Source organism: Vipera ursinii (genome assembly GCF_947247035.1).
Source record: "Vipera ursinii genome assembly, chromosome: 12".
In the NCBI taxonomy this organism is placed as follows: domain Eukaryota; kingdom Metazoa; phylum Chordata; class Lepidosauria; order Squamata; family Viperidae; genus Vipera; species Vipera ursinii.
The window spans coordinates 17318563-17462741 of record NC_139525.1 but is presented as its reverse complement, the minus strand read 5'-3'; the positions used below and the strand labels follow the sequence as shown (position 1 = coordinate 17462741).

At 47.9% G+C, this 144179-nt stretch overlaps 1 protein-coding gene across 1 annotated transcript; it reads right to left on the bottom strand.

Moving 5' to 3' along the window:
• Nucleotides 1-53455: 53455 nt before the first annotated feature.
• EFNB1 (ephrin B1) lies at nt 53456-140042 on the bottom strand. Its single transcript, XM_083372261.1, has 5 exons — nt 139690-140042; nt 103266-103543; nt 77279-77371; nt 63224-63355; nt 53456-56835 (listed from the first exon to the last, which is right to left on the bottom strand). The coding sequence occupies exons 1-5, from the start codon at nt 139821-139823 to the stop codon at nt 56447-56449; spliced, it is 1026 nt and encodes a 341-aa protein (XP_083228387.1). The 5' UTR covers nt 139824-140042; the 3' UTR covers nt 53456-56446.
• Nucleotides 140043-144179: the final 4137 nt, after the last annotated feature.

The window sequence follows — 144179 nt, the reverse complement described above, 5'->3', positions numbered from 1 at the left end:
AAAATGTTACGGAATTACTAGAGGCAATGAGAATCAGATTGGCAAGTCTATGGGGCAGGGAGGTTCCCCGCATTTTTGCTCAAGAAGCATCCAGGCAGGAGACCTGGGAAGGAAGCCGAGGGTCTGCTTAGCAGTTTCTGGGAACCACTGGTGAGGCCTGATCTCCGGATAGTGCCCTAAATCAGGGCTACTTAAAAAACAATCCATCGGTGTTCTTCGCACTCCTTCAGTTTGCCAGAATTTAGTTCACCCAGCTAGCTTTCCCAAACGATCATCTGCACTTTGGTTTGGAAAATATCGGAGGATATTGCTTATGTTAATTTTATACACCACTAACACATGCAGTGGTGGGATTCAAATATGTGAAGAAATATGCGGCATCTCTGTGTGGATGCCACTTCCAGAAGTCCATTCTGGGCCTGGGCAACAAAAAATTAGCTACCGGTTCTGCCGAACTGGTGCAAACTGGCTGAATCCCACCACTGAAACCATTAATATATTTATTTGATTGTCTGAGCATGTCTATGTCAAAATAGCCTTGGGGGCTTTCTTGCATTTGGGGGTTTTGCAAACCAGAATTGTTTTTCTTTGGCAAAGTTTTGTTATTTATAAAAGTGAACTTTTGGTGTAACTGCTGGCATTGAATTGCATCTCACTTCAACAGTGGCTGCCCTTCTGACGGATATCCTGCTGTTGAGCTCGCAGTCACCTTTCCTCTCTTCACAGCTCGAAGTCATTTGGGAAGGTTTAAACTTCTGTTTAAAGAAAAGAAAGTAAACAGCTGCAGCTGGGCAGATCTGGACCCCAAAAGACGACTGGAACTTTGCGAGAGGGAATCCAGGAACGGCCAGGTAAGCCTCAGCCGGCCCCTTCCTGCGGTTTCCTACAGTTTTTCCTTGGACACCCAATCAGCAGCCATTGCTGGAAAGGCTGGATCTCCGCCAGCTGAGAGGAATATTTTCTCTAGGAATCAGAAAGTCGTCATTCCACAGTGCTTGTAGCTGGCTTCCGACAAACTGGAACAGCCTCAGAGAAGGCCAATGAAGTCCTAGGAAGAGTAATTATTTAACACTGATATAAACCTCTTCTTTTTCCTCTATCTTCCACATTATCTAAGATTATAGAGTTAGTACAGATAGTCCTTGACTTATAACTAGTTGCTTAGAGACTGTTCAAAGACATAACTGACACCACCACCCCACTCCACCCTCAAGCTACCCATGACCCTATTTTGAAGTTAAGGCTGCTGCAGCATCCTTGCGATCATTCCCCCTTATGACCAACTTGGATGCTGCAGCAGTCGCCCTGCTTCTCTTCCCCTCCATTTACTTACTTATTTACTTTTTTTGATGACCCTTTAATCCCTTTTTATTCATGGTGGAGTCGGGGTGACTGAATGGAGCTGAGCATTTACTGACCAGGTGCCCTTCCTGACACCTACACAGAGTTTGCAGCAGATGTTTTCTCTTTGTGCCCTGATAGAGAAATACCTGCTGCTGCCTAGGATTGAATTCTCAACCTTCCAAGTGGGATGCAAGAGACTTCACCTCTAGGCCACCATGTCGTACACTTACTTACTTACTTACTTACTTACAAAAAATAAAAACCCAATATGCAGATAAATAAAACAATAAACCCTTATCCTTTTGGTGACAACGGTCAATCAAACAAGCCACTTGTTAGTCATCATCCCACTCTGGGATCCCCAGCTCTGTAGGGCCTTGCAAAAGAATGTCAAAGTGGGGCCAATCTAATCTCTGCAGGGATGACATTCCAAAGGGAGGCAGCCATGACAGAGAAGGCCCTTCTTCTGGGTCCTGCTAGATCAGGGGTGTCAAACTCAATTTCATTGAGGGCCGCATCAGCATTGCGGTTGCCCTCAAGGGGCCGAGTGGGTGTGGCCTGGGTGGGCGTGGCCTACTGGGTGGGTGTGGCCAGAGTGAGTATGGCCTACTGGGTGGGCGTGGCCAGCTCTACATCGTTCGCATCAAGGGTGCCTATGGGGGCCTGGGCAGGAGTAGGACAGATCTGAGGGTCTCTGGCAGAAGGAGGGTCTCTGGGCCAGGGCCAAGGCAGTGGGGGCCGTTCCCTCACTGTTTCCAGGATGGCTTCGTGGGCCACATGAAACCACTTCGCGGGCCGGATCCGGCCCCCGGGCCTTGTGTTTGACATGTCTGTGCTAGATGTACCTCCTTTGGGAAGGGGACATTCCTGGCCTCCACACACTGGTAGGTCAGTTAGATGTGACTAGGAGAAGAAGGTCCTTCAATTAACCTGGTCTCAAGCCATGAAGGGCTTTAAAAGCCACAATCAGCCTCTTGAATTGCACCTGGAAGCAAATCAGCACCCAGTGCAGCTCCTGCAAGGAAGGTGACACCTGTGCACATCTGAGTCTGTGTAAAACCATGTGGGCCACTCATTCTGAACCAATTAAGCTCCAAGATGCTTTTCAAGGGCAGCCCCATGTAGAGTGATCTTGCTCCACTGGGCCCCTGCAGGCCTTGTTGGGTCCTGCACCATCCTCTCCCCATCACCCACTGTGCACGTACTTTTTGAAGATCTCCAGAGCTCCAGAGATCATGTTGGGGAACGGGAGCATACCACCCTGTCCCTCAGCATCCCTGGACTAAATGGCTGCATCCCTGAAGTGGCCATCATTTTCAGAATGGCCATACTTTCTTCTGGCTGTGCCAAAATGGCGGCCACTTCTGGGATGCTGCCAAGCAGCCCAAGGACAAAACAATCACTCTATTCCCTAACAAAGTCTGCACAGCCTAACAACCATCACAACTTGCACAGCAATGGGCAAACTCTGTTGTAGTTGAGGACTACCTTATAATCTCCAGTCAATAGTATATAAATGTCACTATATGTAAATAATAAAAGTTGCCTTCAGAAGTTGTGGATGCTTCATCACTGGTGGTTTTCTTGACTGCACAGCCACTTGTCTGAAATGGTAGAGGGGCTCCTGCTTGAACAGGGGGTTGGACTAGTCACTAGAAGACCTCCAAGGTCCCTTCCAACTCTGTAATTCTATGTTCTATGTTCAGTAATGGAGCTGAGCCTGGGGAAGAGAAGAATGGGTATGGAAGTCTCAGAGGCCTGAAACTGAAGCGGGCTCTCCAGAGATCCAGAGTGCAGGGACCTTGAATGAATGACCTAAAAGGCAGAAACACAGGTGTGGGGAGGGTCTCTCGGTGGCTCCTGGGTTCACATGCCGAGCCATCCCGGACCAGAACACAATCATGTAGAGCACGGCTGGTGCCACTTCTTTGGAAACAAACCTCAACAGCCTTGTATGCGGAGTCAGATTCCTTAATAGTTTTTTGTAAAAAAGAAAAAAAATCTGTTTCTTGGGCTGATTTTATGATTTTACAGCTGTTTATAGTCTGTTACAGTTTTAATTGCTGTTTTTACTTGACGTTTGTACTATGCTTAGCTATACATGTCTATAAAGGCATTTACCCCTACTAGAGAGTGGCAGAGATCCCATATGATAGCTACGTATGTTCTGCAAAATCTCTTGTCCAAAGTTAAAGATAATAAAGGATTGGAGGGGGGGAAATCTTCTGTTCTGAGTGTTTTTAAATATTTGCATGATAGATAAGCCAATTGTCCAAAAAAAGTCTTGGTTGATCCGTTGAATAGAATTAGGGTGGCATCACACCCCAGCATACGTTTAAATTAAATCAATTAATTTGCTTTAGACTAAATAGAAAGAGACCAATAAAACTTGTAGATAGGTGCCCTTTTAGATAATAGGGATGCTGGGGATTATTCCAATATAAACAAAACTTTGTATCTCCATTTTTAGGCTGTTCTTCCATTGCCACAATGCACCCTGGCCAAAAGCTTCAAAGGAATTGTCTGGAAATTGTCTGCAGGCCAGAGTCAATTCCCATTTGCCCTGCAGTTTCTTCTCTGGATTCTGACCAGCCACCCTGGAGCCATCTTCTTGCTGGTGTGGCTGTGGGTAGACCAGCTGTGTGGACAGTCACACCATCAGGTTGAAGTTCAGAAGATGGGAAAGCCCTAAGCATAGGCTCCACAGAGAAGCTAAAAAACAACAAAATGGCCTTTTAAGCTCCCCAAGTAGTGAAAGAAGACCAAGGAAGTGGTGGGCCCACTGCCAGGGAAGTCACGGGGATGGGGCAAACGCAGAGCTCCTGACCTCCTCCTCACTTGTACCTTCTTCCAAAGGAGAAGTCTCTTCAAGTGGACAGACCAAGGCGGGCAAAGGAGGACAACTCAAGGTCAGACCCCACAAGGTTGGCAAAGCCAAGGAAGCAGGAAGGATTCTTGAATGCTGGTCTTGGTAGAAACAGAGTCTTGAAAACCGCAAGTGGCCATTCCCTAAAGTTCAGGCAATTTACATTGTTAAAATGCTTTCTTCCAACACTTCTCACACCTGGTCTGGGCTGCGTTATCTCATTTAAGCAAAATTCCTTCCCCATCCTTTCCTTCTTGCAATCCCTCACTTCACGTAAATGGGAGGCTGGATGCTGCAAGTGAGTTGAAGCTTGCAAAAGCAGGACAATTTATTGATGCTCGCTTGGAACCATTTTCTGTAATATTAGAAGGACATAAAAGAAAGATATCATTTCAGAGGATTACAAAAGGTAAAGGTCCTTCTCTTTTTTTAAAAAAGAAGAAGAAATAAAAAGGCGACTCAAACAATTACATGCTGGTCGGCTTGATCTCAATAGTAGAAAAAATTCTGTGAGTGATGATTAAGCAGCTGGTTTGAAAGCTATGAAAAGAATGATGTGCTTGGCGTGGAACTGTCATGAATCTATCATGCCAAACCAAATTTTCCATAGCATAATCAGTTCAGTTTTCCATGGAATGCAATGAGGATCGTAGAATTTGGTTTCAGCAAAGCATTTAAGAAAGTTTATCAGGAGATTCTAGGAGAGAAAATCACCAAAAATGGGCTGGACCATTGGACGGACACTATTGGATGGACACAGATCTCGTAAGTAGTCTACTTCACTGCTTCTCAACCTTTTCTTCACCACATTTTAATACCTTTTTTGGCCATGGATCCTCAAGGCTTAACTCAAGATTTAAATCAGAACATTTCATCAAGCCTTTGCGGACCCCCTGAGATGACAATGAGGTCCCCCAGGGGTCCACAGACCACAGGCTGAGAACCACTGGTCTACCTAATATGTGGACGTGAATGGCTCCATGACAGCTTAGAAGCAAGTGCTGGATCTGTAAAGTTTCTCTTTCATCTCTGGTGCTGCTCATCAAACCATAGAATGAGAGTTGGATTCTGATTTTAGGCATCTTGTCCAGTTTGTTTCTCATTTATTTATCATTTGCATAGAGGATTAAAAATATGATCAGACATTTGCTGATGACACAAAGATGGGGGAACAGAAAATCCTGGCAAGCTGGAATAATGGGCAGAAACATCAAGACAAAGTCTAGAAGAGAGAAATGCAAAAATCTACACTTGAGTGGGGGGAAAAAATCAAAGGGAACAAATACAGAATGATGGGATCATACTGGGCAGCCATGAAATACAGAAAGGATCCATGTGTCTCCTTGGATCGCAATCAGGACATTTGCCAACACAGGGATTCAGCTGTCAAAAACACAAATGCTCCCCTAGGCTGCATGAAGAGGAATGCAGTGTCAGGATCATCCCTTTTCTGCATTCAGGACTGCTCAGGCCACCGTTAGACTAAGGTATCCCGTTCTAGACAGCACAATCTGAGAAAGGACATCCAAAAATGGAGACTATCCAGAGGAGAAGTACCCAGCAGCCCAGATGGAAGAAACAAAACACCAAGACCTACAAAACAGACCCAATCCCAAGACATTTGTACAAATGCAGACGGGAGTTCTTTGCTGGGCTTTTTCAGTGTGTTGAACTGGCCTAAGCAGTAGCCTCCCCTTGACCTCTGGGGAGCTTCAGGGGGTGCTGCCAGCCCTCCCTCTCGGACTTTATGAGGTGTTATGAGGGAAAGGAATGCTGGCTGTTTGTCTGCCAAGGAGGAGGCGGAGCAGGCCAGCCGCTGAGTTTGGGCTCTTAACTTTGGCCCACCACGGAGCAGCAGCCGTAGGAGAAGGGCAGGGCAAGTGCCCAAGAGCTGTTTCCAACGGAGCAGCCTCCCCGAGCAGACCCTCGGTGCCACCAAGGGGTGACACAGCAGACAAGACTGGGAGCGTGGAAAGAGGGGACTCGGCCACACAAGCAAAGCTGCAGTTGACGCTCTGGGAGCAAAGGTCTCTCAAGTACACAACCGCTGGTCCAGCCTGGCATCCTGGGAAGGATGGGAGTCCTGAGTCACAACCAGGAAGACGAAAGCTCCTTGGGGGGTGTACACTGGTGCCACACGCCCCTAGGCTGGTGTGGGGATTGGAAGGTTGCCTTCTAGTGCAAGAGAGAGAGACAGAGACAGAGACACTGCTGTGGAACTGTGTGGGAAGAAAACTGGGGCTGCTCTCACACAAGTCAGGCCGACCAGCCTGCTCAGAATTTGCATCCCTCCCATCCACCCACAGACCTATTTGGAGTTTGAAGACTGCAAAGTCACTCCACACGTTTTCTGCTCAATATCTGACATTTCTGCTCAGAAAAGATGAGTTTGCAGGTTTTACCATTTGTTAATGTGCAAAATGTGAGAATTACCTGAAGTTTCATCAGGTGCAGCAGGTGTGTCACAGTGAAGAGGGTGGGTTCTCGCAGACACTAAATAAATGGCCCCTCTCTGGACATCTCAGAGGGTTTGAGTTCTAGAGAGCCAACTGAGTCCCCAAGAAACCACCTTCTCCTCTCCCTTGTCTAGCAGAGCCAAGACCCGCCCAGCTTCTTTCATGGGGTCAGCATGGGTGCCAAGAGAAGAGAAGAGAAATTCTCTCCGGGGTTGTAGTGTTGATTGCCTTCCCAAGAGTGGAGGGGGTATCCCAGTTCAAAGTGGTATATTGAATAGATGGGCTCTGCTCCGGGGTTAAGGGAAAGCTGCATCAGAGAACTCCATCCTGATGGTCTCAGGAGAACCTTTTCCTTCTCTCAACACACACACACACACACACACACACACACACAGCTCCAAATATGGGCTAGTGCAGGGCTTTTCAACCAGTGGTACGGGTACCACCTGTGGTACATTGGCACCTAGCAGGTGGTATGCGACCATCCTAGAAAAGTGGTAGGGGGGGAGGGGAATGAGCTGAACCAGTGGCAGCACCGCAGAAGCCTGAGCGAGAGACAGCTGGAGCTGCAGGGCTGTCAGGGCTCAATGGAAGTGCCAGGATCAGCGCCAGGATCCAGCTGGAGCTCAGCACTCTGAGCCCAGAAGAAGCGCCGATCAGCTGGAATGTTGCAGCCTCTCCAGGGTCTTGTGATTTACATTCAGATGCTTGGCAACTGATTCATATTTATGATGGTCACAGTGTCCCAGGGTCATGCGAAGTGACCAAAACCTGCTGCAACCACCCAGCAGTGGGGGGGGGGAAATAAGAACCAAACACCCCCCCACCCCACCCCCGCTGCCAATCCTCAACATAAATGCTCACAACAATGAAAACCTCGGACAGGAGGAAGAGCGCTGCCAGACAGGCAGGCAGGTGTCCTGCTCAGCTGTGGCTTGGGGGGCACTTTTTTCAGTGCCATTGAAACTTCGAACAGTCACTAAGTGAACTAATTTAATTTAATTTTAATTTAACTGTTGTAAGTCAAGGACTACCTGTACTTCATCACTTTTTTACTTTTTTTTGGTCATCAAGTTTTTGACACCTTGCTAGGCGACTGGTGGTACTCCGATGTTACCATATCCTAAAAGTGGTACAATGGGTGAACAGGTTGAATAGCCCTGGGCTAGTGGACACCTCCACAACCAACAGAAGATTTGGAAATAACACAGATGAACCTAGGCCAGCCCATCGTTCTTGAAAAATTGATCCTCTGCATTTGAGAATGTTGCCCAAGCAGAACAAAAGTTTATTCCAACTGAGCAAAACACAGGAAGACTTTTAAGTTCCATAAACCCCAATATTTAAAAAGAAAATAGACCATTCAGGATAATAGTTTAATTCTGGTGCTCTGGAATTCTCCTATGACTTTCTGGCAACATTGTGGAATCCCTCCTGTTTCCATCATAGATTTACACAAATGGTTTTATTAACGTTGATGATATCAATATGCTCCTAACCAAACCATCTGCAATCTTAGGATATGTTAATATTATGTAGCTTTCATTCCAAATTATTTTTATTCCTATGAACAAAATAGGGCTGAAATATATCTAGTCTAATAAGAGAATAACTAAGAGTGACATGATAGCAATCTTCCAATTTTTTTTTATTTTTAATTCATTGTATTCATTTGTTGCCCATTGCTTCAAGGCCACTGGGCAGTTTATAGACATGTGTTACAAACAACAAGGGGCTACCATAGAGAGGAGGGTGTCGACCTATTCTCCAAAGCACCTGAGGGCAGGACAGGAAGTAACAGATAGAAGCTTAACAAAGAGAGACCCAAGCTAGAACTAAGGAGAAATGTCCTGAACTAAGGAGAACAATTAATCAGTGGAAGGGGTTGCCTTCAGAGGTTGTGGGTGTTCCATCATGGAGGCTTTCAAGAAGAGACTGGGCAGCCACTTGTCCAGAATGGTACAGGATCTCCTGCTTGAGCAGAGGGTTGGACTAGAAGACCTCCAAGGTCCCCTTTGTATTCTGTAAGACTGTTTATGCAACCTAAACACTACAACACCCATGATGCAAAGAATCTTGGGATGAATGGACAGCACAATGGAACTGGCCTTCTGGTAGAAGCACAAGGTGATGCCAAGAGACGTCTGGAGAACCAGTGGATTAATTTGGTGTTTCCAAAGACAACCAGGTTTGGAATAGAATAGAATAGAATAGAATAGAATAGAATAGAATAGAATAGAATAGAATAGAATAGAATAGAATAGAATAGAATAGAATAGAATAGAATAGAATAGAGTAGAGTAGAGTAGAGTAGAGTAGAGTAGAGTAGAGTAGAGTAGAGTAGAGTAGAGTAATAACTTTATTGTCACTTTGAATGTACACTAATTGGCATATATTAAAATGAAATTTTGTGGCATACAGCTCTCAAAGGGTCACCACCACCAATATACACTACATAAATATGACAAAAATATATAAATAAATACAGAAGTATGCATATACCCACATATATTATATGACACAGAAAAAGAACAGTCTGGTTCAACTTATGTATAAATGTCCAATGCGAGACAAACGAATCTTGTGATTTTACCAGACAGAGGGCATAGGGTACAAAGCTATTACAGAATCGGGTAGTCCTGCTATAAATACTACAAAACCTCCTTCCAGAGGGGAGCAACAGACTCAGACCATAAAGTGGGTGTGTGGGGTCTCTAACACTGCTTTGAGCTCTAAGCACACATAAGCGCTTCTAAGCAGCATCCTGAGTACCAGGGAGCGAGCTCTCTATGATCTTCTCGGCTGTCTTTACCACTCTCTGGGTGGATCTTCTATCTGAGGCTCTGCTGCCTCAGTTTCTTAAAATGCCCTCAACTGTGCCTCTGTAAAAAGTGGCCAGAACAGAAGGAGAAAGGTGTGCTCTCCTCATACTAGGCAGGAAACGCAGACGCTTCTCTAAGGATGATGTGTGGAGAGACCAATTCAGAGTGCTAATCTGTGTAGAGCATCAACAATTAAAATACTTCCCTTCCTCCCTCACTCTGATGATCTCTTAGATTCAGCTTATTGGCTTCCTGGTTAAAAGGAAAAGGAGAGGCTGAACTTTTTCCGCAAAAGAGAAAGAAGCTCAATTTCCAGCATCAGGGAAAAGGAACTCTTTGCACACAGCCCTCTCCAGGCATTCAGACAGGAATTGGTGATTCACCCATCTTCCTTGCTAGCTTGCTCTGGAATTCCCACGGAGGAGCCTGTTGGACCCGTCACAGCCACCAGTTCTGTGTGGCCACCCAGCTCCCATCACCATGAAATATCACAAATCATAGAATGACAGGCTTGAAAGGGACTTTGGAGGTCTTCTAGCCCAACCACTTGCTCAAGCAGGAGACCCTATGCCATTTCAGACAAATGGCTATCAGTCTCTTCTTAAAAACTTCCAGTGATGAGTGTGCACAACTTCAGGAGGCAAACTGTTCTATGGATTAATTGTTCTCATTCTCAGAAAAATTCTCTTTACTTCTAGGTGGAATCTCTTGTTAACAAGGTCACTCCAATTGAAAAAAATAAGGCCTGAAGGTCAGGGATAAAAAAAAAAATCCTCACTGCAAGAGCCCTTCCATCCCTCTGCATAATTTGTACAGAAATGTCGGATACTAATTATTGCACTTATATGTATCCATGTCTGCTTGCATACAGACCAGTGGCAATGCATATACTCTGCAATATTCACCCTTCTCTTCAGAACACACCTCTTGAACTCAGAAATATGCACTGCAATATTTGTTGCAGTCAGCATTGATTGATGTGCCCATTTCAGTCTATTTCAGTAATATTAAAGCTAAGATCTGTAGCAAAACATGCCAAAATCTTCCGGCTGAGATTCAAGGTGTTGGTAATGACCTACAAAGCCCTACATGGCATGGGTCCGGAATACCTTGGGGAGCACCTGCGGCCAGCGTCAACTTCCCTCCGTCCAGTGCGCTCCCACAGAGAGAGCCTCCTCAGGGTGCCACCGGTCAAAGAATGTCGACTGGTGGCCCCCAGGGGGAGGGCGTTCTCTGTGGGCGCGCCGGAGCTATGGAACCATCTTCCGGTCGAGTTCTGGACGGCCCCTGACCTTCGCTCCTTCCGGCGCGATCTCAAAACCTACCTTTTTGAACAAGCTGGCCTGGCCTGATGGGATGGGGTTGGGTTTTATAAATCTGTTTTAACTTTTTTAACGTGTACTAACTTATTCATGGGCATTGTTGTTTAATCGCTTTTAATTTTTGTATCTTGTTTTTTAATATGTATTGCCCTGTTCACCGCCCTGAGTCCTTCGGGAGAAGGGCGGTATACAAATTAAATTAATAAATAATAAATAAATAAATAATAATAAAATGTGGATCAGTATATTTTGCAGTGCAGCTCCTAAGACTCTTTCCTATATTTACTTCCCGTACTAAAATCCTATCTCACCAACGGATTTGCACACGGGGGGGAAAAAACAACCTTTTGAAAGAAAGAACCCCCCCTTCCCTGCCTGAAAGTTTATTTTGAATTGGAAACTCTGACATTTAAGTTTAATGCACAAATGTCATTTTTTAAATTATGCCTTTTGATTTGGTGGAGATGAATAGATTCCCTCATCCATATAACAATGGGCTGCGGTTCACGAGAGAAAGGTCAAGAGGAGGAAAGAGGCAAGGTGATATATTTGTGTGTTTTTTGTGTTACTGAATCGGATGAAAACTCTTGCTTTAAAGACCCAGCTGGATACTAAAGAGGGGTGTATTCGCTGAGGTCGGGGGCACATCGGAAGCTTTTGTGCAGGAGGAGAGAATGTGGAGAGGTTGCCTCCCCTGCCCCTCCAAGAAAACCAAAAAGGCCTTTGCGTCACTGTGTGTGTGTGTGTGTGTGTGTGTTTACACACATGTGTGGAGAAGAGTTGGGAGGAGAGGGAATCCTGAAGAAAAGGCCTCCGAGGGGCCGCAGAAAGGCCAGAGTTGGGCGGGGGGAGCTATCAAAGCTTGTTTCTACAGCAGCCATCCGTTCCTTGAAAGGGAACCTTTGAATCCCAGGGTTGACATGAGGGTCCTTGGTGCTCTCTGAGCTTGCTGGTTTTCTGACAGACATTGGTGGAGCAGTGGGCTAATGCCTCCTTAAGTAACACCAGCTGCCTGCAATTAGTGCAGGTTCGAGTCCCACCAGGCTCAAGGTTGATTCAGCCTTCCATCCTTCCCAGGTAGGTAAAATGAGGACCCAGATTGTTGGGGGCAATTAAGCTGACTTTGTAATAATGCCGCTTGGGGTGTGTGTGAAAGCCCTAATAAGCAGGCATATACATAGAATGAAGGCTACTGCTAAGCTTGTAAGCAGCCCTGAGTCTTCGGAGAAAGGCGGGATATAAATGGAATTAAAATAAAAAAAAATAAAAAAAAATATTTCATGACCCAAACTAATTAACATAACACGTTTACCTTTCAGTCCCATCTACAGGTAGTTAGTCCTCAGCTTACGACCATAACTGAGCCCCACATTTCTGTTGCTAAGTGAAACATTGGTTGAGTGAGTTTTGCCACATTTTATGACCTTCCTTGCCCAGGTTATTAAGCGGATCGCTGCAGTTGTTAAGTTAGAAACATGGTTGTTAAATGAATCTGGCTTCCCCCTTGACTTTGCTTGTCAGGAGGTCACAAAAGGGGATCGCATGACCCTGGGACACAGCACCCGTCATTAATGTGAACCAGTTGCCAAGAATCTGAATTTTGATCGCAAGACCCTGGGGATGCTGCAACGGTCATAAGTGTGAAAAATGGTCATAAATCACTTTTGTCAGTGCTGTTGTAAGTTCGAACGCTACTAAACTAGCTGTTGTAAGTCAAGGATTACTTATATTCTTTCTGCAGGGACCACAACCTGAATTGTCTTTTGGCTTCTGGAGAAAGAAACTGCTTATGCTGGTTTGCCATGATTCCAACAGGTGAGGCAGGGCTTCAGCTGGGAAGTGAGCAGGTAATATGGAAATAAACAGCTTTTCCTGGCTGAGGCTCTTCTCCAGTCTAAAGAGGACAGATCTTTCTTCGTTGCTCTATCAAACGCAATATAAGCTGCAGCATTACTTGTAAAGACAAGTCCAGTCTTTTACGACTCAGAATATCTGGCCAAGCATCTTCCCCTTTATGTACCTGCCCAGTTATTAACATCTAGTGGGATACTCTTTTGAAGATGCTACCTTTGCTCATATGGGCAACCTGGGACGCATTTTTTCAATACAAAGACCTGGCAATGGAAGTCTTCAGTGTTAGTGTAAGGAATGCTGGCCCTGGATTGTCTCTGGTTAACTTTAGACACTGCCTCTCCGTTATTACAGTTCTGCTTGTGTTTATGGTTTTTAAGATGCAGAAATTCCATCATAAAGTTACTATTATTTTTATTATCATTAATTGTTTCCAGCTGCTGCGTTTCTGATTTGGAAATGCTTCTTCAATGGAAACACAGAAGTTTTGGAAATAAATAAATAAAAGAAACAGCTTGGGAAACCACATTTCTGTGGTTTAAGAATATCCATAGTTCTCGGCTGGGCTTAAAGCGTAGGCTTAGGGCGTGTGGCCACATCCAGATCATACAGAGGTGAACAAACCTAATCCTACACAGCGTCCCCAGAGACTCAGCGGTTCTCTCCATGGAGCAGAGCCTTGCGGACTTCACTGGTAAGGACACACAGTCCTCATAACCAGTTAAATCTTGAGAGGATAAAAAATGTCTCCAATTTCTCTTCTATTGGTTTAACTGGCCAGACCTGAACATCACAACCAGAATGAACAAATGTTTCTACATTCTTCTCCAAACAAGAAGATTTAGTAGCTGTGAAAATATACTGGAATGGGACAACTTGCCGCGGCCAATCTGGCATAACCAACTCGTGGCGGGACAACTCACAGCGACCAACTCACCGTGGCCAACTCATCATGGGACAACTCGCTGCAGGACAATTCAACAATTCAATTTAAGTATTTAAAATTATTTTAATTTTTGTCATTCACATTTCATTTTGTCCCCCCTTCTGCATCCTTTCTTTAATGATTCTGTTCCACCATTTCTTAAATATTAGTGTAACTCTTGTCCTCGTCTGTTTCCATTATTGGTTCCATGTTAAAAACATAATACTGACAATGGCAACCTCTACAAGAGCAATTCCCCAAGATCTTGGAAGAAGAAGATCTTAAGGGAACAAGCATTTCATTTTATAGCAAGACCATTTGATCATTTCATAGCGGGTGTGCTGTGGCAGCCAAAAAAGTTAATGCAATCCTTGGTTGCATAAACAGAGGAATAGAATAAAGGTCATGTGAAGTTCTAGTACCACTTTATAAAGCCTTAACAAGGCCACACCTGGAATACTGCATCCAGTTTTGGTCACCACATTATAAAAAAGATGCTGAGACTAGGAAAGAGTGCAGAGAAGATCAATTAAGGGCCTGGAGTCTAAAACATAGGAAGAAGAGTTGCAGGAATTGCACATGCCAAGTCTAGAGAAAAGAAGGACTGGGGGTGACACGATAGCAGTGTTCCGATATTGCCAGGCTATCACCAAGAAGAGGGGGTCAAAGCTATTTTCCAAAGCATCAGAAGGCAAGTCAAGAAACAACGGATGGAAATTAATCAAGAAGAGAAGCAACCCAGAACTAAGGAGAAATTTAAAGGTAAAGGTTCCCCCACACATGCATGCTAGTCGTTTCCGACTCTAGGGGCCGGTGCTCATCTCCGTTTCAAAGCCGAAGAGCCAGCGCTTGTCCGAGGACGTCTCCGTGGTCATGTGGCCGGCATGACTAGACACCAAAGGCACACGGAACGCTGTTACCTTCCCACTGTAGTGGTCCCTATTTTTCTACTTGCATTTTTATGTGCTTTCGAACTGCTAGGTTGGCAGAAGCTGGGACGAGTAACAGGCGCTCACTCTGTTACGCGGCACTCAGGATTCGACCCGCCAAACTGCCGACCTTCCGATCGACAAGCTCAGCGTCCTAACCCACTGAGCCACCGCGTCCCTTATAAGGAGAAATTTACTGACAGTTAAAACAATTAATCAGTGGAATGGCTTGCCTTTAGAAGCTGTGGAGGCTTTTAAGAAGAGACTGGACAGTCACTTGTCTGAAATGGTACAGGGTCTACTTCTTGAGCAGGGGATTGGACTAGAAGACCTCCAGGGTCCCTTCCAACTCTATTATTCTGTATTATGTACCTTATCACCATAGAATCAGCACGGAGAAAATGGGAGAGAAGGAAGGAGGCCCTTTGTAACTCAGAATCAGCTGTTAGTCAGAACTGTATCAAAAGGGGGTCTATATAGGGCTGACACGGCCACCCTGGTTTCCTCTTACTTTGCCAGCAAATACAAAAAGAGAAGTGCAGATTTAAACCCTTCTTTCTAGCACTCTGCTTCAAAAAACCTCTTCCATTCAGAGGGAGGGGTGGCTGCTGGGTCCTGCCCGCCCAGTCTGCCCAGGCCGCCCATTCCAGATGGCTGGAGCATGGCAAAGGCTGGTGGCAGAACTCAGGAGATGCTTTTCACTTGCACTTTCTGGCCCTGGGGACTGGGACATAGTTCAGAGAACCATCCTGGTGGAAAGGAAAGACTCAAGAACCTTCCAGATTCTGGGATGATCTGACACACCTGAGACGTGATTTCCTTTGGCTTCTGTTCCTCTAAAGGACAGTTTAACAGCCTCTTAGATTTGTGGGCTTTAAAAAAAGTATTAAAGAGAAGCAATAAAAAGATACCCCCTTGTAATTATAGTTTGGCAACTGTTCCACATCTGCAGTTTTTATGACATGGCCAGGATGCAGCAGGAAAATAGCTTTACTTTTTCTCTCCCTTCTTCCTTCCTTCCCTCTGTGCTCACCCTGGATTTGAAATCAGAGTGATAAATCTTTCGGGGACATGAGGATGGGCATCTTGCCCTACCTTGATTTATGTGGTCCCCCTCCTCCTCTTAGAATCATAGGGCTGGAAGGGAGATCTTCTATCTAGTCCAACCCCCAGCTCAAGCAGGAGAACCTGCACCATCCGGGAGAAATTCCTCCATATTTCCAGATTGAATTTCCCTCGGAGGAGCTTCCACCCTGCCCTCAAGTACTGTGGAGAATAAAGGTCGTCTTCCCCATCACAGCCTTCCAGCATTGGAAGAGAGGTATCATGTCACCCCAAATGCTTCTTTTTGTTAAGCTATACATACCTACTTCAGTTCCATTGCATAATTTAGCCGTAGATATTTCGAGGGGGAGGAATCCAAAGTCTAGGGGTTCAGATCTCCTAAGACCCCAATATGTGGCCCCAGACAGGGGCAGCTGCTTCCATGCTCCTGACCAAGCAATCTAGAAGCGTCCAGTTAAAAAAATAAAAAGTAGCCTAAAGTAATGCCAAAAGTTGACATGCAAAAATTGTTTTAGGTCCAAATAACAACAGGGTCGGGGTTTTTCCTTAAGCAAATCAAAGTCAGCATGGACACAAAAACCTCCACATCTGTGCTGTGTGGCATGCACGTGTTTGCTTAGAAGAATTGAATCTTCCCTGCAGCATCCACTGAAAACATGAGATGGGGAACATGTTTAAGAACAGCGCCTGCAATCAGACAACTATTAAACATGCACAAGCATGCTTTTGGCCTGAGTGCAAAATGGCAATTACATTTTTGTAGGTTTACAATGTGGCGGAGGCTGAATGAAAATGGCAAGCTGAAATACCCTGCTCAGCTTTTCTTGAGCAGGCAGAATTGTCTTCTTCTAATTTATATAAAAAAGGAAATGGCAGAGAAAGTTCTTGGGCATATGAATATTTAGGAAATGTCCTATAAAAAGAAGGGGGGAAAAGGAGAGGGAGGGGAAGGTGGAGTGACAGGGAGAGAGGGAGAAAGAGATGAGAGGGACAGGGAGGGAGGAAATAAAAGAAATAGAAGAGGGAGAGAAGGAGAAAGAAAGAAAGAAAGAAAGAAAGAAAGAAAGAAAGAAAGAAAGAAAGAAAGAAAGAAAGAAAGAAAGAAAGAAAGAAAGAAAGAAACAAACAAACAAAGAAACAAAGAAAGAAAGAGGGAGGGAGGGAGGAAGAAAGAGGGAGGGAGGGAGGGAGGGAGGGAGGGAGGAAGGAAGGAAGGAAGGAAGGAAGGAAGGAAGGAAGGAAGGAAGGAAGGAAGGAAGGAAGGAAACTTTCTTCTGTAGAAGTATGGCACACCTAGGTGTCCCTATATCTCTATTATTCTGAGACCTGGGGGAGAAACCATCCAAGGACAGAGTCTGCCACACATCTGGCAAACCAAAGATGGCCCACCACCCACAAGACAGAATGCGGAGCTGAATGCTGAGGATCCTTGCAGGGGGTGGGGGGTGGATGCACCAACATGAGACTAGCCACGGCTCTTCTATAGCCCCATGATGTTTAAAGCACCAGTTGGGACCCAGCAGCTGCTTCAGAAGAAAGGAGACAGACGTGTTGTGGCTCCTTCTCAGTGGGACACCTGTCTCTTGGGATGAAACTCAGGTGGCCATATCTGAGTCAAGGCCGTATCTCCCTTTCCTTGCACACCGGTTGAATTCATACCTGCTAGATCCATGTTTTCATCCACAATTAAATGGTAGATCGGTAGACCTGCCATTTAAAAGCATTAGCTTCAAGTTCTCCGACAATCTGACAATCTGCCAGCTGAGGAACAGGAGCTGGCAGGAAGAATTCTCCACACATCTATTTTAATGGTGCTGGTGTCACAGAAATTTTATTTGTTTTATTTGGGCTATTTTAAAGAATTGTTTTATTGAATTTTAGAAAATGTAAGCCCGCTTTGAGCAAACGCAGGATTTAGGTATGATTTTTACTGGGTTTTTTTTGTTTGATGGATCATTGTAGTTTTTCTTACTTTATTACTGGCTCTTCTATTTTACTGTTGCAAGCCAGCATGAGGCATAGGCTTGGTGGTAAGAACAAATAAAATATTTTGAACAATTTCGATATATCCCAATTCCTTCCCTGGATAAGAAAGGCCCTTATAGGAGATATTCTCAGTTCTCCAGGGCAGAACTGCCAGTGAGGAGGAGGAGGAAGAGGAGGAGGAAGAGAAGGAGGGGGGTGGGGAGGACTTTCCAAGACCATCATGGTGGACTCTTGCTCGTCAGTGCAAGAATAGCTGTTTCTGGGTCTCTTCCACACCCACACAGGAAACATTTCTCTGTAACATCTTTCCAGTCTTCGTGTCACACATGGCACTTGTCGGAAGCAATTGTACTTCTTAAATTGTATTGGGGAAGAGAAAGGATTGGCATAGAACCAATCTTACACTGCATACAAAAACAGCAAATAAAATGATTTGCTCACCTGGAAAGGATGTCTTGGGAATGGATTGCATACCATGCAAGGTGTATACAAAAAGAGAAGAAGGTCAAAGAACAGAGGCAGACCTAGAAGAGGGAGAGAATAACATCAAAGACACACCATAACATCAATTAACAATGGTCGATGCCACCAGAAGAGCAAAAAACAGAACTTTGTATCTTCCTTGACACCCAAAGTGGAGGAGGAGGAGGAGGAGGAGGAGGAGGAGGAGGAGGAGGAGGAGGAGGAGGAAGAGGAGGAGGAGGAGGAGGAAGAAGAAGAAGAAGAAGAAGAAGAAGAAGAAGAAGAAGAAGAAGAAGAAGAAGAAGAAGAAGAAGAAGAAGAAGAAGAAGAAAAGGAAGAAGAACTACAGAATATAAGAATAATATAACAACCATCACAAAAATAGTTTCTTCTGATTATGTTGTTATTGTAGATTTTGACCATGCATTCTCTTGATGAGGCCTGGACCTAAGGATGGGGCTCTGCCTTTTGGTCTTTCTGCAGGAGATGGAACAGCAGGCCAGAACTCCTCAAATGCTCTATTCAAATGCACAAAATAAATAAACAAATCTGGAACTGAACAGTCGCAAATTAAAGGCATGAGAAAAGCCACCCAGCTTGCGGAAGGCTGCAAAATCTGCCTTCCAGCTGGTTCTGCCAGGATTTGTATATTCGTGTTTTGGATGATACATAAATGTGCAGGATCCAATCTGGGTCGGTCACCGGGACCAGAGGTTTAGTCTAGCCATGGGTTCCAACATGAATCCAAAAGCTTGGAGGACTAAACGTCTGGTCCCGGTGACTGATCCAGATTGGATTCTGCAACATTGTCCTTGCCTTCATTCGTGATATCAATGTGCTCTAGATGCCAACACTCGTATGTATAAGTAGTGAACATCATTCAATGAACGGAGGTTCTAGCAAAGAAGGTAGGTCCGCAGGGTTGGGTTTGGCACATGCCGGGAGCTGAAGGAGCCGGCAGAGAGCAGATCGGTTCCCATACCTGGAAGGAAAGACTCCCCCAAGAGAAATCAGCCATCCAAGGGAAAGCCTCCTTTGCACAAGATTCTTAAAATAAAAAGTAATTAACTCCCAACTGGTGGCTTGAAGCTGCAGTGAGAAAACCACGGAGGAGACACCCTCCTGGATGTGGTGGACAAAGGCCAGGAAGCTTCGGGGAGTTCATTAGGATAATTGTTCGCCATCTGCTGTCAATGCAAGGCTGGCCTCTTCCAAAGAAAGACCCGCAATTAAAGGCAAAAAGAAAGCCTCCGCAACTGAGAATTCAGACGACAGACCAGCGGGCTGAGAGCTCTCTGAGAAAGCAGCAGCCACGAGAACAAGCAGATTGAGCATTTCCATTCCTTCTCCAAGCAGCCGGTGTGGAAGGACCAGGGCAAAAGTGCCTGGATGCTTTCTTTCTGCCTCGCCTTTCTTTCTGTACGTGTACCAATCTCATTTTTTACACATCTTTTTCATCTGCTCTAGACTGTTTTTCTCCATATGCATCTTAATGTGGTGTCCTGATATTGCTTGTTAATCATAGTTCAATAAAAACAATAAAATAAACTACCAAGCAGTTTACCAACAAGAATAAACTTGCTAATTAGTTAATTACTAACAAGTTTACTCTTAAACATTTTCCATTGCTTACTTTTTTGCCTTTATTTCAGTGACAGAGGAACTGGCCAGGAATGCTCAGGAGGGGAAGCGTGGAGTCCAGGAAGAGAGCAGATGGCATGGCCGATACTTCAAGAACACACAAACTCAGATTCTTTTGCTGGAATGATTAAGAACTGAAAATCAAAAGTCACCAGATTTTGCAATTAGTGCAGGTTCGCGTCCCACCAGGCTCAAGGTTGACTCAGCCTTCCATCCTTCCGAGGTAGGTAAAATGAGGACCCAGATTGTTGGGGGCAATTAAGCTGACTTTGTAATAATGCCGCTTGGGGTGTGTGTGAAAGCCCTAATAAGGTAAAGGTAAAGATTCCCCCGCACATGCGTGCTAGTCATTTCCAACTCTAGGGGCCGGTGCTCATCTCCGTTTCAAAGCCGAAGAGCCAGCGCTTGTCCGAGGACGTCTCCGTGGTCATGTGGCCGGCATGACTAGACGCCAAAGGCGCACGGAACGCTGTTACCTTCCCACCGGAGTGGTCCCTATTTTTCTACTTGCATTTTTACGTGCTTTTGAACTGCTAGGTTGGCAGAAGCTGGGACGAGTAACAGGCACTCACTCTGTTACGCGGCACTTGGGATTTGACCCGCCAAACTGCCGACCTTCTGATCGACAAGCTCAGCGTCCTAACCCACTGAGCCACTGCGTCCCTGAAAGCCCTAATAAGCAGGCATATACATAGAATGAAGGCTACTGCTAAGTTTGTAAGCCGCCCTGAGTCTTCGGAGAAGGGTGGGATATAAATGGAATTAAAATAAAATAAAATAAAATAAATATCACATTCATAAATGTATGGTTAAAATACTGTGCCTACTGGGATTCTGCCATACTGGTAGAAGGAGGGGGGATTGTTTATTCAGTCTATCTGTAGCTGCTTTCAAAGAACCTTTGATCTGGGGGAACAAAGTGGGGGAAGTGATCTGTCTGTTGGGGCTGTAGGAAGATGGCAATCAACAAAGGAATGCACGAAGCTCCTTTCTTCCCACGGAAGGACCTGGAACCCAATTGATGGGATCCTAACCAAATGGAGTTTTGAGGGGAGTGGGTTGAACCGGGAATGCTTATATATAGATTTGAAATGTGACTCAAGACCAGATCCTGTCTCATATCTCCACAACCAATCTTATTCTTAGTAATTTTTTTCCTTTTGGACAACTCGGCTCCTTATTTCCTAAGATGTGAATTGGGGTGGGTCCTGACAATTGTAAATATTGCAAAAAGATGTAAAGAAGGGCAACCAAAATGATGCAAGGCTGGACGGCTACATCTCAGGCAGTTTAGCACAGAGCAGCGACTGATATGGGAAGAGCCAGGAGAAGTACAGAAAATCTTGCAAGAGGCGGAAAATGTGATCCCAGAAAAGCTTCTTCACTGTAAGAATTTGGGATTCCTCGTGAAAGCTAAACTCCGGCTGATTTGGGCTGGATAAAAGGAAGGGTCTCCTTGATAAAGTGCACAGTTAAGCTGTGGAATTTACTGCTTTCAGATGTGAGGAAATGCACTAACATGGCAAGTGAGAAACAGTTAAATTAGAATAAGGCAAGCCCAAATTAATTCCTTCTGGGTCTGGCGGCTTGCAGTCACCAGAGTTAAAACTCTATCCTGGAGAGAAGAAGTCATAAAATCTCCTCTCCTTTTTCAAGAAGCGGCTTTACTCAGCCCTCTCTCCATCTCCATTGCTTGCTTCAGCCGTCAGAGGCCTGAAGTCTCTCAAAGAGCTACAGGATGCATCTTTCGCCCCTTGATGGCCTGCAGGAGCCAGATGTGAACCATAATTTTAGCTAGGAAAAGGGTGGTGGTTTTTCAGAGCCTGGCAAATCTTACTCCTATTAAACGGGGGGGGGGAGTCACCAAGTGCAGCTATCAAGGAGCTCCATAAGGCATGTAAAACAGGCGTCCCCAACTCCTGGTCCGTGGACCGGTAACAGGCCACAGCATGCCAGCAACCGGGTTGCACAAACAAGGAAAGACCCATCCAAGCGATGCAGGCAGCAGACCAAGCCAGGCCCCCTCTGGTCCGCAGAAAAACCTCTCTCCACGGAACTGGTCCCTGGTGCCCAAAAGGTTGGGGACATCCGATGTAAAAGACACACAGCCCCCAAAGTGGTGGACCTTCCTTCCAGAGTTGGAGGGGACAGTGGAGGGAGGGACAACAAAGAGCATTATTCTTAATGAGGGCAGTTTTGTGGTTGCATTTGGCTTTGTGATGCAATTGTTGGCAGTCCTGAGCTCTCCGCGCTAAAGAGACTTTGGTGAGGATGTTGCAAATCTCACAAGAATGTCCAAACCTCATTTCAGGATTCATTAAACTTTTAAAAACATATGGTTTCCTTTCAAAGTTATGTTTGCTACACAAATGCTACAGTTAAGAAGAGCTCTGGAGATGTTCAATTATCTGTCAAAAAGCAAAAACATAACTGCATATCTATGTCTCCTGAGAATACTTCAGAGAGGTTTTCTCTAGATAAATCAGATTTTTGTGCATTCCTCACAGATTTTTCCCCTTGCAAAACTGTAAAGGGAAAAAAGAGGGAGGGAAATCTCCATTCAAAGGCAGCAGATATTCCGAGAACCCAAGACAATTGTCATTCCTCTTTTGCGGATGCAGTGTCATTCCTCTCTTTCAGCCTTCCTCTCTTTCAACTCTCGTCTGGGTGACTGCAAACTTCTCCTCTTCCTCTCCCTCCTCCCCCCCCCCCGACTTTTGTTTCCTCCAGCTCCCTCTCCGATGGATCTCAACCGACTTGAACACTGGGCCCCATCTAACAAAATGAAATTCCATGGTGGGAAAAGTAAGGTTTTACACTTAGGCAAGAATAAGCATATATACAGGTGGTGATTAGGTGAAACTTGGCTCAATAGCAGTAACTGTGAGAGGGATCTCGGAGTCCTAGTGGACAATCACTTAGATCAGACATGTCAGACACAAGGCCCGGGGGCCGAATCCGGCCCATGAAGTGGTTTCATGTGGCCCGCAAAGCCATCCTGGAAACAGGGAGGGAACGGCCCCCGCTGCCTTGGCCCCGGCCCAGGCCGGTCAGGAGCCAATGTAGAGTTTCGTAGTGGCCATCTATGCTGAAACGCATTCAGTCTTAGCTCCACAAGGCCATCTGGAAACAGCGAGGGACCAGCTCCTGCCGCATCGGTCCCACCCCCTGGGCGTGTATTGGGGAGGTATCACCCTTTGTGAGGAATGAAGAGATGCACCATCGCCTGGAGGTGGCCAGCACATGGCCCTGCCTACTTTGGGAAGGCTAGGGGCTGGGCAGCATTGCGCTTCTCTTCAGATTCATGCCACCCGGCTCAGCCTCTTGGCACTGTGAGTAGAGCACCCCGCTACCTGCCAAAACCGGGCAGGCTAGGGGCTGGGCAGCATTGTGCCGGTAACATCAACTCTCACGCTGCTCATGGCATCCCCTCCCACAGAGCCCACCAAGCCGGATATGTGAAGTAGGCAAGGGCCATGTGCTGGCCATTTCCAGGTGATGGTGTATTTCTTCATTCCTCACAAAGGATGGCACTCACATACCCAGGTGCATTTCTTGCCTGTTTTTCTCCCTCCCTCATCTCAAATATTTTCCCACCACTCGAAGGAAGGAAGGAAGAAAGGAAGGAAGGAAGGAAGGAAGGAAGGAAGGAAGGAAGGAAGGAAGGAAGGAGAGGGTCTAAGGCAGGGGTAGGCAATCTCGGCTCTTTTATGACTCATGGACTTCAACTCCCAGAATTCCTGAGTCAGCTATGCTTACTCAGGAATTCTGGGAGTTGAAGTCCATGAGACATAAAAGAGCCGAGGTTGCCTACTCCTGGTCTAAAGGAAGTCCTGCCTTAGTCCTACCCTGTTGCCCTTTCATCAAGCCCTTGCCCCCTCCCCCTGGCCTATCCTGGGGGGTTTCCCATGCTATTGCTAAGGAAGCTTTGGATACAAGCAGCAGCAAGCACAACAGCAGCAGCCTTGAGGAGGAGGTAAGTGCACTTCCCTTGGGGAAGTAGGGCTGGGCTTAGTGCCGCAGGTGCTTGAGGGCTAGGCTGGGCATTTGACCTCTGCACCACCGTCCAGCCCTCCCCCCTCTTGCATGGCCTGAGAGGAATAGTGAGGCTCCTCCAGTGGACCGTACCTTGGCACTTGCTTCAGTCGCATCTCCTAATGCAAGAGACCCTCAGATCTGTCCCATTCCTGCCCAGGCCCCCATAGGCACCCTTGACGCGAACGATGTAGAACTGACCATGCCCACCCAGTAGGCCACACACACTCCAGCCACGCCTACCCAGTAGGCTGCGCCCACCCTACTCCCCACCCCAGGGTAACCACAATGTTGACGCGGCCCTCAGTGAAATTGAGTTTGACACCCCTGACTTAGATCTTTGCCAACAGCAGCAGCAGCCAATAAAGCCAAGGCAGTCCTAGGTTGCATTAACAGAGGGATAGAATTAAGATCACGTGAAGTATTACTGGGAGTTGTTGTTGTTAGCTGTGAAGTCATGTCCGACCCATCGCGACCCTATGGACAACGTTCCTCCAGGTCTTCCTGTCCTCTAAAGCCTTAGTAAGATCACACTTAGAAAGCTACATTCAGTTTTGGTCACTATATTATAAAAAAGATGTTGAGACACTAGAAAAAGTGCAGAGAAGAGCAACATAGATATTTGTGGACTGGAGGCTAAAATATACTGCTCAAAAAAATAAAGGGAACACAAGATAAGACATCCTACTATTAAATACAGTACGTTGTGTTGTTTAAGTGTTCCCTTTATTTTTTTGAGCAGTCTATGATGAATGGTTGCAGGAATTGGATATATCTCGTGAAAAGAGGAACTAGGGGAGACATGATGACAGTGTTCCAATGTTTGAAGGGCTGCCACAGAAAAGAGGGGGTCAACTTACAATATTTTCCAAAATATATGAAGGCAGGAGAAGAAGCAACGGATGGAAACTAATTAAGGAGAGAAGCAACCTGGGAGAAATTTCCTGACAGTGAGAACAATTAACCAGTGGAAAGACTTGCCTCCAGAAGTTGTGAGTGCTCCATCGCTGGAGACTTTTAAAAAAAAGATTGGACAGCCATTTGTCTAACATGGTATAGGGCACGGGTCGGCAACCCGCGGCTCTTTGAGCCGTCTCCTGCAGCTCCCAGCCGCCCGGTGCGCGCGCACCTCTTCGAACGGGCAGTGGTGCGTGCGCACCTCTTCAAATGGAAAGTGGCACCTCTCCGAATGGGCGGAGGTGCACGCGCACCTCCCCAAACCTTTGAAGAGGTGCGCGCGCACCTCCACGCGAACGGGCAGCAGCGCCGCTCTTTGGGAAAGCTGCCGCGGCACATTTGCAGGCTGCCGAAAGCAGCTCTGCAAACGGGCCACGGCAGCTTTCCCAACAAGCGGCGCCGCTGCCCATTCCAAGAGGTGCGCGCGCACCTCTTCGAACGAGCGGAGGTGCGCGCACACCTCTCCAAACCTTTGGAGAGGTGCGCGCGCACCTCCGCACAAACGGGCAGCGGCGCCGCTCTTTGGGAAAACGTTTTTGCGCATGCGTGTGCATGGACGCACGCACGCGGCTCCCACTTTTTTTTATGTGTGATGGAACCGGTTCCCAGTGGCTCTTTTCCTTTTTCAGGTTGCCGACCCCTGGTATAGGGTATCCTGCTTGAGCAGGGGGTTGGACTAGAAGACCTCCAAGGTCCCTTCCAGATTTATTCTCTATTCTATTCTAAGGTTGTGAAGACCTGGATTTTCTCCAGAGCCAGCATGTTAGTGAAGCCCAGGATGTATGTTCCTCTGGTAAATGTTAGGTATGTGGTGCCTTAGTAGTTGTATTGCAACTGCTTTTAATTGTATTTTTTAACTTCTTTGTCTGAGTTTTGTAATATTGTTTTTTCTCTTTTGGGTATTGGCTACTACGCCTTTAAGATGGGTAGCCATGTAAATGTTTTAAATAAAAAAAATACATTCTACATAAATGTATGTCCAGAATCCATTGCTTGCCAACGCATCTCTTCAATACCAAAACCTAGTCTCTATTATATCTGAAACATGTTAAATGATTTGTAATTAAATTTGGCAGCTGAATCCCTGGAGAGAGATCAGATTGATTTCCTAAGTGAAATGAATTTGAAGCGGGGATTTCCTATTTCTTGTGCATATTAATTACTCTACAAGATAATGAAATTCTCGCTGGTTAGGAAAAAAAGAGTTTTCCTTGGCTGTGAGAGGGGAACAGAAGCCAAACCAGGGGGGAAGAGCATTGCTGGAGGACCAAAGCAGGTTTTCTCGTCCTGTAACCTGATTAGGTAAAGACAAAGACAATGATCTACCCCCCACCCCCACCCCCACCCCACTAGGCTTATGGCATAGAAATTTCTAGATCAGCAAGTGCAGGTTCCATGGAAACTATCTTCTGGTTGGTTGTGCATGTATTTTGGAAATTTTAGGTTAACAATTCAGAAATCCCAACACCGAAGGGGCTGATATGAAACCCACCTTATCAGACCGAGAGCCTGATCCTGTTGCCCTGTTTTGTTCTCACCTTAATTCCAAACACCAAAAATCCAACTATGAGCCAATCGTTCAAAGGCTTTACTGTTTGCATGCAGAAAATACCCTTTCACTTTTCCCAGTCATGATGTTCATTGTAATAGGAAACTTATCGTACTCTCTGGGTCTTCCCTAAGATGCAGCGCCCAGACCTGGATGCAATATACTTGGGATAGAACAGAATAGCAGAGTTGGAAGGAATCATGGAGGTCTTCTAGACCAGCCCCCTGCTCAAACAGTAGACCCTATACCATTCTGGACAAATGACTGTCCAATCTCTTCTTAAGCAACTCCATTGATGGAGCACTGACAACTTCTGGATGCAAGCCATTCCACTGACTAGTTGTTCTCACTGTCAGGATGTTTCTCCTTAGTTCTAGGTTGCTTCTCTCCTTGATCAGTTTCCATCTGTAACTTCTTGATCTGCCCTCAGATTGGGCTTGTATTATATGTATATAGTTCATTTAATGTGTTAACGTAATCGGTTCGCAACATAAGGGAAAACGTTTGACAGCCGAACATGAGGTAAAGTGTTTGACAGCCGAACACGAGGGAGTTTTGACAGCTGTCAAAACTCCCGACTTACGCAGGCGCACTAGTTGACAGCTTTCAGCTGTCAAAGCAACACATGCCGCCTGCACGAGGAACCGATCTGTCAGGCGTTCCGCGGAGCTGATTGGAGCAGATGCAAAGCGGGAAAAAGACTGGCCGGCGATTGGACCAGACGACCGGCGCCTGACTATAAAAAGCCGAAAGGCTCCTGTTATTGTTAGCTCTGTTCTAATAAATCTGTTAACGTTACCAGCTGGCTCGAGTGGTCTATTCCAGCCACTTCACTGGCGACGAAGGTGGGATCCGCTTCCAGAGCTGAAGTCACGGCCAGGAAGAGTCCTCGGCCGGCAGAGCTAGTCACTGGAAGTTTTAACTTCCACAGCGAAGCGGACCACCGAGCCCAGACAGCATGGCAAATTTCGGACGAGTGAGGGAATTCGACACTCACCACCCCGAGCGATGGGAGTCGCATCTGGGGCAGGTCGAGGGGTTCCTCCTCGTCAGCAAGATTACAGATGACAGAGCCAAAGCAGCAGCACTTCTATACATCAGCGGTCCACCCGTCTACGATGCTGCTGTCGGGCTATTCAGCCCCGTGCCGATCAGAGAGGTTCCATATTCCGAACTCGTCGACCGGCTCAGCAAGCACTACATGCCGGCCCGCTCAGAACTGTACTGGCGGGTTCAGTTCGCCCAGCGAAGGCAGCGGCCGGATGAAGCCGCAAACGACTTCATCGCGGGAGTCCGGCACGCTGCACGGAGCTGCAACTTCCCAGACTTAGAAGACCGGATCCGGGACCAAGTGGTCATCGGCCTGAGAGACGAACGCCTCAAGAAAAAAATCACGTCAAAGCCGGAGATGACACTCGCCCAGGTCTCCCGAGAGATCTTGGCGTACGAAGATAACCACAAGAAGGCCCTCAACCGGACAGCAATAGAACCTCAAGGCAGCGTCCATCAGGACGAAGCATCTTTCAGTGACGAAGAGTCCATAGACCTGACAGACACCGACGCGATACAACGACGATTGGAGAGAAGGCAATATAGACGAAGTGACAACAATGAGCGTCCCAACCCAAGAAACTTCACCTCAGCTCTAAGAGAACAACGAAACTCCTGCGCCAGCTGTGGGGGCAACCATGCCCGGGCAAATTGCCGTTTCCGGAGCGCTAAATGCCATAATTGTGGCAAGACCGGCCACATTAAACCCGTCTGCAGAGGCCGTCCCCGTGACAACCTGCATGAAGTGGAGGCGATTCCCCCAGGTACGATCACCCACCGAGCCAGTAAGGGAAAGCACCCAGAGGTATTAGTGGAAACAGTAGGTGAGGTGCACAACTTGAGCCCTAAGGTAAAAATTAAAACTAAGCTACAGGGAGTTTTTTGTGACATGGAGGTGGACTCAGGTTCAGCGGTAACCCTAATTTCGTTAAAAACGTTTAGGGAAATCTGCAGGCGCAGTAAAAAAACAATACCGTTAGAAAACCCACAGGTCCAGTTAGCAGACTACCAGAAAACACCGATCCAACTCAAGGGCAAGGCTAGGGTCTGGGTAGAGTACAAAAAATTCAAGGGACCTCTAGAAGTAATAGTCACCCAAGGGGATCGCACTAATCTAATAGGGTTAAACTGGTTCAGCCCCTTAGGAATCGCCATTACCGGCGTCAATGCAGTACAAACGTCAAACCTCGAGGCCGTCTGCAGAAAATACGCAGACGTTTTCGACGGTTCCTTAGGCAAATATACAGGCCCTCCCATTGCTCTTAACTTAAACCCCGCCATACAACCTATCAAAATTAGGGCCAGGAGGGTTCCCTTCGCCCTCAAACAAAAAATTGAGGACGAACTGGAACGCCTTGTCAAGCTGGGAGTGCTAGAACCTACTGATGGGGGCAGTTGGGAAACCCCCATCGTAACACCAGTAAAACCTAATGGTCAAATCAGAATATGCGCAGACTATAAGGGGACCCTAAACTTAGCGCTCAATGCCCACTCTTACCCCATTCCAGCAGTACGGGACGTCCTAGCTTCTATTCGCTCCGGCGCCATTTTTGCGAAATTAGACCTCACGCAGGCGTATTTGCAGTTGCCTGTGACCGATGACACCGCGGTCGCCCAGACAATTGTCACGCACCGCGGAGCATTTAAAGTGACAAGACTGCAATTTGGTATCTCGACCGCCCCTGGCATATTCCAAAGCATTATGGAAAAAACATTAAAAGGAATTCCCGGGGTCTCCCCTTACTTTGACGATGTACTCATCGCCGGAGAAACAGAAGCTATTCTAGCTGACAGGCTGTCAGCTGTCCTAGAGCGATTCAGAACTGCCGGATTTAAACTAAAAAGAGAAAAGTGCTCTATAGGAGTTCCCTCTACGGAATTCCTGGGGTACAAAATTGACGCCCAGGGCATCCACCCCACAAACGACAAACTGAAAGCCATTCAAGCAGCCCCCAGCCCCAAAAACAAACAGGAACTACAGGCGTTTTTAGGACTATTAAATTTTTATCACGCCTTCCTCCCCCACAAAGCTACTATTGCAGAGCCCCTGCATAGGTTATTAGACAAGGGAAGCCCCTGGACCTGGGCAAAGGTGCACGAGGATAGTTTTCAGTCACTAAAGACCATTATTTGTAAAAGCTCCACCATCACCCTATTCCAAGAGGACGCCCCTATCTGCATCGCGTGCGATGCGTCCCCATACGGAATAGGTGCCGTCTTGAGCCACCTGGACCAGGACGACACTCAAAGACCCATCGCATTTTATTCCCGGACCCTAACTAAAACAGAAAGAAATTACGCTCAAATTGATAGGGAAGCTTTAGCCATCGTCGCCGGGGTTAAAAAATTCCATGACTATCTGTATGGCAGACCCTTCACTATATTCACCGATCACAAACCCCTATTAGGCATTTTTACCTGGGACAAAACAACCCCACAAATATTATCCCCGAGAATCCTGCGCTGGTCAACTTTTTTATCGGCATACTCCTACAAATTGGTACACAAGCCAGGCAGGGAACTAGGACATGCAGACTGTCTAAGCAGGCTCCCTATACAACGCCACGACCCAGATCCAGCCCCCGCCGGCAACGTATTGGCTATCAACGAATTACCAGAATTTCCCCTGACAGCAAAAATCATCGCTGACAACTCCGCAAAAGATAAAACACTCAGCAGGGTCCTGCAATGGGTCACAACAGGATGGCCACACAAATGCCCAGAGGAAACATTCCGCCCCTTTTTTTCAAAACAGCTAGAACTAACCTCCCATTTAGGCTGCCTACTATGGGGAAATAGAGTGGTGATACCACACACAAACATACAGCAAACGTTAAAAACCCTGCACGAAGGGCACCCGGGGATGGTGAAAATGAAGCTACTTGCTAGAAGTTATGTATGGTGGCCAGGAATTGATAAGGACATAGAACAACACGTGGGAGGATGCTATACGTGTCAATTAACGAGAAGCGAACCACCCCATGCCCCAGTCCATAAATGGGAAACAACAAAAAACCCATGGTCCAGAATCCACCTAGATTTTGCGGGACCAATTCGTGGGCAGAATTTCTTAATAATTGTAGACAGTTTTTCTAAATGGCTCGAGGTGATACCCCTAAATAAAATAACAACATACTCCACTATTCAAGCACTTAGAAAAGTTTTCGCAACCCATGGCCTTCCAGACGTCATAGTCTCAGATAACGGCCCACAATTCACCTCTCGTGAATTTCAGATGTTCGCTTCGAGGAACTGTATTAGACTGGTGACGTCAGCGCCCTTCCACCCGTCGACTAATGGCATGGCAGAAATTATGGTGCGGTCAACTAAAGAGGCACTTAATAAATTCATAAAAGGGAACTGGCACCGACGCCTCAGCCAATTCCTCCTTGCCCAACACACCACACCCGGCACCACCACGGGAAAGTCACCAGCTGAGCTACGATGGGGACGGAGGCTAATAACGAGACTAGACAGACTGCATCCTGATAGAACTGCTAATGACCAAGAACTTCCAACATCCGCACCACGAACCTTCACCCCAGGCCAAAGCATCTGGGCACGAAATTACACAGGCAACCAAAAATGGATTCAAGGGGTCATAATAAAGCAAACCGGACCCATCTCATACCTAATTCATTCAGACACACATGGCCAACTACGACGACATGTAGACCAACTACGAATCCGCAAGCCACAAAACACACCCCCACCATCCCAACAACCCCCTTTGCCCCCCCTCATACCAAGTATTCCGCCAACCGAGGAGGCCCAGCCACAACAACCACGGGCGGAAGGAGAACTCGGAAACGACGCTGCCCCACGACGGTCCAGCAGATCGAGGAAACCACCGGGTTACTTACAGGACTATGAATGGGCAGGGAGCAACAAACCAACACACGGGGGTGGAAACGATCCAGGGGAAGGGTAAGGGGTGTATTATATGTATATAGTTCATTTAATGTGTTAACGTAATCGGTTCGCAACATAAGGGAAAACGTTTGACAGCCGAACATGAGGTAAAGTGTTTGACAGCCGAACACGAGGGAGTTTTGACAGCTGTCAAAACTCCCGACTTACGCAGGCGCACTAGTTGACAGCTTTCAGCTGTCAAAGCAACACATGCCGCCTGCACGAGGAACCGATCTGTCAGGCGTTCCGCGGAGCTGATTGGAGCAGATGCAAAGCGGGAAAAAGACTGGCCGGCGATTGGACCAGACGACCGGCGCCTGACTATAAAAAGCCGAAAGGCTCCTGTTATTGTTAGCTCTGTTCTAATAAATCTGTTAACGTTACCAGCTGGCTCGAGTGGTCTATTCCAGCCACTTCAGGGCTGACCAATAACACCAAGACAGGATTTGTCTTATTTTGACACCGCCTAGGACCACATTTCCTTATTTTGAAGCTGTGCCAGAGAATTGGTCGATGTTCAACTTGTGATCCACAAAGATCCCAGATTCTTACAGCATCCAGTATGGTTCACCACATCCCATAATTATACCTTTGATTTTTTCCTATCAAAGTGTAGAAGTTTGGATGACAGAGTTACTTCAAGCTACTATTTAAAAGAGAGACTATCCTACAGTAAAGATACCACACAAAGCCATTAGAACTCCAGCTGTCTGTTTCTGGCTGCTTCAACAGACAGTGCAAAGGAGTCGAACCCCACTTCTGGTATTCCACAGTTAACACTTAAGCAATATACCTACCGAAGAGACCAGGTGGTCCGGCAAGGTATTTCAGGAACAACCTTCTCTTCAAACTGAATGCTCTTGGGATTAAATCTGGCTGATTATTTGGCTGCTGATTCAAAAAAAGGATGCTGTCATATTTCTAGACAGGTTGGATTAAATGTCATTATAATGAAAAATGAACCATTGCCACACTTCCATATATACACTACATCATGTCATCTTGACATTGTCCCATCATATATCTTGGTCCATCGAGCAATGTTGAAGAGAGAATGATGCTCCTTGCAATGTTTCTAAAATGATCGTCATAATTCAATGCATCAATCACGTTGTTGATCTTAGGGTTGCTCGATTCATGAGGATACAGCCTCTCATCTTAGCAGCCATTGGGGGGTGGGGGGCAGTGGGTTCTGATGACCCTTTTTTCCCTGGCATGCCGGCTGGCTTTCTATGTGTGGAAAATCTATTCCGCGGCGAAGGCATCATTGGCGCACCCAGACTCTGGACTGGGAAAATTCGGAAGAACTTCTGAGTTTGTGAAAGGAATGTTTCCCACAAGCCTCTCAGTCAGCAAGGGCATTGTGGGAGCCAGGAAGTGCCACACAAACATGGCATCCCTGGGGAAATGCCAGACTGGGGTTCATCAGTGGAGCCAACTGCTGCCATGGCTTGGCCACTCCGGTGCCAGGAGAGAGAGAGAGAGAGAGGAGGCCTGTGTTCCCATATGACCACATCCAGTGGTGTGGTGGTCATTCCTGATCTTCCCTTGGCTGCCAGTGAAAGCCAGGCAGAGATGGGAACCATTCTCTGATGCATCTTATGGAGGACAGGGCACTGCAGGAGAAGGGAGAGCCAGGGTGGAGATACTGTAACTACACTCCATTCCTGCATTCATAGCGCTTGGTATCCGATTTTCTTTGTTCTCCAGATCAAGTGGGTCCCTTCATGAGGAAGACACCGGCCTTGATCTTCTGCCAGGTTAGGAGCAGTGGGAGCTACAAGAGAGATGAATGCTGAGTGGTGGTAGCTTTCTTTTAAATCCAGAAAGGGAGAGGTTCTCAAAGATGCTGCTCTACCTGTTCAAGGCTAACACACACTTACAGAATAATAGAATAACAGAGTTGGAAGGGACCTTGGAGATCTTCCAGTCCAATCCCCTGCTCAAGAGATCCTATGCCATTCCGGACAAATGGCTGCCCAACCTCTTCCTGAAAGCTCCAGTGATGGAGCACTCCCAACTCTGGGAGGCAAGCTATTCCATTGATTAATTGTTCTCACTGACCTGAAATTTGTCCTTAATTCTAGTTTGGATGTCTCCTTCTTAGCTTCCATCTGTTACTTCTTGTCCTATCCTCAGCTACTGTGGAGAATAGTTCTCTGTGACAGCCCCTCAGAAATTGGAAGACTGCTATCATGTCACCCCTAGTTTTTCTCTTCGTGAGATTAGACATTCCCAGCTCACACAACCATTCATCATATGTTTTAGCCTTCAGCCCCTTAATCATCTTTGTTGCTCTTCTCTGCACTATTTCTAGAGTCTCAACGTCTTTTTTGTATCATGTTGACCAGAACTGGATGGAGTATTCTAAGTGTGGTCTCACCCATGCAGTATAAAATGGTACTTATAGGGGACGACTAGGCAAAACCTGAAGGTGGGATCAAATATGTCATCAATTTGGAATCGGTATTTCTCTCCTCTCTTTCTGCTTCATGTAGTAAACATATTTCTCTTTCCTTTTACTCTCTGGAAAACTAGGGAGGCTCCCTTCTGAAATATTTGCTACATGCCAGTTGTCTATCCTGCTGTTGTCCTCCTGTCTCCTCCTGGCCATCCTCACATAGCATCACACAACCCAGAGATAGTGAGGATTCCTTCCCAAACAGCAGGTATTCTGTTGTCTCTGCCAGCAGCTGCTCATCTTGCCAAGGATCCTAAGTGAGATGGCCAGACAAGAAAGGCCAGGCCAAAACTTTTAGCGCTGCCTTTGAGGCAGAGAGATGGAAGCTGCTGCCTGCTCACCTTCCCAGCTGTTCCTTGCTGCACATTCCTTGTCAGGCCATGATATACTTCAGCCTCTCTCTCTCTCTTCTTTCTGTGTCCAAAAGACAAAAGCGGAGATGGTAACTCTCCAGCCTCTTCCACAAAGTGATCAGGACTCAGATTGTGTCACTCCTCCTGTCGTCCACCCCACTGCCCACCCTTGGGTGTTTGTGTTTCATGTGTCCACCCAACTTCCTCTCACCAGGCCTTTGGCTTCTGCTAATGTCCAGGGCTGAACTGGTGTCCAAGGAATGGCGCACTTGGTTTTCAGCTGAAGAGAAGGCTGAACTGCAGAGTCTTTGGCGCTCTCTGAGTTTGGCTGTTTGCATATGAAATGGGACCACTCCCCGTGGCCAACTGGCTGCAGGCCAACTCACCATGGAAACACTCACTGCAAGATAATTCAAATTTAAAAAAATATTTTATTTTTTTGCCATTCAGATTTCATTTTGTCCCTCCTTTGGCATCCTTTCTTTAATGGTTCTATTCCACCATTTCTTCAATATTAGTGTAAGTCTTGTCCTGCGGAGAATTGTCTCCTGGCAAGTTGGCCATGGTGAGTTGGCTGCAAAAAGTTGGCCGTGGCTTGTGGGCTGCAGTGAGTTGGCCATGGTGAGCTATCCTAGACCCATTTGCATAGTTGGTAATGAAACACCTGCAAGCAAACAACCAGGCAGTTGCTTTGTTCTCCTGTGTTGTAGTACTTGTACCATTGACATTGGAGAGCTACTGGTGGCCCTTAATGTATTTCCTTCTGAGGTCAAACCTAAGGAACTAGCTAAAAGTCCTTTCAAATTTTCAGAAGCAAAAAACTTCTCCAAACATCCCTCATTTAATTAGTGTCCATAGCAGGGCATTAGTAAGAAGGACTGAAATTGAGGCCAATGGTCTTGAGTAGGGGAGGGAGCCCTGGACCATATTCTGAGACCCTCTTTCTGGCACCCATATGTACCAGCCCTCCCTTTCCTCAAACTCCTGTCGTCCTCCTGGGTCAAGAAAGGGGATAAATGCCTCCATGCCTCCTGACCCAATCTATTTCATGGCATAGGGGGAGCCAGGGAGCGGGGGCAGGCCCACCGCTACCACAGGATTCAGGCCCCACTGGAACAGAGCAGGCAGTGAATGGAATGGAATGGAATGGAATGGAATGGAATAGAATAGAATAGAATAGAATAGAATAGAATAGAATAGAATAGAATAGAATAGAATAGAATAGAATAGAATAGAATAGAATAGAATAGAATAGAATAGAATAGAATAGAATAGAATAGAATAGAATAGGACCTTGGAGGTCTTCTAGTCCAGCTCAAACAGAAGAACCATTTCAGATAAGTGACTGTCTAGCCTCTTCTTAAAAACCTTCAGTGATGGAGCACCCACGATTTCTGAAGGCAAAGCTGTTCCACTGGTTAATTGTCTTCACGGTTAAGAAGTTTCTCCTTAATTCCAGGTTGCTTCTCTCTTTGGTCAGCTTCCAACCATTGTTTCTTGTCCTGTCCTCTAGTGCTTTGGTGAATAATGTGACCCCCTCTTCTTTGTGGCAGCACCTTAGATACTAGAATTCTGCTATCAGATCTCCGCTATTTGCTCTTTTCTTTAAACTAGCCAACCCCAAGTCCTGCAGCTGTTCTTCCTATGTTTCAGTTTCCAGGCCTTTCATCATCTTAGTTGCTCTTCTCTGAAATTTTTCCAAAGTCTCAACGCCTTTTTTGTAGTATGGTGACCAAAATTGGTTGCAGTATTTCAGGTGTGGTCTTACTAAGGTTTTATAAAGCAGTACTAATACTTTGTGTGATCTTGATTCTATGCCTCTGTTTATACAACCCAGGATTGTATTAGCTTTTCTGGTTGCTGCTGCACACTGCTGGCTCATGGTCAAGTGATCGTCCACTAGGACTCCAAGGTCCCTCTAACAGTTGCTGTTTTTGAGCCTGGTCTCACCTAATTGGTACTTGTATCTTTGATTTTTCCTGCCTAAATGTAAAACTTTGCTTTTCTCCACATTGATGCTCATTTTGTTGGATAGAACCCATTGTTCACATTTGTCAAGATCTTTTGGGATCCCGAGTTTGTCTATCGATTGGGGTGTGTTGATGGCTGGCTTTTAAGTGGTTGCCTGTCATTTGCTTGTGCTGCCCAGCCCTCGCCTTCTAAGGACTTGATAGGCTGGTGGTAAGTCAGCACTCCCGTTGACTGATGAGGAGCCTGTTTCCCAGGCTTCCATCACTTCCCTGGCTGCTTTTGTACCTGCTCGTCCAACAATCTTCAAAGCTGCAAAGTTGAATGTGTGTCCTTGTTCATTGCAATGTGAGGCTACCAAAGAATTCAGCTCTCTTCATCCGATCACTCGCTTGTAATAACACAGAAGGATCAGGGATTCAAGCTTCCTTCAGAGACTCTACCCAAAGATCTGGGAACTGCGACTGCTTTTCCATTGGTCCCTGCAGAGCCAAATGCCTCAGCTGACCTCTTCTCTCTTGAAAAGGTCCACGCACACTCCACTGATGTGAAAGAGTTCTTTCATCTCCCTCTGGTCTCCTTTCCTATCCAAGAGACCGACAGATAAGACTGCTGTTTCTCTCTTTTGGAAAAATGGACCCGCTCAGTATAACCACCTCTAGAAAGTCTCCTGAAGCATTCCTCTCCATTCCTCCTCCATGCGGTCTTTGGCCCTCCCTCCAAGTGCCAGCAACAGGGGAGGTTTCTCGCCTCTGAAGCCCACCCGCCACCCCAGACCCACGTCTCTCGGAGGCACATATGTTGGCTCCGGCTCAACAGCTGTGTCCCATCTGTGTGGGTGAAGAGGACAGGGGAAGGGGGGCAGGAACAGACACCATGGCAACCAGCACCTTACCTCGTCCTTTTCTGAAAACAGGTTTCACTTGAACCAGGAAACCTATGGAGGGGAGTGGGAAATGTCTGTAAATGTGCAAAAGATTTCAGAAAGCTGACCCCCCCTCATTTTTGCAGCTGTTGCTAGTTTCCATCTGATCCCGAGGCTGCTCGCCCACCCCTCCCCGCGTCCTACCCCATGTGCTCAGAAGATGCCAAAGTGGGCTTCAGCCAGGGATTTTCTCTTGATCTGGGGAAGGGGTGTCTACGAGTGCCTCCATTTCTTTGTCCTTCTTGACTCTGCAGGCTGGCCCTGCAGCCCCCTGGCATTCCCCACCTCCCTTTTGCAGCAGTGATGACAACCATCGTGATTTTTTCCCCCATATGCACAGTTGTCTCTTGTTTTCGCCCATGCTTATGACAGCTCCAGTTCTTCAATTACATCTGCTTTCATCCTGGTCCCATTCAGGTTAGTCAGCAACAGGGTTTCAAAAATAAATTTCATTCTGGCTAATCAGCAGAAGCAAAAGAATACATGCATACAGAGGAGTTAATGTTGTAACTTCAAACGTATTAACCATAATAATGACCAAAAGGAGAAGCGGGGTGGCAGATCCAGCTAGAAAGAGTTCTTCAAATATGTCGATAGCAAGAATAAACAAGGGAGATTATGAATCCAGTTTAGATGGAGAAATCTTGAAAGATGATTTCAAAAAGCAGAGGAACTCAGCTTCTACAGGTAATCCTTGACTTTCAACCATTTGTTTAATGATTGAAGTTACAACGGTGTTGAAAAAAGTGGCTTATGACCAGTTCTCACACTTATGACTGCCATGGTCACTGCCATCAAAATTCAGATGCTTGGCACCAGCATGCATTTATGATGATTGCAGCATCCTTGGGTCATGGGGTTGCCATTTGAGACCTTCCAGGCGGCTTCTGACAAGCAAAATCAGTGAGGGAAGCTGGATTTCCTTAATGACCACAGGATTCATTTCATAGCCATAGTGAGTTGTTTAACAACTGTGGCAAAATAAGTCATAAAATCAAGCATGACTCAATAACTGCCTTGCTCAGCAATAGCAATAGCAACAACACTTAGATTTATATACCGCTTCACAGTGCTTTACAGCTCCCTCTAAATGGTTTACAGAGTCAGCCTGTTGCCCACAACAATCTGGGTCCTCATTTTTTCGACCTCAGAAGGATGGAAGTCTAAGTCAACCTTGAGCTGGTCAGGATCAAACTGGCAGAATTAGCCTGCAATACCTCATTCTAATCACTGCATCACTGGTCTTCAATGTAACTTTTGGTCTCAGTTGTGCTTGTGAGTCAAGGACTATCTGTATTTCACCTGTGTTCCTTTCATCCAATGGAGGAGGTAATGCCAGCACCACAGACCAGAAATGAGCACAACAGAGGAGGGGAGGGGGCTGTTGTGATTCAGGGTCAGCCTGTGGGTTCGGCAGTTAGGTCGGACGATTCAGAGGAGGAGGGGGTGTTGGAGAGCTTGCTGAGGATAGCCTTGAGGCTCCGCAGAGCCCTCAGCCAGGTCCCTCCCATCTGGTTACAACGCAGACCCAGCTGTGTGAGCCTGACAGCGTGGATGAAGATGACCCACAGCTGGCCCTGTTCAAGGACGCCCGACGCAGGAGGCAGTCAAGCAGGAGTAAACAGAGGAAGGCAATGGGGCACCTCGGAAGGAGGCAGAGAGAAGCCACGCCCTGAACTGTATAAAAGGGGAATGTGTGGGAGGGCTGGTTTGCTGAAGGCAACCGTTTGAATAGCTCCTGTTTCATGGTTCGTGTTTTGTTTTGCTCTGTTTGCTTTTGTGTCCATAAATTTGGCAGTCTTAGTTCCAGCCTCTTGCCTTCTTGTAAAGGGGTTGTCCCTGCCTTTTCTGCAGGGCCGGTAGTAGGATGGTACAGAACAGGGGCAGGCCAGCAAGGATATGGTAAAAGAAAGTAAAAGGTAAAGGTAAAGTTTCCCCTGCACTTGCATGCTAGTCATTTCCGACTCTAGGGGCTCATCTCCGTTTCAAAGCCGAAGAGCCAGCGCTTGTCCGAGGACGTCTCCGTGGTCATGTGGCCAGCATGACTAGATGCCAAAGGCGCACAGAATGCTGTTACCTTCCCACCGTAGTGGTCCCTATTTTTCTAGTTGCATTTTTTACGTGCTTTCGAACTGCTAGGTTGGCAGAAGCTGGGACGAGTAACAGGCGCTCACTCTGTTACGTGGCACTTGGGATTTGACCCGCCAAACTGCCAACCTTCTGATCGACAAGCTCAGCGTCCTTACCCACTGAGCCCGCATCCCTTCTAAGAAAGTAGATCCCAGTAAATTTCAACCAGGAAGCTAACATTGGTAATCTTAGAAAGAAAGCTGAATATTCATAAGCTTTGTGAAGGCAGCATCATGATTCTTAAGAGCCAACATAGATTTCTCAAGAAAGTGCAGAGGAGAGCAACAAAGTTGATAAGAAGTCTGGAGACCAAACCATAAGAAGGTTGCTGGAACTAGGTATGTCTAGTCCAGGGGTAGGCAATCTTGGCTCTTTTATGACTCGTGGACTTCAACTCCCAGAATTCCTGAGCCAGCATGGGAGTTGAAGTCCACAAGTCATAAAAGAGCCAAGGTTGCCTACCCTTGGTCTAGTAGTCTAACAAAGAGAAGGACTAGGAGTGACATGATAGCAGTCTTCTCTAATATTTGAGCGACTGTCACCGAAAAGAGGGGGTCAATCTATTCTCCACAGTAACTGAGGTCTTACTTCTCCTTTGTGGAAGAAAAATAACCTAATTCAAACATATTTTCAACAGAATAGCATCTTGATTGCCAATTTGCCCTGAAATGATCTGTTATACATCGTTTGATTAGATATAAATTTGATAAACTTTTATTTTTTAGAAATAACTTGCTCCTTTTTTATTTTCAAAATCTTGCAACTAGGAACTCAACAGATTTCATTAAACCAGAAAATGGGAAACTTTAAGGCTTGGAGTTCTTGACCCAAAAAGGCCCATGAATGGATGTCAGGGGGTTCATGCATTTGAATGGGAAAAATGCATCTCTATTTTCACTAATCTGTAACTGAAACTTCACTTTTCATCCTCTGATGTATGTCGGCAACAAAATATTGTATGTCTCTAGACTCAAAAAATGTTTATTGACTTCAATAAATATCACTATCTAAAATTATTAGATGAAAAACAGGCATTACCCGTGACTTAATGAATTAATAAAAAGCATATGTATTCTTACATTACATAATTGCCTGTAAAATTGCCACAGGAATGAGTAAGCAAACATGAAATAATCATCTTTACTGCTTTTACTTTAATAACATTTAAAGCAAAGCAAATTTAATTTTTGCCTTGATCTTGCCGATATCTTTTTTCTGGTCCTCATCACTTTAGGGATTGCTAACTCAGTCCTTCTCCTGGCCAGCTGCTCTTCTCCTAATATTCCATCAAAATCTCCCTGCCACTAATCTAAATTCATTATTCCCTGCAGCGGTGTTTTGAAAGGAGAGACAAAAGAGCTTGACCTTTTTCTGTGTTATGTCCTTCCAGGTATTTGAAGAATGCTCTTTTCTCAAGATGCATCACTCCGGACTGACGAAACCCAGCGCTTCTCAGTCTCCTGGTCCTCACTGCCCTCTGTAGATCTGCTCCAAGTTCTCTGGGATCTTCTTAATACGTAACATCTGGGATGGGACAGTTTTTAAGCAGGAGCTGACCGAAACAGAATCAAGTAGAGTGTCATGATCCATTGATGCCACCTCAAATTGCATTCGCCTTTTTTTGCAGTCACATCACACTGCTGATTCTTCTTCTGTTTGCAAGCAAGGAGCATTCCAAGACAGTTTGCACTAAAAGCAGTACAGGTCGTCCTCTACTTATGACCACAGTTGAGCTCAAAATTTATGCCTTTAGGTGAGACATTTGTTAAGTGAATTTTGCCCCATTTTATGACCTTTCTGGTCACAGTTATTAAGTGAATCACTGCAATTGTTAAATTAGTAACGCAGTTGTTAAATGAATCTGGCTTCCTCATTGACTTTGCTTGTCAGAAGGTCACAAAAGGGGATTGCGTGACCCCTGGATGCTGCGAAGGTCATAAATGTGAGTCAGTTGCCAAATGTCTATATGTTGATCACGTGACTGTAGGGATGCTGCAACCATCTGTTGTACTCTGTACTCTGTTGGGCCTTTCTGGCCACCTGGGTTGTATTAACTTTTCAGGTAAGATCTTCACAGAGGTAGACTCCCAGAAATTTAAAGGGGGAAATTCTCGCAACACAGCCCCCCCCCCAATGTAAAGTGGGGCAGGTTCCTCTATTTTCCTCTGGACGTCTAGCACCATCTCTAGCATCTCCCATCATATACCTGTTCGTTTGATTTCTGTTTGTTTCAGAAGTGAAGTTTGCATTTGTCATTAATAAATTTTAAAGAAGTTTATTTTGACTACAACTCAAGAATCTTGAGCATATCCACACCAGCTTGCCCCATTTGATGGCTGTTAGACTCCCTAATTTGGGGGAAAGTACTATGGAGCAGACACTGAGCACCCCCCACTATGGCTAAAGCCCACAGAATCCCATACAGTAAATGCTCGGTACCCACGCTGGGCATGTCTGTGTGCAGCCAATGATTATTGGCCCATACCAAGAATTTGGCTCTTCTCTCTCCTAGTAGTGAGTGATTTTGCTATTTCTGAATAACGCTTATGGCCAAACACTCACCGGGTCCCTAAATGAAGCAATTCCCCTCCTAGAAAAGAATGGAGCCGTCTCCATCACTGTCCCACCCACTCTGAGGGCTGGGGCATTTGGGCAACTCATAAGGAGCTCCCTGTGTTGGGCACAGCACAGGCGATCTAGCGGCTCTCTCTCGTCCAGACCTTTGGCCACCCAGTTGTGTTGGGGGATGCTGGGTGCTGTTCACAGGAGTCCTTGGAAAGGCTGTGTGGCTCACCCATTCCCTGGATGCAACCCCAAAAGGCTGGGTCTCCCATGACCAAGGAACAGAGTGGCTGGAGACCTTCGGGGCCAGGGTCTCTGCAGCCCCCAAGCTGCCTTATGTCTCCCAAAGTTAACCTAGAACCGGGGGTCACTTCATCTCTCACCAGGCCAGGAGTGAGACAGCCATAAGCTGTCTATAGTGGACGTAGCCACATCTCCCTCCCGCCCCATGATAACCAAGGGCAGCTCCAGGCCCTCTGAAGCCACTTGGCCTTTGCTACGCCATTGGGAGCAGAGGCCCTGCAGCTGGGCTGGCGGAGAGGCCTTCTGCTCAGCAGTGGGAGCCTGGAACACCCGGAGGAGAGAAGAGGAAGGGGTCAGGAAAGGAGGGCCCTCGTTGGCTCCAAGAGAAAGCCGGGGAAATGGGTGTGGCCCCAAAGGGCTGTGGTGGTTTCAGGGATTGCAAATCAGGCGGGATGCAAATATTTGATATGATTAAGTACACACACATAATCTGTAAAATAGAACTCGAGTTCACAAGGTAGATAAATTGCACAATAAATCAACATGGTCAGGGGGAAAAAGGGGATGGCAGAGACCGCCCTTGCTGGGTGGTGTTTTTTCTTCCTGTGTGAACCTAAGTGAGATGCTGGCTTTGCTCCATAGCAGGACCCAGGAAGCTCTCCCAGCAGCCTTTTGCTGGGAGGAGGCTTGGCCCCTGCCCCACCCCAGCCCCTGGGCCAGCTGGGGCTCCGGAAGGCGGAGAGGAGCTTGTAGAGAAGCTGCTGCCGCTCAAGGAAAGGCCGTGGCTGGTGGGGACATGGCAGGCTCTGCGAATCCCTCCTGGGAGGAAAATTCTCCTGAGCTTGAGAAGCCGCTTGGGGCAAAACCTTGCAAGCCCTGCGGGATGTCAGGACCAAAATCAATTTGCACCAGAACAAAACAGGGGAGTACATTTGGGGAACTGGCTATGAATCCCCTCCCAAAGCAGCATCCCCTTGCCTTGTAATCCCTCCCCGCCTGTGGTTTTGACGAGAGCCCACCAGGCAGCCTCTATCTAGATGATCACACAGCTCTCTCTCAACTCGGGTGGCAGCTGGGCAGGGAGTTCGCAGCCCTGGCACTGCCAGGCCCGGAGGGGCACCTTGCCTTCTCCTCTGGAGACCTGCTTGCTGATCCGTGGGAAAGCTCTTCTCCTCCACCTGCCAAGGTCTCTGGTGGGGAAGAAGGCAGATCCATCCAGAGGGCCAGACCCTGGCCGACGCCCTGGGCAGGTGGGCAGGACCCACAGGGCCGGGCACCCTGTGCTCCCGACGGAGAAGCCTCCCTCCACCTTTCTTTAGCCAAAAGGTTTGGCTGCTGATCTAGGGGGAAGATGGTGGCAGAGCTTTCTCTCCCTGAAGCCAGCTAACCAGCTGTTAGACGTGTTCTTGTACCCCGAATGGACTTTGAATGGGGGTTCACAGTTCTGCCGCGAGGCCTCCCTCATTGGTGGACAGATCACCCAAGGCGTGTTACTCAAGCCTGGTTGGGTGTCAAGTGAGGTCTGTCCCTCTCAGAGATATGCCCACCCAAGTAGGCAGGAAGTGGCAGCGGGGCAGGGTGGAAGTGTGGCCGTTGTCGTCCGGGAGTCTCTTTCAGAGATGCTGCTCCACAGGTTGCCAGACATGAACCCCTGTTCCTCAGGCTGGGCTCTGTTGCTGTTGTACCAGCCTCCTTTCCTGAGCTCCTTGACTCCACAATCAGGATGACAGCAGAGCTCCTCTGATTCCGGGGGCTTCAACCTGCCTTCTCCGAGGGCAGAGTCTGAGGCAGCCTGGGAGGTCAGGGCCACCCTGTCAGTTGTGGGACTGTCCCAGTCGCGACAGCGCTCAAGTGCCTGATCTGATTTTCCTGTCAGCAGTAAGAATAGCCACAGCACTTAGACTTACGCAGCCCTTCCTAGTGCTTTTACAGCCCTCTCTAAGCGGTTTACAGAGTCAGCATATTTGCCCCCAACAACCTTTGAAGGATGGAAGGCTGAGTCAACCTTGAGCCCCATCAGGATCAAACTCCTGGCAGTGGGCAGAGTCAGCCAGCAATAATGCATTCTAACTACTGCCACGGTCAGAGCAGCAGCAATGGGATTTGGAGTCAGGGGAGTCTCCTTTCCTCCTCTGTCAAGTTCAGGTCACTCCCTGCTAGCCCTCGCATCCTCGGTTGCTGCCCTCCACTGCAGGGAGGTTTGAGCTATTCAGTCGGTCTGCCCAAGTGCCTCATGGACCCTGTGGGGTGGAGAATAAAGTGCTGCTGGAGGGGAATGAGGTGCGAACACAACTGAGCATGAGTTGGGGCTACTGTTAGATCTTACATCACAGCAGAAAATACAGTGAAATGTCAGTATTTCTCTGCCCTTATTTCACCCGTGGATAGCTGCCCGGTGTCCTGTTTAGGATCACCCAGGTCTTCCTGGGCAGGATGATTGTTGTGTCAGGTCACTTTATGCTGCATCGGGTCCTTCCTTTGGGGCTGGCTCCAGATGCCATTGGGGAGGTGAAGGGGGAGGTCATGCCTTTACTGAAGTCTAAGCATACTATATCTACAGCATTTCCCTTATCGACTAATTCAGTCACTTTATAAAAGAAGGCAATAAGGTTTGCTTGGCATGATCTGTCTTCAACAAACCCCTTCTGGCTTCTATTAATTGTCTTGTCCTTTTCTAGGTGCTCACAGACACGCTCCTAAGGCCTCCTGTGACCATCTCTGATCCCTGCCATCCTTTGCCAGCCCTTCTGCAGGATCTGATAGAAGCAAGTTGTTCAGTTGCAGAGACAGAAAGAAGCAATTCTGAAAAACAGCCACAGCTTAACAAAGCAGCTTCGGCACCACCAATTGCTTTGCAATCTTCACTGCGGCCATATTGTCCCCTTATCTAATCAAGCACCGAAGATAGAGCAGGTTGTGTTTACTCACATTTTTCTGTACAGACCAGCTTTTGTTTTTAGAATCACTCTAGCAAAGCACATTCTGAACTTGTGCAATCATGTTCCTAGCATTTGAGACACCCCTCCGTGCTGGTAATTGGTAGTATTGCTCCTGTTCACCTATTTCACCACACCTGTCATTCCTCCAGTAATGGGAGAAATGGCGACACGGTTTACTGCTGCACTTATTTTTTAAAGTCATGAGGGGAACATAGGCAGTTTAGGGAAAGAGAAATACTAATGAAAATGTTCCTACCAGCTTTTGAACCAGGGACGTTCAGCATGCAAAGCAATGTCTCTGTTGCTGAAATAGCTCAAAGGCCACCCGGATGAAATGCTTCAAGTGAGGTGAAGGGGAAACGGCACTTATAAACTTCAGCAGGACAAGACACCTGGCGATTGGAATTGCAAGGAGAGGAAGATGCATGTTGGTGACAGGGAACCAGGCCAAGGAGAGCAGTCCTGGGTGTGTGGTTCTCCTGACCAGTAACAGCCAAAGGGAGATGAAGCAGCTTGACCTGGGGAGAAGAGAAGAGAAGAGAAGAGAAGAGAAGAGAAGAGAAGAGAAGAGAAGAGAAGAGAAGAGAAGAGAAGAGAAGAGAAGAGAAGAGAAGAGAAGAGAAGAGAAGAGAAGAGAAGAGACAGATTGTAGAATAATAGAATAGAATAGAATAGAATAGAATAGAATAGAATAGAATAGAATAGAATAGAATAGAATAGAATAGAATAGAATAGAATAGAATAGAATAGACAGATTGTAGAATAGAATAGAATAGACAGATTGTAGAATAGAATAGAATGATTGTAGAATAGAATAGAATAGAATAGAATAGAATAGAATAGAATAGAATAGAATAGAATAGAATAGAATAGAATAGAATAGAATAGAATAGAATAGAATAGAATAGAGCTGGAAGGGACCTTGGAGGTCTCCTAGTCCAGCCCCCTGCTCGAGCAGGAAAACCTATACCGTTTCAGACAAGTAACTGTCTTAGAAATCTCCAGGACTTCTGGAATGGCTCAGCCTAAGCCTTCCTCCTCATCTGATCAAGGCAAGCATGGAAAATCCCATTGCCTATCACGTGATGGAGGGCTCCCAGAAGCCCGGTGTTTCTGGAAGCATCACTCCGCACCCTGTGAGTGGCCTTTTTCCCCAAGGAGCCTCTTGAACCCTGCAGTGGGTTGACCTTGGGAAGACAGGAGGTGGGCAAGGGGGGAGGACACAGCCAAGCTTTGAGGGGAGGGGACGCTGCACCTCCGCAGTCCTGCCTGTGGAGGAACCAGAAGGCTCTCTCTCTTTTATTCCTCCCCAGTGCCTGAGCCAGAGAGGGAGAAAAGGAGAGCATCTGTGGGGCAGTCTCCTGGTGTGGCGGGATCCACTTCCTCCCTTTGCTTGTCTCACTTCCCTTCTTGGCACCTACAACTTTGTGTTTGATTCTGTCTTTGCAGGGTCTCCTCAGCTCCATATCCTGATTCCTCCATCTGTTGCTTTCCCCTTTACTGATCTCTCCAACATTGCAAACATCCCCCCCCCCGTCCTGGCAAAGAGGAGACGTGCACTGGGGAGCTCCATTATCCAGTTCCCCCCCCTTGGGGCACCAAAGAGAGGCTGTGAGCTTTCCAAGCCCCAGGCACCCCAGCCTCCCTCCCCCCCCCCGTTTCAGAGCTTGAGGCCCCCTGCACGTCACAGCTTTTCCCCAGTCTGAGCTGTGCAAGGACCCCCATTTTATCACTCTATGCCCCTTCCAGGCCAGCTATGACACCCCGGAGTCCATTGGGGGATCCTGTCTCCCCCACTTGGCCTTCTATCCCAGGGTTGCTTTCTTCCGCCCTGAGTCCTGCGGGAAAGGGCGGTATATAAATCTAATAAAAATTAAATTAATTAATTCCCCCCCACTTTCCTCCCTCCTTCTCTCCCAGTTTTTCTCAGAAGGTCTGGCTGGGAGACACCCTGGGCTCTTCTCCGGAACCCTTAGCCGCCATTAACCAAATCCTGAAACTTCAGAGAATTACTAAAGGTAGTCCTAAGCTTACAACAGCTCATTTAGTGACCATTCAAAATTACAACAGCACTGAAAATATGACTTAAGACTGCTTCCACACTTATAAATGTTGCAGCATCCCGATGGCCGTGTGATCAAAATTCAGACGTTGGCAACTGATTCACATTTATGACAGTTGCAGTGTCCCAGGGGTCATGTGATCACCTTTTGCAACCTTCTGACAATATGTTAAATAAAGAGAGAACTACTTTAGTACATGGTGTGGTGTAATATTTCATCACAATAAATTGGGACAGATGCAAAGCACCTCACACGCTCCCACATGATCTAGAGATTCTAGACAAAAAAAATCCCCATTTTCCATGCTCAGATGAGTTTATTCAGCTGCTGATGTCCTCACACTCAATATCTTGACCTTTATTAAATTATTTATTTTACAGCCTTTTCACATTACTCCAATCTTAAAAATCACTTCCGACTTTTGCGTTTTATGAAACTATGACCCTTAATACTTCTCCATGAAATCCAGGCTGCATCAAGTGAAGGAGACCATCAAGTTAAGTAGCCTGCCGCCTCCTCTGTCACCTCTATTGTGTCATTTAAACACTGCATAGAGCATGCTGGCTGGGGAATTCTGGGAGTTGAAGTCCACAAGTCTTAAAGTTGCCAAGTTCGGAGACGCCTGCCATAAAGTTTGGGTTACGGTTTGCACTTTGAGCTTGCTGATCAGCTCCTGAATGTTACATGACCAAGCTAGATAACATCATCATCATTTGAAGTGTCTTGTCTCACTTCTCTTCAGTTTAAATAGGTTGTGTGTGGTGTGGTGGTCAGTTGGTCACATGGCCACTCCACCACACAAGATTTATGTAAGTTGAAGAGACGAGACACTTCAAACAAAGTCCTGCTGGTGATGTTGCCTAGCCTGGTAACAAAATGTCTGCAAGCTAAATGGCAAATTCGCAGTGCAAACTAAAACCAAAATCTACTACTCAAGCTACAAATATTTTCTATCACTTCAGCTCCATAGAATGTTGCACCAGGTCCTGGACACTGCAGTGCAGGAAAGACGTTGACGATCAGGAGCAAATCCAGAAGGGAGCTACCCCACAACAACATTAGCTTACCTTCCTTCAGGTGGATCTGTTCCCTCCTTTTCCTTTTATCCTTCCAGATTAATGGGCGCACACTCTATCTATTTTTCTTTCAATAATTTCCTACATTAATTCATGCTCTCGATTATGGACTCCTTAGAGTCTTTGCCAGATGAGGGGACTCTCTTGACTGCCTTCAACGAAGGCTCTCAGACAATCCTTTACAGAATAGAGGGGAGATGTTAGCCCGTTTGAGTGATCCCTGTCCACAGGCCACGCTCCCTGAACAGGCACTCCAGCGAGTATGCTCCCAGCACAGCCAAAACCTATTCCAATTCCAAGTTTACTCATGCATTTCCATCTAGAGACGCTTTCAAGACAATGTCTTGAAAGTATACACCATCCCTTGGCACACGTTCAGGAGGAGTAGAATGGCTGCACTGATCTCAACACCCACCTCTTCAGAGAGTAACAACCATCTGCGTGTGGCTCCTTCCCCCTTCCATTCCTGCTTGGGGAACAGGCTCTCCTTGCCCCCTGCCTTGCCCTCTCCTGCCAGGGTATCAGAGGAAGCCTTGCTCATCCCCAGGAGGAGACTGCTCCTCCTGTCCCTCCTACCTTCCGGCTTCTCTCCCTGGACCTGCCCTCCTTTTAAGACCCAGTGGCTGACGGAAGCTTTGTAGGAGTGAAATGCTCGGACATTTCAAGCTGGATGAACTGGATGAGAGTCTTGCCGGTCCTTCCTCCTAGTCCAGAGACAGGAAGTACAACTGACTGGCAGTCTTGTGATTCATCAATCTCTTGCAGGGAAGTCCAGCTAATGGGCTGGTATCCAACATTTGAAATAGTCATTTTTTATGCTGAGTAAGAACAAAACACCATTTTTTTTCATTTCAAAAAGTAAAGTCTTAAAATCTGAGCGTTATATTTTGAGACTAGAACTCCCAGGTAGGCGGGTTGAGGGGAAAAAGAGGCTTTGAGCTTGTTCTGCAGACCTTCTTCCAAGGCCAGTTCCAGCCTTTTCCACTGTGCTAACCTCAATTTTACCACTCCCTTGCTGTAAAGTATAAAAAAATAGCCCATTGATGTTAGATTGAAGTATTCACATCCCCCAGTACTCAACCCGCAAAAATGTTGAGATTCATCATCTTTTTAGGCCAAATTCTAGTTTGAGGGAACTGTATGGTAAAGCCAAAAGCTAAATTTGATGTCATTTTAATTACTGAAAAAAGGTGAAGTTGATTATTCCCTGTGTAACGGACTACTCCTCTTCCTTCCCAAGAAATATCACAATCTGGTGATAATTTGGGGGTGGGGTGGGGGAGTCTCTATCGGTTGCCTCGGGATCTGAGGCTTGTGATGCTGCAGCTGGATATCTCGTCTCATCTCATCCTCCAGATGATGGATGACAACAGCCTTCTGATCCTTCTGCACTAGATGCCACTCTGAATATTCAGCATACAAAATCTGAATCGGATTGGCGATCAAGTCAAATGCTTTTCCGAGGGCAAGCGTTCCTGACAGGTGGCTGGGTCTCCTGTTTCTTCTTGAGCACGGTGAAGAAGGACCAGCCATTCCTTCAGTCATGAGTTTCTTTGGAAATTTAACTAAGACCTGCCTGCTTGTATCTGAGGGTCAACTGAAGATCTTCTGTTGCCTGATACAGAGATGAGAGATCGAAGGATGGACCCTCTTCTCTGTGACTCCCACTTCCTCCATGCTGATGGTGTTCCTTCTCCTCCTGATTCATTACATTAACTAAAATGTTGGAAAGTACCAAGACAGGAACTAACCCCTTTTCACCTATTCAGTAACTCACTGCTTGGATGAAAAAACGTTGATGGGCGTTCCTTGAATATGTAGCTGCAGAGGCAGTTACAAATTATGACATCTACTGTAGCAAAGATTTAAGTATCTTATTAGAAAATCTTACAGGATACTAAACACTGTTGAATTCAAGATATCAGCAGCATCCCCAGGATTTATTAAGGTAAGAAAAACAACTTGTCAAATCTCGATTTACATAAATCCATACTGACTTCTAATAATTACTATAATATTTTCAGGATGCTCAGTAGTTGGTCTGTAATTCCATGAAAACAAGGTGGAAGGAGAAGCTGAGTGCACACCACAAATTACTCCTCTGGGCAATACTTTTTTCCTCTCTTTTTTCTGTAATCTCTTTATTAGACATTTAAACAAGAAAGATTAAAACCAAAAAAACTACCGTAATACAAGGAAGAAGGAAGGAAGGAAGGAAGGAAGGAAGGAAGGAAGGAAGGAAGGAAGGAAGGAAGGAAGGAAGGAAGGAAGGAAAGGACTTCCAATTTTCTTTTCCTTCTTTTATAGGTATAAATTTAAAGTGAACTCTTACTCTTTGGTGACAGCAAAATTTTCATTGTTTCTATGATCTATTTTTATCTAGTCATCAAACCTATATACTGAGACTGTAGAAAGAGTGCAGAGAAGAACAACAAAGATGATGGGAACTGGAAACTAAAACATGAGGAATGGTTGCAGGAACCATACCTGGGTACGGGTATGTTTAGTCTAATGAAGAGAAGGACTAAGGGTGACACGATAGCAGTCTTCCAATACTGGAGAGGCTGTCAGAGAAGAGGGGGTTCACCTATGCTCCAAAGCACCTGAGGGCAGGACAAGAAGTAACGGAGGAATAAAGAGCGAGCCAAGCTAGAACCTGGCCCAGCTAGGGGATGGCCCTGCATTGGTCACTCCTGTGGATGACTTGGAGCAGCACTTAGAGGAGTGGTGGTGGCCTCAACCTGTTAACACTTTCAGTGGTATCCAGTAACACAGTCCGTGGTTTCACTACTCCAGGAGGCAAGCTATTTCACTGACAGGCAATTTCTTACTTCCAGGTTGGATATCTCTTCAACAACGTGCCACCCATTACTTCTTGTCTTGCACTCAGGTGCTTTGGAGAACAAGTTTCTCCCCACTTCTCTGTGGCAGCCCTTCATGTACTAGAAGACAGTTATAATGTCCCCCTTCTCATTGATAGGTTAGATAATACCTAGCTCCCTCAACCATTCATCATGCGATTTAGCCTCCAGATCCTCTTTCATCTTTTTCTTCTTCTTTGCACTTTGTAGGGTCTGAGCATCTTTTTTTCACCACGACCAGAACAGTTCTTCCAAGTGTGGCGTCACTAGTGCATTATAAAGCAGTATTATCACTTCTCACGATCTTGATACTGTCCCTGTTGATGCAGCCTAGGATTGCACTGGATTTTTTGGTAGCTGCAGCACAGTGCTGGCTCATATTTAAGAGGTGGTCTATTAGGACACCTATATGTCTTTCACAATTGCTACAATCAAGTCAGGTACCACCCATTCTATATCTGTGCATTTGTTTTTTTGCTTTCCTAAGTGGAAATCCTTACTGTTCTCACCTTTAAACTGTGTTTTGTTGGAAAGGGCCCAGTGTCCTGTCTGTCAAGATTCTCCTGACTCTTGAATCTATCGTGTTATTTATTCCCCCCCCCCCCGTTTAGCACTGTCTATAAATTCGATGAGTTCCCCTTCTATCCTCTCATCTAAATTGTTTATGAAGATATTGAAAGTACTGGGCCTTAGATAGAACCTTGAGGTACCACGCTGCAAGCTTCCTTCCATGAGGTAGCTCCATTGAGGACCACTCACTGGGTACAATTGGCCAGCCAATTGAAAATCCATCTGGCGATGATGCTGTCTACCCCACTTTTTTTTTTAATTTACCAAGAAGGTTGTGATCTGCTTTGTCAAAAGCCCTACTACAGTCCCCAGTCTACTATGTCCACAGCATTTCCCTGATCCGCTAATTTAGTCACTTTATCGAAGAGGTTTTCTTTAGCATGATCTGTTTTTAAGAAGCCCATTTGCAGGGAAGAAGCCACACTGGGGTCTCCAAAACGGTTATTGGGGTTCAGGGCTGCTTCTGCCCTTTGAGCACTAACTGGCAATTTCTGGCGAGCAGAGCCAAGAGTCTGAAAGGAAAAGCCCCCCCCCCCCATCTGGTGCGGGTCCACGACAACTCACCTCGGCCCGTTCACTATGGGACCAACTTGCCACAGGACAAGTTACATTAATATTGAGGAAATAGTGAAATAGAATCGTTAAAGAAAGGATGCCAAAGGAAGGACAAAATGAAATGTGAATGACAAAAATTAAAATTATTTGTTAATTACTTTAGATAATTAAATTGAATGGTTGGATTGTCCCACAGTGATTTGTCCCATGGCGAGTTGTCCACAGCAACTTGGCTATGGCGAGATGGCTGCGACAGGTTATCCCATTCTGCCCAGTTGCTCCATAGGGGGGATAAACCCACAGCAACTTTTGAAGGGCTGCTGGAGGGAGGCCTAATAAGCCCCCCCCTTTCCACCATTTCAACTGTCCAGATGGCACTAAGCCAAGCAGCAGCCGCAGCAGCAGCAGCAACTGCCCCAACTTTTGAGATTTGAGAAGGAAATTTTTCTGGAGCACTTTCAGTCCTGCAACCTTCTTTGTTTTCCGGAAGACATTCACGGCCAGGTCCCTTGTCCACAAAAGAACCCCCAAAATGCAAGACAACTAAATTCCATAGGAAAAAATACTTTATTTAACAATATACCACGTTCCATCATGGCTCCAGGGAATTCATTTCCCATTATTACTGAAGACAATGATGCGGCAACTGGGTGAAAGCAGTAAATAAAGGGTAAAGGAATTTCTAAAAAGTGACAGAATCAAGAGTAAAAGGGGAAAAAAAAGCCCCTCCACACAATCTGGAGTTGCCAGTTGGCAACCTCAAGCCCTGGAGCACCAGGCAGGACCGGGAACACCCCGGCCTTGAGGAAGAGAGGCCCAGCCTTGCCCACTTGCTGCCAGCCGGCCTCTTTTCTGAGCTGGACCCTTCTGGGCAACCTGTGGGGGAGGGGGCAGGAGCCAAGGCCAGCTGGGAAAATGGCTCCAGGCCGCTGGGTGGCCCAGGACGCTCTCGGGGAAGGGATACATGCCTTCTCCCCCGTGTGCCCCCCCACATCTCCCCCCAGGGGCTGCTTGCTCTCAGCCTCCCTCCCCCAAGCCAGAGCCCCCAAACCTGCCAGGCACCTGGGGATCATGCAGGATGCCCCATGGATGGCTTAGGGCCAGCAGCCATTCCGAGGCAACCCCGTGGGCTACGGAAAGCCGCTCCAGAGGGCATCTGGCCCCCTCCTCGCCCACCAGCTCAGTCCCGGAGGGCGTGGAAGGGCCGGGATCCTGAGGGGCTTCAGGACTGCAGGCCCCCTGAACGGGTGGAGTTTCCGCCCCGGTTCTCTGCCTGGGGTGAGCCCCAGAGGTTTTCGAGAAGGGGGGACGGGGTGGAGGCGAGCATGCTGGTTGCACACCTGGGCGTGAACTCCTGTGATGGATGAACTGCGTGTAGAGAGATTATAGTATGACAAATGTTTTAACACCCGTTCTTGTGGTCGATTTTTTCCCATATTTTTAATTTGTTTTGTTTTCTTTTTCTAAGAAAAGCAACGAGAAAATAATCCAAAGTTTATACAAAACCTCTTTACATTATACCCTCCAAAAAAGACTGGTTATTTACATAAAATAAAACCTCTTTTTTAAAAAAAACAAAAAAAACCCGACCCTTTTGATGGGAAAAAGATGAAGCAAAAGGACATTTCAGGATTCAGCAGAGAGAGGTGCTAAAAAAGAACCCAGACCCCAAAGGCATATTGATACCCCATACACCCATTTTACAAGTTTATTTGGCTGCCCACACCTCAATTCCTTGTTCGTTTTATGGTGGGGTAGCAAGCCAACCCCCCCTCCCAACCCCAACTTGAGCTGGAGACTCTTGCCATCCCACTTGCTTCTGGCAATTAAGCCACCCCCTCGCCCCCACAAAGAGTGTGTGTGTGTGTGTGTGTGTGTGTGTGTGTGTGTGTGTGTGTGTGAAAAGTCACACGGGAGAGGATTTCACACAAGGCAAAATTCCCTACACAAAATGAACTGCCTGCAAGCCACTGCACGGAACTCATCCTGTGTTTCTCGTTGTGTTGTTCTGCGTGGAGCAGGAAGGGAACATCACCCAGGTTTCCATTTCTGCGCACAAAGGAAAATAAACCGTGCCGAATTCCTGACGTCCAGATTGTAAATTAGTTTTCTTGAGCGCCTGCATTAAGAAACGCAGTTGGCATCTTATCTCTCTCCCTGTTTTTGCAGCACCCTGTGTAAAATCTACATGTTTATGGTTGGAACCACACAACCGCTCCTCTCGCCCCCTCTTCCCCCCCCCCTCTCGGCTGGATTGTGCTGGGTCCTTCTTCCTCTCTCCAGGGTGCTCCGGAGCCTGTGAGGGTCAGCACTTCTCCGAGTGGCCAGGCAGGGCCTCTGACCCGCCACTTCCGCCATTCGGCCGACTGCTGCCAAGTCGGAGAACTGGACGGTTCAGAAAGCCAACCTCTGCGGCAGGCGAGGCGAAAGCAAGCGGCCCCAAAGCTTCCCACTGCAGGGGCAGCCCCCTCCTCCCAGACAGAGAGGGGCTTCCCTCATTTCGGGGCCCTCTCCCACAAAGGGGACCCTAGCGTGAGACAGGAAGGGGCCACGGGAAGAGTCTTTGCATTTTAAAAAGAATGCTGCTGCTGCTGCTGCTACTACTACTACAACTACTACAACTACTACCACTACTAAAAATACCTGTGGATTATCTGTGGAGCCCTGAGAAACTTGAATTCTTGGCTGATCTCCACTGGACACGCCTCAAAGTGCACAATTACCGAAGCCCTTACACAGACAGACGGACAAACGGACGGACGGACGCAGCCTTTTCATATCCTGCATAGAAATGCTGATGGGGAGGGCCGGGGGGGAGGAGGAGGGGCTCCAGTGGGCCTGTCTCTGAGGATGGGCAACCGGTCAGCTGGGCAGAAGAGCCTCACCCCCCCACCAGACCAGTTTATTGCAGGAGTCGTCTCCAAATAGCAGGCAGGCTGACGGGCGCTGCCCCATGCCAGCCCCACAGCGTTCGCTGGAGCAGCTGAGGCAGACTTGAGCCGCCAGCTGCCGGGCACAAGGCCGGCCTTGGGGCCCTTGCTGTGGGGCTGGCTGGCCCGGGGGCAGGCAGTGCGCTGCAGCCGGGTTCGATGAAGGAATCGCTCCTGGAAAGGAGACGGGGAGGGCGAGACACGCAAGCGCACTCGGTCGGAGCGAGAGGCGCAGCGGCCTCTCCGTGCGAAGTAAGGCTTCTGGCATGACGAGCGAGGTGGCCGTGAAGGCGCCCGGAGCTCGGGGGATGCTGCAGCCAAGCAGGCATGAGGGGGAATGGGAGGCAGGCTTCCTTCCGCCCCCTCGAGGGCAGGAGATGCATGGGGAGGGGGGGCAGAGGCTTTGACTGGCGCTTGCCCCCTGACCTCGGCAACCCCCGGAGGAGCTGAGCCCCCTTTTAAGACCCAGAGGGGCTCTTTCTCTCCCATTAAGTGGCCCGGGGTCAAACAAGGGTCCTTGCAGGCCACAGAAGTTACAATTAGAATTAATATGACTGGCAGGAAGCGAACAATGAAGAGCTCTGGGATGGGTGGCTGGATCAAAGAAATTGGGGGGAGGGGGCTGATTGCCGCATTCTGCAACTGGGCATAAAAGGGACCGAATCCAAGCAAGGGGAGAGGGGTCTGTGTTGCTGCTCTCCCGAACCCCCCCCCCAAAGAGCCCGAAGGTGAGTTCCCTTCCACAGGCTTTCTGGAAGGGTCCTGGGACCACGGACGCTCTCCCTTCCTTCCCCTCTTCTGGGGCACAGAAGTGGAAATTCAGGGAGACCCTGCCCCAAGCATTGCAATGCCCTCGCGTATCTGCACCCCAGCCCAGAAGGGGGGCTGCTCCGGTGGGCACGAACAGCAGACCTCCTCTTGACACCCCTTCCGGTTCGGTTTTCAGAACTGGATTCTCTCCTGGACTGACTGTTGCAAACTTTGATTCACAAATTAGCAAAAAGGACCCAAACAAAGAAGCGTCCCCTCCTCCCAGAGCATGAGAAGATGACCGTCCAGCGTGATGAGCGGATGAGGCCTGAGACGGGGCGGGGGGAGGACTGCAGATGAGCTTGTGCTGGGAAACCGCAGGAGGCAGCTCACAAGTCCAATCTCTCACAATTTTTTTTAAAAAAGTTACAAAAAATACTTTAGAATTATTATATATATATATAATAATGGGGCTAGGCAGACCCCTTTCTCAGCACGGCCCAAAAGCTCTGCCCCGCAAGGACTGGCACGGCCCCCTTTGGAGTGCCAGGCTTGGTGTGGCTTCCCTCCCAACAACCCCCCCCCCAACGACAAGAAGCGGGAGAATCTGCCCCCAAAGCGAGGCGGCGGCCATCTTGGGGTTTCCCAGGTGGGTTTGAGAGCGAGAAAGGCACAGAGACCAAGTGAGGGCCACAAAGCAGGCTGGGAGCAGAGGAGGGGCAAGAGGACACCCCCCCCCTCAAATCCTGGGTCTGAAAAGCTCCAAACTACAAGGCTAAATGCTAATCAAGGGAGGGGAAGCGCCTGAGGGGGCACGCAGACCCTCCTCCTCCTCCTCCTCTCCCCTGGCACCCGGAGGGCTTTGCAGTGGGACGTCAAGGTTTGTCCTCAAACCTTGTAATAAATGTTAGCCGGGCTCTGGGGGGGCATCTCCTGGACAATGTAGACCGGGTGCCCGTAGTCTCCGCTGACTTTCTCGTAATGAGGGCAATAGTTGTTCTCTGTAGTCCGCAGGGGGATGATGATGTCGCTGGGCTCGGAGCCGGCGTTGCCACTGCTCTTGGGGCTGGCCAGGGTGCTGAGCGACAGGGCCGCCGCCCGCTGCTGCGTGTGCTTCCGGTGCCGCTTCCGGATCTTGATGAGAAGGACGATGAGGAAGATGAGGATGAGGATGAAAATGACACAGCCAGCCCCGATCGCAGCAAACACGGCCACCTTGGAGCTGAAGAATCCATCGGTTGGTCTTTGGGTATCCTGGCCATCTTGGTTAACAGGGTCTGGCATGTGTGGAAGGAAAAGAGAAATTCAGAAAGGTCGAGGATGGGACAAAGCAGCTCTTGGGGGTTCCTCTCTTTATAGGTCTAAACGGCCCTTCGGGAGGATGGGAATCGTGGTGCCCAAGCCCAACTAGACACACTTTATAAAATAAACAAGGTTAGAACAAGTAGACCACGATCTTTTCAAGATCAAAAGAAGCATCTCTGCGGAAAAGGGGGAGCCACTGTAGGGGTCCCACCACAAAATGATCTCCCTCCCCTAAGATGACCCCATGCTCCTTCCTTAAAGAGGGTCGGCAAAAAGGACTTCCTTGAGATTTTAGGTCCAGCTGTCAGAGTTGAGAATCTGAAAGGAAATTCCCAGAGTTTGAACTGAGCTTGGAGGTAAATCAGCAGTCAGTGAAATGCCCCAGAAGACACTCCTGGAACTCCATCTGACTGAAATAGGAAGGAAACAACATTTTTTAAGAGCTTTGGAACCATCTCAATGGAAATTGCAATTACAGTAATCCAATCAGGACATAACCACGGGCCCCCACAGCAAGACACACACCCCTATCCCGAAAGGAACAAACAAAGGAAGGGTCCACTAGCTTTGAAGGACACAGTTGGGTCACGTACATCAAGGACATGAGCCCAGATTTACTAGATAGCATATAAATTGAACAATAACCAACCCCCCCACACACACATACATACACACACTAACCTATTTTTCATAAGCAGCATACCCATTTCCCAGATACAAAAACAACCATTATTTGTCTTGTTAAGATTCAGTTCAATTTACTGGGCTCTGCACACTCCGTTACCATAAGCCAAGCAGAGGTTCAAACCTGCACAACCTCACCTCGGTCAGAAGACAGAGAGAAAGCAGATGTTCTCCAGAGCTCCCACTGCAGCTTCAAGTGTATGTTAAAGAACACAGCAGATAAGATGAAATGTTATGGGGCCTCGCCACATGTGCTCTATGAACTGGAGAAGAACACCATCCCCACTGCACGGAACACATTTTTCTGGTAAGAGTGGAACTGCTACGCTGTGCTACATCTGCCCAATCAAGCTGTGAAGAAGAAAGCTGACTTTGACGCCAGAATGCAGACCAAAATCTAGCCTTTCCAAGAGTCCCAAGACTGATATTATTATTATTGTTTTCACCAAGCTCCAAAACTCTTTCACCGAAGCTGGTGGCATTTTAAATGAACATCAGTATCCCCTCCAGTCCCCCCCCCCCCCCAAGACAGGTCAGTCAATTTCCGTGCTGCTAGGAAGTTATTCTGTGGCTCACCTAGGATGCACCAGTTTGGAATACAAAATGATATGGAAGCAAATCACCAAGGAGCTGTAGTGGCGCAGTGGACAGAATGCAGTATTGCAGGCTAATTCTGCCCACAGCCAGGAGTTCAATCCTAACTGGCTCAAGGTTGGCTCAGCCTCTCATCTTTCCAAGGATGGTAAAATGAGAACGTAGATGGTAGGGGGGCATATGCTGACTCTGTAAACCGCTTAGAGAGGGCTGTAAAGCCCAGTGAAGTGGTATATAAGTCTGTTGCTATTGCTATTCTTCCAGAAGAACGCCACTTACTTTTCATCAATGGATTAGGGTTAGTTAACAGAACAATTACTTAGTGGAACAGCTTGCCACCAGAACTGGTGGGTGCTCCATCAGTGGAGGATTTTAAGAAAAGATCGGACAACTGTTTGTCTGAATTAGTAAACAGGAGGTCGGACTAGAAGACCTCCAAGGTCCCTTCCTACTCTGATGTTCTATGACTTCTATAAATGGCTGCACCCACCCCTTTTCCCTCAAATTTCATCTGATTTTTCTGCCAGAAGGATCAGAAAACTGGCTGTGGAGAACTGCACCCACCAGAGGTTTGTCGGAGCCCGTGGCTGAGCCTTCCCAAGGAGAGGGGAGGGCAGGAGACTCACGGAGGGCAAAGGAGCTGCCAGAGCCAGCGGGAGAACAAGCACAGCTGGTAAAGATCTGCACAAGCACTACATCGATCTAAGGAGAAACTTTATGAACATCGTTGTGCACAATACCGAGGCTTCATATATATCTGGCCAGCACTGGTGCACCTTAAATAGATTTGCATTAAATTTCAATAGGTAAAAGGAATCTTAATGATAACAGGTCAACTTCAAGTGGGTTTAAAAAAAATCCTTTGTTCTTTCAGACTAATCTGCAGCTGTAAGGGGCATTTGGGTTACTTCCCACCCCCGAATCCACCCAAGAACCCACCCAAAAGCCCCCGCCAATGTTCCGTGAGCGTCAGCCCTTCTGTCAACTGAAATCTTCCCTTTTGGAAGACGGCTGGATAACCTCCACCCCAAAGACATTCGAAATGTCCGGCTTCGCAGAATTCAGCTTCACCCGTCTCTGATCGTCCTCTTCCTTCTTCCTCTCCACCAGGAAGGGGCAAACAGGAGGAGGGGAAGCCAGGAATCTCCTAGCAGAATGGGGCTCCTGGGCAAAGATGCGGGGGGGGGGCTGCATTTCAAGTTGCTGCCTTCCTTTCTCCCTCCCCGCCCCCCCTTTAAAAGACCCGTGGGGTTTGGGAAGGGATTTTTGAGCAGCACTTTGAACGCAGCAGCGAAAGGCAAGTTCTCCTTCTCTGTTGCTTCTGCTTAATTTTGGAACGGATGCTCCTTCCCGGCTGTCACGGGGGGCGGGGGGGGTTTCAGGAAATCAGGAAAGCCTTCCTCTCCCGTTATTTCTTGTTTATTCCCCCATTTTGAACACTACTGAATACATAAAAAAGCTGTGAACTTTACACAGTGATGTCACTTCTGATTTTTCATTGAGTGCTTTAATAGTTGCCTACCTGTTTATATATTACTTTGTGCGAGGGGGAGGGGGAGGGGGGTGTCTTTCAGTCAGTGTCAACACCTGGGAACTTCCTGGAAAAATCCCTGCAGTTTTTTCAGCTGCAGTTTTAGAAGCCCTATCGAACATGCTATACGTGCACAACTTACAGCTAGCTCATTGAGGTCAAAGTTACGACGTCACTGAAAAAAGTGACTTATGACCAATTTTCACACTTATGACCGTTGCAGCATCTTCATGGTCAGGTGATCAAAATTCAGATACTTGGCAATTGACTCATATTTATCTCGTTTGCAGTGTCCTGGAATCCCCTTTTGTGACCTTCTGACAAGCAAAGTCAACAGGGGAAGCCAGATTTGCTTAACAACTCAACAACTACAGTGATTCACTTAACAACCGTAGCAAGAGAGGTTGTAAAATGGGGCAAAATTCACTTAACAAATGTCTCGCTCAGCGTCATACATCTGGGGCACAATTGTGGGCGTACGTCGAGGACTACCTGTACTTGAACCTATCAAATTTTCATCAGATCGGGCGACTGTAACCCCCACCCCACCCCGATCTCAGCAGTCCATTGTCCAAATAATTCAGGCCAGGCTTGCAGGACCCTCCCTCTCCCATCAGCCCAGGCCTGATAGCCACGCGTTCTCCTTCAACTCTGGTTTCTTCCCTATATGCCGTAAGAAACAGGGGGAACCACCACCTGATTGCACAAGAATGTACATTTCTTTCCACGTTCTTCCACCTCCGTGCTAAGACAGTGGCAGCTTTTTTACTAAAGTATAATTTGCCCCCACATGTATTAGCAGGTAGGGATAATTGTTGTTGGACAGGGAAAATGCTGGAAGCTGCACAACCCCATCCCTAATCTTTAGGCTCCTAGGGCACCTGGTGTGGTTAGTGCCTACTTATTTCGTTTCCTCCTAGCAGTGAGTCACCAGCCATCACAACGCTTCTCTTGTCTCCTTGCAGGGCCGAGTTGCCCCCGCCTTCCCTTTAGGGATCCACCATCTTGCTGGCTGAGGCCCAGCGTCTCCTGCTCTTCTTCCCAAAGCTCAGGGTCTCTTTATTCTCCCGCTCCTCCTGGAAAGCTGATAAACCTTCATCCTCCTCATCACCTGCCTCTCGGAATGGCCCATTTCCCTAAAGCTTTCAGGAGCTCTTCAAGGCAACACAGGGGGACGAACTTGGTCGGTATTGCTATAAGACCGGTCGGTTCATGTTAATGTTCAGTCTTTGGACGTTTTGGTTAGTTATCTGTAACAATTTACTGTTGTCAAGCCCAAAGCCAAGAATGGCACGTGGTGACTCTATTGCTTCACAACTATAGATAAAATATTGCCAGATTTGAGGGCTCTGCTAGCTGCACCTGCCACATGCTCGGGGGGGGGGTGGCTGTCCTCTCCCTCTTTCTCCCCACATGTAGCCTGCCGGCTGAGTTGCCTCTGACCCCTGACCCCTGCTCCCAGATTTCTTGGAGCACATCCCCTCTGCTGGATTTTACCAGATGAGTAGACTCGGAAGGGGGGGGTTGGCTCCCTCCCAAGTCCACAAGGCTTCTTCAGTCATCAACCCCTATTGCAAACAAGCGGCAGTCTCTGCGTAACAATTCATTACACGCAGGTACTTTAAGCAAACAAGGGGGCTTCGCACATGCTGATCCCTGGCGGTGTTACCTCCTTGCTAAGCGCCCCTTTCAGCCCTCCACCCACAACCCCTGTTCCCGCTGCCTGTTGCAGAAGGCCAGCCTTTCTACTCCTCCAACCCCAGGATTCTGGGTGGCGCAACTACTGTTCACCTCTTCCAAAACAACACACATCCCCACCACGGACGAACCTGCACGTTCCGCCTGCCCACACCAATGTGACAATGGACTCCCCGTATTGGTCATCTCCTTCCCCTTCGTTGCCTTTTCAATCAGAGTTTTGTCAAAACGACTTTCTAGGCATGCTTAGAAACATCGAGTCCCTTGAATAGTCGTCACTCTTGCTAGCTTTGTGTGGAACACTCTTCCAATGATTGGAGGGGAAGAGGCCACCCTAACAAGATTAAACAACTCAAATAGCTACCCCGTAAACAAACCACGTCCGTTTTTAATCCTGCTTTGTTCACAGCCTTGCATTTATTACTTTTTTCCTTAGGCACCTTTCCAAAATTTATTTCAGAGTCGCTAATTGATGATTCTTCTAATGCTCTGAAATACTCCATGCAAGAGTTCCTCACTTGTGTTTCCTTCCAAATCATTTCATTCCTTTTCTTTCCTCAGTTCCATTCATTCTGTGGAAGGATTCCCATGCAGCTCTCACACCCAAAACTTTTTAAAATTCCCATTCTTTTAAAAGCACCACTCCTTTACACACCTACACACTTTCTCACACTGGTGCATTTCCATCAGAATGCCGTTGGCATCATCCAGTTCTCATAGGAACCGCCTCCAATTTGGGGAATTACCAGTTGCTGTGTCTTCCTTAAAGTTGTTACTATGGACCCTCTATCAGGTACTACCAAAGCTGAAATCATCCTGAGGAAAACCTTCTCCCTTTTTGGCCTGCTTTGAGTGACTTAAGTATCCCATCTTTCCTATAAGTTCATTCTCACAAACCCGATGAAATGGATTGTAACCATGCACTGTCATAAAATTCCAAAGGATTGTGCATTATGTGATGCAATTGTCACGGTAAAAAGCTCAATGAAAGGTTTTAGTCCAGGCATGCTCACTCTATTCAGTGCAAGCCAAGATCTCCAGCCTTGGAAGCTGCTTTCTTTAGAGTGTTTAGACACTTGAGTACGTATACAAAAGCCTAAAGAGCATTATTAAAACATCTTTTCCTTCAATATTCCTTTTTTTTAAAAAAAAACGTATACATTCCTCATTAAAAGTCACAAAAATTACAGAAACAAAGGATAGGAAGGGTTAACTGTGGAAGGACCTCTTGCTCAGAACATCTTTGACTGATGACCATTCAGCCTCCTCTGGTAGGAGAACTGACCACTTCCGCTGGCAGCCTGTTCCATTGGGTGGGAAGCTCCTCCTGAACCTCCTGCTGGGTGGTCTTCATGCCTCCATTCTGGTCCTGTCCCCCGGGACCACTGAGAAGCCCACCCCCTTTGAGTACTTGAAGACTGCTGCCATCTCTCTTTTCAGTCATCTCTTCTACAGGCTAAGCACACCCGGATCTTGTGACTGTTCCTCACCAGGTTTGGATCTTGGCAGCCACAGCAGTCATAAAATAGCAACAGTAAGTTATTAAAGTAAAAATTAAATTAAAATCACACCTCCGACCCTGACGACACCACAGTTCGCCCTAAAGCCCTGGGATTACTCAGCCTGAGCTACTCTTGAGCCCATCTCAGAGCTAGGGAGTTCACAGAGAACGTCAGTGGAAGCCAACGGATCCAAACTGCCGGCAGCCGGAGGCCAAGCGGAACACAAAACGTTCCCATTCATCAGAAACCGCCCCAATAGGTAAAAAAGGCAGGGCCGCATTATAAACCATTATAAACCTGCAGCTGTTTCTCCAGTGCCAGGCTGAGGGTGGTCTCTGTCAAGAAGATTACCTGGCTTCCCTGGGACCTCCCCAACAGGGGGGAATCTGTGATGGGGGCTTTGCGTGGCGACGTTCCCCGCGTTGCCAGAATCCTTGCTGGGCCGGCTTGTGGTCAGCTGCTCTGGCATCACCGCGTTGGGATCTAAGAACAAAGAGGAAAAGTCAGGGTGAAAAACGGAGGCCCGTCTCAGGGGAAGGGGGCCCGGGGGCTCAGCTGGGCCACCGGACTGGATTAGGCCATCATCCATTCGGCAGCCACCAAGGAAAGTCCTGGCTTTGTGCCAGGAGCAGGGAGCTGATGCAAGAGACTATTTGCAGGAAATACGCCAGACGGTCAAGGGTGCTAAAGGAAACAGTGGAAATCCCACTAACCATCCTTTCACTTCAGACTTTCCCCCGTAACTGCTACAAAGTTCCTCTTAAGATTCCTTCCTTCTCTCCTTCTTCCCTCCCCATCTTTCCTTCCTCACCCCTCCCTCCATCCCTTTCCTTCTTTCCTTCCCTATCCATCTTCTTTCTTTCCTTCCTTCCTTCCCTCCCCATCCCTTCCTCCCTCCTTCCTTTCCTTCCCCATTCCTTCCTCCCTCCCTCCCTTCCCATCGCTTCGTTCCTTCCTTCCCTTCTTCCCTTCCCTATCCATCTCCTTCTTTCCTTCGTTCCTTCCTTCGCTATCCTTTCCTTCCTTCCTTCCCTCCCCATCCCTCCCTCCCTTCCTTCCCTCCCCATCGCTTCCTTCCTTCCTACCCTTCTTCCCTTCCCTATCCATCTCCTTCTTTCCTTCCTTGCTCCCCCCTCCCTCCCAGATCACCCTTCCCCACATTGGTCTCTCTCTCACAGGACCAATCACAGCAGTCTTTTCACTGGCTAAATCCTGCATTTTAAATAGCTTCAATTTAAAATGAGGACCAAGAAAAAGTTGAAAGTCTGCTTTCTGTTCAGCTATGAAGCTGCTCACATATATTTCCAATTCCGCAATTAAATTGAAAAAAAAATGCAACGCTGTATTATCACACGCTGCTCCGTTTCAGTGGCTCTTCTAAAGTCAGAAAAAAAAGGGAAGGGTGGTGATATTAGCTGATTACGGGAAGTTCCTGAAGTCATGGAGAGCTTGCCTGTGGCCCCCAGAGTCAGCTGCTTTCTCCCCTTTCCTATTAGGAACTGACAGTCGGCTGCATCCTAAGCTAGAATTAAGCCTTCATTAGGGTTCTTTACTTCCACTCGTTCAGGGGCTGTTCAAAGTTAAAGTGGAACTGAAAGAAACAGACTTACAACTGGTCCTCAAAGTTGTGGCTGTTTCAGAGTCCCCGTGGTCACGTGGCCATGAACCAGGCACTCGGAGGCCCAGCTCACCATTAAAACGTGACCCGCTGGTCCCTTCAGTGTAAGGGAAAGACACAGATTGTTTTTCTTTCAGAAAAATCCTCTTTCTGTTGCCTGCACTGTCTAAGGCAGGGGTAGGCAACCTCGGCTCTTTTATGACTCATGGACTTCAACTCCCAGAATTCCTAAGTCAGCTATAATGACTCAAAAATTCTGGGAGTTGAAGTCCATGAGTCATAAAAGAGCCGAGGTTGCCTACCCCTGGTCTAAGGGTTCGCTTTAATGTGTTGTTAGCATGTAAGTATTTTGTCCTTCCTGCAAGTCATTAGGAACTGACCAGGACGAGAGAATTCCTAGGTGGCCTCTCTCTTTTCCTGGGATCACACAGTTACATTCTCAAGTGCTCTCTGGAAATTGAGTCAGGATTCCATAGCACCACAGTCTGAGTCATCACTTTCCAGCCTGCTGGTAAAGATGAATGTGTTCCAAACTGCCATTTTTGGAATTGAAACTTGCAGTTAATTATCCACCTATATTTTATCATGCAAGTACACTGCGTCAGTTTTCACTGACGGCATGTGCCTCCTAGCCGATGGGATGTCTGCCGTGATGTTTCCTAGAGACCCAAGCTTGCACAAAAAATGATTGCAATAAAGCTGGGCTGTGGTTGCGCTCATCCCCAAAACATGTCACACCCAACTGCTTAACAAGGAATGCTGCACGCAGCATAAGGCAACCTGGTTGATTGTTACCCTACTGAAGAGCATCACAAGTGATAGCTGTGACTGAGCAAGGCCTTTACAGGTGGCAGATGTTCCTGTGCACAGGCCCAACTAGTCATCAAACCTCCCGCAAGTAGGAGATTGCAACTCGGAATACAAAAGAAGTACCTGAATTAACAAATGAAATGAAAGGAGAAAATATAATTCTCTTTGTGTGAATGTAAGATAAAGGGAAAGGGCAAAACGGATCAAAGTGATGGCGTCTGAAGCAGAGAGGACAGGGAAACTTGGGGCAGCGAAGGCACAATGTCAATTATGCATGAGTCATCCAAAATATGTATCAGAAAGTATGAATCGTTGTCAGATAAAATACTGCAAGGGCATCCTGAAGTAGGAACCCATATCTGGAAGACAGTTATAATGTCCCCCCTAATCTTTCTCATTGATAGGCTAGAGATACCTCGCTCCCTCAACCATTCATTATGCAATTTAGCCTCCAGACCCTTTAGCATCTTTGTTGTTTCTTCTTTGCCCTTTGTAAGGTCTGAGCATCTTTTTTAAAAAAAACCTGTGACCAGAACAGTTCTTCTAAGTGTGGCCTCACTAGCACAAAATAAAGCAGTTCTATCATTTCTCACGATCTTGATACTGTCCCTCTGTTGATGCAGCCCAAGACTGCATTAGCTTTTTTGGCAGCTGCAGCACACTGCTGGCTCATAGGTAAGTGGTGGCCAAGTAGCACATCTAGAGATGTCTTTCACACTTCCTGCCGTTGAGGCAGGTACCACCCATTCTGTATCTGTGTATTTGGTTTTTCTTGCCTAAGCGTAGGACTTTACTCTTCTCACCACTGATTAATGGTGATTCGAATTACAATTCAATAAATAATGTGAGTCTCTGTTTAAAGTAGAACTGCAAGTAAGTTCATAAGTTCAGAGAGCAAAGGAATGAATATAAATCGAAATGCAGAGCTCACAATGAAGGACAGAGAGAACAAGGGAGGCAGACAAATGAAAGGTTCTGAATCTGGGACAAATCATTGTTTGGTGGTATCAGGAAAAGTGAAAGAAGTGAAAGAAACTGCAGTAAACAGAATGAACTAATATTCACTGTTTGAAGACAGAAAGTGGCCATAACGAAAAAAAGATGTCCAGGTTGCCCAGAGCAGAGAAAAAAGAATCCTGTGATGGTAAAGAAATGTGAAAAAGAAGTTCAATGAAATGAAGAAATGATAAACCCCATGGGTGAGAGAAAGTTATAAGAAGATAGTTCAGAAGAATATAGTCAAAGAGAGCAAAGAACAGTTGGCGTTAAAAGTATAACAGAAAATGCAGAGCAATTTTGAAGGAAATTGTTTGTAGTGATCTGTAAATTGAGTAAATAAAGGTAGTAAAAAACAAACCATCTCTGGGAGAGCCTTCGAAGTCTGTTGTGGCCAAAGTCTTCCTCACTTAAAACAACCAAATCATTTTGAAGACACAACATAATTTTATTTAACGTGCAGACAATAGACAATATAGGTGGCTCTTAACTGACAATCGTAACTGAGTCTGGAATTACAGTTGTAAGTCATGCCAGTCATTAACTGGGTCATCCATGCGATTGACCCAATTTTAGGACATTTCTTTGCAGCGGGCTTCAAGCACCAAAATATGAGGATGTCAGACCCAAAGATTATGTGCCTTTGACCTACCACGCTGAAAAAACAAGGGGAAAAAAATGGGCAGCAGACACAGTCAAAATTATAGAAAATGAGTAAAGTTCCAGAAAAAAGATCCACGGACAGACTCTGGGTCCAAGTAGTAAAATCTATCAAAACTCTTCCCCTGGCTGCTTTGCCAAGGGAACAGCTGGCTTGTGTGTCAAAAGCTGGCACGACAAGACAGGTTTCCACATTTGTTCTGATAGCACAATCCAGGGCTGTCTGCACCGGCTGCCTGGCGAAGGGTCTGGCGCAAAACCAGAAGGACCCTTGACCAAGAGAGGGAAGAGCATCGCAAGAGGACAAAGGAAGGGCTGAGAGGCGAGGCTCCTCGCTTCCGTGCCTGGAGTGGGACCTCTTTTTAGTGGAACTGCAAGGTTAGGGACAAAACAAACAGCCCCCTTCTCTCCCTTGAAAGATGCCAGAAGAGTCTAAATCCCATTTGGATGCTGTCTGAAGAGATGCAATTGTTCAAGTAATCCGAACATTATCCTAGCTTAACGTACCCCTTGTGCGGGCGATGGTGCTTAAAGACAATCCTTACACGTACGTAACAGGATCTTCAGAGTAAATCAGAACCTTACATATCCAAACAACTAGGAAAGAGGTGAAAATGTTGTAAAATCTCCTTCATAAATCTCAAAATGATGGAGGTGGTATTAGAACAAACTGGAAGACGTCCCTACCTATAAGAGCAATTCAGTGTTTATGCTCCCCCTTCGTGCCAGTGAGACTTTAAGTTCTCCCACAGATCCGATTTAGTAAAAATGCTAGGCTTCTGTTACCAAGCCAGATGATCAGTAAACAGCAGGAGAAAGTAAATGATCTTTAAAACAGGGGTCCCCAACCCTTGGGCCGTGGCCCGTTCAGAACCGGGCCGCAGAAGCGGCACGTGAGTGCACATAAGCGTGCAACTTCATTTGCACAAGAGTGTGCAGCCCCATTTAAGCAAGCAGCGAATACGCATGTCTGCCGTTTGTGCAAATGGAGCTGCGCACATGCGCTCACTCACCACTCGCATGGAACCATCCCCTCTTCCCCCCAATCAGTCCACAAAGCCAGAAAGGCTGTGGAATGTTGCTTTAAAAGTCTGTAATGATGAACCATCTCATATGAAAAGAGCATTGGGGCCGAGGGTGAATGTGCAGTGCCTACAACCTCTTTCAATGAATTGCCATAAGTCCCTTTAAACAAACTAAGTCAACCGCTATCTGCATTTATCAGTGATTTGAGTCCCTGCAACCCAGGTTAGCATGATGAGAAGAATAAGATCAGCCACATCAGAATACTTTACAGGTAAAATAGGTAAAGGTTTTCTGTTGATCAGTGGCAGGAGGAGGCCTAAACTCTGCGGACAATGCTTTGGGCAAATATGGGCATTACTAGTAATAGTTCTATTGCCCAGTCAATTTATGGATTAAAAATTAAAAGCCAATAAACCCGCAGCACAATGGGATCAGGCAGAGAAGAAGTCAAATGGCTGATAGTGGGGAATCAGGCAGTTAAAAAAAATCAGACAGAAAAGCTCAAAAATGTAGATCTGAAGTATGCAAAGAATGAAATGGCCAAAAGAAACGCCAGTGCTGTAAGATCCATCGAATTGTCTTGAAAGGGAGGCCTTTTACCAAGAAAGCAATTTTGGAACCACCAGGATTCTTGCTTGAAAAAGGACCTGCACAGGTAGTCCTCGAATTACGACCACAATTGAGCCCAAAATTTCTGTTGCTAACTGAGACATTTGTTAAGTGAGCTTTGTGCCATTTAACAACCTTTCTTGCCACGGTTGTTAAGTGAATCACTGCAGTCGTTAAGTTAGTAAAACGGCTGTTAAGTGAGTCAGGCTTCTCCATTGACTTTGCTTGTCAGGAGGTCGCATAAGAGGATCGCATGACCCTGGGACACTTCAACCGTCGTAAATATGAGTCAGTTGCCAAGTGTCTAAATTTTGATCGCATGATTATGGGGATGCTGCAACGGTCATAACTGTGAAAAATGGCCATAAGTCACATTTGTAGTGCCATTGTAACTTCAAACAGTCACTGAATGAACTACTGTAAGTCAAGGACCACTTGTGCTTCCACAAGACTGACCCTTCCCCAGGCAACCAATAGCCTTGGTGGAGCAGTGGGCTAATGCCTCCTTAAGTAACACCAGCTGCCTGCAATTAGTGCAGGTTCGAGTCCCACCAGGCTCAAGGTTGACTCAGCCTTCCATCCTTCCGAGGTAGATAAAATGAGGACCCAGATTGTTGGGGGCAATTAAGCTGACTTTGTAATAATGCCACTTGGGGGGTGGGCGAAAGCCCTAACAAGCAGGCATATACATAGAATGAAGGCTACTGCTAAGCTTGTAAGCCGCCCTGAGTCTTCGGAGAAGGGCGGGATATAAATGGAATTAAAATAAAATAAAATAAATAAATAAAATAAAGAGAGAAAAAAGAGTTTATGGGGACACGATGCAGGTACAAAACGTCCACACAGGCCACAATATAAACAGACCAAGCATAATTCTATGAGGGTTTCTTCGAACTGACTTGCTCTGAATTCTAAACCAAACACACAAAACGGGGAAGGGAAGGGAGAGTCTGGAGGGAACAGAATTTCCTCTCCCTCATCCACTTCCAGCTCTTCTGGCCTTGTGTCTATCATCATGTAGGGCTGGAACAGGTCCCCTGGAATGTCTACTATGCCCGTCAAACTAGCTAATCTTGCAGTTCCTCAGATAAACCTCCTTTAAATAGGTCAGTTAAAGCCAATTAATTCCAGCCTGCATCTCTAAAATTTAAATTTAGCTAACTCTACCTGCACTCTGTTTTTATCTTAGCACAATCAGCAAATTTAACAACTAGCTGACAGGGCCATCAAAGATAAGATTGTGGCTTAAGCACAAAATTGCCCTAATAATCCAGAAGAGGGTCACTATTAACTATAACTGAAATTGCGCATTTGGTATTTTGATCTGAAAAATTCTACCGGTGTATACATTCCATCTACGAATGAATAACCTCTGGGAAACTTACTTGGTCTCATATATCTCGCACTGAATAATAAAAGCTTTAAACTTCCCAGTCAACTTTAGAAGACAAGCATCCAGGAGACTTGAGCAGCACAGCCATAGGCGACGTGAGACAGAGAAGCAAGTAGGAGGGGCAGCTGGCTTGCCTTCCTGCCATCTGCTTGAGTTAAAGGTTACTCTGGAAATCCACCTGGTTCTGGGGTGGGCCCACCTGATTCTTACGCTGGAGAGCAAGGAGGTAGCAAGTGTTCCTAGCCAGTTACCAGGTTACAGAATCACTGAGCTGGAAGGGACCTTGAAGGTCTCCTAGTCTCCAGTGTATACCTGGAGATTGTTTTAAAAAATGGTTAGAAGCAGTCCTCGTTTAACAACCATGTGAAGTTGTAAGAGGGCTGAATGAATGGCACGATGCCTGATCCTTGAAGTTTCAAGTATTGCAATGCCCCAGTGGCCGTGGGATCAGAACAGCAATAGCACTTAGACTTATATACAGCTTCACAGTGCTTTATAGCCCTCTCTATTTGTGTATTTGAGGGGCTGCCACAAAGAGGGGGTCACATTATTCTCCAAAGCACCAGAGGACAGGACAAGAAGCAATGGATGGAAACTGATCAAAGAGAGAAGCAACCTGGAATCGAGGAGAAACTTCCCGACAGGGAAGACAATTAACCAGTGGAACAGAAGTTGCCTTCAGAAATTGTGGGTGCTCCATCACTGGAGATTTTTAAGAAGAGACTGGACAGTCACTTGTCTGAGATGGTATAGATTCTCCTGCTTGAGCAGGGGGCTGGACTAGAAGACCTCCAAGGTCCCTTCCAGGTCTATTCTATTCTATTCTATTCTATTCTATTCTATTCTATTCTATTCTATTCTATTCTATTCTATTCTATTCTATTCTATTCTATTCTATCCCATCCCATCCCATCCCATCCCATCCTATCCTATCCTATCCTATCCTATCCTAAGCAGTTTACAGAGTCAGCCCATGGCCCCCTAACAATCTGGGTCCTCATTTTACCTACCTTGGAAGGATGGAAAGCTGAGTCAACCTTCAGGATCGAACTGCTGACAGTGGAATACAGAGCCAACCTGCAATGTTGCATTCCAACCACTGGGCCACCAGGGCTCTTGGTATTCCATCCCTTGATAGACAGCTTGCCTTTAGGATTGCAAGGGGGCACTTCAGCTGCCCCCAGCCCAGCCTTTTGGCTGCCCTGCAGTCCGGCCAGCCCAGCCTTGGTTGCCTCCACCCCCACCCCCACCCAACAACGGTGCAGTCCTGGCCTATTGGCCGTAACCGGAACCACTAAAGCTGCTGTTGCTAAGGGGTGTGGTCATGTGAGGCTTTGCCTAACAACTGTGTTGCTCAGCAGTGGAAATTCCAGTCCCAATTAGAGTTGTTAAGCGAGGACTATCTGTACTAGCTCATCACATGTGTGAAAACCGGTTCTTACACACCAGGTTTACAGTTCAACGGCATTAAAATCTGCTCCAGAATCTATTTTTAATGTTTTACTTATTTTTTATTGCTTTTAAAGGGGGAAAAGCAAAAACAGGGGGGGAATAAAAGATAATTATAATACAAACATACTTTCTCAAAGAAAAAAAATGAATACAAATGCTTTAAATAGTTAAAAAAGGACATAAAACGTGTAATATATCATAATAACAGTTAAGTTACAATAAGCTACAATTCTACATATACTTAACTAATGTAAATATTATTCAAGTATGTGTATATTAATTTCTAATGCACGTATATACCTATAATTCCTTTTTAATCTGCTGCATTCTGTACAGATGAGTTCCACATTTCCTTATTCTTGTCCATACAGGCAACCAGCTCTTCAGTCCAGTGAGCGGATGGGCCACATGTTGATCTTTCCAGGACTGCAAGTCTTTTGGCCATCATAAGTTGTTCAATTGTCAAATTCCACGTACTAGGTAGGTGGTTCAAGGGAATATTATCCCCTGAAAATTTCAGCTTTTGTCACACAGTCACATTTATATAGTCTACTACTTTGCCCTGAAAACCAGTAAGTATAGGACACTGCAAAAACATGTTTCAAAGGACTACATATTCATCCAAACAACTACATTAACTACATCTCCAACAAAATGCTGTCTTGGATAGACATCTTCTACACAAACATAACAGAAACAATAAATTCTAAATATTATTTTGTTGTATGAGTTGTAGTTTAAGGTCCATTGACACTCTTGCTAAGTTAAGACACTTTTCCAATATTTGGGCAATATAGAAAAGTCTAATTTTTTATTTCACGCATTCGTTCTGTTCTGAAATCTTCTCAAGTACCAGTGTCAGGCTGAATGTAGTTCCCTGCATCTTCCTTTTCCTCTGCCCTTCTCACCCTCACGGGTGGTCAGCGTCTTCCTCAATCTCAGGTCCTCGACCACCATTGAGGCCTGGGAGTTTGAGGGTTCAGGGTAGGATCTTAGCTATTCCCAGCATTGCACGTTTCTGGACCCGGAGCTCTGATGTCGTTCCAGGGATCTGTTGGAGCCACATTCCCAGCTTGGGAGTCACAGCCCTGGGTGCTCCTGCCAACACTTGGGACCACTGAGGTCTTGACCTTCCACATCCTCTCCATTCATCCTTCAGGCCCTGCTACTTCTCCAGTTTCTCCCGCTCCTTTTCTCCCTGATGTTGCTGGCACGGCTAAATCCATCACCTCCACTATTTTCTGGGCCTTGTCTACTACAACGATGTCTGGGTGACTGGCCAATATCTGCCTGTCTGTCTGGGTCTGGAAGTCCCACAGGATCTTAGCTTTCTTATTCGCCATGCTCTTTTGCGGGTTCTCCCTTTTTACTTAGGAGGGTCTAGCCCACACACTGCGCAATTGTTCCTGTACCCAATGCCAGCTATTTGATTGTGCAAGTAGAATGTAGACGTTTCCTGCCTTTACCTTGCACTGTCTCTGAGGCCTCTCTGCGTAGTTTGCACCTTGGATCCTGTCTAGGGTGATGACCCCTCCTTCTATGGGCCTGCTGCTTTGTGCTCCTACGATCGGTGCCTCAGTTCTCCCTTTTAGTTCAGCCCTTTCGGCCACTCGTAGGGTTTCCCAATGTCAGCCATTGTTGGTGGTTCATCCCATGCTACTGTGATGGGGACTGGCTCCTGTTCTGGAAGATTGTGATCCGTTCTCAGGTCCTGCAGTCACTTTGCACCAATGTTATATATGCATTCTCTTTCTCCCACGTGTTCTTCCAGTATTGTTCCGTTTCTGCTGTTGGTGGCTGTGCTGTTACTGTGTTATTGCACTGCGGTTGGGAGTAGACCTTGGATGATTCTTTGGAGAACAGGACATTGATCTTCTTGTCCTCTGCTTCTCTAGTGTATCTGCTTAGCACGTTTAAGTGCCGTGAGCCTTGAGAGCTTCAGATGGAATCAGGCCCTTGTATTCTTGTCAGTATCCTTATCTTCATATCCTTACGTAATTCCTCTTTCTGACCAGTCTCTGAGTTGCCTTGATCTTAGTCTCTAACCTCGCTTTCTGGGGGGAGGGGGGATATTTATTGTTCTTCTTGACTATATAGTCAAGCACCTCCAGGATTATAGCAGCCATTGCATTTACCACTTCATTGGTTTGAATTATTGTGGTAGTAGCAATTGTTGTGTGGGCTCTTTTGGCAATTTCTAGCATACCATCTGATGGTGCTTCTCTGCTGAGCCTTGGCAACCAGATTTGAGGGTTGATTGCAGCTAGTTCATCCAAGATCTTATGCCTCATAGCAGCAGCTGTCCTCTGTAATGGAGAGGGTGGTAGTGACATTCCAGCTTCAGGGGTTGACTGCACATCCAATTGTTCTTCCTGTTCTTCTTGAGTCTGGAATGTAATGTGTAGTTGGTCTATTTCCAGTTGTGATAGCAGCTTCCTCTTCACTACGCTGAAGTGTCAGGTAACCAGGTGTTTCTCGGTTAGTATGGGTACAGGTCTTCTTCTCTCTATCCATAGTTGTCTCACATGGATATCCCCTGTATATCCATATATCTCATTAGTTCTGCTGTTGTAGTAGCTTTCCATCCAGCTTCTCTTGTCTCATCTGTGTTCCCACTTATCATTAGATTATCCTGGTTCCTCAACATTTGATGCGGATCTTGTTAATCCAGCATGACTCCCCTATTTTGGCTCACTCTCACATTTTAAGGTGGGTAGGTGAAGTGTTAAGGGATCTTTGCTGGTAAGGTAGGAAGCAGCCAGGATTTGAACCCGTCTTTCACACCAAAGGCAGTACTTTAACCACTACACTATCCAGCCCTGGGAAGGAGGAAATGGCAAGCCACATCTGAAAAACCTTGTCTAGAAAACTGCAGAGATGGAACAATCCTGCTTCCAGAGACTTCCTGCTCCAATTTCCCCTCTTAGAATTTTTGCAAAATGCCACATTGGGCTGAAAACAATCCCCAAACTGATTTCAAGCAATGAGGGAGGAGGAATTAAACAAGCTTAATTTCAACACACCTACACACCACACTGCGCAAAACAAGCAAAGACAAGACCCAACCATTTCAGAAATCACACATAAATTATTTTGCTGCTCAAAAGCAGGCAAAAGGCCAAACGCCAAACCGAACTCATACAACATTGCCTCTATTCTCCAGTTAAGACAGACAGAACCTTTTCATATCACAGGTCCAACTACCCCCTATTCTAAGAGTCTTTTGGCTTTTACAAATCTGTCCCGCCTGCTTTCAACTTAGACCTACTAAAGCTTCTGTGTTTTGCTCGGATTTTACTGCCAGAATTTCAGCTGCATAGACTTGACTCTTCCTTTCCAGCATCAAGAACGTGAAACAATTAAAATTGAGGTTGGCCTTTCTGCAACGCCCCCAGGCACGGGCGTTCCTCTCTACATCTGTGGGCCTCTCTGATGGAAATCCAAAGAGCAGAGATGCCCATGTCCCACACACACACATTGTAACCACACACATTGTAGCTTATTGGCCAACTGACAAACACCGGTCTTTGGATTCCTGGAATGACTGGCTTCTCAAAAGCCAACAACATTCTGTCCAAGAGACACAAGGACCTCCCGTGATCCAAAAGGCTGGCGTTGCGTGTGCCAAGTAGGCACGCCCTACGATCTCAACCATCCAAAGGGACCAGGCAAAAGCTTTCTACCCTTCCATCTCGTTTTGGGCCAGCAGAGATCAAGATGAAAACAGACACCTGTCAACCAGCTAATGTCAGCAAGCACAACAAATCCCTCATCCCAAGTGTGTCTGCTACTATTCAATCCTGGAAGAAATCAAGCCTTGGCCTCCCCTGCTACCATCTTATCTTCAAAAGGACCATCGGATAATGCCAGGCAGTTCCCCCTCTTCTCCACTTGGCTCTTGTTTTCCAGGATGTCCTCATCACTTCTTCCCCTCCAATCATTTCCACAGAATTTTGTCTCTGCCAGAAACCCTGCGGGCTCCCCTGAGCAGCCAAAGGCTCCTATACTCCCATTTCCCCTCTACGCTCCCCAACCCAGGAAATACCACTTGGCCCTGACAGATCACGGCATCCATCCCTCAAAGCATTCACTAGGTCTTCCTTGCAGCCCAGAAGGGATGCAAAGTGGCTGCGTCAACTTTTCTGAACAAAACCAAGTCTGCACCCATCACAGGGGGCCAGAAAAACCTCAACCTTCTGACCAACATTTAAAAATCCATAAAGAAGGGACTTTCTCAAAAATCTCAACAAAACGTGTCAGTTTTCATGGAATGGGACAACTTGCACAGCCAAGTCGCCGTGGCCATCTTGCCACGGTTAATTCGCCATGGCCAACTCACCACAGGCCAACTCGCCATAAGGCAATTCAGCAATTCAGTTTAATTATTTAAAATAATTAAAACATTATTTTAATTTTTTTCACTCACATTTCATTTTGTCCCTCCTTTGGCATCCTTTCTTTAATGAATCTATTCCACCATTTCTTCAATATTAGTGTACCTCTCGTCCCACGGCGAGTTGTCCTACAGTGAGTTGACCGTGGCAAGTTGGCTGTGACGAATTGACCATGGCAAGTTGTCCAAGACCCCAGTTTTCAGTACCTTTACTTAGCTGGACCTACCACAATTGTTATCAGATTGACATCACTGCAGATCTCCTATGAGAAGTTAAGGTGGTTGTATTTCATATTATTCGTCCAGGATGTGCAACTGGATTTGTTTTTGGCAAATCTTATTAACCAAACTTACATTCTTATGCTGCTTCTGACTTTGTTGCTGAAAGCTCAGCCCTGAATTCGGCCTCCTGGTGTCCTTCTTTCCAAGGCTGCCTCTTTCTGCCCACATCACTTCTTCTTCATTAGTTTTCTATTGTTACATTTCATTAGTGTTTGATATCTGGGTTACTTTTTGTTTTGCTCAATAATACAAATGATATTCCTAGTCTCTACACCATATTTTTTTTTGCCCACATCACTTCTGTATGTCATGCGAAAGAGCCTCCTGGACATTAACACCAGCGCGGAAAGTCTTCTTCAGAGGATTTTCTCTGGCATCAACTTTCATGCGAAGTGAAGCAGGTGCAAGGAAGCTCTTTATTCTGAGGCTTTTAAATGGGTTTAACTCCTTTCCCCCTCCTTCTAATGAGGCACTGTGTTTTATTAAGCTTCCACTACCTGGTTAATATATTTTTTTCCCATAAGCTAGCTATATAAATCTTGAAAGTGAAATCAAAGCTACTTTTGAGGCTCCAATGTTGGAACCAGTTTTTGAGGAGCAGCTTTTTCCACTGAGGCTCTGCACCCCGACTTCTTCTGCTCTTGCGGAGGCTTCCCAGCTAGAACATCTCTCTTGCCTTACGTGATAGCACTGAAGGGCATTTCCAAGATTCCCCCCTCCTCCTACTCCTTTCTGTCTTTCCAGGGCTTTGTATTTTACAATTGTTCTCTGCTGCCTTCTGAGTTTTTATTTAGCTTCCTGAATCAAGGCAATTTAAATTCGCAAGAGGAAAAAAAGTTTCTTGATTTTGCACCATGCAAAGAGAAGCTGCAGCCAATCCCTCTTATCAAACAGGTGCTCCTCTATTTGGGACAAGGACCGAAACGAAGATGAGCCTCTGCCCACTCGGAAGGAGCAGTTTGGGGAAAGGACGGCTACGGATGGCACTCTAGGCCAAAGACGTCTAAAACGTGAAGGAGTTTCACACTTGGCTTGTACTGAATCTTTCCAGGCCCCTGGGCATTCTGGGAAGGGCCAAAGTCATTCAGGGCCAAATTGCATTTTCTAGCATGACACAGAGGACCCAGACTGGCCCTGGAAGGCATCCGGGGCACCTGCACAACTCACCCTGTCCCACTTTCATGACGATCTTCATGGAGCGAGTTTGGCAGACGCCGCCTTCTCTGTTCTCCAAGCCCTGGAGGGACCCGTTGGACGTGGCTAGAAGGAGAGAAGAAAAAGGCATCAGGGCTGTGGAGAGCGACGAGGGGCAACTGTGCCAAGCGGGGGGGGACTCTCCACCCTCAGCACACAAGAGGCCAGGCGAAGGGTGGGCCTTGCCCGGCTGCCCAGAGGGCCTGCCCCCTCCCCAGGGCTGCCGTGACTCCGTCTGGGGAAGGCTGGCCCACGAAGCCTTGCTCTCATCCGGAGTGGCCCAACATGGTGGCCGTTCCCTCTTTAAGACACTGAAGTGGCCAAAGAGGCAGAAAGTGGGAGAGGAGCTCCATTTAGATTTAATTAGATTTTATTAGATTTATATACTGCCCTTTCCCGAAGGACTCAGGGCGGTTTACAGGGCATTTTAAAATCATACCAATACAAAATACAAAGTTAAAAGACAAATAAAAGATTAAATTATCCCTGAAAATAAAACCCCAGTTTAAATTCTCAGCCTGGGCCAGAGAGCTCAAAGAGCCAAGTCTTCAGGTCCCGGCGGAATGAATGTAGGTCAGGGGCAGTCCTGAGCTCCACGGGCAGCTGGTTCCAGAGGGCAGGCGCACCCACAGAAAAGGCCCTCCCCCTGGGTGTTATCCGCCGGCAATCTTTTACCGGCGGCACCCTGAGAAGACCCTCCCTCTGGACGAAGGGAACTTGATGCTGAAAATATTAAGAATTATATCTGCCTAATGCTGATAAAGGAGCATATTATTAGAAGAAGGGAAGATCAAGGAAACAAACTATTAGTATATTGATTATAGAATTACATAAATTATTGTTTTTAAATATATGAACCCAGACAACACGCCTCCCCCTCCCCGCCACTCACTCCCCTCTGCCCAGGGGGCTGCCAGCTCTGCAGGTTGGACCAGTCCTGCCCAAACCGGCCGCTGGTCTCCAGAGCCTCACCGACCCCCCAGCTCAGAGGCCCCCGACAGATAGAGATAAGCAGACAGTCCTTTATTGTTATTTCTTACTGTGGGCACAACGGCCCACGCTAAAAATGAAATTTAGTTGCTTGCTTTCAAAAGTGTACACATGCGTAACACACACTTAAACATGGTATATATAAAACATATGTATAAACCTTCACCCTTACATATAAACAACACATAAATATTAATCACTGACCATCTTGAATACCTAAAGGAAAGAGAAAGCTTTAGCGTTCGCAGGGTTAACACTGTACGGAACGAAACTATGAATGAATTTATTTCATTACATTGATGTGCTGTCCATCTTGTCCAGAGACAACTCTAAGCAGCTGAAACAGCCAGTAAAACTACTACGCATTAAAATAAGAAAGCAAAAAATAACAACAGTAATAAAGCTTGTAAGCCGCCCTGAGTCTTCGGAGAAGGGCGGGATATAAATGGAATTAAAATAAATAAAAATAAAAATAAAATGCTGTTCAAAGGCAAGGAGGAGGAGGAGGAAACACAAAATATGGGGGGGAGGGGAAGAGGTGGCTCTTTCCTCATCCAGAAGCCACCTGCAGAATGGGCACCCCATTTGCTGACCCCCTCCCATGATGGAGACTCTGCTTGTCCTGCTGCTGTCAGGGCACTCACACACTCACAACCCCCATCTTTCTCTTTCCCCCCCCCTCCCCCAGCAAGGGATTAGGACAGTGGGGGGGGATGCCAAAAAGAGCAGGTCCTTTTGTGTCTCTCCCTCCGGTTAACAGGCTCTCTCTTAAAGCAGGCAAGAAGGACGGGGGGGGGGGGCAGCTCCAGCACAGGGCCTGGCTGCCTTCTTGCCCCCTTTCTTCCCATTGTGCAGATTCGGGTCTGGCCTCCTCTGCTCTCCTCAGAACCCAACCTAATTAGCAGGGCAGCCGGCAGCCCCTGGAAGGCCTGGGGGGGGGATGAAGGGGCCCCGGGTGTGGAACAGGCGAGGCAGAGAGGGAGGAACTTCTCCCACCCCAACACAACACAGATCCTGAAAAGAAGAGCCCCTCCCCCATAAGAAGCCCCCAAAGGCATGTTGGAATGGACCTTAGAGGTCATCCAGTCCAGCCCCCTGCTCAAGCTTCAGCACCCTTAGTTTAAAGTAAGACGCAACCAGTTAAAATAAAATCAGGATGGAGACAGAGAGGCTTGCAAACAGGGCCATGAAGCCATCGGGATATAAAAGGGAAAGCAATTTGGAGCTCATGGGGGTTACGCACGACAGCCACCCCTCGCTCGCCTCAGACAGTTGACTTCAGGAGGTCCCGCCAGATGCAACGTGGGTGCTTCCGATGACTCCAGATGACCACATCGCCTGTATTTCACAACAGGATCTCCATGGGCACCCACCTACAGTATCTCTGGAAGGCATCCACTGAACTCCAAAAACAAAGAGAAAATGGGAAACATTTCACAAGATTTTGGCCTCCCCTTGCTACGGAGTTTTTGCAATATCTGGATTTTGAAAATAACGGCCGTAGTCCACCACAGGAGACCCTTCCACCGGCAATTTAAGAACACCACCCGAGGAGGCCTTGCCTGCTATTCCAGCAACCACGGAGCACAAATATTTGGCACATGAGGAAGGCATAATGGCGGTGCTTTGAAGGCACCAGAAGGGGGGTGCCAGGCCTGCTTTTTCCATGCTCCGGGCTCATCTCAGTACGGGCCTAATTTTAACTAGTGCAAATCCACATGTGCCAGACACACAAAGGCTGCTTCGTGCATCTCTCTTTCCCCATCTTCTGGGCAATTGTGGGGCAGATAATGGCTGAAAAGCAATGAGTATCACCCGGTAATCTGGTAGAAGCAGAATCCAGGCAAAGATCTCCTTTCAATGTCATGTTTTGGATGGAGAAAAGGAACACCAAAATACAGTTTGGGGGCAGGGGGAGGTTGAAAGAAGACAACAGCTAGCCCCTAAAACGCTAAGTGAAATTGGGCAACTTTCTTTCCTCCCCGTAAATACAACTAATACAATTAAGGAATACACGGGTGTCAAAAGGCCAACCCCCCCCCCCCAATATCTCTCTGTCAGCTTACTTTTCTCAGCCCCAACCAATCAGTTGGTCATCTTTCTTCTCTCCTTTTGCTTCTCCCCCAGCAAAAGCTTCTCCATTTTCAGAGGCTCCCAATTTAATATATTCTCCTCACTAAGATTTACAAGTCTGTGGACACCCCAAAGATACAGATCTACTACCCCATACCACAGTAGTTCACCCCAGCTGAGGGAAACCCATGCCTCTGAAGCCTTCTTGGCTTGCCCAGGTGAAGGGGGGCAGCTTGCCGAAACTCTTCTGCTCCCCACTTTGCCAGCAGCAGCAGGACCTCAATGGGGCTTTAAAACACAAAGCCACACCACCACCTCTTCACATACGGGGACTGGACACATACAAATATTTATTAAATTACTATGCTGCCCAACTTGCTGTCCAAAGTGACTCTGGGCGGCTTACAGTGTAATAAAATAGAAATATAATTTTTTTACACAGGATTAAGTACAAATTAACAGAAACCACAGGCTCAAGCAGAGCAGGGGTGGTGCCTTCCCTGTCACTGCACCAACCCCCTCCAACTCAGAGTGGCCCTCATGGAGGCCCCAGGCCAGCCCCAGATCAGGTTTGAAGTCCTTTCCAGAAGGCCTAAAAGCAGGAGGGGGGGAAGGATCAAGATGCTCCAAAGAGGGGGGTCAGCAGCAGAAAAGCTGAAATTCCTGGACCGTCAGGGTCCACAGCAGGCCTCTTCTGCCAGAACAAAATGGGTGGGCGGGTGGCACTTGGGCAGAACAGTTCCTCAAGTATCCCGGACCCATAAAGGATTTTAAAGATGATGATAACCAACGCCTTTGAACAGGACCTGGAAGCAGATCAGCAACCAGTCCAGCTACTTAACAGAGGTGTTACAGGAGCCACAGGTGGGGCCTCCAGAATGGTCCACGCCACTGTGTGTTCTGAACCAACAGCAGTTTCGGAATACTCTTCAAAGGTTGTCCCATGTAGAGTACGTAGCAATAATCCAGACAAGAGATGATCAAGGAATGAGTGACTTGAGCACAAGATCCAGAAAAGGGCACAACTGACACACAATATGAAGCTGTGCAAAGGCTCTCTGAGCCACAACTGCCACCTGTTCTTTGACCAGGAATTGCAAGTCTAGGATAACCCCCAAATTATGCATAAAGTCTGTCTTGGGCAATGCAACCCTATCCAGAACTAAAGATGATAAAAGATCAGAAGGCCCTGCACACCCACAGCTCCTACAATTTATCAAGATTCAGCTAAAACCTGTGGTCCCCCTCCAGACTCCCACTCAGCTTCCAGGCATCATGAAAGGACAGTCACAGCATTACTTGGGTCACTCAGGATGAAGACATGAAGCTGAGCTGATGGTACCTCACTCTGTTAAACAGGAGTGGAGAGAGAGACTCCAGAGCCCTACAGTGCCACAGAGGGGCAGCTGTGGGCCGGACCTCTCGGCCCCTAATCAACACTCATTAGAACCAGCCTTGGAGGAAGAAATCGAACCAGCACAGCACTGTGTCGCCCAGTCACAAATCCCACGGTTGGTCAAAAAGGATACATGGTCAATGGTATCAAAAGAAGCTGAGAGGTCAAGGAGAGCAAGGACAGATGGACTATCCCATTCCTCTCTAGCCAGAGATCATCCACAAGTACAACCAAGGGTGTTTCTGTCCCATAACTGGGCCTGAAACCAGACTGTCTCTCAGAGATTGCACCCTTTTTGTTGCCCATCTCTGAACTCGCTCAATCTCATCAATGTCTCTTTTAAGTGTCCAAGACTAGACACAGTTTTCCAAATGGGGTTTAACTAAATGTTGTTCTTGTCCCATAACCGGGCCTAAATCCTAACCAGAAGGGGTCCAGATAATCAGTTTCATCCAGGACCCTCTGAAGCTGCCAAGCAACCACCTTTCCGAACACCTTCCCTAACAAGGGAAGATGGGAAACAAAAGTTGTCCAGGCAGGTGGGATCAAATGATGGTTTCTTAAGGGGGGGGCAAACCGGGGCCTCCTTAAAAGGCCCTGAAAAAGTCCCCTCCTGCAGGGATTAATCAATTACCCCCTGAACACACCTGCTTTCACCATCCCAGAAGGACAAAGATCAAACTGACAGGTGGTAGATCTGACAGCGTCAAGGACTCTGCCCACTTCCTCAGATCCAACATTGTCAATCTGTACCCAGATAATGGGGAAGACCGAGTCTCCCCAGGCATCTCACATGGACTTGCTCCACACGTGGGATCTAACTAGCAATGAATCCAAGTTACTTTCTCCATCAGGGGTTGAACAAATTCCTCTGCATGGCCCTGTAGATGATCAGCGGGCCTTTCGGTCCCAGGAGGAACCAAGTGATCTGGAACACAGCCACCAGGCAACACTCTGTGGCACAATAAGGACAAAGAAATAATGCTGTTTCTCCGCTTTTATCACCACAAAGTAGGCCTTAAGAGCAACTCTAAGTCATGTCTAGTCAGAGTCATCCTTCATTTTCCTCAGTGGAGGAAATTTATCATCTGTCGTCCCTCTGCCTTCTTCCTATTTTTTATCTTTTCTTATTACAGAATAATTCACCAGTTTAGTTTTTCTGTTTGCAGCAAAAAGTCCATAAAGGGTTTTCTAATAATTACACTTGTTGTTTTCTCTCTAATCAAGCAAGTTAACTTTGCCATTTCTGCAAAGTTTGTCAACTTCATAAGCATTCCTCCAAAGTGGGTATTTTGGAATCTTTCCATCTTTGTGCATATTGCATCCTGTTGCACTTAGCATGTACAAAAACATTCTTCTATGATTCTTTTCTAGTTAACCATCCATAAATCCCAATCAACCACCAAGCAAGCAAGCAGTTTACCAACACATACATACATACATAGACGCACACACACACACACACACACACACACACACACACACGGCACATTTAAGTACACATATTCCTCAATGGTTTGAAGCTAAAACGGCCTTGGAAAAAATGACTTATAATCCATCCCCAACATTATGATTAAACACAATCCCCTCAGTCACAAAATCCCAATTTGGGTGCCTGGCAACTGGCTTGCATTTAGAACAGTTGCAACATCTCGCGGTCATGTAAGTGGTACAACGATGGAGTGGAGGAGAAGAAAAAGGAGGAAGAGTACAGATAAAATAAGTTGGCAATTGTGTGTGTGTGTGTGTGTGTGTGTGTGTGTGTGTGTGTATGATATGTCATTTCTGAAGAACTGCCAAGGAAAGAAAAAGGGGACGGAGAGGGGAGGAGGAAGAGGGAGGAGGGATGTCGGAAAGATAGTGGGACGTGCAGAGCGCACAGCTGAGAATGGAGGCGGCCTGGAAGAAGCAAAGGAATTTCAACACTTGCTACAAGAGGAGCTGAAACAAGTATTATTGCACCATTAACCCCAAGAGGTCAACTCACCATGGCCAACTGTCATGACCAACTAGCCACGGTTGGTTAAAAATTAAATTAAATTCCTTAATCTAAACCAGACATGTCAAACACAAGGCCCGGGGGCCAGATCCGGCCCACGAAGTGGTTTCATGTGGCCCGCAAAGCCATCCTGGAAACAGTGAGGGAACGCCCCCCACTGCCTTGGCCCTGGCCCAGAGACCCTCCTCCTGCCAGAGACCCTCAGATCTGTCTCACTCCTGCCCAGGCCCCCATAGGCACCCTTGATGCAAACAATGTACAGCTGGCCATGCCCATCCAGTAGGCCATACGCACCTTAGCCACGCCCACCCAGTAGGCCACGCCCACCCAGGCCATACCCACCCGGCCCCCTGAGGGCAACCGCAATGCTGATGCGGCCCTCAGTGAAATTGAGTTTGACACCCCTGATCTAAACAAAACATAACAGGATTTTTTTTAAAAAATATCACTTTTAAAAAACAGTCATGGAAAAAAGTCTGCAAAATATGGGCCGTGTATGTATTCATACCCATAGGAGACCCAAGTTATATCTGTACTAAATGTAATTGTAAACTAACTGAAACATTTTAGGAAAAAAATAAAATGAAACTTTAGAGATAAAGCAATGGAGACATGTCACTCACAGAAGGGGGGAAAATCCAACCCAGTCCAGCCCCATTGAGCCAAACAATCAATTTCATTAGAAAGCTTGCAGGCATATGTTCGCGATAGGGAACTGCATCAGCAATCCATAGACGGGACAATAAATCTAGGGAGATGTGCTTGTCTCCCGGGAACAAAGATCAAAGTTGTAAGGGAGGGATTTAGTAAAATAATTTAAGTCCACAGATAATTATCCCTTCTTCCTCTTTCATGGGGGGGATGAATGATACGACAAAGAGCTGGGAAAAATTTCAGGAGACTATGAGCAGCTAGGCACGAAAGCCAAAAAGATGGGGACACAGGTGGTGGTTCCCTCTGTATTCCCCATGAAAGGTAGGCACCCAATGAAGGAACACAGAACTTTTGAAGAAAACCACCGGCTTCGGGGATGGTGGTGATGAGAGAACTTCGTCACGGTCTAAAATACCTGCATGGGGCAGGGGGGCTTCTGGCAGGGGATGGGTTAGCTCACAATAACTGGGAAGAATGTTTTTGGAAATCAACTGTATCACTACTCAGGGAAGCCGAACCAGCAATCTGTAGACCAGACAATCAAAAGAAACACCTGATAAAAGAGGAGATGTAGTTGCACTATATATAAGAAATAACTATACCTCTACAGCAGGGGTCTTCAAACTTGGCCCTTTTATGACTTGTGGACTTCAACTCCCAGAATTCCTCAGCCAGCTTTGCTGGCTGAGGAATTCTGGGAGTTGAAGTCCACAAGTCATAAAAGGGCCAAGTTTGAAGACCCCTGGTCTACGACTTACAACTGTTTAGTGACCATTCAAAGTTAGCGCGGCATTGAAAAAAGGGACTTACGACCGTTTTTCACACTTAACGACCATTGCAGCCTTCCCCAGGGTCACGTGGTCAAAACTGAGGCGCTTGTTTCAGCTTCAGTTTTCACCCCAGACTTAAAGATGCCCCTGAAAAACATCAGGCAGGAGGATACCGCCACAAATTAGAGCAGGGGTCTTCAAATTTGGCCCTGTTATGACTTGTAGACTTCAACTCCCAGAGTTCCTCAGCCAGGCACAAATTAAGGCAGGGGTCTTCAAACTTGGCCCTTTTATGACTTGTGGACTTCAACTCCCAGAATGGAGTTGAAGTCCACAAGTCATAAAAGGGCCAAGTTTGAAGACCCCTGCTCTACAGAAATGCAAAAAAAACAAGAATGAAAACGGAATGATATTGCTACAGGTGTATATAGTATTACAGAACACCCAACCAAACAGAGGAAATAAATGAACTTCTTCCTAATCAGTTAGCTAAGTTATGCAGAAAGCACCCCACCACAACAACAATAACCACCCTGACTTCAAATGGGAGACAAATTCTGCACCTAGTGGAAGATCAACACTTTCCTGACAAACGTAGCAAACAACTTTGTCTCCCAAAAAGGTAGAGAAGGGAACTAGAGGGTCAGCAATACTGGACTTAATTTTCACTCTTGTTGTTGTTAGTTGCAAAGTGTGTCCGACCCATCGCGACCCCATGGACAACGTTCCTCCAGGCCTTCCTGTCCTCTAATTTTCACTATCAGAGATTAAATGATAAAAGGGGTTGAAGCGACAGGAACCTTGGGGGAGAGTGACCATATGATATTGGAATTCAACATAATGCAGGCACAAGTAATAGTAGAATAAAGTCAACGCGTGTCTTAGACCTCAAGAGAGCTGATCTCAACAAACTTAGAGAAAGCCTGAGAAGGATTCCATGGCTGGAAATCTTTAAGGGGAAAACAACTCAAGAAGTTTAAGAAATTCTGAAAAATGAGATTTTAACAAGTCCAGAAGAAACCAACATGGCTGCATAAAGAACACTCGGATAAAAAGAACAAAAATAAAAAGTGAAAAGAGGGAGACACACTAAATCAGAATACCAACCTATAGCCAGGATTTGTAAAGATGAAGTAGGAAAGCTTAGGCTCAGAATGAACTAAGACTTGCAACGAATGTCAATAACAGTAACAAGAACAAGAAAAGCACAACAACAACAACAACAATAATGTCATGATTGAGCTGCCAAAATCATACATTGGAAGCTTTTGCAGAAGTTTGGGTTCAAATGCAGCAAAAATCACTGGGAATACCAAATTCAAAAAGTTCTTGAAAATGAACAGGTCAAGATCCTGTGCGACATTTCGGATCCAAAGAGAAAGATCTCTTGCCCACAACACAGCTGACATCACTACTGTAGAAAAGAAAAAAGTCTGGTTCATCCACATTGCAAATCAGGTGATGCACGAAGAGAAACAGCTAGAAAAAATAATGAAATACCCCAATCTGCAAATTGAACTTGAGCGATTGTGGAGGAAGAAATCAATGGTTGTACCAATAGTAATAGGAGCCCTTGGAGCAATGCTCAAAGGTTGCCTAGATACATGGAAATATTGAATTTATCAGACTTTGAAAAAAAAACAAAAACAAAAACCTTACTCAGAACTGCCTATATACTCAGACATTACCTTAACAGCTCTTAGGTCCTTGGTTAGGACTTGAACTGTTCTGTTTTTTAGCAGTCCCAGACTGTGAATCAAAGATTAAATCTATTATTATTATTATTATTATTATTATTATTATTATTATTATTATTATTATTATTATTATTGTTGTTGTTGTTGTTGTTGTTGTTGTTATTGTTATTGTTATTATTATTATTATTATTATTATTAATTTCTTTCAACATGTAAAAACAAGAATAAAGTCAAGAAAATGATTGGTCCACTAATGGGAGAAGACGGCAAGGAAGTAAAGGACCGCAAGGAGAAAGCAGAACTGCTTAATTCATTTTTTGTATCTGTCCTTACACAACAGGGAAACTCAATCCAATCTTTTAGGAATACACATCAAAATACACAAGAAAATGATAATAAGATATCTGTCCACTCTAGAAAAATTCAAATCATCAGGAAATCACAGAGTTCTGAAGGAACTGGCAGACATGATCCCAGAACCAGTGAACCATATCTTGCAAAGATCTTGGAGCACCAGTGAAATACCAGAGGACTGGAAAAGCGTTGATGTGGTTCCCATCTTCAAATAAGAGGTGGGGGAGGGAAGGATCCAGGAATTTACAAACCAATCAGCCTACCATCAATACCTGGGAAGATCCTGGAAAAGATCAGCAACAGATCTGTGAACTTCTAGAAGCCAGCAAAGTTATAAGCAGAAGCCAATGTGGATTTGTCAAAAATAGATCATGCTAGACAAATCTTACTGCATCCTTTGACAATGTGACAAAATGGCTAACAGATGGAAACTAATCAAGGAGAGACCCAACCTAAAACTTAGAAGTTCTATCAGTGAGAACAATTAACCAGTGGAACAGCTTGCCTTAAGAAGTTGTGGGTGCTCCATCACTGGAGGCTTCGTCTGGAATGGTACAAGTCAGGGGTAGGCAACCTTGGCTCTTTTATGACTCATGGACTTGAACTCCCAGAATTCCTGAGCCAGCACAGCTCAGCATGGAAACTCTCCTTTTCCCCTCAGCATGGCTGGCTCAGGAATTCTGAGAGTTGAAGTCCACAAAGAGCCAAGGTTGCCTACCCCTGGTATAGGTTCTCTTGCCTGAGCAGGGGTTGGACTAGAGATCTCCAAGGTTCTTTCCAACTCTCTTATTCTGTATTCCATTGTTGTTTGGGTTTAGAGGTATGGTCAAGACAGGCCTTCTGATCTATAGTACTTCTTCACGAAATCACATGCATGAATAGAAAAGCCTTCAGGGGTCATTTAGTGCAACGCCTTGCTCTGTGCAAGAATCCACTGAATCCTAACCAACAAGTGGCTCACACCTGGAGCAAGGGAGACTCCCTCACTGTTCTAAGGAAACTGCACCTTCCTTTAACAGCTGTGATCATCTGGAAATTTCATCTACTCTTTGCTAGAATCTCGTTTTCCATAATTTCAACCCATTCTTTGTGTGTGTGTAGATCCTATGCTTATAATTCCTTGAGCGCCTTGGTGTCTGGCTTGTTTCACTTAGAGCAGGGGCGTCAAACTCGCAACGTCACGTGACGTGTTGCGACATATTGCAACTTTTTTGCCATTGCCGGCAATGGGGTGAGCGCGGTTTCACTATGATGCATTCGGCCCGCGGGCCGGCAGTTTGACACCCCTAGAGCCTGTCCTTTCTACTTGCTCAGCCACCTACATATTTCCTTTACAGGAGTTCAATACCACATGTGGGATCCGAACAGTGCAGCAATTGTTCCAAGGGAATGCCTTGTTTCTGTTGATCGCACTGGCCTTTTTAGCCATTACTCTACACTGCCTGCTCTGGTTCACTTTGGGATCCACTGGGACCTCTACATACCACTGCTGCACCGCATTGCCAACAATTCAGTCCTCCCACTCTTGAAGCAAAGCAACTGAAGGACTCATTGAGAAGAATTTCTTTCTCCTCCCTTTATGTAGATTGCACCCATTTACCATTCAAGAGACGTATCTCTGAGACCACTCAGTGCACGCCAGCCTCCCTCCCAAGGCATTCAAGAGAGGCAGCTGCTGGCTGCTGATCAGCCTTTTGCACCCATTGGCGATGGCTTCCAATAGGTGTTGAGAGACTTTCAGGCACTCCTGGAAAAAGAGGAGGTACAATTCAGTCTCTTAAGCTCTACTTCACAGAGGAAACAAAACTCCCCTCTCTGAAAGCAGATGAGAAATGAGATGAGAAATGACAAGCCCAACGCTGGGCTAGCTAGAACATTAAACAAAGGCTGGGAATCTGGAGGTTTGTCTGAACTAAAATCCTGGAGTTCTGAATTGTTTGTTTTTTTTAAGGGGCAAAGCCACCCATGATGATGCAGAGGAGGGAGGGGGAGAGGAATCCCTACTATGCATTGTTTCTTTTATACCAGTGGTCCCCAACCTTTATGGCTTTGTGGACCAGCAGTGGGGGGGAGAGGAGATGGCTTTGTGTGGGTGGCAGGTGCACGGACAGCTCCATTTGCACAAGCGGCAGGCACTTGCAAGGGTGTGTGAAACTCCATTTGCGCAAGCGGCAGGAGTGAGGGCGCACCGCTCGCACAAATGAAGCTTCATGCGCACACGCGAGTGCCCGCCACTTGCACAAATGGAGCTGTGCACACTTGCCTGCCGCTTGCACGGCCCAGGTCCCAACGGGCCGCAGCCCAGGGGTTGGGGACCCCCGCTTTAGACAAAAATGAGAGGGAAACGAGAAAAGAGAAAGAAAGAATCCTTGGTCTTTCAACCTGATGCAGACATAGATAGGGCAAAGCCTACAGAAATCAGCCAAGCTTACTCTACACTAAACAGGTTTATTTTGTGGCTTTCCATCACTCTCCCTTTTGCAACTGGGAAAAGGCATTTGGATAGCAAGGGGAGCCATTTCTTTGGGTTCCATAATAAATCACCTCCCTTTGCTTATACATCCTAACGGTGTGAATTGCAGGGAGGAGGAATCGTTAATTTAAAAATGGGATAATCCAAAAGGTGCCTCAAAGGAAAAGGTTCTAGGCTGCAAAGCAAAGGTAGCTTTCTGCTCACTGCAAGTTCTGATTTGCGCATTTAGCTTTTGCCTGCATTCATGTGCGTTAAAGCATCTTGATCGTTCTCAGTGAAAGCATAGCCTTCAGGAAGCCAGCAAGGAGGTGCCAATGTAGTTCTATTCATCAGAAATAAAAATCAAGGTATTTTTCAACCCAAACTACAATACAGATGCCACCTGATGAGTTTTCAAACCATGCTGTCTGTCTCTGCCAAATTACATCTGATCTGCATCAAGCTTATTTAGCCAGTGATAGTTATTGCTTACTTCAACGGTTTCAAAATTGGAATGGATAGTCTACAAGCAATTTAAAAATAATTCCAGAACATTAAGATGAACTCTCTCATCTTAATGAAGCCTTGGGACCTCCTAATGCCAAGAGGGTGACTCATGGATCTGGTTGCAACCCACAGAAACCATCAAGATGGGCTGCTGCTGCTGAATCAGCTCTCAGTTTATTTGGTGGGTTGACGCAGGGAAAAAAGACAGACGGGCCTTAGGTTCTTTAACCAACTTTCCTTGAAACTGACATCTCAGAGGAACACCCAAAACATCTGGAGGAAACCAGACTCTGATGAGGCTACTGATATTTCTCAGCATGGCCACATTATTTATGCTCTGTGATCAGAAGCTAGGCACAGACATAAGCAACCAAGTCTTTCCAAGCCACGATGGATTCCTGAATCTGAACCTTCACTGATCTCTGTAGAAAAATGTCCAGTCCCCTCACCAAAGTTGGAGAGTTTGAGCTTCCACTTGAACTCACCCCTTTGCATTTTGCATAATTTCCGTGTTATATTCTATAGGCACAACGTACCAACGTGCTGGAAGGCATCACAACAAGCCTTATCTTACAGCTATGTGGAAGGCAGAGCGACTGGAATTGTTCAGCCAGTCTTTAAATAGTTGAATCCAGAGGGTGGCCGATATTGTTTCGACACAAGGTTACCTAACCCACGTCATATGTAATGGATTCCTCATGGCTTCACTGTAGAACTTCTGCATTCTTTGCTTTTTGTTCTAAACAAATGTTACTGGGAGGGAGTTTAGGAAGCCTTGAAATGCAAGGTTTGCCTGCTTAAATTGGAGAGTCTCAATGTTCTCCTTTGAGCTTCATTTTACGAACAACTGAGATCTTAATGACCCCGTCTCAACTGCTAAAGAATTCGGCTTTCTTCTTTAAAGGAAAACAAAATTAACCTTCTAGAAGATAATTTTGAACTATACTATAGAATCTAGAATTTTATAACAAAAGATAGTATTTTAATAATTGTTGAATGGTTAAGACAAAAAATATTTTTCTAATAATTGGTGATTTGTTAAGATGAAAACTAGACTTTACTAGTAAAACATAAGATTGTTTTGTAATGAACAATGTAAGTTGTGTAGACAAGAGAATTATTCTTTATTGAAATAGGGAATTGTGGGTTACCCAAAAATTAAGCCTTCTGCTGTATATTATTGGCTACTCTAGAGTATTTTATTGCAATTAGATAAAACTTAAAAACAGGATATTGATATGTATTAGTGAAAATATATTGAAAATTCTGTTAATTGACTAGGTCACAACTAGAAATGTATTAACTTGATTATTTTGACTATGTCATAACTAAGGGAATCACAGAGGGAATCCTTGTTGATGCAACCTGAACTATTTACAAACAACTTGTTATTTGTTACTTTGACTACCCAACCACGTATTGCTTCACAAATACATGTACATGTAAATATTAAAAAATCAATAAAACTTGTATTAAAAGAAAGAATTCAGCTTTCTGACTTGTGTTAGCACAAGCTTCAATAGTGGGAATTTGGCTGTGTTCATTCCAGCTCTGTGTTTTAAGGCAGGATCAAAGGACTACTTGCTTCCTAGCAAAACAATAAGGCCCAATTATCCCTCAGGCAAGGAAACTTCCAAAACCGTCCAAGACCAATTTGGGCAAAGCAGACCTTTTTAGGAGCAGCACACAACGGATTAAATTCCGAAGCACAGAACAACCCTCCAGGAGAGCTTTAAATCAGTGTCTTGCACCACCCTGTTGCTGAAGTTCAGCTACCCACAAGCATGACACAAGTGGAGGGACGGCTTACATTTTTGTTCATGTCTACCATTATAGCATAGGGGTGGCTAACAATCATGACTCCTAAGAGGCCACATTCCAGACCATAATGGACAAGGAAAACTTCGGCAATGCCCAGAGTATTCCTCTTCAGTTGCATTTGTCTCTTAAACACCACAATCGATCCATGCTCTCTTTCTGACTCCAGCCCACACTACGCCAGGGGACACCAAAACACGAAATCACCCCACACAGAAGATTCCTCCTTCTACTACACATAAAATACTAAACTGCTTACTGAACATACTGAACCAGTGGCCTCTGGTGAGCACTGATGATGCTACCTAGTTTGCGTAAGGAAACGTCTGCAAGAAAACCATCAAGCTCAAGAGAGCACCAAGGACCCCTCATGTCAACCCTGAGCTATAAATGTTCTCCTTTATTAGCAGTGGCCTCTGCTAGGGGGAGGTGGGGAATCAGGATGGTGGTTGCAGTTAGGCAATTGGAGCCCCAGTGTCCTAATACAGCCGTGCGTAAATAGCACATTACAAAAGGCTTACATCATAGCTTAGCTTTTCTATCACCCATCACCCCGGATGTCCATACTTTGAACTATCAAGCAAGGCACTGGGGGATATCCTGGGGGCTTGACCACATGGCCCTGCTGAAGCTTTGGTAACATCCTAGAGTCAAAGGGTGGTCGAGGCTCTGGACAGGATCGGACCTGTGTGACCACTCTTCGCTCTGACTCTCCCTATGGTTCACAGAGGAGTTGCAGGCTCTGAAAAGGATTGAGAGACACATAGAGGGCTGCTGAAAGAAAACAAAGGGCCGTTCTGACTGGGCACCACCGGATTTAAGGCCTACTTAAGGCCTACCTCATCATTACTTCTCTTTCCTTGTCCACAGAGCATCACCAGGTGGCCTGTTCCAGGTCAGCTGGTCCCTCCTTGAAGAGGAGGACTCAGGTGATCGTTTTCAGGGCTGTGCAGAAGAATTTCTTCAACCCCTGACGGACAGTGGCTCAGGTTCATTCCCAGCTGGAACCCACGCACGATGCAGGTCCACGTGGAACGCCATGGAAAGGTCTTGCCCAGTTATCTGGGAACAGTTCGATCCTGAGGGCCTGATGAAGTGGACAAGATCCTTGGCGCCATCAGTGCAACCACCTCTCAACTAGATCTTTCTCCCTCCTGGATGGTGAAAGCCTCCAGGACGCTGACTGCCAGGTGGGTTCAGGCAATGATAAATTCTTCACTAGAGGAGGGGATATTTCTGGGGTCCTTTACGATATCCCTGGTTCACCCCTTCTGGAAAAAAAAAATCTCCCAATCCCATCTGCCTGGACAATTCTCATCCAGTTTGTCACCTTTCCTCTTTGGGGAAGATGGTAGAAAAGGCGGGTTGCTGGCAGCTTCAGCAGATTATCTGGACCTCTTCCAGTCAGGATTCAGTCCTGCTTCTGGCACAGAAACATTATTGGTCACACTTGGTGATCTCTGGCAAGAGTGGGATGGAGGCAGTGCTGTCTTTGACCTCTCAGTAGCCTTCAATATCATCGACCATGGTAGCCTTTTGGGCCACCAATGGAGGCTGCGGTCGGGCAGCAGTTTTAAGCTGGTTCAGCTCCTTTCTCCAAGGCCAGTCCCAACTGGTGTTGATGAGGAGTGAGAGATCCAGCCCATTTGTGTAGTGCCACAGTGCTTTGTACTCTCTCCACTGGGTGAGCTCATCTATCACCATGGGTTGAGGTATGACATTTTACATCTCCACTGCTGGTGATGAAAATGATGCTATCCCTGTCCTCTTGTGGTGCCTGTAGGCTGTGGGGGCAACAGACTTCAGCTGAACCCTGGCAAGATCAAATGGCTTTGGGTAAATGGGGCTTCGGATCTGGAACATTAACATATTTAGCTCTGGATGGAGTTGCACTTCCTCAGTCAGACCAAGTCCACACCTTGGGGTTCTCCTGGACTCACGACTCCTGCGCAAAGAGCAGGTGGCAACTGTGGCTAGGAGAGCCTGCGCAAAATCTCGTGTTATGCGCTGGTTGTGCCATTTCCTGGATTGGGAGCCCCTGCACTGAGTCACTCAAGCCCTAGTCATCTCATGCTTGGAGTACTGCAAAGCTACCCTTGAAGGGCATTTGGAAGCTACAAATGGTGCAGAATGCTGCAGCATGGGCAGTTTAGGGACCCCTCGAGAGGCCCATGTTACACTGCTGCTCTGTGAGCTGCACTGGCTGCCAGTTTCCTTCTGGGTGCAATTCAAGGTGTTGGTTACCACCTTTGAAGCCCTGCATGGCATGGGTCCAGGTTACTTGAGGAACCGTGTGACCCCAATAGGAGTGGTCCATCCCACCTGTGCTGGCAGAAGGGGCATGGTACGTATCCCGTCAGTGAAGGAATTCTGGTTGATGGGTCCAGGAGAAGAGCCTTCTGGGCTGTGGCTCCCACCCTCTGGAACCTCTTACTGCCTCAAGATGGGATCTGAAGACTGGCTCTGCCAGCTGATGCTTGACAGATGAAGACTCTGCCTCCACCCATGCGCATCCTGCTCCCTTCCTCCATCTTTTTAATTGTGCTTTATTACTATTATTAGGAATATTTATTGTTCATGGTATCAGCATTCGCCCAGAGTCACCTTGAAACGAGATGGGCAGCAAATGAATTAAAAAAATAAAGAAACAATTAAGTAACCAGATGGTCAAATCCAATCCACAAGTAACATATTGCTCTAACCTAAAAAAAATGTTACCAGAATGCAGAAAATAGAAGTCTATTATCATTATCCAATTGTGCTAGTTTTATTTTGCCCTAGCTGGCAAAATGCCATAGAGAACACCTGGGTCTCTGGACAGAGGTGGAGAACCTGTGATTCTCCAGCTTGCTCAACCAAAGACCTCTTTGGCATTGGCCAAAGTTGGTCGAGGCACCTGGGATTTGTATTTCAGCTGCATCGGTAGGGTTAGAGATGCCCCTCTGGATAGGAGACCAGGGGTAAGCAACCTTGGCTCTTTTATGACTTGCGGACTTCAACTCCCAGAATTCCTCAGCCAGCATGGCTCAGCTTGGAAACCTCTCTCTTTCCCCTCAGCGTGGCTGGCTCAGGAATTCTGGGAGTTGAAGTCCACAAGTCATAAAAGAGCCAAGGTTGCCTACCCCTGTAGTAGACTAATCTTGTCGAGAGAATTCAGCTGTTCAAGAGGAAAGGAATTGGAGGGCCTTGGAGGATCACAAGTGAAGAGGAAGCAACAGTGTGGAATGGGACAACCCGCCACAGCCAACTTGCCGCAGGACAATTCAACAAATAAAAAAGTTACAATTACTTTCGAAGGAACCCATGGCCAATAATAACCACATAAAGAAAGCCAATCCAGAAATACAAGAATTACAATAATATCAACAAAAACGTGGTCACCAATAATAAAAGTAACTGAATGAAAGAATTAGTATAGCACTGAACTGTCCGGTGGCGAGTTATCCTAAACCAGGGGTAGGCAACCTCGGCTCTTTTATGACTCATGGACTTCAGCTCCCAGAATTCCTGAGCCAGCTGGGAGTTGAAGTCCATGAGTCATAAAAGAGCCGAGGTTGCCTACCCCTGTCCTAGACCCTCCCAAAAGTGGGATGCAGTTGCAAAAAAAATGAAACACGTTAGCTAAAATGTAGTACAGGCAGTCCTTGACCCACAACCATAATGGAGCCTGTCCATTACGATGATGGCCATTAAGTGAATCAGCCTCACTTAATGACACCCACCCCTGCTCTTCCTAACATGGCCGTTAAATGAACATGCGGGTCATTAAGCAGAACATGGGAGTACCTCATGGGTGGGGAAGGCTCTGAGAGGCCCGCCACCTAGCTGGGCCTGTAAAGGAGGCAGACAAGCAGCAAAAGGCTTGTCTTCCCCCTCCCCAGCACGGAAAAAGAGCCCAGCCAGATTCAGGCCCAGCGCCAGCCACATCCAGAGCAGCTTCCAAAGATGTCTCCTTGCTTGGCCGAGAGAAGCCCCAAGGCTTGGAACGCCAGGGAGGAAGCTTGGCCTTTTGCAGAAGAAGGAAGCCACACTTGTGGGCTGGGCCTCTGCCCCGATCCTCCGCCAGCTCTTGCCAGGCTCTGGGGAAACAGGGGCGCTGCAGCAGCCACGATGTAGGAGATGACCAGGCTGAGCCCGTCGTGAGCATCACCTGTCTCAAGTCTCTTCATGCCCACAAGAGATCCAAGTCCAGCCTGACTTGAATTCCATTGCTCTCATCTCCTGCCAATTTGCTTTGAGCATTACTAATTTAAATTTTTGCAGAGTGACAGTGTGGAATAAAGTTGTACTCATTTGAGTAACCGTGGTTCCCGGTTTCTTATGCTTGACACGTAATTTTAAAACATGGTTGTATATAGTTTCTTTTTGAGCTGGTGGTGGTGGTGGTATGTCATAACTTTGAATGGCCATTAAGTGAACAGTCATATCTTGAAGACTACCTGTACTGAGATCAAGAGAAATCCTTGGTTCTATCTAGTCTGCTTTGGTCTGAGCACAGCTCATCTATTGTATTCCATTATGGACACCTCATTTTAAAGACACTGACATCTGGATCATGTCCAGAAATAAGGAACCCAGACAATTAAGGAAGGAATAAGGCATTATATGTGTTCTACCCATGTAGCATGGAGAAGTGTGTAATGTGGGAACACAGGACAATTGTCTTCAAGCATCTGAAGAGCTGACATGTAAAGAATTGTCCAAAATTGTACCTGAAAGGGGGGGGGGCGGAAACCCCAATGAATTTAGATTTTTAAAACATCTTTTCGCCTGGACACCGGGGGGAAAAATCCTAACAGTATGAACTCTCAACAGAAGAAATGGCCTCAGAAGGTGCAGATCTGCCTTTGCAGCAGATATTGAAACCGAGGCTGGGTGGGCATTTTTGATGATGTTCTACTAAGGTCCCTGCACTGAGCTGCAAGGATTCTTCCAACCCTTATGCTTCATAATCTTAAGATCATCTGGAATAGGCACCCGAGGGCTGCTGCCCCACCCCAATCAAAACACTCCCGTCTTACTTGACCTCAGCCTTCAAGCCATCAAAGCCCAGTTCAGGAAAGCCTTGGAAACTGCTGCCTATCAAAGGAGAAGTACAACACGGAACAAAAATCTGAGCATTAATATTAAATCGGTTGAATAACCTATTCCCTTCCCTACGAACAGATGACCCGCTCCTGCAGTGCTCACTGCACATCCTCCCCCTTTCTGCTTCCCCCCAACCTGTTGCCCTGCTCTCCACTCATGTGCCTCAGCGACTCCGCTGCTGCTCTGGAAGCTCTTTTAAGCAGCAAAGGAACGGGCCTTGTTAGAGACCGAGAACAGAGACAGCTCTCTGAATTAGAAGAGCTGGCGGAACCCTCTGCTGAAAGGGCCAAACAAGCATCTGCTTTCAATTCCCTCACACCCTTTAAGTTCACAGCGGGACTAAGGGACAGCCTGGAAGGAAATTCTGGTCCAAGTCTGTAATTTATCTGAAAGTTGTACGTGGTCATTCTTAGCTGTCCTGCCATTTTGAACTCTTCAAAGAGAAATTAAGGCCAAACGAGTGCATCAACATAGGTCCGCTGAGTGGAGGGTGGAAACGAAGGACAGAATCCCAAAGCCACACTGCTATTCTGGAACAATCGAGACAGGGCAGGCCCAGAAAACAACAGGAAAGAAAGCCTGTTGGCATCCAGAGCCCCAGCTGGAAGCATTCCGTGTGTCCTCCGTGGCTATATAAAAAGCAGATGTAGCAGAAACCAAGCGATTCCTTCCCCAAACCAGTGAAATGAGAGAAGTTCATTGGGAGGAAGGATAAGCCGGGCCGGGCCGGAGGTTGCCTGTCCTGCGAACAGGCCCTCAGTGCCAAGGGCTGAACAAAGACTTGAGCCTAAAACAATCCGTCTTGCCGTATCATTAGAGGATCTCCTGAAGTCATCCAGAGGAGAGCCAGTCAATCAGTGCCTCCTTTTCAGCCTGCATGCCCAACCAACAATGCCCTTCAGCATTTGACAAATAACACAAATATGACGTTAGAAAGAGAAGTCAGGAGCCAGCAAGAAAACATTTGGAGACAAAGGCTGCTTTCCTGCTCCAAAGATCAATTTACCTACCTACGCTGTAGACTGAGCTAGTACTTGTTACTGTTATTCTAATGATAATAGTGCACCCTTTGCTTCCGCTGAAATCCTAATTAAATTGTCAGAAACTGCAATATTTTGTTAACCCACCTCCCATATGTGAATGGGCGTGTTCTGAACACAGCGGTTCTTGCATCTAACTAAGTGGAGTCACTCCACAGTGACTTCTTAATTTTTCGCCTAATTTAAGTGAGTGCAAGTTCTCCTCTGAAGCCCAGTGACCAGGCATTCATAAAAGAAGCTAATAATTTGGCTGTGGAAATGCCGTGAATTGGAAGTGAAATTGGGACGGGACGAGCCAGCCAGCCAAGGGATCGTCCACGCCTCTCCCACAATCGGAGCAGAAGAGAAAAAGCTCTTTGCGGACAGACAGATGGAGAGCTGGTCATTTCCAAGGGGATGTATACTCTGTGACTCTTCTACTGCCCATGCGATACCCCAAAACTAAAAGAGATCCCCCAAATTATGTTAGCCCTCTGAGATAGTCCAGACAAGAAGCAAACTATAAATACTAAATCTTTATTCTAACATTAACCAAATCTTGTGAGACTGGAAGTGTTTTTCCCCCTCCCTCTCCATTTTATTCTCAGGAGAATTTATTTATTTATTTATTTATTTAATTGGTCCTTCAGTTTTTCAGGAAAGGGCGGTTTACAGGGAATTAAAACAAGAAATACAAAAATTAAAAACAATTAAAAAGATTATAACAGTCCCTGAAAGAATAAAAACCCCAATTAAAATTAACATTAAAATTAAAATTAAAATTCTCAGCCTGGGCCAGAGAGCTCGAAGAGCCAGGTCTTCAGGTCCCGGCGGAATGAACGGAGGTCGGGGGCAGTCCTCAGCTCCACCGGCAGCTGGTTCCAAAGGGCAGGCGCACCCACTGAGAAGGCCCTCCCCCTGGGCGTTACCCGCCGGCAATCTTTTATCGGCGGCACCCTGAGAAGACCCTCCCTGTGGGAGCGCACTGGATGAAGGGAACTTGATGCTGGCAGCAGGTGTTCCCTCAGATATCCCGGGCCCTTGCCATTTAGGGCTTTATAGGTCATTACCAGCACCTTGAATCTCACCCGGAGGGCAACCGGAAGCCAATGCAGCTCGCGGAGTAGAGGTGTTACTTGGGAGTATCGGGAAACCCCCATCACAACTCGTGCGGCTGCATTCTGCACCAGCTGAAGCCTCCGAGTGGTCCTCAAGGGCAGCCCCATGTAGAGAGCGTTGCAGTAGTCTAACCGGGAGGTCACGAGCGCATGAGTGACTGTGCGTAGGGCATCTCGGTCCAGGTAGGGTCGCAACTGGCGCACCAGGCAAACCTGGGCAAAAGCCCCCCTGGTCACGGTTCCTATATGGTCTTCAAAATTGAGCCGGGAGTCAAGGAGGACGCCCAAGTTGCGAGCCCTATCAACGGAGGGTAACACCTCACCCCCCATCATTAAAGATGGAATAGACTGGTTAACCCGAGAAGCCGATATGCACAGCCACTCAGTCTTGGCAGGATTGAGACGAAGCCTGTTTCTCCCCATCCAGACCTGAACCGCCTCCAGGCAACGGGACATCACGGCGAGGGTATCACTGGGTTGGTCCGGGGTGGAAAGAAAAAGTTGGGTATCATCACCGTACTGATGATACCCCACCCCGAAACCACGAATGATCTCACCCAGCGGCTTCATGTAGATGTTGAACAGGAGGGGCGAGAGAACCGACCCCTGAGGAACTCCACAAACAAGAGGCCTCAGGGTGGATCTCTGCCCTCCCGTCAACACCGACTGCGAGCAGCCCAGGAGATAGGAGAACCACCGTAAAACGGTGCCTCCCACTCCCAACCCCCTGAGACACCGCAGTAGGATACCATGGTCGATGGTATCAAAAGCCGCTGAGAGATCTAATAGGACTAGGACAGAGGAACAACCCCTGTCCCGAGCCCGCCAGAGATCATTCACCAGCGTGACCAATGCCGTCTCCGTGCTGTGTCCGGGCCTGAAACCCGATTGGTACGGGTCCAGATAATCAGTTTCCTCCAGGAACAGAGGGAGCTGATGCGCCACCACACTCTCAACAACCTTCGCCAAAAAGCGAAGGTTGGAGACTGGACGATAGTTATTTAAAACAGCCAGGTACAGGGCAGGCTTTTTGAGGAGGGGTCTCACCACCGCCTCCTTCAAGGCGGCAGGGAAGACACCCTCCTTCAAAGAAGCAGTTATTACTGCCTGGAACCACCCTCGTGTCTCCTCCCGGGCCGAATAAACCAGCCAGGAGGGGCACGGATCCAACAAACAGGTGGTGGTGCTCAGCCTCCCCATGATCCTGTCCACATCATCAGGGGAAACAGGATCGAACTCAGTCCAGATAACATGCTCAAGACCGTCCGATTCCTCCACGTCAGACTCTGCCCAGTCAGAGTCCAGACCGGTCCGGATCTGAGCGATTTTGTCCGCCAGATCATGACTAAACTCCTCGGCTCGTCCCTGTAAGGGATCCTCCCTCACCTCCTGGTTAAGGAGGGAGCGAGTCACCCTAAACAGGGCAGCCGGGTGATTATCTGCGGATGCGATGAGGGCAGCGAAGCAATTAGACTTTGTCGTCCTTATCGCCGCAAGATAAGACCTTATAAAGGTTCTTAACTGCAATCGGTCAGATTCGGATCGGCTGGATCTCCAACCACTCTCTAGACCCCGTCTCCGACGCTTCATCTCCCGGAGCTCTGCAGAGAACCACGGAGCCCAACGGGATCTGCGCCGGGTCAGAGGTCACAAGGGTACAACACAGTCAAGTGCCCTGGCGGCCGCCCTTTCCCAGGCATCCACCAGGGCATCGACTGGGCTGTGGGTGAGGGCGATGGGTATAGACCCAAGCGCCATCTGGAACCATTCCGGGTCCATTAGGCGCCTGGGACGAAACCACCTGGTCGGTTCCGCCACCCAGCGGTGGGGGGTGGCATAACGGAAGACCAGCCGCAGGAGATGATGATCTGACCATGACAGGGGAATAATGGTTGGAGAACCCCCTCCCAGATCATCCCACCATTGTCCAGACAGGAATACCAGGTCGAGGGTGTGACCCCCCACATGAGTCAGGCCCTGAATTACTTGGGTCAGGCCCATGGCCGTCATGGAAGCCATGAACTCCTGAGCTAATTCAGACGATCCTCCCAGTGAAGGCAGGTTGAAGTCACCCAGAACAATAAGCCTGGAGAACTCCACCGCCAACCCTGAGAGGGTATCGAGCAGCTCGGGCAGGGCTGTTGACACACAGCTGGCCGCCAGGTATGTGAGCAACAGGCCCAACTGAGCCCAAGGGCCACATCTCAGGAGGAGGGACTCACTCCGGGCCATCTGGACAATGGTGGTCTCCCGCGGTCATAAAGTCTCCCGAACAACCACCGCCACCCCACCACGCCTTCCCTGAGCCCGCGGCTGGTGTAGCACATGGAAACCTGGAGGGCATAACTCGGTCAGAGGAACCCCTCCCTCCAAGCCCAACCAAGTCTCTGTGATGCACGCCAGATCTGCACCTTCCTCCTCAATCAAGTCCTGAATGAGGGGAGCCTTGTTAACAACGGATCTGGCGTTAAGATAAACCAGCCTGAGCTCAGGGGCCTGATCACCCTCATCCCCAGGCAAGAGGGTGCTAACCGGAGGGTCGGAGCGCGCCACCGCTCGAAGATAGCGGGGGCGCGATCCCAGATGTTGATGTGGCCCTCCGTGCAACCACCTGCTGCCGTTCCCTATCGTCATGGGGATTTGAAGCCCCACCCCAACCAGGGAGGGTCGTCCTGAAAGACTCCCCTTGCCCCACCCCCTCTCTCGGGACGGTACACACCGCAGCTCTTCCTTCTGCCTTCCAAAGTCATTTCCACAAAACACCCTTGATGTGGAAAGATAGGGAAGAGGGGCAACCTCTGGGGCAGGGGTAGGCAACCTTGGCTCTTTTATGACTCGTGGACTTCAGCTCCCAGAATTCCTCAGCCAGCCATGCTGAGGGGAAAGGCAGAGGTTTCCAAGCTGAGCCATGCTGGCTCAGGAATTCTGGGAGTTGAAGTCCACGAGTCATAAAAGAGCCAAGGTTGCCTACCCCTGGCCTAGGCCTTAGGCCGCTTTATGACTCACGGACTTCAACTCCCAGAATTCCTCAGCCAGCCATGCTGAAGGTTTCGAAGCTGAGCCATGCTGGCTCAGGAATTCTGGGAGTTGAAGTCCACGAGTCATGAAAGAGCCAAGGTTGTCTACCCCTGCTCTGGGGGAATGGAGGGGAGGGACTTCTGTGAAGCTAAAAAGACACACTAGCTGATCCCGGACAGGTTTGTTACATTGAACAGGTGCCCCAAAGGAGGAGCAAGCAGCATCTCCCACGCCAGCTCCTCTGTGCAGCTCTGAAATCTCTGGGCTGTTTTTTCACCAAAACAGTTCGCTAGTCTCGCACCTCCCAGACTAAAAAAATGCCCTTCCAAGAAATTTCGAAATCAACAAGCCAAGGGAACCACTGGATTCTCCCAAAGAACCACAAATGCTCTGTAGCTACAGTGAAAGCAGGAGAGAAAGAGACAAAAATTCAATGCCGGTACAATGTAAGGGTCATCGAAGCAATCACCAATGATGTGCAGAGAGGACTTCTAACCAGGAGCTTGCTTTGGTTTCAATCTCTGGATCAAAATCATCAGAAACGCTCCCAGCACTCAGCAAATGGACTCTTGACTTTGCTTCCCGTCTCCCTTCAGGCTGTTTCCCGAGGCTTTAATCCAGAACCCTTTTCCAGACTTAAAACCGCCTCTTGCTCTTGGATGTGACATCTGCCCGGGCAAACGTCAGGTCAGCAGCACCCTGGGCTCGCCTGCGGAGAATCAGGCAGCCGAGGAACGTTTATCCTTCCCCTTGTGCATCCAGCACAGCAGCTACTTTAAATTCAGAATTTTTCCAAACAGGCATGGGTAACAAGATGGCTCCACACAGCACCTAACAAATTGTAACTGAACAATACAGTGTGCTTCCTAGCGGAAAGAGATTCTCTGGGTGGAAATGGGGGGGGGAGGAGGGAGGGAGAGAGAGGGGGAGAGAGAGACTGATACTCTTCTCAGGAGTCTGCAAGAGAAAGCTAACACTGAGGGAGAGGGAGATGGGGGGGCACTCACATGTGATAAAGTAATCCTGGTGTCTTTTGAATTCCAAGCCCATGTAGTTGGGGCTGAACTCCTGAAATTTGATGGTAAAACGGATTTCCAGCTCAGGCCTGTTGCAGGTCACCAACACGTTAGGGTCCATGACGGTGCTGCAGGACTCTGCTTGCTCCCGTTTCACCAGGTATAACTTGTAATATTCATAGGGTTTGGATGGATCTCCCTTCGGACAGATTATGTCCAGCTTGTCCCCAATTTCTGGGTAAAGCACCAGCCCTGTGCCAGACACGAACCTGCAAAACATGGAAAGAAAAAGGCAATCAGCACAGAATGAACTTATTGTGTTTATTATGACCTACCACTATAGTTGTTACATTCAGCAAATACCTGCATAAGGAGAGCATCAATGCAACTGCTGTATCAACGTACTAGATCTGCACTCCCAAGCGCTGCATTATTTGTTTCCTGCTTTTATTATTTTTACAAATAAGTCAAGGTAGTGAACATATCCAACACACCTTCCTCCTCCTATTTCCCCCCAACAACAACCCTGTGAGGTAGGTGGGACTAAGAGAGCGCGACTGGCCCAAGGTCACCCAGCCAGTTTTCATGCCTAAGGTGGGACTAGAACTCACCACCGTCTCCCGCTTTCTAACCTGGTGCCTAAACCGCTGACCAAAATGGCTCACATCGCCTTCCCTGTCTGGGAAAAGGAACAGCTCAGCTGAGAGTGCAGTCCCCTTAAAGACCGGCTGAAGACGGATGCTCGTCCCTCAGTTCTGTCCATCAACAAATCTTTAGTGGAGACTCCATTTTTCCATCAACACCTTATTCTTTTCCACCCAACTTAGGATAAAAATGGAAGTTGCCATCCCCCTGCAGCAGCCCGACCCTTCCTCCCCTGGCCATCTCCGCTGGCCTGAGGCCTGCTCGGCGTCTCCCTTTCTTTCTTAGCAGGCTGGTCAGCTCCGGCCTAGAGCCTCCTTAAGGCCAAGGTTCGGTCCAGTCTTCTAGCACGACAATGACGCAAGCCGGACAGAGGCCCTAAGGCCTAAGGCCAAAAGGATGCAGGAAATGGACTGGCTTTGTGGGTGAAATAGATTTCACGTCCCTCAGAAGAGAAAGGGGCTGAGGAAATGTTTATTTCTCCTGCCTCAGCTGGGAACCGGCAGCAGAGATCCTCGGCTCTTCATTCTCCACATCAAGTGGCAGGGAGAGGGAGAAGACTGCAAAGCTCCATTGCTTGAGAGGGGACGAAAGCCCCCCCCCTAACGTCCTTTCTAAGGGAGACGCAGTCCAGCGAAAAGGGGCATTTCTGCATGGACGACCCCTTTCATTTTCAAGGGCTCTGAGAACAATGTGATGTGTTATTGCTAACCTTTATTTTGGAGAGTTAAGGACGGTGCATTATTTCAAGATGCCAAAGTTGTCCAGCTAAAGGCCGGAGAAGGTTCCAATAGGATGAAAGGGGAAACCATTTTGAAAAGAGAGCGGAGAAGGCTCTCCGCCCCAAAGGTGGCAAAAAGAGAAGCAAAGCTCCCCTGTTTAACAGGGCGATGGAGCCATCCCGAGAAGAGAAGCAGGGGAGAGCTGGCAACCAGACAAAGGGCAGCACGGAAATCAGAGGAAGTTGGGGGGTGCCTTTCATCCCCACAAAGCAACCAAAGGACTGCAGGTCTGAGCAGCATTCGCCAAGGCAACTGGAGTGGGCAAGGGAGAGGGGAAGCGTCTGTGGAGGTGAAGGGCACCGACCAGGCAAAGGCTGCAGAGTCACTGCTGTCCAGGACCGACACCCAAGGGATGTGAAACCTCTTTCTCCAGTAGGCCTCTAGTGGTGGCGCATGGGCATCCCGGTGCCCACTCTGGACAAGTCTCTCCTTCTTCCCCTTGGCTAGAAAGCCCAACCGTCGGTTCAGGGCTGCTTCCCAAGACAAAGAAGGGAGTCAGCTGTTTCTCTTCCCTCAGGAGTTATTCCCAACCAGCTGCCTCCTTCCTGCTGCACGAATGCTGAACTGTTTGTCCTTTCCACAAAACTGTAGGAACTGACCTTCTGAGCCTCATTCTGGTCCCACACGTGGACACCACAGTATGCTGAGCTACCTGGCAGGGCTCTTTGAACGGTGCTGGTGGCCTGTTTAGCCCAAAGCTGGAGGCCAGAAGCCACCCCTGCAAGCTCTCCTCCCTTCCAGCCAACGGCAGCTTGCTCCGAAGTTTGCAAGCTGAGCTGCCCACCTAGCCGGAGGGAGGGGGGGTGGCTGGTGCTCCCCCCACCGGGCTTCTCTTCTGTGTCTCCCAGCTCAACGCCATCGCAGAGTCTGCCAAGGGCAGCCCGTTTCCCTGCCAAAGTGCTGTGCCCCATTTTTTTCATTTCAAGTGCATCTCTTCCTGTCTTTGTCTGTCTATGTTTCTAAACCTAGAATACTGACAAGAACAGAACTGATGAATGCAGCATTTGTTTTGCACCAGAACACTAACATTTCATTTGAAAATTCCATTTCATTCTAATTTTCCCCTGAGAAAATTTGTTTTCTTTCTAAAGTTGTAGATGAATAAACGTAGACTAAGACCGTGATCTTGAATTACTAGTGAGGGGTGGGGTGGGGTGGGGTCTCTTAATGACCTCTGAAGAAGGAAACAGCCTGACGGGTCAAACACCTGATACCCCACCAACCTGCCTTCTTTGCCCTCACGACTTTCATTTGATTGCCTCAGCATGAAAATTGCCAAAATCCTAAGTAGTACCAGGAGCGAAGAATCCCCCGGGTGGTATCCAAGAGCTTCAGCAGGTACAACACGGGACCACGTGGCTGCGAACGGATAGACATTTAGATGGCCCAACCTCTGTGGTGCCAAATCTGCATGGGGGACCAACTGCTCCTGGCCCCTCCCAGGCCCGAAGCCTCCATGGCTGCGGACCGGGAAGGTCTTTCCTTGCCTTTTGGAAGGGCTGCGGAGCTTCTTAGCCTCAACTCCCTAGACCAGGGGTAGGCAACCTCGGCTCTTTTACGACTCATGGACTTCAACTTTTACGACTCATGGACTTCAACTCCCAGAATTCCTGAGTCAGCATAGCTGACTCAGGAATTCTGGGAGTTGAAGTCCATGAGTCGTAAAAGAGCCGAGGTTGCCTACCCCTGCCCTAGACCTTTAAGAAAAGAGTCAGGAGGGGGTCTGTTTAGAAGGCCCTATTTTAAACAGGGGTCTGTGTGTCTGTGTGTATGCGCACGCATGTGCCCACGCACCTTCGTGTCAGTCTTGATTCCTGACAAGTGCCTGGACCAGCCCCTGCCATTTTCTTGCCGGCATTTTTCAGAAGGGGCTCTTCCTGCCTCCTCCTTTGCAGGGCTGAGAGAAGTGACTGGCCCAAGTCATCTTGCTGGCTTCATGCCTAAGGAGGGATTTGATTGATTGATGATTGATTGATTGCAGGGGGTACCACCAATCAGGCCCCAATTTTGAGAGAAAACATTGCTGCACTTAGGAGTAAAGAAAATGGCAACCAATTTGAGCATTTAATGTAATTCGTATCATATGTTCTCTAGGGGGGGCCTGACTTTTGGTGCACCCTGAATGTACGAATGTATGAATATGGAAGCGGGGGAGATGGAAAGTCAGGGGAGAACACTGAAATGCATAAGCAGGTAAATGAGACAGGTGTGCATTCGTGTGTGGGAGAGAAAGAGAGAGAGAGAGTTAATTAGATCTTCCCAGGCCTGGATGTGGAGCTCCAGTATTCTGCATAGTTATTTGCCACTCCCCAAGTTTAGTGTAACTGGCATAAATCATGCACAAGAGTAAAAAAGAGCAGCAGCAGAATAAACAGATCAAGGTAAATTCTGAAAGCTCTCAATTAGTCAGAATTAACCTTTCTTAGTAGAGCAGACCCTAGAATTTGAGGGCATCACGCGGTGACAGCGCTGCCCGGAATCGCTTCTACTTTCTCTTGCTCTGCCACAGAAATGGGCCACCTGGGTGAATCTCAACTCGCGCTTCATCGATCGTGGACAATGGCAAGGAATGCTGGCTGGTCAGGGTTAGGTGAGGGCCGTCTGCCCCTGCTCCCTTCTGGAACTAAGGAGGCCGCAGGGGGGGCGGCAGGAGCAGGGCGGGCTTGCGCAGCAGATGGGCACCACGGCCTCATGTGAGTTTCCTGATTTCGCTGCCACCTCCGTCCAAATGAGAGCAAGCCTCGACAGAGCCTGATGCTCAACTAAAAGAAGAGCTTATGGCTGCTCCATAGGAGGCGTCACACACACACACACACCCCATGCACCAACTTCCTCCTTCAGCGGGCAGAATCCAGTGGGAAAGGCAACCAACTGAGAAGCAGCCCTGAGCCGTACCCAGGCCCTGCTTTTTCTGGGCCTGCAGTCTTCAAAACAGAGGCGACGAGCGCAACCCCCCCCTCCACTGTCCTCCCCACAGCTTCCCTGCTCCTCCGATGACCAGCCCACCCTTCGGGGGAAGCACAATGCCACTGGCAGACACGCTGCCCCACCTACACCCCACCTACACCCAGAGCCACTCTCTCTTCTTCTGGAAGGGCCTGAGCCTGTGGCTCCCCTCCTCTCCAGGCCCAACTCCCACGGACAGGCCACTGGGTAAGAGCAGCCCACAATTTCCCCCACAAGCAGCCACCCAGTTGTTTCAACAGTAAGATGGGGGCATGGGAAACCAACAAACAAGCATACAAGCAACAAGCACGCGCTGGTGGCTCAGAGGTTAGAATGCAACACTGCAGGCCAAACTGCCCTCCACAGCCAGGAGCTCAATCCTGACAGGGCTCAAGTTTGACTCAGCCCTCCATCCTTTCACGGTCTGGAAAATGAGGACCCAGATTGTTGGGGGCGACAATAATGCTTCTATATTTTAAACCGCCCCAAAAGAGTGTGGTAAAGCTCCATGGGGCAGTATATACACAGGAATGCTATGCTCTGGCTCAATGAAAAAAGTGCTGCCTCCCTGATACAATCCAGGAAACGTCTCCGTGAGGGGGGTTCCCCTTTTCTCTGTCCAGCCAGGTTGCAGTAATGGACACAGGTCGCCTCTCCTCTCGGGTCCCACCAGATCATGGACAAAGCTAGTCTTCTTACAGACAGTCCTCATGTACCGGCTGCAACAGGGTTGGCAATTCTCTTGCTAAGCAGCACAGTCATTGTGTCTGGTGCCACAGGACTGGGACTAGCGACTTCCCGCCAGGTTCCCCCAACTGCTGGCCAGAAAGAAGCCAGCTGTGACAAGCAAATGACCGTGGTCTGTTTTGACCATTGTAAATGCGAGCCAGTTGGCAAGTGCCCAAATTGTGATCACATAAACGGAACTGTTACGGCCACAAATTCGAGAACATCACAACCCTGAACAATTGCTGAATGACTGGTCGGTGAGCAAGGACTACTTCTACCAGGTACATTATAATATGGCTTTTAATTTTATTTGATTTAAAAAAAATACTTTATAAGTAACTTGAGGCGGCATATCCATCTAACCTCTTCTTCCTCCTAAAGCTTTCCCCACATCAACGGCCCTGAGAGGTGGACTGTCCTGAGAGAGACAGACCGGCCCAAATTCACCAGCTTTCATGCCTAAGGCAGGACTAGAACTCACTATTATTATTTACTTCACATTGATTTGGTGTACTATTTTTCACTTCTTTTCTAGTCTCCACACAAAGTTGCTTACATTGAAAGGGAATGAGTCATATGTACACAGAGGGTGTGTGTGGGTGTGGGTGTTTCTCCCTCTCTCTAGGAGGCTGGCTTGGTCTAGCCCAGGGGTCGGCAACCTCGGCTCTTTTATGACTCGTGGACTTCAACTCCCAGAATTCCTGAGCCAGCATAGCTGGCTCAGGAATTCTGGGAGTTGAAGTCCACGAGTCATAAAAGAGCCGAGGTTGCCGACCCCTGGGCTAGCCTGAGCAGCAAAGCGGCTGCCCTGGAAGAGCCACGCCTGGTGCCAGCCTCCTTCCCCCCCCCTCGGGCAAAGTGGGGCCATGCGCTGCCTTTTGAAAGGGACGGAACAAGAAGAATTCTCAAACACAAAAGAGGAAAGCCAAACTCTGGGCAGCATCCGTAGACAAAAGAAGTGAGAGGACGCCGTAATTCCGTTCTGTTGCAAAAGACTTTAGTATTCTTCACACTCCTCTATTAAAATGGGCAGGCAGGAAAAATCAAGAGGGTGAACGGTCCTTGAAAAGAAGCGCAAACCAGCCAGATTCTGTTCGGCCTCCGAGGAGGTTTCCTGGCAGGAGGAGGAAGCGCTCCCCCCACCACCACGCCTGCCCCTGAAGGCCTCTCCAACGCGCTCTTCTCGCCCCCCAGCCTTGGATCTGCCCGGCCATGCCCAGCCAGACCAGATCGGCCGGGTGAGGCATCAACGGAAGCCGACGGAGGTCACCATGTCAACTGCTGATCTTGAAACAGCAGCCCAGCCACCCAGGGAAGTCCAGCAGGGGCGGAACTCTCTGCCCGCCCCGATGTCTGTGCCAGAAGGGGGTCTCCGCTCCAGCAGCGCCTTGGAATCTTCCTAATGCAGACCCTCTCCCACCCTCTGCTTCGTGGCTTCCCAGAAGCTCAGGGGAGATCCGCAACTCTCCCCCTCCACAGGTTGCTCTCCCCCAAAGATGCTGCATCACAACTTCTTTCTTCCAATCAGCCCCTGCTGCCCCCCTGTTCTCCCCCCACCCCCAAAACTAGGAACGGTCAGGCCATCTATGTCGAGACTGTTGTCTTTGGAGAGGCTACGAAGGAGCCCAGCAGCTGGAACGGCCACCCAACAGACACAGAAGGAAGCTTGGTTCTACCGGTCCTCACCTGCAGGGCCTCAACCAGAACAAACCAGAGATTTATGTCCTTCCTGACCTCTGACTTCCTCTTACAAGACCAATTCCAAACAGAGCACAGCCCCTTCCCCCCCCCCCACTTTTAAAAAGAGCAAAACCAGTGCTGAAACAGCATCACAGGGAAGACAAAAACTGACCGTTGTGCATTGCCGGTCCCACCTTCTGAACCACCGAGAGACAGCTACGTGCTGTCCTCAAGAACGAGGAGGGGGCAGAGGAAGGGGCGCTGCTCAGCCACTTTAATCAGAATTCATTCTCTCACCATCCACAATTTGAAATTTAAACCAAGGAAAAATAAACAGGCACCCTGTCTCTAGCCGGTCTATGTTTGTCTGGTCAGGAGAAAGCCTCCAGGCGAGAAGGGAGCAATGAAGCCACCGGTCAGCCCACGGAGGAAGCCAGGCGAGGTTGCAGCCACAGCCTCGGGCAGGCAGGCCTGAAAGCCCTTCTCCCCACCCACCCCCACCACCAAGGGTCCTTCTGAGGGGTTTCCCACGGCCCTTTGTGCTGGTTCTCTAGGCGGGGGGGGGATTTCCCTCCTGTCCTTTTCTGACCAGGCCCTTTATAAGAATAAGGTTTAAATTCTTTTCACTTGCGTTTATCTTCCTTCCTTGTCCTAGAATAAAAATATCATCCCCCTCTTTGGAGTGGGCTTGTCTTTCTCCATCTGTCTCTTGTTTCGGTAATTGCCGTATTTGCTCTTCTGCTGTTTTTTTTTTTTTTACTGATTATGCCAGGAGAAGGAATTCCCAGAAAGCTCAGTTTCTGAGACAAAGAGAGCGGAGGGAGCAGAATTTTGCTGTTCCATCCCTCCCTGAAAATGTACTACAAATTCACCAAACAAAGCACTGAAAGAACGACGAGGTATTCTACTATTTCACTTGGAGCAGGACTGTAGCTGGCCCAAATGTATTACAGGATCAGTTAAAAGTGTGGGTGGGGGGATCTGTTTGCTTGAAACCCCCCCATCTGGTGAAGCAGAGATGCAGGCAGGAAGAACAAGTCAGCTATTTCACTGTATAGATTTTATTATAATATTTAAGAAAAACAGACGCATACAACAATCACCTTTGTCTCCTGCATGAAATGAACACACAAGTAGGTTGAGAACGTTTTCACGGGAGATGGTCCCACAAAATGTGCAAACAGCTAAAGTAAAGAAGGGCACCCTCATTTTTTGTTGAAGAACTGGCCATTAACGTGGAGATGCAGCTCTTCACAAGGAATAATTTGTGAATTGGCACATGCACGCAGAGAGACCATTCTGAACTTCTTAGAGATTATACACGAGCTTAGCAGGAGCCACACCAATTGAATGATTATGTGCTATGAAGTGATTTTGACTCCTAGCAACCATATAGATTATCTCTGTGATTTTTTGTTTGTTTTTTCAAGTCTTTGTTTACTCCAGGCAACTGCCTCAACAATTCCCTGCAGCTTTCTTGCCAAGATTTCAGAAGATGTTTGCCATCACCTGTTTCCTAAGGCCAAGAGAGTATGACTGGTTGAACAGCATGTGAACAAAAGAGGAAAATAAGGTCGTATATGAGCAGAAGGACCTGATCCTACGCAATGAAATATCTTTGCACAGGAAGGCACAACTAGAAGCCTGACAACCAGGTAGGGAATACCTTGCATGTGGAGGAACAACAGGTATATCTAATTTAATGAAGAGAAGGACTAGGGATGAAATGATAGCAGTTTTCCAACCAATAAGGGGCTGCCACAAAAAAGAGGGGTCAACTTATTTTCCAAAGCACCTGAAGGCAGGACAAAAAGCAATGGATGGAAACGAATCAAGGAGAGAACCAACCTGGAACTAAGGAGAAATTTCCTGACAGTGAGAACAATTCATCAGTGGAACTATTTGCCTCCAGAAATTGTGGGTGCTCCAACAATGGAGGTTTTTAAGAAGAGACTGGACAGCCATTTGTCTGAGCAGAGGGTTGGACAAGAAGATCTCCAAGGTCCCTTCCAACTCTGCTATACTGTCAACAGGTCCTTCATTTAGGGGGGGGGGAATATCTGAGAGTCCACACAATAAAAAGCAAAACTGGTAAAAAGACTCATCTATAACAAAGCAAAGGAAGAGTCAACTGTAGGGCGCCATGGATTTACAACACATCTTGTAAATCTACACATGTAACTCCCACCTCCCTCTCAAGCAAAAGAAGAATGGCGCATTCAGATCATCCTGAAGTGGGAACATTTCAATAAATAATGGAGAAATTGACGTTGCAATACCCTCCCAAGTCTGCCACCTCCGAGGGCTTTCTAGGCACGCTCTTTCTGGCAGTGTCGGGTAGAAGCGGAATTCTCAATTGTAAGAAAAAGTATAGTACCGCTGCAACCCCTGCTTTGTGACTTTGTGATAATGTGGGAAAATCAAATCACGTATACACTAGTTTGCATAGAGGTAACAGTTCCTGCAGCGTAAATACTCCTTTAGGCCTGGAGATCAACTAGATGAATCCGGACCAGTTCTCGCCCCTCAGCCTAAAATGGGAGTCAAAAAGACATTGATGCACTATCCCACACTGGACCAGAGTGGTTAATAACTCCCCATAATCTTAAATGAAGAGCCCATTTGCACCGTTTCCGAACAATGATAATGACGACAGTGAAAAATCATCTATATATAAAACCATCCACCCACCTGCAGGTTTTTGTTAAGGGCCAGAGATACGTCCTGATAAGACTCTGAACTACAACTACCAAGAAGCCTCCACGTTTTCTCCATCAGGACATTTAGAAAAATTAGAATGAGGTAAATTACATCCAGGATATGCTATTCATCTATCTGTCTATATTAATAAGCAGCCTTGGGACCGACCAGCTGGCAGCATCCAATTTCCTCATTGTTTCAAGAGGAGTTTTCTGATGGGAAAGGTGAAAAGGGGACTTGCGGGGCCTGTAAACCGATTCCTCCTCTGCGCCGCGCCAGCGAGTCGGGGAGCTCTGTTGGCCGAGCTGCTAAGGAAAGAGCGAGAGCGGATCCCACCAGCTCTGCCAGAGCCCCCCTTCCCTGCTGCTGCTTGGGGGGGGGACGGGGGGCAGAGGTGAGAAGCTTGAAAGCGGGGAGAGAGAAAAGCAGCCTTCCAGGAACCCCCTCCCCATTTCACCGTCATCCCAAGGCCGCCCCCTCCCTTGGGCCCTCCCAGCATTTTTATTTCTTGATGTTTTTTCTCTCTTAACCCTCAGAGAGGGATTGTCTCCTTCTGTCCAAACCAAGTCCGACTGACAGGCAGCCCCAGCTCTGCTGCTCCGGCATTGACTGAGGACGCGGAGGGCTTTGTCCCCTGGCAAGCTCCGCCATCTCGAGGAATGCAGTGATAAAGGAAAAGTTTCGCTCTGACTAGGTACCGAAGAAGCCCGAAGGAGGCCTTGCTCACCCAGCTGATTTCTGGGGAAACCAGAGCAGCCACGCTCTCCCCTTCCATCCACACCCATGCAGCAGCCCAGGACTTTGTGGTCCTCTGGTGCCCACGCCTCCTCAGGAAGTGTTTGGGCTACCAAACTCCCCAAAGGCTCAAGCAGACCCTGAGACCACCAGCAGTGGAGTGGACAACGGCACAGCAGACTATGATTCCTGTGGCCATTGGCAGGGGGTCACCAGCAAGCCGATCAGACAGCTTTGGGTGGGAAGAGTTTGCATGGTTTCCTAGAGATGCCTGAGAGCTTCCCACTGTCTGCGGCTGACCAGCAGGAGGGGACATTCCCAGGCTGCCCTCTTTCTGGTCACGGAGCAGCCGAGACCACCTCCTGCGACCTACAGAATGGTATTTTCTGCAACTGAGCAAATTTTCTTAGAGCTGCACAGGACTGCTACTGGAATCGAATTACACAACATCTCCACGTAGATTGGTCAAATTCCTTCCTTCCTGGCAAAGTTGGTAAATGAAATATTATATGGCCAGAGTACATGCTAAGCGTTCTCGCTACAACAGTGTTTTTTACATCACAAATATTCTTCCTGAGGCAAAAATCCCCTACGATCTGGTCCAAGTGGCCACAGGTTACTGTACCACATCCTGAAATGTAAGTAGGAAATATGAAACCGAAGATCAACGTACATCTAAATACATTTGACCTAGCACATTGCCTCCAGCATGGAGAAATAGACACTATTTGAAAAATTAAGCTGGGCAACATCTTTTAAAAATCTTGCCCCAAAACTGCAGGGATTTGTCCAGGGAGTCACTAGGAGTCAACAGTGACTTGAAGCCCCCCAAATATGTAATAAACAGCACCCTCCAAACATTACTTAGGGCAGGGGTAGGCAACTTTGGCCCTTTTATGACTCGTGGACTTCAACTCCCAGAATTCCTGAGCCAGCCATGATGAGGGGAATGGAAGAGGTTTCCAAGCTGAGCCATGCTGGCTCAGGAATTCTGGGAGTTGAAGTCCATGAGTCATAAAAGAGCCAAGGTTGCCTACCCCTGACTTAGGGCAAGAAATAATACAATAGAAATGGATTAAGTCATCTTCTGTTCAGAGTTGTGTCTTCACCACCCAGCTGGCTGCCCTTTCTTCCCCCACTCTACAGGCCGTACTTTACCCAGGTCACTTCCTCGTGCGGCCTGACACTCCACTCCAGCCACAAGACTGCAACGTGTGGACTTCCATCTGGACTGGGTTGGCAGCCTCCTGGTCCCCAAAGCCAGAAGCGCCTGCCGTGCTTCCAGTCCTGGGCCACAAAAGACAGCCAACATTATTACTCGTGGAGGGAAGACACATCTCTTGGCTCATTCCCAGAAAAGTGTAACTCTAGACCTGGCAGTAGCAATGCAGTCCCCCGGGAAGCAGGTCTTGCTCGTATGCCTAGGTAATGTTTAGATGGTTCAAGGGATAACAGTAACGAAGCTGCAAGGAACGAAACCGGTTCCTGCTCAGTTGCACCCTTGATTGAAAAAAGGTGCTAACTTCCCACATGTAAGCCTTAGCCCACAATCCCCCAGTGGGCAGCCTGTAAATATCAATCCCATTTATCAGCATAACAGGGTGAGGGCTTCGGTGCAAAGGAGAAGCTGAATGGAAAGAAAAATCCAAGCAATGCATCATCCTTGCCGACAGGAAAAAAGGCCTTCCCCACACTGGATCCCAGCCTTGACCCACAACAGCTGCCTCTCTGCTACAAAGGTGAAGAGGAAAATCTCATGTCCTCCAGGAGACCAGGGGCATCCATATTGCTAAAAACACCAAGGACACACACACACACACACACACACACAGAGCCCGGAATGAGCCCCGATTCCCTCAATCCCCATCCATCAGTGCTGCCTGGAAAGGCATACCTCATTTTATATGTTTACTGATTTCAAACATTTATATAGCCACCCAGCTTGTGCCAAACTCTCACAACTGAGAGATAAAATATGTTTACCATTAAATAATATTAAATTGTAAGGTATCCACAGCAAAGGTCAAACGACCCACTCTAGGGCCTTTTCACAAATTCAGGGAGACAATCTCTGGCATTCCAGATATGGTCAAACTCCAACCTTCAGCCACCTTGCCATGGCCAGGCTTCTAAGGGTGCTGAGTATTGTAGTTCTGGAGTGGCACCGACTGTCCTAGCCATGCAGCTGAGCCACCAAGTTGCCCTGACTCACTCACCACTTGAACGGCGACTGCAGTGGGGGGGCTATTGGCAGCCTCATCAAGTGGCACTGAGGCAGGGGCGAGGGGGCAACATGTGCCAAACTATATCTCCTGAGCACCATGTGGCCTCTGGGAGAACTGAGAAACAGGCAACAAAAGAAACCATAGCAACTGCTTCTGACAACTGCTCTTTGGTGTTCCTGATGTTGGGTTGACATTAAAGAGCTCTCTCTGAACCCTCTCTACTCCCCAAAGGCCAAGCCACTCGGGGAAAAATCTCCCAGGGAAATATGAGGAAGAAAGAAAGAAAGAAAGAAAGAAAGAAAGAAAGAAAGAAAGAAAGAAAGAAAGAAAGAAAGAAAGAAAGAACAGACAATCCACTTTTGCTCTGAGGACAGGAAAGAAAAACGAGTTCAGACAGCCCTTTCGGGCAGATCAACTCGTAGGAGCAGAGCTTTCTCTGGAGCAGGCAGGGCAGGGCTGAGTGGGCACGAGAGCACAAGCGACGTGCCAGCCTTATGGGCAAACCGACCAGAATTGCCTCAAGAACCACCCAGAGCCCTTTAACTCAAAAAAGGAAGGCGACATCCTTTTCCACAGAGAGGCTTCCTGGAACATCTGTGGAGCTTCTGCTGCTGCTTAAGGGTGAGGCTGAGTTCTGGAGAGTCCATATTGGAACCTCGCCCAGCCCCATGGCACCCCCTCTCTTCCGACCCTCTCTCTGCTCTTCCCAACGGCCACCAGAAGCGCCAGCCCCTCACCCCCCCAAGAGCAAAAGCCCTTCGGACAAAGGGGGGAAGGAGCCCAGACTCTCCCTGGGAGCAGGCAGCCCCCTCCCATGCTCAGACTCAAGGCCCCATTGAGAAGTTCAGCCTAGACAAGGAGGCTTCAGATGCCTCCTCCCGTCCCCTCAGGCTCTTTCTCAGAAAGCATTTTGAATCGCAAGAGGTCTGTTCAGGCCCCTAGAGACAAAGGACCGACACGGATTTACACGAGGCGCCACAGCAGCATCCAAGGTTGCCTTGGTAACCACAGACACTGGGAATCTTGGCTTAACTCAGCAGCCTTGCCTCTCCCAATCCCCATCCCCCAGAAATGGCTGACCCTTCCCTCTTGCCTTCAAGCAGCAGCGCTGCTGCTTTCACTGCTGCACCCCGCCTTGGACCCCCAAATCAGCTGGACAAAAAGCAGGGAAAGAAAGTGAGCCAAAGAGGGTCGCTTCTTTCACCGAACACCTTTGGTGGCTTTCCACGTTTCTCCAGAACAGAAAGCTGCCACGGGCAGCACCCCAAGCCAGCTTGCACAGATCGCTGCTGCTGGGGATGGGGAGCCCACGGACGTCCGGGTCCATGACTGCGTGCGTACGTTTTGCTGCAGAAGTCCTTTTCCATACTGATGCTCCGAGTTACATGGAAATGCTCCCAAAGCAGCGGGCCTTGTGGAGAGAAGCTGCAGCAGGACGGCACAAGAGGAGCTCAGCAGATGCCACCTGTCCTCCATGCAGCCACCCGCACCTAGGCACGGCACCTGTCCTCCTGCCGCAGGTTGGGAAGTCTTTGCCCAAGAAAGCCTCAAGAAGGCAGGGTGACCAGACAGTCCATGGCTGGGGAGCTACCTTGCCATAAGCAGCCAGGCTTAGCACGGCAGGACCTCACCCTCCTCCAGCCCAACATGTGGCGCTCACCGCCTTTCCACTGAATCTGGCTATGAGGTTGAATCTTGGGAAGGGGGGGCAGAGAGGGCGTTCTGCTTTCTCCTCTACCACACCAGCGAAAAAGGAGCTGAATCCTTAAGAAGCCAGCCCACCCTTCACAGCGGAACAAAAGGCAGGGCCTCACGGGAGGTCTCCTGCTGCCACTGCCCCCCCCTTTAAAGGCGCTGCACTAACCAGCTCCGCACAAAGAAAGGAACAAGAATGACGACACAGAGCCCAGAGGCTGCCCTGGCCCATGGAAAGAAAGGAAAGCCACTCCAGAATGACAACTCAGAAATCCCTCAATATCCCCGACAACAATAACTACTACTACTACGTCTTCTTCTACTACTACTACTACTACGTCTTCTTCTTCTACTACTACTACATTCATGTCGGAAGCACCCTTACCAAGGCGCTTCTGGGTTGAAAGGATTAACCAGTGACATCACCATTGCCCAGGGAACACCTGGGGGGGCTCCTTTCGTGTCCCCGGTGTTTTCTCACCACAGTGGTACCTATTTACCTACTTGCATTTGCCTGCTTTCACTCTGGGACAAACCAACGGGAGCTCATTCTGTCACACAGCTCGCACTCTCGGGTTTCGAACTGCTGCATTGTCAGCCTCTCCATGATCTTCTGACTCAGCGTTCTAACCACACGAATCACCACGGCCGCTACATCCCTGACTGTGAGGGCAAAGCAAATGCTAACTGGAAACCAAACGCTGTTTCTGAAGTCATCATCGGGTGTCTGGTGCTGGTGGCCCTGGGGAATGGGTGGGCCAGAGGCACTTATGGCAAAAGAAGTCAAGGGAACGAGTGAAAAGAGTCAAGGGAATGAGCAGACCACTAATGGGAGGAGATGGCAAGAAGGTGAAGGAAGGGCAGCAGGGAAAATGCCTTTTTTTGCATCTCTCTTTACGCTGAGGGGGGGGAAAAACCAGCCCAGCATATCAAAAGCAGTATTGCCCGAGACAGATTAGGAATACAAGTCAAAATGGGCAAGAAAATGGTAAGACAACACCTGTCCACTGTAGACCAGTTCAAATCACCAGCACCAGAGGGATTGCATCCCAGACTTCTGAAGCAGCTGGCAGATGTGATCTCGTAACCACTGAATCGTGTCTTTCAAAGCTTCTTGAGCACCAGGGAAATACCAGGACTGGAAAAGAGCTGATGTGATCTTAAAAAAAAAAGGGGGGGAGGGAGGATGCAGGAATTTACAGACCAATCAACTTGACATCAATACCTGGGAAGATCCTGGAAAAGATAATCAAGCAATTTTCAAACAACTAAAAACAAGCAAAGCTATTATCAGAAGCCAACATGGGTTTGTCAAAAACAGCTCATGCCAGACAAACCTTATTGCATCCTTTGTCAAAGTGACTAAATTAGTGGATGCTACGGACATAGTATAGTTGGATTCCAGGAAGGGGTTTGACAAAGTAGACCACAACCTACTTCTTGGTAAGAAAGAAACATGTGGGATAGACAGCATCACCAGCAGGCGGGTTTGTAACTGGCTGGATCTTCCCTGGGTCTCCTTTCTGCTCTGCTTGGCACCCGAAGTGTTATGCGCAGCAGCGTTTGCTTGACATCCTGTGCTGTGGTTCCCCTGCCATCACCAAGTCTGCCAACCAGCCAGCTGACAGTCTCTCGGCAGACTTTCAGAGCTCAGCCTCAAAACTGCCCAGTCGCTTCCACGGCACAGAAATGCCGCTGAAGATGCAATGTTCCTCCACAGAGAAAGAGAAGACTCGGCACAGCAAGGACCCTCTTGGTCAACCTGTTATTGCTCAACGCCAAGAAATATGGCCAAGGGGCATCTGCTTAACTAGGTTCTTATTAAGATCCGAGTACAATATCTATAGACGTTTGCCATTCTGGCAGCAGCCCAAGCGTTCTTTGGGAAAACGAATGAAGACGTGCAAAGAAATACAAGGTAGAGTTTCACGATGGCACCCTAACAGAGGGAGGAGCAGATGGGAATTCCTGAAACCACAGTCCATTGCAGGGAAAGAGAACAAAGGGGGATACGTGAAGAGAGGACTCCGAAAGGCCTCAGAAAAAGCACAGAACAGAAACAAGACGCTGATCAGACAGGCAGAGCTGCAACCAGATTTGTCAGGCAATCATCAGGAACGCGGGGGCAAGCACGGAGCTGGGACGGGGGTCAGCTGCATGCTCCCTACATCAAAACGGGGTGGGGGCAGCGGCTTGTGAGCTGAACTCAGAGGGAGAAAAGGAAGACGGTGGCTTTTCTATTCAGATTATGAAGGACGAGCGAAGGAAAAGCAGGAAGGGGGCTAGGCTGAAAATCCCGAAAAGGCCTCCTTCACCCACAGCGCTTTTGGGGGAAACCAGAAACGGGGTCGAACTGGCTAATGAAGGGCAAGCATAGAATCACAGAGTTGAAAGGGATCCACCACAGGAGGTGATCAAGTCCAATTTCTTCTATGCTGCAGGATTCACCGCAGACGGGTGGCAATCCAGCCTCTGTTTGAAAACCTCTAGGGAAAGAACCCCCAACCCCACCCAGAGACCCTTTCTGGATGTGTCACACGCGGGAGGACTGCTCGGAGAGTCTCCTCTGTTTTCAATGTCAGCTTCCGTTTGACAAATGAAAAATCTGAATAAAGAAAAATACCTTTGAGAATATTAAAAAAAAAGTTTTGCTTCACCAGTAAATAAAAAATGATTATCACCTATTCTGGAAAGTGGGATTAAGAAGGCCCCTTCATAGAAATAAGAGAAAAGACTGGGGCAAGAATCCTTCCGGTGGGGGAGTCCATGTTCTCCGATGCCCAGGCGTTCTGTGTCCCGGGGCCGATGGGTGCTGGCCGCCATTTCTTCCAAGCCTCCATGCCCCAGATAAAGAGGGGCAGGAAACCCAGAGCAACTGAGAGGGATAACCAAGCCTCAGACTTGCCAGGTGGAAAGATGGGGGTGGTCAAATCCCACACAGAAATTCTTGCACCTTGTGCCCCAATCCTGAGATCAAGCCGGTATCCTGAGCCTGCATCTCTTGAAGAATATAGGCTTATTTTGGACTGGAAGGTGGGAGGGGGGGGGGGCAAGAAGACAGTTCTAGAACTATGGTAAGATTCTTTGGGAAAGCAAGTGGAGCAAAGGAGAGGGGATAAAAACTTGTTGAGGAGAAATGGCGTAGAAGAAGCCGTGGTGGGATTCAGCCGGTTCGCACCCCTTCGGCAGAACCGGTAGCTACTTTGTGGTTGCCCAGGCCCAGAACGGACTTCCAGAAACGGCATCCACCCAGAGAACCGGTGGTTCACCTGTTTGAATCCCAGCACTGTTTTGAACAACAGGAGAACCTTCATCCTGAGACGAACCAGACAGGGCGAACAGAAGTCTCTCCCTTGCCGGGGTAGTCAAGAAGAAGGCAGGCAGCCATCTGTGGGGACAGTCCGCCGGAGCACTGCAAGATCAGGCCAGCAGGTAGAAGAAACAGACTGAAAAGGATGCTAACAAATCTCGTGGCTTTAAATACACGGAGAATAAAAGGAAATGAATTAACGAGTACACCAGCCGCTCAGTCGAAGACAAAAAAAAAAGAGGCTAATAAGGAAAAAGCAGACCTAGCATCTCCATTTTGTCTCCAGGAAGGGGAAAGTCTGCTACAATAAAGAGCAGGATGATTGGGCGAGTCGTCAAACGGACAGGAACAGGGTCGGCCAACCCCTCTTCACCTTGAACGAGTTCAGAGCCCACGGAAGGACGTGGCGGATGTCCTGGGGGAAAAATAAGCACTGACCAGGAAGATCCAGGAAATTACAGACTAGTCAGTTTGACATCAAATCATTTACGCAGATATCTCCGTCAGCCTGAAAATAATTATACCCAAGAACAAATCTCCCAGAGCTCCAATTAATAAGACTTATGAAAAAGTTCACAGTTCTGCTGAGTACCCTATTTTGAAATTATAAACCTATATCTATATATAGGCAAAGCACATAGGCAAATTGGAGCAGGCCAATTCCAGTTGTTCTTTCACGGCAAAGGGCAGGGGTCTCTCTCTCTCTCTCCTTTTCTCTCTCTCTCTTTCTGCAGGAGAAGGAGCAGGAGGAGGAGGGTTGAATGCTTTGGAAACAGACCTAACCCTATCCCCAATCTGAGATCTGTCTTTCAGAAGACAGTTCCATCACCTTCCAGCCTCCTCCGGAAGAATTCCCCCCTCCCGAAGGATGGAGAGCTACTGCAATCAGCAGCTTCCTTGCCAGGTCCAGCCCAAACCTCTTCCTTACACTTCTAGCCCCGTTGGCTTTTGTCCTGCCCTCTGGGGTAAGAGGAAATAAATCCACTTGTTCTTCCGTGTGACAACCTGCTGGATGCTCCTGTCTCCCCTTAGCTGTATTTCCTTTAGGCCAGGGGTAGGCAACCTTGGCTCTTGTATGACTCATGGACTTCAACTCGCAGAATTCCTGAGCCAGCATAGCTGGGAGTTGAAGTCCATGAGTCATAAAAGAGCCGAGGTTGCCTACTCCTGCTTTAGGCTAAGCAAGCCCAGATTTTTTTTTTAACCTGGTTTCAAGATCCTTTATCACGTTGGTAGCAATTGTCGGACCTTGCTCCAATGCGTTACTGTCCTTTCTGAAACTGATAACTGAGGCCTAATATTGCAGGTGAGGTCTGATCAAAGCAGGCAGAGCGGAGCAGAGGGGAGCCATTCTGTAAGCCTACCTCATCTGGTAATTTCTTGATTTTATGGGAATGCTGTCAAGGTAATATGCCTGGATTTCAGGAAAGTGTTTGATAAAGTACCTTTCCCCTCTTTCCATTCAATTGTGTCAGTTCTTACAGGTTGCCTAGACCAGGGGTAGGCAACCTCGGCTCTTTTATGACTCATGGACTTCAACTCCCAGAATTCCTGAGTCAGCAATTCTGGGAGTTGAAGTCCATGAGTCATAAAAGAGCCGAGGTTGCCTACCCCTGGCCTAGACAAGTCCCTGCAGTTTTCATGGCAAGGTTTTCCAGAAGTGCTTTGCCATTGCCTCCTTCCTGGGGCTAAGAGAGAGCGGCTGGCCTGGCTTTGGCCTAAGGCGGAAGCAGAACTCAAATCTTCTGGTTTCTAGCCTGGTGCTTTATGGCATTCTCATTAACAACTTGTTAAATACTGGCTTATGTCTCTCAGATGGCCCCACAGTTGACTGAAAACCCAAACTCAAAGACTGCTTGTCAATTATTTTAATCAAGGAAATGAGCTACTAAACAGGGTCTGCAAGGTTTCTGGGCCCTTTGTTCTTCAACAGTTTCATTCATGACTGCAATTAACAGACAGAAGAAGTGTTTAACTAATGTGCTGAGGAAATAAAATTGGACAGGTGGATACGCTAAAACAGCGTTTCTCAATCTTGGCAGATTTAAGGGAGGTGGACTTCACCTCCCCGAATCCCCCAGTCAGGGGGCTGCCCTAGAAGACAGAAACCAAATGCGAAACGTTTGTAGTAGAATAAAAGTAACAGGTCTGAGAGTAGCACTACGAAATTCAGCCAAGGTAAATGGAGGGTTCTTCATTTGGGAGGGGGAAAAACATGAATGTTCCGCATAGGATGGAAATAGTAACTGTGTGGCTGCAAAGGGGCAAGTGCCATTTCAGGCTACAACACCAGAAGCAGAGTTCCCAATTCCAAATCGCAGAACGGGAGAGCTTTGAAATTGGTCAGAACCCACCTTGCCTACCTTGTCTGGTTCGGGGGCATTTTAAGACAAGGTCAAAGGAAAGCAAGGAGGAGTCATGCAATTCCTGCCCTCCGATATTGCCGGAGGGAAGCCTGACTCACGCCAGAGAGGAGCAAGAAACTAAAAGAGGCTTTCCATTCCCCTTAACTTCCTCTTTACTGGAATCACCGCTCTGTCCAAGAGGCAACAAGAGGCACTGCCATCTGAAGCAAAGGCGGGCTGAAAGAAAACCACCCAGGGATCTTCCAAGGCTGAGGGTGGACCTGAACTCAGGTCTGGCCAACACCTTCATCTCTGCACCAGCTGCCTCCCAGTTCAGAAAATGGTCCCAGGGCTTGCTCTGACTCACAGGCAAGGAACCACTTCTAAAAGGCTGAGGCATTTGAGCGAACTTCACCTGGCTGAGAAATGTGTGAACACGCCCTTCTCGGCAAATCCGGGCAGATCTCAGTTTCATTAAGGAATTCTTGCTGAAAACAGCCAGAGGCCTTTGCGGAGGAGGAGGAGGAGGAGGCCTCGTGCTTGCAGCGCACAGGATTCTTTCCCAGAGCAGATGCAGCAGCCACCGCCCCAGGAGGGGACCAGGCCATCCTATAAACCTTCACCTTCGATTAAAGAGCCAGCAGGCGGTGCATCAAGCGAGGAAGGGGGAATCTTTTGCTCAAAGGGACCCGCCCGGCCTCCAAGGGGGTCCTAGGGCGAGCCCTCCCAGAGCCAGGCAAAAGATCCTCCGCCAGCTGAAGATGAAAAGAGTATAGCTATTTCCGCAAGGCAACAACCCAAAACATGCCTCCAATTGATCCATGAAATGCAGGAAGGAAAAAGAGAAAGATCTGAGTAAATTTCATCATCCAAACTTAAATAATGCCGAAAATCTAATCTCAAATACGCAGTGTAGGCAAGGAGACCTAAGAAGCAGGATCGGGAGATTACTGATGCTTTTGATCTTGGGTGTCTGGAGAAGAGTCCCAAGAAGATGGTAGAAAGCAAAAAAAAAAAAAAAAAAAGCAAACCAGGGGATCATTAAATAAATCAAGCCAGAGTTCTCATGCCAGACACAAATGATCCAGGCTCCAACTAGCCCACTATCGGACACGTTTTTCCCCCAGGGATTCTCTCCCAGGAGCAGCTGCCTCTTTCATCCTCTCCAGGGTCCTGGGTGAAGCCACCACCGGCAGCCAGCCGAGGTTCTCCTGCCTGTGCTTGGACCTTCCAGAGAGCTTCCCTCCCCTTCTTTCCAGGAAAGCCCCCAGACCCAACTTCTCTCCAGCTTCTCCATCCACTCAACTGCAGACTTTTACTCCCTCCCTCTCACTGTCGGTTAGACTGACAGCATATCCCGCATCAGCGAAAGAGATGGGGGGTCCCTCAGAGCTCCACTCCCTCTGCACCAATAAGACAACTGGCTCCAGCCTGTCAGCCTTGTGATGGAACAGCTGCACCTCCAGGCCAAAAGTGGCAGGACTTTTGTCTTTTTCTTCACTTGAGTGGCTGGTTCCTGCCTGAAGAACTGCAACCAAGGCAGTCCGCCTGTGGCATAAATAGGACCAACGGTGCCCAAACACTGCCTACAACTGCATAGGCACTCAATACCATTGACTATGTGAATTAGCCATTTCTCTTTTTGTAAACTAGCATTGCTATGCTGGCTCAGGAATACTGGGAGCTGAAGTCCACAAGTCATAAAAGAGCCAAGGTTCCCTACCCCTGGCCTAGGATATAAGATCTTTAAAGCAATCTCCCAGGCGCATTTAGTGGGCCAGCGAAATGCAGTGGGCATAATATACTTGGATTTCAGTAAGGCATTTGACAAAGTGGACCACAACCTACTTCTTGGTAAGCTAGAAAAATGTGGGATAGACAACATCACCACCAGATGGATTCGTAGCTGGCTGACAAAACACACTCAGCGAGTCATCCTTAATGGTACTACATCCAGATGGAGGGAAGTAAGCAATGGGGCACCACAAGGTACAGTCTTAGGCCCAGTACTCTTCAATATCTAAATGACTGAGCTGAGGAGATAGAAGGGGAACTCATCCAATTTGCAGACAACACTAAGCTGGCAGGTATAGCCAACACCCCAGAAGACAGGCTCAAGATCCAGATGGATCTTGACAGATTCAAACATGGCGGTCTATCTAACAAAATGAAAGACAATGGTGAGAAAAGTAAGGCTTCACAGTTAGGCAAGGGAAACCAAATGTACAGGTATAGAATAGTGGAACCTGGCTCTATAACAGCAATTGAGGGGTTTAGGAGTCCTAGTAGACCACCACTTAAATAGGAGCCAGCCGTGTGCTGCAACTGCCAAAAGAGCCAATACAATCCTAGGCTGCATTAACGGAGGGATACAATTAAGATCAGTGACGTATTAGTACCGCTTTATAAAGCCTTAGTAAAACCACACAGCATCAGTTTCTGTGAGGAGACGTGTAAAGCCTGACTTGGGTAGCAAGAAACCAAGACCGAATGACTACAGGGCCTGGAGCAGACACACACGGAACAAGAGTCAGCTGCAAAAAATGCAAAGACAATCCTGGCATGCATCAACAGAAACACAGTGTTGCTCTCAAGAAAAATGTCTCTCTCTCTCCCCTGCACTGGTCCTACCACACCTAAAGTATTTTGTAGATCAGGACCCATTCCCTAAAATAAGAGCCACAGGGCCAACTTCTCTGGGAGGCAGTAGATTCTTCTCTCCTGGAGACGGAAGCTGGCTGCCCATCTCTCAGGCATGTTGCAGTCCTGGGCAGAGGATCCTACCAATGTTAGGATCGCAGGAGAGGTTTCTTCAAAGCGAGCAGTTTTTGTGATAGCAGCCAGCAGAAGACGGGGATCAAGTCTGGTGAGCTGTCAATGCAGCCCCACACGAAGCAAGAGAAAGGGGACCCACCAGCCAAGGGTCTCGACTCTCCCCCAGGGCCCTTCCAAGAAGAGCCTCGTAAAGCCACTGGAAAGTCAGGAGGGAGCCGAATGCCCAGCGGCACCTCCGTTCCAGGGTGGAGCAGCTCCTGGCTGCGTCTTCCTTGAAGGAGCTCTTGGGCCAGCCCCAGCCACTATGGGGCAGCTCTAGGAAACTGGTGTTGCGCCACCTGGCAGGCGAGACGGAGCTTCCTAAGGCTCAGCCCTGCAACCCACCCGCTTCTCAGGGCTTTTCTGCCCGCTTCTTCCTTCCTCAGAGAAGGAAAGGCAGCTCATTCCTCCTTGGCCCCTTGAGAAACCGGGAGGCGTTTTGCGGTCCAAGACAAAGAATTACCTTGGCACTGGACTGGTCACTCTTTGGTGGAAGGAAATAGCAGAAGGCAAAGGAGGAGCCCACACAAAGCCCTGCATGAGAGGCCCCAAAGACTGCGGGGGGGGCTTCCAGCCTGTGTGCAATGGGGCTCCTCTCTGGGACACTGTGGGGTTTTGCCCCCTCCCCTCCAGAAAGAGACGGCTTCCTCCGTTTCCTCCCTGTCTCACTTTCAGCAAAGCCTCTTTCTGCTTCTGCACAAATGCTGTTGTGATGGAAGCCGGCCGACCCCATTCAAGCAACTCTGGACCGATGTCTCGCCCCTCTTCCAGCAGCTCACAAGTCACAGGAAACGCAGGCATTACGCAACAATTATCCCACCCCAGAGAGGATCTTCTCACCCATTTTTCCATCATCCTAGACAGGACAAAGAGAAGCGTAGAAAATTCTTGGCTGCGTATCGACTGGATACCCAAGAGGATGAAAGTTGAAAGTAAGTACGTGCTGCCGTCAGCCAACAATCAAAAGATGCAAGTGCCAAGAAATCTTCCCGTAACACGACAGAGGACGGGACAAGTTGGCCCTTCTCCAGCATGGCTGACCCTCCAGTCTACTTTACTCTGGGCCCCAGATTGGATAGCATCCCGAGGGAAGCCCAGGGAATTTCCACAAGATGCATCTGCAGCATTCTGGAATTGGCTCAACTTTGTCCATCCTCACAGCCGCCGGATGGGTCTGCCAACCTCCACCGCATTCGGCACAGAAGTGCACAGGAGCACATCTTTTCTTGAAACTACAGCGCATTCCCACACTGGTTTGCCCATCCACGTCTCTACCATTTAGCTACGGAGCATCTTCTAATGTTTTCCTCCTTCCCCCCCCCCCGAGGTTGCAAAGCAGGAGCCACATAGATAAGTACAGGTAGTCCTCAACGTACAACATTTCATTTAGTGACCATTCAAAGTTACAGCGGCACTGAAAAATGTGACTTAAGGCCATTTTTCACAGTTACGGCCTTTGCAGCATCCCCATGATCACGTGATCAAAATTCAGACACTCGGCAACTGGTTCATAGTTATGACCACTGCTGTGTCCCAAGGAATCACGTGATCCCCTTTTGCGGCCTTCTCACAAGCAAAGTCAGTGGGGAAGCCAGATTCGCTTAACAACCGGGTGACTAATTTATCAAGTGCGGTGATTCACGTAACTAGGGCAAGAAAGGTCATAAAATGGGGCAAACCTCACTCAATAAATGCCTCACTTAAGAACAGAAATTTTGGGCTCAACTGTGGCCGTAAGACGAGGACTACCTATACTGTAGCACGTTCTCTAGACTATACGTCAACACGTGCAGAAGGCGACACTCTGTGTAATATCGCTTGTTTTTCAAACTGATCCTAGAACACAAAATGCCACTCACAAAATCACTGGGTAGCAATGGGAGGAAGTGCTTCCGATCGTTTGGATGTAAATTCTCAAGGTAAGCAGTCACAAACATTGGCGACTGGTCACTCCATCTGAAAAGGCCATTAATCGCAATGCAAGGTCCCTCATGACAAGAAGCAAACTTTCTCCTACTTTGGGCCCAGTCAGGTAGGAAGATACCCACCCATGCTTTAAAATGGCCTGCCCAGCCCAGCTCCGAGGCTGCCAAGGCCGGCCGGCCGGGCAGCCGCTGTAGGCCACGCGGCCAGGCGCCCCGCAGAGACACGCCCCGCTGCTGGGCCCGAGCAGGCCGGGTGCCACAGGCGCTTGTCAGGGAGGCGGCTGGCCAGCATAGCGCCAGCCTTATGGGGGGGGGGGGGTAGCAGAGGGGAGGGGGAGGGAGAAATGCTCGCCCCATCAGGTGGCCACTGGGGAGCCTTCCCTTCTGCCCAGACTGGGAGGTCTCCACTCAGAGCTGCCGGTGAGGAAGGGCCGACCTGGGTCCGGAGGGGGAGGAGAAGGCCGGCCCACTCCATTCTTGGCTGAGCAAAAGACAGCGCTCATGAATCACCATTACCCAAACACACTACCGCAACCTTTACACAATGCTGTCTCTCTGTTCCACAAAACAACACTGCACAAGGATGCATTCTGCGGGACTTGTCTGTACCTGTTTGACGGCAGTTTTAATTTTATTGCTAAACTAATTAATTGGCCCGGCCCAGAAAAATGCTCAAGTAAAGTCATGGCTTGTTTTTGCATGAAACATTTATTAAATAAGCCACTAAGCTTAGGCTAGAACAGGCCACACTGTAATATTTTTCTTTCTTCTTTCTTTCTCTCTCTCTCACACACGCACGCACACACGCACACACACACACACACACGCACAGACAGGCCCCAGATGCCCAGCCTGTGTGGAAACCAGAGCAAACCTGAACCAGAAGGCTCCACTCCGTTGTCTGTAACATCAGATGCTCTCGCTTAACCTTTTAATAATAATGTGGACATTTGAAATTCTGGAACGTTTTCTAATATTGTTCGTGCTGTGGTTTGGGTTTTATTCTACACCATCCAGAGTCCCATTTTGGGAGATGGGCAGATATAGAAGTATAGGTAGCCCTCAACTTACAACAGTTCATTTATTGACCGTTCAACGTTACAAGAGCACTGGGAAAAGCAACTTATGACCGTTTTTCCACTTACAACCCTTTGGTCACGTGGTCAGAATTCAGATGCTCGGCAACTGACTCATATTTAGGACGGCTGCAGCGTCTCATGCATTTTTGCAACCTTCTGACAAGCAGAGTCAATGGGGGAGCCAGATTCACTGAACAACTGGGTCACTAAGTTAACAACTGCGGAGATTCATTTAACAACTGTGGCAAAAAAGGTCATAAAATGGGGCAAAATTCACTTAACAACTCTTGCTTATTTTGGGGCTGAGTTGCGTTTGTAAGACAAGGACTGCTTGTATGATGAAATCGGCTAAGTAAAATAAAGCGAGGCGTGAATACACACAGAAGCCTTTTTGTTCCGTGCGCGACAGGTGCCAGCTCATTCGCTTCCTCCTTTCCAGCCGTCTATTCCATGAATCTCCTCCTGGCACAGGAAAACACAATTGGATAATAATGGCTTTTGGGTCCCGGTGGCCGAGGGACCCAGCTGTCCATCCAGCTGTCTTTCAAGCACTGCCCCTGGTAGCCCCTTGCAGTGTTTCCCTCTCCTGGACCGCCTCATCCAGGCATGCCTGCCGCTCCTCAAGCGCCCGCCCGCCAGGGCAATGCCCTGGCGCTCTGGCATTCCTGCAAACACTTGCAAGTCCAAGGCTTGGCAGGAACAGAAGGCACCTCTTGAAAGCTTGTGGTGCCCAGAAGAGCGGTCACCTCCACACTGGATTCTCCGCACTCAGCAATCCCCAAAGGTAAGAAGGGGTGACTGCTGGCAAGCCAGCCCCGTTTGCTACAGCATAACCTTTCCACCTCTTTATCAGGGACACCAGCTCTCCTCTGCCCCACCCACTCTGCCTCGACAAACTGACAGCTGCAGAAAAGGGCTGCTAAGTGTGACTGCCCCCTCCCTCATACCCCGAGGGACAACAACACCCCGCCTGCCTGCAAGATTGCGGCAGAGATGAAGGCTCAAGAAGGGTGGAGTGAGGGCGAGGTTCTTTGTCTGCAGAAAGGCTGGAGCCTCTGGAAATTCAAGGAGCAGCAACCGAAGGTGGGAGACCACCTACCTGGCAGGCCACCTGCCTGATCTCCTGGCCCTCACCTTTGGACCGAGCTTGGGAGCTCCTTGGCTGCCACGATCAGGGCACTTCAATCACCACGGCTTAGGAGGAACTGGGGAAAGGTTAGGAATTCATAGCCCCCTCCCCACCTAACCATGGCTTCTCTCAAGTAATCTCTAATCTGGCTCCCATGGGGGCCTAAGAATTAACATGGGCAGGAGGAGCATCCTCAGAAAGCATCAAGGGCTTATAGGAACCCCCGTTAGCCAAAATGCCATATTCACTATCACTGGACCTGCCTGTGCTGACGTGAATCTATGAAATGCTAGTTTCAGCTGACCATGTTGGCTCCAGGCATCTCCAGGATAACTTCCTCTTCCACAGAGCATCAGCCTGGCTGGAGATGCTCAAGGAGTAGCATACCAGGTGGGCCCAAAGTCCATTTCCCCAGGATATCTCCAGAGGCGGCATCGAACTGCTACTGCTACTGAGATGGTCTCAACCGCTTTCGGATTTTATGGCAGTATATTTTTAATTTTCACTTTACTGGTTCTTGATTTCAGCGGGCTGAAAAAAAAGATTACGGTAAGTAAACTCTCCCCCTTGAAATGTTAGGTGTGATAAGCCACAAAGAGACCAGGAGAGGAAGTTGGCCCTTACAGGTCCAGTCCAGACACAAAGCACAACAATGAGTGTGAACTCTATTGTTAGGCAATATTAACAGAATCTTGCAAGACTGAAAGTGTTTCTTCCCTCCTCTCCTCTTAAGGTAAAAAGGTAAAGGTTCCCCCGCACATGCGTGCTAGTCGTTTCCGACTCTAGGGGCCGGTGCTCATCTCCATTTCAAAGCCGAAAAGCCAGCACTTGTCTGAGGACGTCTCCGTGGTCATGTGGCCGGCATGACTGGATGCCAAAGGCGCTGTTACCTTCCCACCGGAGTGGTCCCTATTTTTCTACTTGCATTTTTACGTGCTTTCGAACTGCTAGGTTGGCAGAAGCTGGGACAAGTAACAGGCGCTCACTCTGTTATGCAGCACTTGGGATTCGACCCACCAAACTGCCGACCTTCTGATCGACAAGCTCAGCGTCCTAACCCACTGAGCCACCGCGTCCCTTATTCTCCTCTTACTCTCCACAAAACTAGGAAGGGTTCCTTCTGTGGAAGAAGCCATTCTCCATAGCACTAGAAGGCAGAACGAGAAGTCACACACAGAAGCTTCAAGGAGAACTTCAACCCAGAAGTAAGAAGAAATTTCCTGTGGAACAAGCTTACTCTTGGTGTTGTGAGCACTCCAACAGTGGAGATTTTTAAAAAGACTTTGGACGGTCATTTGTCCAGAATGGTACAGGGTCCCCTCCTCAATCTCCAAGGTCCCCCCAATTCTGTTTTACTGGACTGAGAGTTCTTTTATTTGACAGCTGTCCAGTCCGTGGCCTTTCCTCCCCTCCACAAGAGGAGGAGGAGCCGGTCTTTTAAACTTGGTGAGTCGAAGCTGATCCTAAAGAGACCAAGAAATTTCAACACCTGTTTGCTGGTCCCAAAATCTGTCCCACTGCAGGCAGTTGTGCTGTTCTAAAGGGCGGCATTTCTCATCACCTTACTCTTCCTCTACACATCAGCCCTTACTTTGGGTGATGCCACCCTTCCTCCCAAGCCCCAGCAAATTAAGATTACTCTCCTAAGCGTCTCCTTCTCAGCTAGTTGGGAAACATGTCACTGTCTTCATTCTGGATTCTGCATCCAAGAACTTTTCTCTCATCCTTACATCAAGTACGTTGTGCGTTCTGAAGTCCCCGGCAACACTTCTCCGGCAATGCCAGATTTATTTTGTTTCTATAGGAATCACTGTGATTATGGTATATATTTTATAACACAAGTAATTGCCTATTTATCCTTTGGGGGCTTTCTATTTTTATGAGGGAATCTCCTCTCAAGCTCACTTTTTCAGTGTTGAGTTTCTTTCTCCCAAATAAAAGTATTTTATTGGCAGACAGTAAGATGAAGCTCAGACACGAGTCAGCAAGGAAAATCAGATGCTCTCACTTTCCTTCAGGATAAGTAATTCCATCACACACACCTACGTGCTGCTGCAGCCCCTTCCCAAGTAGCAACATCTGCCTGAGAGTTTGGGATTGAGAAGCTGCATCACCGGATTTCAAGTGGAACATTTCAAATATCCACATTACAACAAACTATTAGCCTTTTCTGAACATTTCTGGAGAGGAGAAAGCAAAGCAGAGATTTGATGACTAGCAACCTAACTCTATGTACTTTTAAGACATACTATAGAGGTTGTGCCAAAGTCAAGCAATTCGGTCATCGATGTCTGTAGAAATACCACCAGACTTTGGATGGTCCTCTACCACAATTGGTTCCTGTTCAACTCCTCTCGCCACCAGGAAGGCCGGCTCCCCATCCAGACTCACTATCTTTGTGTGCTTGCCTTGAGGAGGGACGTGGGCCGGCCCCATCTAGACCCACGCGTGGTTCATTTCTTCCATATATACTGTTCCTATCATTTTCAGAACCAAACTTCAAATCCATATTCACCAAACCATTCCATCATCCATCATTATTCTACGGATAATTTGCATTTAGTTTTACTCTATTAGTCTAAGAATACTGAAAAGTAATTCAAGTCCTTACCAAGGACCTAAGAATTATTAAGGTCACACATCTTAATGATATACGCAGCTCCAAGCAGGTGGTGGTGGGGGGTTTGTACTCTGGTTCAGTAAATTCAATGTTTCCAAATATTGATGCAGCCCCTCATTCATTCTTGTGGTTGGTCACGCAGTCAACCCCGATGTTTAGACTAGATTTGGAATTTTTCCTGAGTCAGTCCCAAGAAGCTGGGATAGATGATGTTGTTTGATGCTCTTAAAGGTTATCATCACAGCATGTACGCTGTTCCATGTAAAGTCAATTTTGCAATTGACTGGTTGTGATTTGGTCAATGCTGATGGTGTTCGAGTGATGCTCCAGATGTTTTTGGATAGCATCCAAGGTGCCTGTTACAACTGATGCTACATTTGCTTTCTTTTTGTCACAGTTTATTTAAGAAAATTTATATGGCTGCTCAAATCACTCTTAGTGACTCCGGGCAGTTTACAAAGGTAGTCCTCAACTCACAACCACAATTGAGCCCAAAATTTCTGTTGCTAAGCAAGACATTTATTAAGTGAGTTTTGTCACATTTTACAACTTTTCTTGTCACAGTTATTAAGTGAATCACAGCAGTTGTTAAGTTAGCGACCCAGCTGTTCAGTAAATATGGCTTCTCCATTGACTTTGCTTGTCAGTAGGTCGCAAAAGGGGATCACATGACACCAGGGCATTGCGACTGTCATAAATGTGAGTCAATTGTCAAGCATCCGAATTTTGATCACATGGCCATGGGATGCTGCAATGGTCGTAAAAGTGTGAAAAACGGTCATAACACAGTTTTTTCAGTGCCTTGTAACTTTGGCCACTAGAAATGGGGAGATGTGGGGAGCCATAGTCCTCTTTAAACCAGGAATCCCACTAGGACAAGGGTCCCCAACCCCCAGTCCACGCACCAGTATCGGTATGCCAGCAAACAAGCAAAGCCCCATCCATGGGATGCAGGCAGCACACAAAACCACACACTCTTTGGTCCACGGAGAAACCTCTCTCCATGGGACCGGTCCCTGGTGCCCAAAAGGTTGGGAACCTCTGCACAGAGTAATTGCTTCGGAGAAAACAGGAGGCAAGAGCATTAGGTAGCTACAATAGTCCTTAATTTACGACCAATGACTGAGACCATTGGAAAAAAGGAGGTACAACCAAGTTCTGAAGTTCTAACGGTGCCCCACACACACACACATGCTCACTCACAAGTGCACTTCTGGGTGCCCAGCAACACAGCCATGTTTGTGCTGTTTGCTGCATCCTGCAGTCACCCGACATTTGTCGATGCTTCTGCTGAAAGTTACTGCCTGTCTTCAACAACACCACACATAGCAAACAATGAGTTTGCTTAACGACTAGCCACAGAAGCATTTGTAAAATTGGGTCAGTCATAATGGGCAAGCTCCATTATGGTTATGTGTTGAGGACTCCCTACAGACTAGGGGTGTCAAACTGCTGGCCCGCAGGCCAGATGCATCATGCCGAAATCACACCCACCGCATTGCCAGAAATGGAAAAAAAGTCGTGATACGTTGCAACACATTATGTGACATTGCGAGTTTGACACCCCTGCTATAGACCATCTTGAGTTGATTCAAAATAAAGGCAGGATAAAAGCAAAACTGAATAATTATGTTTTCAGATGCACAATTAATGGAAATAGATCTAATATCCTTTTGTAGTGGGGCGGGGGGGGGGGGCTTTCAAATCATTTTTTGACTTCTAGCAACTGCTTGGACTATCCCCTGCAGTTTTCTTGTAATCAGGATGCCTGTGTCAGTTCTACTTCGATGCTTTAAATAAACTACTAAGTTAATAATTAATTTTTTTATGGAATGACCAGATCGTCAAATTTTCTCTCTTTAAACTAAGGTTCCCACATGCAAGGGCTTCCATTCGAATCATTGGGCTTATATATCAACGTGCTATTTTTTGGATCGGAAATGAGACTGTAATGTATACGACTGTTATGCTTCTATTAGAAGCCTCTAAATTCTTGGCACATATTATGTCGTAGTTATCCTGGGAATTGTTTGTGTTCCTAACATTAAAGGCAACCTAACATATGTAAATGTTACTGGGTAATAAATCTGATTTATTCTCTCATGAAAATGTGACTCTAAAACATTTTTAAGGGCTGAAAATTAGTTTAGCGCATAGTCAACTTACTGTTAAGCATACCTTGAAAGCTATATACAAGGTAACTTGTAAAACTGTGGAAGGGCAATAAATTCCATTAGTGATGCACTGTTAGCTAGAGAAAATTCCAATAATTTTGAACGTAAAACATTTACAATTTTAAAAAATATTTTTTATGAACTAAAAAAATATAGCGGGAATAATTACAAATTAAACAAAATCTTCAGTAAAGAATTGGAGTATTTGTTTCTAACAAGTCAACGGTCTTAGTTTTTAAGAAAAAACATTAAATATATATTTTATGATCTTAAGATTTATTTATTTCATGTATAGACCATTGCAATCTAGAAAGGTTTACAAGAAAAAAAATGCACAATAAACAACACAGGATAAAAATTAAAAAGCGCAGAAACCCATCAAAAACTGATCAAACTATACATAACCCAATCAAGATGCAATCATGGCCCTAACATCCTCCAGGACAGCTCAGTTTTGGCCTATCCAAAGGAGTGGAACCCCCACCAAAAAGAGAGGGCCACTGAGTTTCAACCCTCCCCACCCCCCCACCTTCCTAAAGCACAGCATAACTCGCAGCTTCTCCCAGGTAAATCAGATTGGCTGGGCCAATTCCAAAGGTAGAATTCATGGAACTGAAATCTTTTAGATAGCTTGGCACCAAGCCACAGAAGGCTTTGCACGTAAGCACGTCACTTTGAATTTCATTCAGAAACCTACTAGCAATCAGTATACAGTCCACAGCACCCTGTAATATTCGCCTATCAGCAAATGCCAATTCAATTAGCGTACAAGCCACTGCACTCTGAACGAACTGCAATCTCCGAGTCATCTTCAAAGGCAGCCCTACACAGAGCGGGCTAGAGCAGTCTAAACACCAGGCCCAAGAGTGAGAGAGTCACTGTGGCAAGGTCCTCCCACTGCTCAGACTATCCCAACTGGAGCTCTAGCAAAAACTGAGCAAAGGGCTCCTCCTCTGAGGACCCAGATTGTTGGGGGCAATAAGCTGACTTTGTAATAACGCCGCTTGGGGGGGGCGAAAGCCCTAATAAGCAGGCATATACATAGAATGAAGGCTATTGCTAAGCACATTGGTTTGTGCTTAAATTGTAAGCCGCCCTGAGTCTTCGGAGAAGGGCGGGATATAAATGGAATTAAAATAAATAAATAAATAAATAAACCTGGTCCCCCATCTGCTACTCTAAAAGAACACACACCCCCGTCACAGGTGAGCCCCTTCAGGCGTACTGTCATCCCAGCAAGGGACACCACCAGAGCAGAGAACCGCACAGGCAGACAAAGCAGCATCAACTGCAATTACCCACCCAGGAAGGACCTACCGCAGCACAGAGCCCTAATCACCAAAGGGGGTCCGTAAGAATACCTGTTCAAACATTGCTGAGCGTTCTTAAAAGGAGCTGGATGGATGCATTCTCCTCATCTAAGTCCCAACCAATGTCCTCCACTGGTGCCACTGAGGCCATCTCTCCTATGTATCCAGGCTTCATTGGAAGATTGGAGACCTGGAGATGGTTACCTAACCCGAGAAGCTAGGAGAGATAGAGATACAATCTGCAGGGGAAATCTTAGACTGCTTCCAAACCACTTTCGGAAATCACAGCTCAAAAGAAATCCAGGTAACCAAGTAGTCCATCACCCTGGATCCTACCCTGAAGACACGAACAAATCTGGGCAACCTTGGCAGCAAAATGATGTGCTAATTGATCCTAGCAGCCTGGCAGAAGCTTCCTTAAGACGCAATGGCCATACAAACACCCGCCGGCATGCCCAGAGAGCAGCAACGATGCATCTTATCGGCACAGGATATGCCCACCCAGGTAGACACGGACTAACGTGTGCTCAGCTCAGCCCAAGATGCTTTTTCAGGAGGCAACTGGACTTCCTTGTTTTTCTTTGAAGACGTTTCGCTTCTCATCCAAGAAGCTTCTTCAGCTCTGACTGGACGGTGGGAATGGAAGGATTGATACTCCTGCAGACATTTGCACGTGTGTTCAGCTTCACTACTTTCCTTCTCCTTTACACTGGAGGTGCTGCTTCTGAAGCTCCATCTCTGCTCAGCTGCCCGAAAGCTGCCACTAGCCACCCAGGACTTCCGCACTGCTATAAGTGAAGCTGGTTCTGTTTCCAGAGGCTGACAAGCAACAGACCGAGTCCTCTTCCCATTATTTGTTCCCGAGGATAACAAAGGAAAATGGAAGACAGGGCCTGGAAAATTAAGGTGTCAACAGAAAAAGTTGTGCCTTGTTGCTCAAAAGTGTTCTTCCTCTACTTTCCTCATAAAAAAGAGAGAAAAAGATACCCTCATTCAAATGTAAGCAAGTCAACAATGTACTGCTTGCTGCAAACCAGATGACCGATAGCTATAACTCTTTTGTAGCTCCCATGGCTGAAAAATCCACTGTACTTGAGACCGCCCAAAAGAACATCAGTGTGCATTTCAGCACAAGAATTGGTGCTGACCTCCAACACCATCTTTTAGCGAGATCGCCGGTGCTGATTACACGGCATTCTTTTCTTTTCCAACAAACTCAAGGCTCTCATCCGGGGATTTCCCACTAAGATCTTCCCCAAGCGTAAGAATGTAGAGTTTACATAGCCGCCTCCAACATTTCAGGGAATGGCACCAGATTTGTTCACTTCTGCCTTTGGGCTTTGCCTAGGAAGATCAGAAGCAGCTGAGCTAGAGGGGGGAGTCTTGGGCAGAACAGCCCGAGCTGGACCTCCACCACAAGTAGAGGGGAGTGGGCAGCCCTGGAAGACAGGCCAGCCCAGGAGGGGTTAGATCCTCTCTCCTCTCCCCCTTCTGCAACAGCGCCCTCCTCATAAGGGGGGGGGGGGCGAGAGAGAGAGAGAGAGAGAAAGAGAGAAAGAGAAAGGGCCCTGCCTTTGCTGCAAGGAGGAAGCCCCGGCCACAGCTCCCTGCTGGAACCCGGGCAGCGAAGCCCCCAGAGGAAAGAGCAGGAGGGTCCCTAAGTCCGCGGCTTGCAAGAGGCAGCCAAGTCCGGACACCGCTCCGCCCCACTCCCATCTGGCCATCCAGCGCGAGGATCCGGCTCCTGAGAGCCTTCGGGACCTGCGAACCGGCTGCCACGGGATCCCCCCGTCCTCCCCCTCCTTTGGGATCTCGCGGAAGTCACGCTGGCGACGCTGGCCCTCCCGCTGCCCCCCCTCCCCCCCCAGCAAGCACTCCGCGAAGGCGGCCGGGCTCCTCCGGGCTTCCTGGCCGGCCCGGCCCGGCGATCAGAGCCGGGAAAGGGCTGGAATGCGCCCGCAGCCAATCAGCCGGCCGGAGGCGCCTCTTCGCTCTCGCCAAGCCGAGCGAGGGCAAGAAAAGCAGGCGCAGCTTGCGGAATGTTTGGAAACCTTCTCTCCTTTTTCCCCTCGTCCGATTCCCCGGGCTCAGACTGACTGCAAGCAAGTGCGAAAAGCGGAGGGGAGTTTCTGCAGTTCCCAGCATGTTGGTCGAGAGGGTCCCTGCGGGGAGGGAGCCCAGAAGTCCGGAGAGCCGCAAGCGCCCGAGGAGGAGGAGGAGGAGGAGGAGGAGGAGGAGGAGGTCGCCACGAGAGCCGCTGCGTTTGCAGGCGACTCCGCGCAGGCCCTCCCGGGGCCGGCGGGGCAAATGGGCAGCAACGGGCGAAGAGGCCCTGGCCAGAGGCTGGGCGCCCCTCTGGACTCCAAGGGGCAGCGGTTCACGGCCTCGACGGGAACAGACCCAACTTTTGATAAAAGCTCTTCGTCCATTAAAAAAACAACAACATTCCTAAACCAGGTCTCGCTACGTTCAGCTTAATAAAGAAGAACCGAACCGTTCCCCTCTAAAGGCAAAGCACGAGCGAAACGGCCCTTCTGCAATCCCGGCCCATCTGCCGGCTAGGAAGGTAACAGACAAAGAGCAGGTAAATTATCGCACGTGTCACAAAGCAGTTCAGAACGCCAACCCATCGCAACCCCGCTGAGTTATAGAGCAGACGAAGGAAAGCTCTTTCCAAGCGACGCCGACAGCCTCTGCTCAATGCCAATTGCTCGCCCGCTCGGGACGCACCCATCACCCCGCGGGAGCATATTACACCCGGCGGGCTTCCCACAAGTTCAGGAACGTGAAGTTGCGTTTCCGAAGTCCTCGTGCTCAGAAATTGGCAGAGTGAATTCGAAGCCAGCTTCGTAGCGCAGAAGGCTTCCCGAGAACGGCTGGTGAGAACAGGAAAGGAAAAGGCGGCTCGCGTAGGCCAGCGTTTCCCAACCTTAGGAACTTGAAGATGCGTGGACTTCAACTCCCAGAATTCCCCAGCTGGCTGGGGAATTCTGGGAGTTGAAGTCCACGCATCTTCAAGTTCCTAAGGTTGGGAAACGCTGGCGTAGGCAGCCTTCGGGGCGCTTCCCGGTAGCAGAATTCGCACCGGAGGCGCCGAAGGGCTCTGCCCGGGAACTAGCGCGCTCCTACCAGACAGTCGGCAGCGGGGATCCCGCGCGTCTCCCCGGGGAGCCATGAAACGCAGCTGCCGGGACCCGAGAGGCGCTTCGCCTCCCTTTCAGGGCGGGGATTTCGGCCCCCCGAGACGGGCCGAGCGACCCCCCAGCGCGGGGGGCACTTTCAGTCCCCGCTCGGAAAGCGCCAAGGCCGCCGCCGCCACCGGCCCTCCTCGCCCGGGAACCTCAGCCGGGAGGGAAGGGGGGCGCGCCGACCCTCTTCGCGGCGATTCCTCCCGGCCGAGGGGCCTCGACACAGCCGCTTCCCGGGCAGCAGCTATTTTCGGCGGCGCTATTTTCTCCCGGGGAGCCGCCAGGGAGGCAGCTGCGGCTGGACGGGCCCCGAAGCCGCCCCGGCTCCGCCCAAGCGAGCCCCCCGCCCGCCCGCGCCTTTGTCCCTCCGTCCGGCCCGGCACCTACTTGGCGTTGGCGGCGCTCCAGGAGACCGGCTCCAGGCTCTTGGCCAGCAGCGGCGGCGCCAGGCGGCCCAGCGCCAGCAGCAGCGCCAGCAGCCCCCGGCACAGGCGCTCGGGGCGTCCCGCGGGCCGGCCCATCCTCCGCCGGCACCGCCACCGCCACCGCCGCGGCTGCTCCGGCGGCGGCGGCGCCTTCTCCGGCAAGCGACCCTCCGCGGCGCCTCACGGGCCTCCCATCGCGGCGGCGGGGCGGCGGCGCAGCACCCCCGCGCTCTCCCGCCTCGTCCCCGCCCGCCGTCGAGCGCCCGCGCCGGCTCCTCCGCTCGCACTGGGCGCGCCGGGCCACGCCGCGCGCTCTACTCTCCGGCGCAGGCGATCGCCGCGGACAGCCCTCCCGGCGCCCAATGGCAGAGCGGCGCGCGGGGTCCTCGGCCGCCGCCGGACGGGGCGTGGCCAGCCCCGCCCCGCCCCGCCCCGCCGAGGAGGGGCGCGCCGGAGCCGACGGGGCGGGGCCGGGCGAAGCCGGAGGGCGCGAGAGGCCGCGGAGGGCGGGCCTCCCCTCCTCCCTCCCCCCTCCTTCCTTTCCTTCCTTCGCGGGCGCGAGCCGCGGGCTCCCCCTGCCGGCGCCGCGCGGGAATGCAGGGAGGTGGGCGGGGCCGCGGAGCGTCGGTCCCCGAGAGGCCCCGCCCCTCCCCGCCGCCCCCCTCCGTCCGGGCGGTCCGCGGGCTCCGGCCGCGGCTGATGGGTGTCCGGCGGGTTCCGTGCGGGCGGAAGCGGCAGCCCGCGTCCAGACGAGCACGAGAGGCGGGCCCCAATTGCAGAGAAGAGCCGCCCGGGAGCCGGTGGGCCCGGCCGGCGGGGTCTCGCACCTGTCGGAGCCGCAGCGATGACCTCGGGGAGCCCCGAGCGAAAGAGGCGGGATGGCCTAGTTCAGGGGTAGGCAACCTCGGCTCTTTTATGACTCGCGGACTTCAACTCCCAGAATTCCTGAGCCAGCTTGGCTGGCTCAGGAATTCTGGGAGTTGAAGTCCGCGAGTCATAAAAGAGCCGAGGTTGCCTACCCCTGGCCTAGTGGGAAGGCGCCAGGCTGGAGAGCAGGAGGTGGCAAGCCAGGAAAGCCGGCTGGCTGACCTCGCAGGGTGGTTGTTGTTTGGAAAAGAGGCGCAGGAAGCAGCCCGCCCAGCTGCAGCTTTGGGTTGCTTATAAGAATAAATAAACGATAATAATAAATCTGAATAAAGTTGCTCTGAGCCCCTTTGGGGTAACAGGGAGAGGGAGGGCCCGTTTATGGCTGTGCCGCGTAAATTAATGGTGAAGACTGAATTAAAGAGAATTGCGTAGGTTGCGTCCCTGGAAACATAAGAGAAGGTGAAAGTTTGCAAAAGATCTGAATAAAAGTGGTTTGATTTTGTGCAATGCAAAGGAATGAATTACATGTAGGGTAGTGAGAATACAATAAAATGTGAAAAGATGGAAATATATTTCAGTATAATTTAGTATAAACCAGGTTGTGTATGCAAGTAATAATCCTTAGGCTGGTATTAGGTCCAGGTTCCTTTCCAGCAAACGGTGAAATTTGGAAGAATAAGAAATGGTGACTGATGAATATGTATAAAGAAAAATAACATTTCAACTACGTGGTTCAAGTACAAATGCAGTCATACTTCTACGTAGTGAAGGAACAAGTAGACATCTAAAATATAAATCATGATGTGACTGATTATGATGAAGAACTGGGAGAATTAGGGAACGATTACCGCTGTAATTCCACAAGTTGGAAGACATTTGGAGAGAATCCCTGACACAGCAAGGGAACCTAAGGATTGCCAGACCTTACTTGGGTTATTTCCCAAAAAGTTTATCAGGACTTTTCAGCTGATGGCTTGGTTAGACTTCGGCAGCTGGACACGATTGCCCCAGACTACTCCTTCCGTTCATCGTTCCTGAGGTGTACGTGGGTCTTAGGAGAGACTGTGTGCTAGAGGAGAAATTGCAGAGCTCACAAGTGGCCATTGGCATCATTCTTACTAAGACGTGATTCAGCCCTGTAGTCATTTCACCAAACACTAAGACACGATCAGCTGCGTGCGCTGGGCAGGAAATTACTTGAGAGGAGCCTGTGGTTGCCATGGAGGTCGCAGCAAACCCGCTGAACCATGATTGAATTCCTTCAACACAAAGAGGTGGCACCATCTCAAAGACCGGCCAAGCAGCCTAAAGAGGGAACAACCTGGAGAACAGTGCCTGTTTCCCAACTCAGCTTGTCACACGTGGAAATGATGTGTTTGGTCACATGTTCCAGCTTTGGGCTCATAGCCATTGTAGAACCCAACCCAACCCAAAGAGATCTCTAAGATCTTAAGAGTGGTGGTTGCCACTGCTTAGTCAGGCTTAGGAATGAGCCTGGGTGAAAGTGGAGATGCTGAAAGGAATATTTTACAGATTGTGTGTGTGTGTGTGTTGATATAGATAGTAGTAATCCAAGAAAAAGCATGAAAATTATCATAAGAACATTGAAAAAACAGTAAGGCTACAGGTATACGTGGTGCAACTGGAGAAGTGTTAAAATGTGAATGGTTTGCTTTATCCAGCAGCTGTGAGATTTATTTGTGTTAAGACTTTTGGCTGTCTGAGGTTTAGGAAGAACGACATTTTTCCCTCCACAAAGGGAGACATTGCAATCATGAATTCAAAAACTACAGGAGGCTATTTACTAGGTGTTCCTGGTTGTGTGCCTGGTGTGCTTGTTTAATAATGGCCAAAAATATGCAAGACGTGACAGTGAAATGGGAGAAATAGAAGGCAGCAATACTATTAGACAGGTGTGTAGACCAAATTTCCACTATTAAACAATTTGAATGTGGAAAAACAATTATTGGACATTTATTGATGTAAAGAAAGCCAGCGGCATTGGGGCCCAGAGGTGAAGACGCTGACCTCCCACTTGGAAGGTTGTGAGTTCAATCCTAAGCAGTGACAGATGTTTATCAGGGCACAAATGGAATTACCTGTTGCAAACTCCGTGTTAGGCATCAGGAAGGGCATCTGGGCAGTAAACACTCAGCTCCACTCAGTCACCCTGACTACACCCCGAATAAAGAGATTACAGGGCCATAAAAAGAAAAAAAAATCAAGTAAAGAAAGCATAAAGTTTACATTATGGAAATTTTACATTATGGAAAGCTTGGGTGATTGTGAAATAGAAAGCTGGTTGCTGAATTCAATAACAGCATTTTAATAGAAATAAAGTTTTTGTGGGGTGAAGTACAGGTGGTCCTCATTTACTGACAGCCTCGTGCAGCCATTGTTCAAAGTTAAAATGGTACCAAAAAGTAACTTTCCAACCCATCCTCACATTTACAATCGTTGCAGCATCTGGCAGTCACATGATCACCTTTCTTGAGCTCCGCAACTGATGTGCCTGTACCACCAACACAGCATCTTCAGTCAACTGATTGCCGTTTGCATATTTGCAAGAAGCAGAGTTAATTCTGTACAATTCTGTATGAAAAGTAGCAGGAAAATTTTTAGTCATGATTTTTCACTTAGTGACCACATGTCTTTGCTTAACATTTCAGAGGCTGCCATAAAGAACTTATTTTCTGAAGCACCAAAAGGCAAGACAAGAAACAATGGATGGAAACTGATCAAAGAGAGAAGCAACCTGGAATTAAGGAGAAACTTCCTAACAGTGAGGACAATCAACCAGTGGAACAGCCTGCCTCCAGAAGTTGTGAGTCTTCCAACACTGGACATTTTTAAAAAGAGACAGGATAGCCACCTGTCTGAAATGGCATAGGATCTCCTGCTTGAGCAGGGGGCTGGACTAGAAGATCTCTAAGGTACCCCTATTTCAACTGATTGAACAACTGAAGGGAAAATAAGGCTGAGAATCCAGTCATGGTCACGTGATTTTTCACTTAGTGACTGAGTTGTTGGTCCCAATGGTGATTGCTAAGCAGGAACTACCTGTAGAATGATAGATTATGTATGGTCAAGTTATTTTCAACTCCCGGTGACCACGTAGCTAGATTTTCTTCATGACGATCAGTTCCTACCTTGGTCAGTATCAAGTGCCCCCATCCCCACTAACTGAATTCCTCCACTTTGCTGCTGGTTGTCTTCTGCTTCTGTTTCCTTCCACCTTTTCCAGGAATACTTCCATGGATGAAAATTCTAAAGGGGAAAACAACCCAAGAAGCTTGGGAAACTCTGAAAAATGTGATCATAAAAGCCCAGACCAGTACAATACCACTGAAAAAGAAAAACAAGAAATTCAAAAAGAAATCAGCATGGCTGCACCAAGATCTCTCTGACAAACTGAAAGACAAAAAGGAACAAATACAAAAAACGGAAAGTGGGGCACATAACTAAGGCTGATTATCAGCAGACAGCTAGAACATGCAAAGGTGAAGTCAGGAAAGCACAGGCTCAGAACGAACAAAGGCTTGCAACAGAAATCAAGGATAATAAAATAAAGTTTCTTCCAACATA

Bases quoted from the DNA above. Each gene is read 5' to 3' on its own strand.
- EFNB1 (XM_083372261.1), bottom strand. From the start codon at position 139,823: ATGGGCCGGCCCGCGGGACGCCCCGAGCGCCTGTGCCGGGGGCTGCTG. The intron at 103,544-139,689 runs GTAGGTGCCGGG...CATGTTTTGCAG, and splicing joins TGGAGCGCCGCCAACGCCAA to GTTCGTGTCTGGCACAGGGC. The intron at 56,836-63,223 runs GTAATCTTCTTG...CACACATGCCAG, and splicing joins GGAGGTCCCAGGGAAGCCAG to ACCCTGTTAACCAAGATGGC.